The sequence below is a fragment of the Oncorhynchus nerka genome, linkage group LG12 (genome assembly GCF_034236695.1).
Source record: "Oncorhynchus nerka isolate Pitt River linkage group LG12, Oner_Uvic_2.0, whole genome shotgun sequence".
NCBI lineage: Eukaryota > Metazoa > Chordata > Actinopteri > Salmoniformes > Salmonidae > Oncorhynchus > Oncorhynchus nerka.
The window spans coordinates 33,009,380-33,130,898 of record NC_088407.1 but is presented as its reverse complement, the minus strand read 5'-3'; the positions used below and the strand labels follow the sequence as shown (position 1 = coordinate 33,130,898).

Genomic DNA, 121,519 nt, shown 5'->3' with positions numbered 1-121,519 from the left:
TGAAATGTCTTGAGTCAATAAGTATTCAACCCCTTTGTTATGGAAAGCCTAAATAAGTTCAGGAGTAAATATTTGCTTGACAAGTCACATAAGTTGCATGGACTCACTGTGTGCAATAATAGTTTAACATGATTTTTAAATGACTACAGCACCCTAGTCATAGACTGTTCTCTCTTCTACCGCACGGCAAGTGGTACCGGAGCACCAAGCCTAGGTCCAAAAGGCTTCTTAACAGCTTCTACCCCCAAGACTCCTGAACAGCTAATCAAAGGGCTACCCAGACCCCTCTTTTCCTCTGCTGCTACTCTCTGTTTATTATCTATGCATAGTCACTTTAACTCTACCTACATGTACATATTACCTCAACTAACCGGTGCCCCCGCACATCGACTCTGTACCGGTACCCCCTGTATACAGCCTCGCTACTGTTATTTTACTACGGCTGTTTAATTATTTGTTACTTTTATTTTCTACTTAACACTTATTTTATTTACTTTTCTTAAAACATTGTTGGTTAAAAGCTTACAATTATCTGTAAGGTCCCTCAGTTGAGCAGTGAATTTCAAACACAGATTCAACCACAAAGACCAGGGAGGTTTCCAATAGCTAGCAAAGAAGGATACCCATTGGTAGATGGGTAAAAAACATGTTTTTAGAATATCATCCCTTTGAGCATGGTGAAGTTATTAATTGCACTTTGGATGTTGTATCAATACACCCAGTCACTACAAAGATACAGGTGTCCTTACAAACTCAGTTGCCGGAGAGTAAGGAAATCATGAGGCCAATGGTGACTTTAAAATTGTTATAGTTGAATGGCTCTGATAAGGAGAAAACTGAGGATGGATCAACAACATTGTATTTACTACACAGTACTAACCTAATTGATGGAGTGAAAAGAAAGCCTGTACAGAATAAAAAATATTCCAAAACATGCATCCTGTTTATAACAAGGCACTAAAGTAATACCGCAAAAAAATGTGGCAAAGCAATTAATTTTCTGTCCTGAAAACAGTGTTATATTTGGGGCAAATACACAACACATTACTGAGTACCAATCTCCATATTTTCAAGCACAGTGTTGGCTGCATAATGTTATGGGTATGCTTGTAATCGTAAAGGACTGGGAAGTTTTTCAGGATAAAAAAGAAAACGGAATGGAGCTAAGCACAGGCAAAATCCTAAAGGAAAACTTGGTTGTCTGCTTTCCACCAGACAATAACCTAAAACAAGGCCAAATCTACACTGTAGTTGCTTACCAAGAAGACAGTGAATGTTCCTGAGTGGCCGAGTAACAGTTTTGACTTAAATCTGCTTGAAAATATATGGCAAGACGTGAAAATGTTTGTCTAGCAATGATCAACAACCAATTTGACAGAGCCTGCAGAATTTAAGAATAAATGGACAAATGCTGCACATCCAGGTGTGGAAAGCTCTTTAGAGACTTACCCAGAAAGACTCACAGCTGTAATCGCTGCCAAAGGTGACATGTATTGACTCAGCGGTGTGAATACTTATCTAATCAATATGTATTCTATTTTTCATAAATTCTAACATTTTGTAAAAAAGTGTCTTCCACTTTGGCATTAGTGGACAAAGATCGTTGACAAAAAAATGACAATTCAATTCATTTGAATCCCACTTTGGGATACTTTCAAAAGCTAATTGTCCAACAAGAACCTATCATTTCCATTGCAAATGTTTTGCTAGTGTGCATTAGTGAATACAACCCAGGGGTGTATTCATTACGCTGATTCTGCTGCAAAACGTTTTGCAACAGAAACCGTTTACACCAATCGGGAAAACGTTCTGCAACAAAAACAAGTTCCTATTTGACAAATTCAGAGAGGTCCCTCCCAGTGTCATTACGCTTGCATCCATTTGGTTCTTAAACGGTAAATGGTTTCCGTTGCAAGACATATTGAATACACCCCTGACTTAACAAATGTTCTCACAACCAAATGGGAACCAGTCAAAAACAACGGGTATCTTGTGTTCTGGAAACGTTACTTGTTAGACAGGATACCACCGCCATCTTGGCCCTGACTAACTTCTTACAATTCCACACGAGACAAAAATCAATGGCATTCCACATACCCCACATCTCTAACTACCCCAGACTGCTCTGCTTCTCAACAGGGGGGAGGGGGGTCAGTAGAAAGAGAGAGCGGCAGGAGAGAGGAGGTGGGGGGGAGAGAGAAGAATGTTCAGGACTTTACAGCCATCACACATATCCTACTTCCCCATCCTCTTACACTGCTGACATATGCACAGCAGCAACCCCCACCCTTGCCACCACTCCCTCCTGCTCCTCCCCCATTGTATACTAGCACACTTGTCTCCATGGGAACGGAGCTGGGATTGGGTGTTGTTGCTGTGACCTCTCTGGCTCTGCAGGAACTTTGGTGCTTTTTATCCCCCTCCCCTCCAATGCACTTTTTCACCAATTGCACGAGAGAAAAAGAGAGCAAGTGTGTGGGGGACAGAGTTTGAGTGTGCTTGTGACAGGGCACATAAAGCATGTGGCACATAAAGTATGTGGCACATAAAGTGTATGTGTGTATGAGAGATGGGGGGTGGGTAAAATATTGGCCGTTGGCGGTCATAACAGTGAGGGGTGTGTGCGCGCACGCTTACGTAACTGGAGTGTGGCCAACCAGTCCCACACATGTGTGCAGTGTCCCGTGGCAGTGGCGGCCAGACCACCACCCCCCCCCTTAACTCTGTATTCAGAGGGAGTCCCGTTGTCCAGCCGTCCCTATTCATGGGCGTTTGCCCAAACGTGATCATAGCTTTTCATGCTGTGCTACCAAGCGACACACACATCTGAATGCGCAACGATGGAAGCGCCAAGGGAACCATCTTGCTGGGAAATCAGAGCCATTATGGAGTGCTATATTCAAAACCATTTACCGTTAATAGGGAAAAGCATCGTTTTAGAAACACTTGACAAACTTCACCCACACACAAGTCTTGAAAGTAAATGTATTGAAAACAGCGTGAGAACAAAGAAATGTTGGGTATTTTGGTTTGCAATCGATAAACAACAAAAATATATTTGCTCTGAATTGTTAAATGGTTGTCGAGTTTGACAGTGAGACTGAAAAATAGGGACCTGAAAACTATTGAATACTTTCAACAGTGTAATTGATTTCAACAGTGAGCGGGCCTCATTCATTCACCAGCGCTTGACAATGTATTAAATAGAATTTGGTCTCATCAGAGTCCTGCTTGAAACCACCACAACCACCACTGGTCCAGATACAGATACCTAAGCGGGTGCTGCTGCATATACAATCATTTAACTTGCAGCCTTGAATTCAAGTTTACTGAAGGCTAGAGAAGGACTATAATCAAAACAAACCCTAGAGAGACTGACCTGCTTAAGTGGTAAGTCCAGAGGTGTTGACCTCAGGTTTAAAGGTCAGCGGTCGTCTTAAAAGGGGAACAGGAAGTGGAGTCTCTCCACAAAGGGGTCAGGTGGGCGGCCATTCGCTCTGGCCTGCAGACAGGAAAACGTTATCAAAAAAATCAATTGCGAGACTTGCACATCCACACGCAGAATTGCATACAAGCAAACACACTCCTGTGTGCCACATGCAGACATATATTGGAACTATTAAACACACAAATACATACTCTTGTACAAATGCACATGATTTTACTGCGCACATCATGTCTGTCACATGATTAACTGCATACGCTCGGCAGATGCCCCAAAAGCAGCAGCGTGTCACAGCGGGTGACTGTGGCGGGTGGATACATTAGAATATCAGATGACGGAAATGGGGTTTTAGCACTAAATGGCTACTAAGTGATTCATATCCCCACGGTGAATGAATATGGCCAGAGCCAGCACGCTTGTGTGATCGCTGAGCAGGCCTTGTGTCTGCGCCAAAACACAGCCCGTGTTGAGTCACACAACCTGCGCCAGTGAAATCTGGAAAATTAGCGCTGAACAACACTGAATGGAGGTTACTAGAGGATAGTGACTAGCTTTAGTTTAATATGCAACCGAGAGCAGACCTAAAATGCACGCACGCTCGCGTCGAGGGAAAAAGGAAAGGAAATGCTGCCAAAAGAGACTGGATAGAATGGGTGGAAAATCATCTGGGAGGGGTGCCTGATACGGTTTGGGGTGGTGTTGGGGAGGGGGAGGAGGGAGTTGGTTTTTCCACTGCCAGGGAAAGAACTGCTAAATCAAATTAATTAGCTTCTTCATCTCCAGGCAGCTACTCAGGCATGCTGTAATGGCAAAGAGAGTGGGAGGGAGGGGAAGTAGGGAGAAAGAGAGTGTACACAAGAGAGAATTTGGTGAAGGGGTGACTAGCCTGTTGTGTAGGTTCAGGATAGCTGGGAGGAGGGTTAGTGGTGAGTGAGGAGGTCATATTTCCCAGAGAGGGTTGTTTTACTGGTGTTCAGTGGTGAGTAGGAAGTGGCTCTATGGTGACTGTGTAGCAGGCGTGCCGGTAGCGCTGCACTCCGGGCGTATGATACTTCCTGTTCCTAAGATGGCATTGTTTTTCTGAGTGGTGTCAACATCCCTGCTCTTCCACCATGTCTCTTTAAGAGAGCTATGGCAGAGAGAGCGAGAATGGCCGTAAGGGACAGCGGGGGGGGCACGGAGGGTGAGGGGGGAGACTAAATCAAATCATTCCCCAGTGACAAAAAACAGGACAAAAAGCACTATGATAATACCGTTGACGTCGGGAGAGAGGGAAAAGAACGGGAGCGATAAAGGAAAAGTGAGAAAGAAAGAGAGGCAGATGGTCAGAGGCTTCGGCGCCGTGCCAGGGAAAACACTAGAGGCAGAGCAAAGAAACTAAAAGAGAACAAAAAATTAACAGTGGTGGGGCAAGGGGAGAGCCTGCGGCCAGCATGTGGTAGTCTCTACAGCGCAGTATGAGAGGGGGGCAGAGAAGAGAGGGGGAGAATAGTGGTGAGTGGAGGTGGTAAGGGGGAGAGCGAGAGGGCAGAGGACATAAGAGAAAGAGGCAACGAGGGAGGGAGAATTAGGCAGAGGGGAGGAGGTAAGGGAGTGAGGAAGCAAAACAAATAAAAGGGAGGTAAAGAGAATTAGGGAAAGGGCGTGAAGGATACAGACCCGAGAGAGGGAGAGATGGCCTGAGCCAGTCCCCTGGGGGAGGATAGTAGGACTCGGTGGTGCTGCTGGGGCCAGACCTGGCCGGCGCCGAGCGGAACCCAGATTAACACTAAACCGATTGCGAAGGGAGGTGGGATCAAGTGTAATTAATTTAGCACCTCAGATAGTTCTGGGAGAGGAAGAGGCTCCCAAAGCCTTCACACAAAGTTGGATCATGTGTGTGAATCTCCTCCAAAAGCTATCTGTGCGTCCTCTGAAAAGTATCTCAGACTTGGACCCGTAAATATCGAAGCGTCTTAGATTATTAGATTAGTTTGCCAAAGAACACAAACATCCCTAGAAAAATATGCCCACATGAGACAGAGGTTGGATCTGGAGGGATAGATGGATGATAATAAGGGACGCATGAAAGATGGAGCCACTTGGCAACATCATCAAAACAAACAGTAAAGGGAACAGGACATTCCCTGTGCTCCCACTGGAATGCCTTTCAAGAAAAGTGCTCACTTTGTTCCGTTGATTTTTTTTAAACAAGCGAGAGCGTGCCTCTTAGCCAACGTCATGATACATTTTATTACGAAACAGCAGGGCCAGTGTGTATACACTTAAATTGTAGGGTATTTTTTTAATTGAGTTGGAAGCTAAACATTTATGCTTGACCACTTGGTCAAGAGAGTGGGCTGAATTTTTGGGATCATGTAGTCGCAATTGAATCATTGCAGATACTGCTTGGTCGTGAATGGAGGGAATTCACGCTTGATTTAGAAACCGCAGTCCCATGTTGTGACCCAGTCAGTCGGCCTACTAACAGAAAACCTGGCTGAGAAATAAGGCACACGCAACAGGACTGATATTTTATGTGTTTATCCAGATTTTACTCAGTGACCCTGATGGAACAACCTTAGCATGGTATACACAAAGCAAAGACAAGGATAAACACACAGCAAACCAGATCCACGAATTATAGGCCTGCACTGCAGGTGCATTTGTAGCTGGGACATCAGTGGCCAAGGCGGTGAGAAAAGCCACATAATCTAGCGCATCTCATGTCTCTTACCTTCCGTCGCAGAGAGGAAGGATGTTTAAATACGGGTCCAGAATCTCGTGTCAAAGTGGAGTAACGGCTCCCTCTCCCTGGTTGTCTCTCTTCTCCCTCTCTCATTTAAGGGACTGCGTGGTCACTCTAACGTCTGCATTGGTCGTGCAGCATTTACCGTGATATTGTATCTGCAGAAGTCTGGGCATTTATAATTATTGCACGGAATTATTCGCGGAGCAACGCAGAGCTGTTTTTTTGTTTTTGTTGAGCTGTTGTGAAAGAAGTTGTCAAGGAAGTGAGTTTGTGTTGATACAGGACCTCCCGCCCCACTTACCGTTAACCAATCATGTCAATGAGTTGTTGTACAGAGCCCTCCGCTTTGTTACATTTGAGAAGCGTACGGCGAGCACGAGAGCTCATTTTGGCCTCTGCCTGCCTCCAGAGGCTTCGCAATTGCGTCACACCGTCCACAACGTGCCCCCGACCACGTTTTGGATCAAGCATAAATAGGCTCTTACTGTGCTATGGAGGACACGCTCCAGGGTTCTCCCTCGCACATTTTTTATTTAACTAGGCAAGTCAGTTAAGAACTAATTATTATTTACACTGACGGTCTACCCCGGTCAAGTCCTCCCCTAACCCGGACGACACTTGGACAATTGTGTGTCGCCCAATGGATACTCCCGATCGGTTGTGATATACAGCCCGGAATCGATGCAGTGCCTTAGACCGCTGCGCCACTTGGACGCACCAAATGTAAAGAATGGCCCCACTAAAATGTAAACTTCGTAAGAGGCGTTACGCCATCTTGTGGACTGGCTATGCCGTTGTTTTATTTTTACTTTGTCATCATTAGAAGGCTATATTTGTTTGCAAGAAATGGAAGTTAAAGGTGTTTAAAAAAATCTAAAGTGATCCTCCTGGGCTCCCTCGGCCATACTCCGCAGAACCAGCTTGTTAAAAATCATAGGGAGACCTGCAGCTCCCTCACACAAAACATGCAAACACTGACATCCCCAAAAAAGAGCTCCCTCTGAATAAGGGCCTCTTTCTCCACATAAACCAAACTCACAAGGACAAAACAGGTACCCTCATGTATGTCACCCATCCCACTGAGAACACTATGCCCCACTCAAATGTAAAGTGTTAGACACACAAATAACATGTGACGGGAGAGGCATTAAACATGTTATCACCCATACTCACAGATCAGTCTTCACATGGTAGATTGGTGTGGGCCCTCCTATATGGCTAAACATCAAATTTGAACTAAGATAGGCCTATATCCAATGACAACCAAAGGCATTAAAATCCATTGACACAGAAATGCTTTATAAACTCCATTCATGAGGGATTGTGCTGATGAATCAACATTAATGTACAGTATATTGACCAGGTAAATGGTTTTGAATGTAGGCAAACTACACATCAAATGATACATATGCTAAGCTGCTGACATACAGCTGTTATTGCTGCCATTTCCCACCATGTCACTTGTCTTGTTGCCAGTAGAGGGGGCTGAGAGCAGGTAGGGGACATTTGTGCACTTGAACTGTTGAGCAAAAAAAAGCATGCCATTTGCATTGTAGACCACAAGAGGGAGCCAAAAAGCTGATGGTGCTTTTGTATGACAGCACCATGTAGAAGCCTTTGTTTAACAAACGTTGACTTGTAAATAAACAGACCACAATGATATGGCCAACAGGAATATGTGTCTCTAATATGTCTCTAATATGTGGATAACATAGACAAAATCAAAAGCAACATCTTAACCCAAGTGCTTGGGAGTAATAAGGATACAGCTGATATACAACAACTTCCCAGTGGGAACTTGAGAACTGTGTTCCTCTGTCACGGCTAGAATCTGCCAAAGAAAAGATGAGGGCAAAGAGGCGTGTTGATAATGGCGAAACCCATTCAGTTCCCCAAATACATAAACAGAGTCAAGAAGTAACTTCAATTTCTTTATTACTTTAAACAAGAAAATAGCTACAACCAGTTAATGTCATCTAAACAATAACTGAGGGGTACATATTAGCAACCACCATTAACACGTAAGGAGCTGTAGTTAACAGAGAGGAGTCACTTAGAAATGTATTTGCGAATTGACATGCAGTTTACAGTTTCCAGGCCTCCCAAGTGGCGCAGCAGTCTAAAGCACTGCATCGCAGTGCAAGAGGCATCACTACAGACCCGTGTTCGATCCCGGGCTGTATCACAACCGGCCGTGATCGGGAGTCCCATAGGGCGGTGCACAATTGGCCCAGTGTCGTCCAGGTTAGGCCGCCATTGTAAATAACCATTTGTTCTTAACTGACTTGCCAAGTTAAATAAAAAATAAACAAGTATAGCGCAATGTTATCGTATCTGTGGTACTTCCCTTTTAAACATACTTTCTCTTCTCTAAAAACCCTGCTACATCCAGGCTACACATTTAATCAAGAACACACCAAAAACGGGTTAAAGCAAAGGGAGAACATTCTAAAATATATTTAGTTAAAGACCTCTTGGCATTGGGGCATTATACTGTAGCTAGAGTTGTGTGAACAATGTCTACAGTAGCCGTCCTTGGTCCAACTCCAGATCTAACAAGATTATTATATTATGTAACAGGCTAAAGTGAAAACACCTTTGGTGCCTAGTGAAGTAGGCTGCTTGTTGACTAGTCTGGAACTTATAGTTGAAATATAGCCTAACATTTGCAACATCTAGGACAAACCAAATTGGCATGCAAGCTTGTTGACAAGACAGGATAACAAGAAGCTAACTATATGCACTGTGGAAACAGGCAGTTTGTGAAACTGAGAAAATCAAGCACTTTACTTGATTAAACTCAATGTATACATTACCTGGCTAGCGAACGTTACACAATCGATTTCAACTCTTTTCGAGGCATGCTCAATCCATTCTGGTGAAGGCAAACTTTCAAGTTAGCTGGTACCTAACAAGACTCCATTTTTCTTGCCAACAAGAAGCAAAAGTACCAGTCACAACACCGCCATGTTGAGACGAGGTTCCAACGAATGTACAAAGTTAGCAATTTGGTAACTATTGTTACTAGCAAGCAATACAGACAGGGAAACAAATATTCGTGTAAATAGTCAAGTATCCTATTAAATATTTGTTCACATATTGAAGATATGACATTTCCTGTTAATGAGTTGTTATCTGCTCTGACAGTGCCAGACAAAACCATGACCAGTTTTTTGACCATGTCTACAACTCGGTTAACTAGCCAGCTAGCTAACAGACCACGCAACATGTGGATAAATAGGTAGTTAACTAAATTATAAAAACGAACATTAAATGCCACCCTGTATTTCCTATGGATTTACACGCCAAGTTATGCCTTTGAACAACATGGCACATAGTGTTTGAGGTTGGCTTGCTAGTTAGCGACCCGGTCTCCCAGGAGTCCCGGTGGCCATTTTTGTTTGCCAACTAAACAACATATTAAAGCCATCAGATGCGTCTATATTGGCATCGGTGACATTGTAACAAATAAATCAGCTCTAAAATAATATCTAAAACAAGTTGCTAATTTACCACCCTTAAGTAATTACAGTATCAAACTGGCGGGTTTCACGGTTTAGCTCGCTTGCTCCCACAAAGGGGTAACGCTGCTAGCTGGCCGCATCTCCAACAAGCCAACGTTACCTACTAAGTATTCTTAAGCGATTATCTAACTCGAGGATAATAAAACATTAATACTTGACTTAACACCAACCAAATGTTAGCTTACTAGTTGATGTTACTAGTTCATAACTATACATTTTTAATTTTGCATGGACTTTTGTTAGCTAACGAGACACTTCTTACCGCCAAAGCCAGGCTGTGTCACTGCGTTAAACGTGGCCTTCCAATCTCGTCCCTAATTCAGAAAAATCTTCCATTTACATTACAAATTATAGCGACGTTTGCTCTGAAAACGTGTATTTCAAGCTTTTCCGTTTGAATTATGGTAAAGTATTTCACGGGTATTGTAATTTAACACCGCAGGCTTTCCCCAGACTTTCCCAGTTGAAGTACTGAAAAGAACACTGATCGCTTGATACTGGAGACCGAGGATTCTTGCATAGTCCCGTAAAAACCAAAATGTTGTCATAAAATAACAGTAATTTCGACATATTCTTAAAAAAGGTCAAAAACGAACTACAATAAACTGGTTTTAAATACAAAACAAATAACAAACTAGTTAAATATGCCTTTGATTTACGAAAGGTCGAGGTAGGCCTCATGCGCAAGCTTCTTTTTCCAGAGTCGTAGCTGATCCAGAGCGAGACGAACGAGACAAGACAGATTTTTTTTAGTTTTGCTTAGAGGGAAAAATTACGAATCGGTCAAATTCGGCAAAGATCGGGAACAAGGCGGGTTTAACGAAAGTTATCCCAACGCCGTCATATCTCTATAGCCATTGGTCAATCTTTATGTACTAATGTACATTAATATTATAATTGACCAACCACACGGCATCTTATTGAATATTAATAGAACTACAACCAAATATACATTGTAGCCCCTCCTCTGCTCTGATCTGACCAATGGTGAACATGTCAGCCAATTTAGTGCCCGCCTTATGTTTCAATTGGTTAATGAAGAAAACGTAAGCTGCCATTGGTCATGCGTCTTATGAAATACATTATTCATGTTGTGATCCTGTGTAGCCAATTAACGTTTTACTACACAGATCCATAACCCGCCTCCTGACTGTTCAGCCCCTGCTTCGTTGAGTGTGTCAACCTGTACCAAAGTCTCCTGTCTATATAAACACGCGTTGGCCGTTTTCAAGCTCAGATGCGCTTAGAGCGCGCTGGAGTGTAGATCAGGAAAAGAAAGGGGGACAGCTGGTAGTCATAGCAGATAGGAGTAAAGCGTAAATAAATAGACTCCTAAGGCAGTAAACAACGTGGGTTCTCAGGATATCGCTTTCGGAGACATTCCGGTCACCTTTGGCGGTCTGGCCAGAGTCCTGGTGACAATTTAAAGCTATTCCTTCTTACAAAAGCGGCGTGCGGAGGGAGGACGCGTCTCTTTGAATAGACAGGATGCACGGACCGCCCTCCGGCGACAGCGCATGCCCATTGCGCCTCATCAAGAGAGTGCAATTCGGCATCATCAGCCCAGATGAGCTTGTAGGTTTTGCTTTGGGGTGGGGGGATTCGTTTACTTTCTAAACGTTCTCACATTGATCTTACTTTTACATGACTATACCTAGAATGTATCATTGATGACAATGGATGTGCTACAAAGGAAGTAGCTTACAGCTAGCCTAGCTAACGTTAGCTAGCTAAGCCATGTTGGAGCTTGAGCTAGCTAGCTAGCAACAGCATGTTGTAGGAAGTTCGACAAACTTTCAGCACACACAGTATTTTCCATCTGAGCTAAACCATATATGTCATGAATCAAACTCCCTTTTTATTTTTCAAATACATGTAAACAAATACATTTAGCTACTTTACTGAACTTGGATATTTTGTTCTGTTCCCAGAAAGTTACATTCACAAACACTAGATGTTCCCTCTTGTTGTAATCTATATGTGGTATATCATAATAAAAGGTAACGTCATTAAAGTCAAAGCTATGCATGTTTTCTTTACGTTATGTTTTATTATTAGTTTTTGACTAATGGTGTCTTGGCAATAGAATACATTGTTTACATAATCCTCTAGTCAATTTGCTCACCTCAATTGATTTTATCCAATTAATTGGACCTCAATTGATTTGTCCGAGTATCAATGCTGGTTTAGAAATGCAACTTTGATCAAAGTGTACCAATGTTCTTATAGAGGAGTAGGTACGGCTGTCATATCTTGCTTCAATCACTGATTTCGCAGGGGTTATTTGTTTTGGAGTTTCACCTGACCTTGAGAAATATGTAAGCCATTTTCCAATGTCTGTAAACTTGTGACTGCTTTACTGTTCTATGTGTATTTACTTAGGCTATTTATTTTTTGGTACCGGATTTGGTGTTGACCATGGTTCTCCCTCTAGAAACGGATGTCTGTCACAGAAGGGGGAATCAAGTACCCCGAGACCACAGAAGGAGGGCGTCCCAAACTCGGTGGGTTGATGGACCCCAGACAAGGGGTCATCGAACGATCCGGAAGGTGTCAAACATGTGCAGGTACAGGAAGTTACCAGGATGTTGTAATTTTGTGGTTAAGGCCACCACTACTGTGCTGGAATGTTTTATTTTTTTAAACATAGTTGTTTTCGCTGTTCAGGTAACATGACAGAATGCCCGGGCCACTTCGGCCACATAGAGCTGGCGAAGCCGGTGTTCCACGTGGGCTTCGTCAACAAGATCATGAAGGTCCTCCGGTGTGTCTGCTACTCCTGTTCCAAGCTGCTGGTCGACACGGTCCGTAACCCTCCATTCCTTCCTCACACTACCGCTACACAACCTATATGTAACATGTACCAATCTGCTCCCGTATTCAGTACTTGTGATGCTCACAACATGGCACACTCCAGACAAAAAACAATACGCCTACTTCTATGCCGCACAGCATACACAGAATATTTAACACGGCATATACTCCTGATATATCTAATTGATTTTTTTTGATGGGTATACGAATTATGGATCAAGGCATACTAATGATTACATGTTAGTCCTTACATGGAATTATATTACACATATTCCATTGACTTGTTGATGCGATGGGGCGTGTTCAGCAGGATGTACCACTTTGAAACGTTCAGATATAAATATGCTATGTTGAACGAACATGCATTTCTGACATGTAGAATGAGGAATCCCGTCGGCTCTATTTGTGGTATTTCTATCTGCAACGTTAAAGAAAGGCCCTGGTGTCTCCTTCCTTCTAGAATAATCCAAAGATCAAAGACATCCTGCAGAAGTCCAAGGGGCAGCCCAGGAAGCGTCTGACCCACGTGTATGACTTGTGTAAAGGCAAGAACATCTGCGAGGGCGGAGAGGAGATGGATAACAAGTTTGGAGTGGAGCACGACAGTGAGGACATCACTAAGGAAAAGGTACTGTCAGCGGGGACGCTTGTCATTTGTGGGCCATCAATACTTAAACGCATATTTTTCTTTTCTTTTTGTGTTCTCATCTCACGTAGTAAGATATATTTTATTTCCTCGTGGTCCTCTTGTAACACACACTCTCCTTCCCTCTCCCAGGGCCATGGTGGCTGCGGGCGCTACCAGCCACGTATCCGCCGGTCGGGCCTGGAGCTGTATGCCGAGTGGAAGCACGTGAACGAGGACTCGCAGGAGAAGAAGATCCTCCTGAGCCCCGAGCGTGTCTACGAGATCTTCAAACGCATCTCGGACGAGGAGGACGTCATCCTGGGCCTTGATCCCAAGTTCTCCCGGCCCGAGTGGATGATTGTCACGGTACTCCCTGTGCCGCCGCTAGCTGTCCGGCCCGCCGTCGTCATGCAGGGCTCCGCCCGTAACCAGGTGAGGAAGAATGACTAGCCGTTGAAGAGTTTTCAGCGAAATGTCAACAATTGAAGGGGGTTTGGTGACTTTCGGGTCATTTTGCCTGCCGCTGTTGAGATTGTTCAACTCGTTTGTTTTACCATCGTCGTTTAACCGCGTCGTGTCCATTTCCCTGTCACCCAGGACGACTTGACACACAAGCTGGCCGACATAGTCAAGATCAACAACCAGCTGCGGCGGAACGAGCAGAGCGGCGCGGCGGCCCACGTCATCGCCGAGGACGTGAAGCTGCTGCAGTTCCACGTGGCCACCATGGTGGACAACGAGCTGCCAGGCCTGCCCAGGGTACGCACAGTAGCAGTGACGCTTGAGGGCACCAATTGGCACAACATTACTGTACTACTTACCCATGCCAATGTGGATTGTTACTATAGATATGTACTTTTACTGTCTTTGTTTGAATTGAACACTGTCAACATACATTAGAAGTAAGACTAAAGAATACAATTAAAAGTGCTCTTTTGTTAGACCCATAAGACCACCTATTCAACCCATAATAACTGGGTTTATTTCATTTTCAGTGATTTCTGATAGTTGTGAAGGATCGCCAGCTCTGTTCTGAATCTGCTTGTGCTGATATTGAACTTTCTCTAAACGCCCAGGCAATGCAAAAATCGGGCCGCCCGCTCAAATCCTTAAAACAGCGTCTGAAGGGGAAGGAGGGGCGAGTCCGAGGTAACCTGATGGGGAAACGTGTGGACTTCTCCGCCCGAACAGTCATCACCCCCGACCCCAACCTGCAGATCGACCAAGTGGGCGTCCCGCGCTCCATCGCCGCCAACATGACTTTCCCAGAAATCGTCACACCCTTTAACATTGACAGGTACGGCAGAGAGACTAAACCAATTGTTTAGTGTTTAAACTGACCGTGTGTTGGTTCTAATGTTCACAGTCCTATATGTCACCAGGTTACAGGAGTTGGTGCGCAGAGGCAACAGCCAGTATCCTGGAGCCAAATATATCATCCGAGACAACGGGGACAGAATCGACTTGCGGTTCCACCCCAAACCAAGTGACCTTCACCTCCAGATCGGCTACAAGGTGACCCTCAAAAGACGAGATGGTCGTCATTTGTGGAATGTTTACCGAGTGACTTGGACTTGATGTGATGCAATGTCACTTTTATGAACTCATTTTTGTTCCCATCAGGTGGAAAGACATATGTGCGACGGTGACATCATCATCTTCAACAGACAGCCCACTTTACATAAAATGTCTATGATGGGGCACAGAGTCCGAATCCTTCCCTGGTCCACCTTCCGAATGAACCTCAGGTACATCTATCAAGTCTAGAATTATCCCTGTTTCAGACTACACCCAGGATTGGGACTAGTGCTCATGTAGTATCGGATTATTTTTCTCGGCTCAATCCCCCCCCCCCCCCACAAAAAAAATAAAAGCAAACGCGAACACATTGACCATATGACATAAAACGGATGTTAACTACTTTACATTAACTACTTTACTCTGCTCTGTTCCACAGTGTAACCACTCCGTACAATGCTGACTTTGACGGGGATGAGATGAACCTGCATCTCCCTCAGTCCCTGGAAACGAGAGCTGAGATCCAGGAGCTTGCCATGGTGCCTCGTATGATCGTCACCCCCAGTCCAACAGGCCCGTCATGGGCATCGTGCAGGACACCCTCACCGCTGTGCGCAAGTTCACCAAAAGGGACGTCTTCCTAGAGAGGGTAAGGAGGGCAATGTTTTTAAAGGGATAGATCAGCCCCAAACACATAAGTCTTTCCTCCACTTATTCGCTAATATGATCTGTCCCTCAGGGCGATGTGATGAACCTCCTGATGTTCCTGTCCACGTGGGACGGCAAGGTGCCCCAGCCAGCCATCCTGAAGCCCAGGCCGCTCTGGACGGGCAAGCAGATCTTCAGCCTTATCATCCCGGGCCACATCAACGCCATCCGAACACACAGCACCCACCCAGACGAGGAGGACAGTGGGCCCTACAAGCACATCTCTCCCGGGGACACCAAGGTAGGAACACTAAACTGGCAACACCCTGAGATTCTCGTGACAATGAGGATTTGTAGAACAACTGTTGTAGTGATAGTGTGCGCGGAATACAGGCTTTTATTGTGTACTTTCTTTTTAGTTCCATTGTGGTTTATAAGTTCCCATCTTATAATGCTTGCACTTTACCACAAATGTGTAAAAAGGCAGCCATTTTGTGCCAGAACGCTAGCCACACCTAACACAGAACCATGAATGGATCCTAACCCAATGTGTGTAAAATACTATGATCTAATGTCATGTCTGTTTCCCCAGGTGATAGTGGAGAACGGGGAGCTGATCATGGGCATCCTGTGTAAGAAGTCACTGGGTACCTCTGCTGGCTCCCTGGTCCACATCTGTTTCCTGGAGATGGGCCACGACGTCACCCGCCTCTTCTACTCCAACATCCAGACGGTGGTCAACAACTGGCTGCTCATTGAGGGTAAGGACCTGGGCTGAGTGGACACTGGGAAGGGGGCATCAGTGGGTAGAAAGGCAACTCCTTTGAAATCCACTTGAAATCATCAATTATCTGTTCAATTTTTGGGGTTAGGAGTTAAATTCCTCTAATTGCAGATATTTTAGTCACTGTTACCCTGTTTTTCTTAATATTCATATTTTCTCTCTGTAGGTGCCTCTATCGGTATTGGTGACTCCATTGCTGATGCGAAGACGTACCTGGACATCCAGAACACCATCAAGAAGGCCAAACAGGATGTAATAGAGGTAGGTCCCTTCTCTCACGGTGACTCTGAAATATGCCTTCAAACTTCCAGAATATTCCTTCAAAAATAAATCCTCTTGTATTCACGGTGGGGACATCCTCTGGAAATTCCTTTTGAGATAATATAGAATGGAATAAACGATGTGAGCCCCTCTGTCTCCAACTCCCTTCATTTTCTTCCTGTATTCCTATCCAGGTAATTGAGAAGGCCCACAACAACGAGTTGGAGCCCACCCCTGGCAACACTCTGAGGCAGACCTTTGAGAACCAGGTGAATCGCATCCTAAACGACGCCCGTGACAAAACGGGTTCCTCCGCCCAGAAGTCCCTGTCTGAGTACAACAACTTCAAGTCTATGGTGGTGGCCGGCTCCAAAGGCTCCAAGATTAACATCTCTCAGGTACGTCCAGGGATCAACGGAAAAAAAGTCAAATAAATGCCCCCCCCCGTTACAAGTGTTTTGAAACGCTACACTACGGTGTGCCCTACTGAACACGGCCCAGGATTGTGTCAGACGTCGGTGGATTTTCAAATGGCACACGGTGTTCCTCTAGGGATGACCGCGGACAACGGGCTTCGATTTACACCCCCGTAACCTCGCACACTTTTTCTTTCTCTACCGTCTGTCCCTCATCTCCATCTCTCTGGCCCTCAGGTTATTGCGGTGGTGGGGCAGCAGAACGTGGAGGGTAAGCGCATCCCCTTCGGCTTCAAGCACCGAACTCTCCCCCACTTCATCAAGGATGATTACGGCCCCGAGAGCAGAGGCTTCGTGGAGAACTCTTACCTAGCCGGCCTCACGCCCACAGAGTTCTTCTTCCACGCCATGGGTGGCAGGGAGGGGCTTATCGACACGGCTGTGAAGACCGCCGAGACTGGTGAGTGAAGGGGGGGGGGAAGCAAGAGTTTATTTTTTATTAAGGGTCCCCATTAGCTGTTGCGAATGCAGCAGCTACTCTTCCTGGGGTCCACACAACATGAAACGTGTCTATTAATGTTCTGTATTATGTCAAGAACGGCTCAAGGACTACATACATTTTAAAATAAGATCCTGTACTGACAACATACTGAGGGTATGCGGGAGAAGATGTTGGTGACAGCGACTGATGATTTGAAGGGGGAGAGGCAAGGGGTAGAGGTTAGGGTCGGGCTATAAGCTTATTAGAAGCGCTTGTTAATGAAGGGGTGACTGTTACGATCCCTGCACGATTAGGGAGAGGAGACGCATGACCGCAATGATAGTTCAGTAGGTAGGTGGATTTTCCCCTCAGGTTTAAATGACTCTTCTAACCTCATCTGATGTCCTTCAGGTTACATCCAGCGTCGTCTGATCAAGTCCATGGAGTCTGTGATGGTGAAGTACGACGCCACGGTGAGGAACTCCATCAACCAGGTGGTGCAGCTGCGATACGGAGAGGACGGCCTGGCCGGGGAGGCTGTGGAGTTCCAGAACATGGCCACGCTCAAACCCTCAAACAAGGCCTTCGAGAAGAAGTGAGTGGCGAGAGAGGGGGACGGGGAAGTACAATGGTGGATAAGGGTACTAGATTCGTTGGAGCTGTCAGGCCAATTCCCAAAGCTGGTCACTGTCGTGCCAACGACCATATGAGTTGGCTATACAGGGAAAACTGATCTGACACCAGGCTTGTGCACTCATTGAGGTCTATGAATGTGTTTAATGCTGTATTCCATCTTAGTCATTCGATGATTGATTGTACTCGTTTAAAAAAAAACTAGTACAAGCTTTCCTCTCCTATTGGTTGACCGTCTGACATTGGATATCATAGACTTCACCTCTCCACGACCTTAATCACCCATGCCCTAATGCTAAACCCTCTGTCTAATCACTACTATAGGACGGTCTTAAAAACAGCAGCTCACTGTCCACGGTCAACTGCCTGAACTCTCTACTGTCTGTCTTATCTCATCCTTCCCTAATCCACCCTCGGGGCCACTAGGTTCAGATTTGACTGCACCAACGAGCGGGCTCTGAGGCGCACCCTGCAGGAGGACGTGGTGAAGGACGTGATGACCAACGCCCAGGTGCAAAGTGCCCTGGAGAGGGAGTATGAGAAGATGAAGGAGGACAGAGAGATTCTGAGGGCCATCTTCCCCACTGGGGACAGCAAGGTGAGGGAGAGAGAGGCACACTAGCACAGGGGTCTCCAACAGGCAAATCACAAGCCTTAAGGGCACAGTGCAGCAGTTATTCTTCTCATCAAATAACTGGTTGATTTCAATCAGCGGTCACATTTTTGACTACACTGGGCCTTTAAGCATTGACATGGACAGAACATCTATTTTTATCTCTCGACGTTTCATTGTAATATTGAGACGTGGGGGGGGGTGATAAAACAGGAAAAATGAATTAACAGTTCAGGACACGTTACAGTAGCGTATGTGTTCACATCCTGGCTCATCTGTGCATACACCTGGCGTACATCTCCAGGTTCTCCACACGCACACCTGCATAACTCATTCACTTCCATGTACTCTCACACACGTCACCACTGCTAGCATATCCCACTGATTCAGACCAACGCAACAGGGCTGTCCAACACTAAAGGCGACATGTCCCTGCGCCCCACTAGGTGGTGCTGCCCTGCAACCTGGCCAGGATGATCTGGAACGCCCAGAAGATCTTCAGGATCAACCCCCGCACCCCCACAGACCTCAACCCCCTACGAGTCGTGCAGGGTAGGTATCTACCACACTCGTACACTTTGCAGCCACCATCATATTTGAAGAAACCCCCTAAAGATGTGCCATATCATCTTGAGTTTTAAAAGGTTGATTACACTTTTTGGTGTAAACCGTAGCTCTAGCTACGAAAGACAAGAATTTGCAACACTTTTTGTTCAGTAACCAAGTAAATCGCGTTGACATTTCTGCAGTCTTGGTACCAAATCGAAATCTCTCGAAGCAATTTTCTCTACCACTAGCCAGGATAAATAAGCTCTAGAATGACCCGTATGACCTTCTTAAACTTCTCCCTGCTCTTGTCTGCATGCCTCAGGTGTCCAGGAGCTGAGTAAGAAGTTGGTGATTGTGAACGGCGAGGACCACCTGAGTAGACAGGCCCAGCAGAACGCCACGCTGCTCTTCAACATCCACCTGCGCTCCACGTTGAGCTCCCGACGCATGACAGACGAGTTCAGACTGAGCACCGAGGCCTACGACTGGCTGCTGGGGGAAATTGAGTCCAAGTTCAACCAATCCATTGTGAGTCGAATCTCTTCTTTTCTCTCTCACACACACACACACACACAGAGTGTGCTGGGAGAGGTTGAAGGGGGAGATCGAGGGTCAACACCTAAACTGATTGCTATGAACTAAAGAGATGGGATTAGATGTATATGGACAGTGTAGAAAACCAAGCCTAGATAGAGCGTGATCTAGGATATTTTTTTACAGCATAATTTAGGAATGAATCCATGCTTGGCTTTTCTGTTTTCTGTCATTTCACTAATCTAATTCCAGCATTTTATTCTGAACACTTCTTCTCCCTCCTCTAGGCCCATCCGGGTGAGATGGTGGGGGCGTTAGCTGCCCAGTCGTTGGGAGAGCCCGCCACCCAGATGACCCTGAACACCTTCCACTACGCCGGCGTGTCGGCCAAGAACGTCACCCTGGGCGTGCCGCGTCTCAAGGAGTTGATTAACATCTCCAAGCGGCCCAAGACCCCGTCCCTCACCGTGTTCCTGCTGGGCCAGGCGGCCCGCGACGCCGAGAGGGCCAAGGATATCCTCTGTCGCCTGGAACACACCACCCTCAGAAAGGTGATTTGTCAGACCAACATTTATTTCTCACACCTTGTTTTACTTTAAGAGATTATTAAATGTTATTAATACATTTTAAGTTATTACAATATCTGCTTTTACAGGTTGCTTACTGATTTTTACAATAATTAACCAACCATCCTCCCTCCCTCCTGCCAGGTGACAGCCAACACGGCCATCTACTACGACCCTAACCCCCAGAGTACGGTGGTGACGGAGGACCAGGAGTGGGTCAACGTCTACTATGAGATGCCCGACTTCGACGTGACCCGCATCTCCCCCTGGCTGCTCCGCATTGAGCTCGACCGCAAACACATGACTGACCGCAAGCTGACCATGGAGCAGATCGCTGAGAAGATCAATGCAGGTGGGGACACACACACACACACACACACACTTCCAATACTTTATTTGAGTATATAATGAAGCATTCCGGTTAAAAGGACCCCCACGCACCATATTGCTATATGCGACCTCTCTCCCCGAAGGTTTCGGAGACGACCTGAACTGTATCTTCAATGACGACAACGCCGAGAAGCTGGTTCTGCGAATCCGTATCATGAACAGCGACGAGAACAAATTCCACGAGGACGAGGAGGTAGTGGACAAGATGGACGACGACGTGTTCCTGAGGTGCATCGAATCCAACATGCTGACGGACATGACGCTGCAGGGCATCGAGCAGATCAGCAAGGTAACGGAGGGGGTCACACAAACACGTACTTTGTTCCTTTTTCTATTAAACTGCGCCGCGGCAGCGTTTTAACATCTTCACCCAATAGTCTTCGATATCTCATACGAACTGATTGACCTAAACAACATGGCAGTAACCTACCCAGATCTTTAATATTACTATAATTCTATTGATCTATAGTACTTCCCCTGTCTCCTCTCCCCTAGGTGTACATGCACTTGCCCCAGACGGACAACAAGAAGAAGATCATCATTACGGAGGAGGGAGAATTCAAGGCCCTGCAGGAGTGGATCCTGGAGACAGATGGCGTGGGACTGATGAGGGTCCTCAGCGAGAAGGATGTGGACCCCGTCAGAACCACTTCCAACGACATCGTAGAGATCTTCACGGTACGGTTAGGTACCACAGTTGGATAGCCACGCAAGTTATGATCGTAACCGATCGATTATAATAGTACCGATTAGACTACGGTCACCGATGATAACAGATAGATACCATCGTTACAAATGCCTGTGATAGTTACAATAGCTAGCTACAGTAGTTTTAGGTAACTATTGTAGTTACCGATGGTTACGACAGACTTTTAAAAAAAAATATGATTTCTCATTTGTATTGTCTGTCGTAAGGGACCAGTTTAAATGTCCGTTACAATTTTGGCTATACTTTCGAGTTTAAATTCACCAAAGCACTCTTGGAGTTAAACACAAAATTCCAACTCGACATTGTTAAACCTATTCATCGCTACTTTACTGCTAAACCTGAGAAGTACATGAATAACAGCATAGTCAAACCAAAAAAAATGGGATATCATTACTCACCCCCCCCTCCTTTCTAGGTACTGGGTATCGAGGCTGTGCGCAAGGCTCTGGAGAGGGAGTTGAACCACGTCATCTCCTTTGACGGTTCCTACGTCAACTACCGCCACTTGTCGTTGCTTTGCGACACCATGACCTGCCGCGGTCACCTGATGGCCATCACGCGTCACGGCATCAACAGACAGGACACGGGACCCCTCATGAAGTGCTCCTTTGAGGAGACTGTGAGTGTTTCGGACGGGGGAAAGTGGAGGGAGGGAAGGGGAGGCGATGGGACTTGGTTGTTTTGTGGTCCAGTATTGTGTTAGTAGGCCGTACTTACCATTTTACGACAGTCGTCAGTTGGCTCTTCCACTAGCTACATTATCCATAACGCTACTTCATTTGAGAACTTCATAGGACCGTTCTAGTTACCAACCTCGACTAGACCAACACGTCTCTGATGACAGAGACTTAAAAAAAAAAAAAAATCTCAATGAAAGGAATCGGTATAAACAAAAGGTTAAACGATGAAATTCAAATGATTGTGTCAGCAACCCTGTGTACTCCACCACTCACCGTCAACATCCTCCCTGTCCCAGGTGGATGTGCTGATGGAGGCGTCGTCCCACGGGGAGAGTGACCCCATGAAGGGTGTGTCTGAGAACATCATGCTGGGCCAGCTGGCCCCCTGCGGGACGGGCTGCTTCGACCTGCTGCTGGACGCTGAGAAGTGCAAATACGGCATGGAGATCCCCACCAACATCCCCGGGATCAGCGTGGCTGGACGTGAGTGGCCGAGAGTATAATGGAGAAGTTGTTTTCCGCGCAGTGTGATTTAACGTAATTGTTCACGCGATGTGGCTGTTCCCATCACCAGATCAACTCCCAAGGTTTGAATTTAGACAGATGTGAGGTCAGAAATGGACTGGTGCAGACCAATTTGTCTAAGATTTGATTAAGTTCTGAGTGTAACTATGTTGTAAAAAGCCAACATTCTAAGCAAAATAGATACACAAAGTATCCACTTTTAGATAATGAAATGTCGGTACGTCTCTCCTTCTCTATTTCCTCTTGTTAGCCACCGGAATGTTCTTTGGCTCTGCGCCCAGCCCCATGAGTGGCATGTCTCCAGCCATGACCCCCTGGAACACTGGAGCCACCCCCGCCTACGGTGCCTGGTCCCCCAGCATCGGTAAGCCCCAAACTGGGTTGACTTTGACAATATCCTGGTAGTACAGCGTATTCCATACCACCTACTGTACTGTTCCATTAACTCATACTCTGACTCTTTGACCTCCAGGCAGCGGGATGACCCCTGGAGCTGCAGGCTTTTCTCCCAGCGCAGCGTCCGACGCCAGTGGCTTCTCTCCGGGCTACTCCCCGGCCTGGTCCCCTACCCCTGGATCTCCTGGGTCCCCGGGGCCAGCCAGCCCCTATATCCCCTCTCCAGGTTAGTCACCATACAAAACACCCAGTTTGGTTTGAAATATCAACTGACACAGGACCTTTTTGGAATTAATTCCTTGTTTACTTTTCCAGGAGGTGCCATGTCTCCCAACTACTCCCCCACCTCCCCGGCCTACGAGCCCCGCTCTCCTGGGGGATACACCCCGCAAAGCCCGGGCTACTCCCCAACCTCCCCCTCGTACTCCCCAACCTCCCCTTCTTACTCTCCCACCAGCCCCAACTACAGCCCCACCTCACCCTCCTATTCACCCACCTCCCCCAGCTACTCCCCAACCTCACCCTCATACTCCCCTACGTCCCCCAGTTACTCCCCCACCTCCCCTCCTACTCACCCACATCTCCCTCCTACTCCCCCACATCTCCCTCCTACTCCCCTACCTCCCCAGCTACAGCCCCACGTCTCCAAGCTACAGCCCCACATCGCCTAGCTACTCCCCTACCTCACCCTCTTACTCACCTACCTCCCCTCCTATTCACCCACTTCACCCTCCTACTCACCTACCTCCCCTCCTATTCCCCTACCTCCCCCTCTTACTCCCCCACCTCTCCAAGCTACAGCCCCTCTTCACCCAACTACACCCCCACCTCTCCCAGTTACTCCCCCACCTCCCCTCTTACTCCCCCACCTCTCCCTCCTACTCCCCCACCTCCCCCAATTACACCCCCACCAGCCCCAACTACTCCCCTACCTCCCCCTCTTATTCTCCCACCTCTCCGTCCTACTCTCCCTCTAGCCCGCGCTTCACCCCCAGTCGCCCACCTACACCCCCAGCTCTCCCTCCTACAGCCCCAGCTCTCCTTCCTACTCACCCACCTCCCCCAAATACACACCTACGTCCCCTCTTACTCCCCCAGCTCTCCAGAGTACACCCCCACCTCCCCCAAATACTCCCCCACCTCGCCCAAGTACTCCCGACCTCTCCCAAATACTCACCCACTTCCCCGACTTACTCCCGACGACCCCCAAGTACAGCCCCACGTCGCCCACCTACTCCCCACCTCGCCCACCTACACCCCCACCAGCCCCAAGTACTCCCCCACCTCCCCAACCTATTCCCCAACCTCACCCAAATACTCTCCCACCTCCCCCACCTACTCGCCCACTAGCCCCAAAGGGTCCACCTACAGCCCCCTGTCCCCGGGCTACAGCAACCCCTCGCCCAGCTTCACCCTCACCAGCCCGGCCATCAGCCCAGATGACAGTGACGAGGAGAACAACTGAGGGAGCCAGGAGGAAGAGAGGGGGCTGAGGGGCCTCTCACTGCCCTACTCAAAGGCCCTGGACTGGGGCTGTAATACTGAAGGATAGCCCCTCTGCTGGTAGTGCTGGTGGTTTGGCCTTGGAGAGTCATGACAAAAAAAAACCCTGGGGGTCCCACTTGTGAATTTATTTTATTTTGGGGACCCTCCCTCGGACCACTGTACCCCAGCCTCTTCCATCTCGGGGGAGGGCCCCCTAAAATATTTACTACTATGTATTTGATAGACTTGAACTGTTTAGCAAGAGGAATAAGGCTGCCTTTTGATCTACACATTTTGTTTTGTTTTTTAATGTTCACGCGGGTGTTGAAGCAAAGTTAAGAACCCAGGAGAAAGCAGAGGGAGAGCGATGTGGTTACCACATTGACAAAAACGTCCCTCTTTTCAACCCCCCTGTTTACCTGTACCCAGTCTTTCTCTGAACTCTTCAGTGTTGATGTGTAGTTGTACGGGGGAGCTCGAGTATTGCCAAAAGCCTTTGAAAAGCTACCAGTGGATTGTATTTATCTCCTTAAAAAGCTTTTAAGCTTCCCCCCAAAAAAAGAGAAGCTAGAGGACTTGAGCTGATTCTTTATTGCATATTTTACTAAAACGTACATAATCTTTAGTTTTTTCTTTTCTAAATGTAAAGTAGTTGCTGCCAGTTTTGGTTGGAAGAAAAAAGTTGAGCGGATTTTTTTTTTCATTTTCATGTCAGAAGACAGGCCAGAGTTGAAGGAGATGAGTTGACCGGAATTGGATTGAACAGAATTGAAACACTATTACTAATCTGCAGTTCAGAACAGTGGAGTTCAAGTAGTACTGGAACGGGGTTGCTTGAATACTGCAGGTGAAAAGAGTAGTTGTATTCCTTGCAGCACTAAGTACAGGGCTGCAGATGAAGATCGCCTAGGAAGGGGGGAGGGTCAGGCCACAGATGCTGAGAGAGAGACTGGTGTACTGGGCAAAATATGCTTTCCGTGGAGATGTTATTGCCATTTCTGTAACCTCTCCACGGCGTTCCAAATAAACCCTTTCTCCCCTCAACCCTCCCCCACCTAAAGTCGAACCTGAAAGATGTCAAAACACCCACCAGCATCCCTGTACCCTTCACCGTTAGATGAGTTGTGTTCAACAGCAAAAAGCAGTTTTTTTTTTTTTCAGCAAACCACTTTTTTAAAACTGGTCAAATTTGGGTTTATGGAAGACTTAGTAATAATATCTGACAATTGTCAATTCTGTTTTTTAAGAGAGAATGGAGGGTTTATGGGTGGACGAGGGATACTAGTTGGTTGGCGTGGCTGCTTTTGTCATTGTTTCTGCATGAGTAGCAACCTGTTAATACATTTTAATCTTCCCGTTTTAAGTTGAAGATCTCTTATTTGAAATCCCTCCCACCTTGTTCCATAATTCTAATTAGGAAATGTAAATGAGTTCTCTACTTTACTTTGTTTGGACTCGCTCATAAAATGTATTTAAGAGGGAAAAGGACTATTATTCGTCTGTGTGAATAAGAATGGAGAAATTCAAGATTCAATTGTTTTGTTTTTCTATTTCCTGTTTTTTTGTTGCTTCTGGTGACTTTGTAAGAGCTGTTTGCAAAGAGGGTCAGTGTTCAGGTACTTTGGATGAAGGGGCAGGGGACGGAGGGGAGTAAGTTAGGTTTCCCCGTTCTCTCTTTTCCATTCTGTTTCCCAATGGCTTTGCTCAGTTTCTGCCACTCCGGCTCGAAGTTGGGCCAAGATGGCCACCCCATTCTCATTTCAAGGGGAAATCAGCAGTTGCTACCTCCATTTTTGGATACATAAATTGATATATACCCATTGATTTTTGAAGAATATAACTTATAAATAAATGCTGCGTGAGCTAAGTTCAACTGTCGTACCCCGCCAGAACCCAAAATATGAAACTTAACATTGTAAACAAACACTCTATAGCCTTAACATGATTAGAACTAATTTTGATATCATGGATGGTCAGTCCTTGCATCCATTTCTGTCTTTGAATTTGAGTGGTTACATTTCTCCAGCCCCAGCTTTTTACCGAAACGGTGGTGGGGAGGACGCTTTGTTTCAACTGCTGATTGCTGCTTTAAGATATAAAAAGGAAAATGTTGCATGCAGTCCATTTGTGACGCTTCATAGCCTACTGTAAATGTTACAGCTAAGTGGCTATACTATGGTTCAGGCAGAAAATGGGAAGTTTAGGTTGACAGACAGGTTCATGTTCAGTTTAGTGTTTGTCAGTTACGCTCTTGGACACTGGGGGGTGACATAAGCCCTCGTTTGGGTTAACAAACCTCTCGAAGTTTCAGTTCAGTGATTTTTATGAGACCAGACATTTCAGAGCACTTTTGGCCTCTATAACCCTCTACCCACTACATTAGTGTGACAGTGAATCCTTGAAGATTATGGAAACCACCAAGCATAGACACACTTTGCATTTGCTTCCAGGTGCTCTTACACTTTACTAGGCCTAGTTTGATAAAGGTGATGAGTGTTTGATTCTCGTGCCTATGGAACATGGATACTCCAGCCAACCCCCCCCGACATTTGATTGGACTAGCTGGGTCTCCTCCCTCTCCTTGTTCATCCACAAGTGATCCTGATTGTTTTTGAAATCAATGTTTGTCCTTTTTCTACTAATGTTCGTACCTGGGTTGGGGGGATTCTATGCCTGTAGAATTCCATGATGGGACTGGAACTTGGATGTGTTCTGAATTTGTCACGATTTTTATCCGGTTCGTGGTCGGGAACGTGTTTGCTACAACTTGTCCTGTCTACCAAATGTGTTTTCAACAGAAGTGATTTTGAATTGACTGCACCACCTGCAATGAATAGAAGTGTTGTCAATACACTGTTGAAATTCATGCAATTGGTCTCTTCCATCATCATCGCCTCATGACATGGTGACTTTGTCCACTACCACCATATCCCATTGATTTACCTGTGTGGCCCAGTCAATTCAACATACCAGGACTCCCATGTGTGTGTCAAAAGAGAGGGTTTTCTTGAGTTGAAAGACTGGGCAGGGTGTCTTGGGAGTAGGAATGTTTAAATTAAAAATAAATTGCCACTGTATAGATATCAATCCAATATCTCATTCTCTGTATCTTTTTTTTTTTTTGACTTGAGAAAAAAATAAAAGTTTTACTATAGGTTGTGTCTTATTTGTATGAGTTGCTGTCACCTACCAATAAACTGAAGGAATCCCTTCATAATTGGATATATGATGAAGTATTCCATTCTAATGGGTAAGACAAGGATACGGGTGAGGGTAAACAGATTCTAGATATGAGGCTTTACCTTGACGAACTGATCGATCGTCCCCATATTACTACACAATAAAACATTTTCCATCCCTGTAAGGGCAATTAGTTATCGCTACACTGATTATCATGACTACGGCAATAATATGAATCACATTTGTTAGTAAACAAACTTGCATGACAGGAGACTAGGCTTCATTTCCTTACACATCCCCACTGGTTTAGTTACATAGAGCCAGCTGTCAGCATAGCTGCAGATGTCGTTAGGGCCTTGTTCCATTTCAAACATTACCCGCTAACCCGAGCAACTAAAAGTTTGGTGTCAACCGATCTGAAAATAATGGATAAGTGAAAGCAACATGGTAGACCCCCCATTAAGCCTATGAGAGGGCTTGGTGGGAAAGTTGCAATAATAAAAACGAAGGTTCAAATAACTCAATTTATTTGAAATCTGTGAACACAAAGTGTAGGTGCTTAGGGAAGAGGTCAAAATGGAATTGGGCCCTAATACTGATTGAACAAAAACATTGTTTTATTTGCTAGTCACTTGATCTTCTGAATTAGTCACAAAGTAAGCCTATTTAGACATTTGACTTCTCTTTTTCCAATGTGGTTGGTGTATTTGTTAGGCCTGGTCAAATACACTGCTTCCCTATAGAAACCAGAAGAAGATGTTCCAGTGATGTTTTGAGGATGTAGACAGACCTCAAAATGTGCCAAGCAACGACTATCAATAGGCTACAACAGTCAGCAAAATTGACCAAATGAGTGAAATTACCGATTTACAAGCTGGCCGCCTCCAAATAGCCATTCTAGAGTACTACAGTAGTGGCTCCTGATTGGCTGAGTAGGTGGGGCGGTTAATGCTTTTACACCTGCATTGTTTGCTGTTTGGGGTTTTAGGCTGGGTTTCTGTACAGCACTTTGAGATATCAGCTGATGTACGAAGGGCTATATAAATAAATTTGATTTGATTTGATTAACCAGCCCGATAATAGATGATTTCCAATTTGATTAATTCCTTTACTCTGAATAGAATAGGAATGGAGTTATAGGTCTGCTCAGGCTGGTTATAGACAGACGATCACAATCGACCTATACCGTAGTAGATCCTATTGCCTAGCCCATCAACCCTATTTTATAAGGACTTAAGACAGAAACAGATCATTTGGTTCCATTTCAACATACATATTTATCATTGAAACCAAAGTGCTGTAATGTGTATAAATGTAACCAAATAGCCCAGTACACACACTAAAACTTTTCAAATGTTCAAATCAAAAGGCTATTGCACAGAAAAATGTGAACGGTTGGGTGCACTGCGAATTCAGAACCGCTGGACAGCAACATAATAAACTAAAGCGCCGATTATTGGGAACGAGATCAGAATGACTGCTAAGGCTTGATCCATAAATTAAAGCTGCAATATGTCACTTTTCGGACGACCCCACCTAATTCACATAGAAATGTGTGTTATACACTGAACAAAAATATAAATGCAACATGTAAAGTTTTGATCCCATGTTTCATGAGCTGAAATAAAATAATATAAACATTTTCCATACACATTAAAAAATGTATTTCTCTCCATTTTTGTGCACAAATGTGTTTACATCACTGTTAGCGAGCATTTCTCCCTTGCCAAGATAATCCATCCACCTGACTCACAGGTGTGGCATATCAAGAAGCTGATTAAACAGCATGATCATTACACAGTTGGACCTTGTGCTGGGGACAACAAAAGGCCACTTTAAAAAGTACAGTTTTGTCACACAACACAATGCCACACATCTAAAGTTTTGAGGGAGCGTGCAATTGGCATGCTGACTGCTGGAATGTCCACAAGAGTTGTTGTCAGAGAATGTAATGTTAATTTCTCTGTAATAAGCCTCTAACGTCCTTTTAGAGAATTTGGCAATACATCCAACCGGCCTCACAACCGCAGACCACGTGTAACAACGCCAGCACAGGACCTCCACATCCGGCTTCTTCACATGCGGGATGGTCTGAGGTGGGGTGCCCCTGCCCAATCATGTGAAATCCATAGATTAGGGCCTAATGAATTTATTTAAATTGACTAATTTCTTTATATGAACTGTAACTCAGTAAAATCTTTGAAATTGTTGCATGTTGCATTTATACTTTTGTTCAGTATTGATCTGTCATTCTCATTGAAAGTAAGTCTAAGAAGCGATAGATCTGTTCTGTAAGATTCACCAGCTTCAAACAGCTGAAAATAAAATATTTTGGGTTACGGGAAAGATATTTCACAGCGGTTTAGATGGGACAATAATTCTCTACACTATACTTGCTTGTTTTATCACATAAACTGAAATTAGGCGAACTATCAGAATTTGAGCAACCAGGAAATGGCGGAGTGATTTCGCCATAGTGCATCATTAAATAATTAAATAGTTAGCCTACAAAACTAAAACAATCCAAAACAATTCAAATCAAAAGGCCTGATATGTCATATGACATAAATAACGCAGCTACATCCAAGTACCCAAACGTAACATATCATACCAATTTGAGTGCCCAAGGTTGATGTTTACTATGTTATGTCTAGTCTATGAGACCAGGCTGGAGACCCCAGTGCGGACACATTCTGAAATCAAAAGATAGTTTAGTATTTGGTTTAAAATCTCAGGTGAAGATCAAGAGAACAATAAAGACTTTTCTGTGAGAATACAGCAATTTGCTTTGGGTAAAAAATTAAGAACGGCTTTTGTTTTCATAGATGTTGCCTACGATGCAATAGGCCTACTCGTCATCATTTTAAGGATAACAAAAACTACTTAGTATACATTTGAACGCCGCAGAAGCTTCGGATATCTTCCCAATTAAGTAGCCTAATTTGTGTGGTTTGGCTACTTGAAAAGAACTAGGTCCTATCACTCGCAGCTCACCTCTTCCAATGCATTGTGGAAAAGTGTGCATCGTATTCTAGTAGATGAAGAGCCGAAATGAGTAGGCCTATAACATCCTGGCATTTAAACCACAATCGATTTTTGAAACGTTGCATACTATTAACATTATATTTTCGTATACTGATAATGCATAATGCGTGATTGCGTTGTTTCCCACTATTCGTTGATTTCGGTAGCGCATCCCCATATCTAATTCATCAGCTGTTGTCAAAGCCGAAAAGAGTATGACATGCAGGAATTTAAAGTATGCCTATACTCGACTTTCGAAATGTCACGTACTATTAAACGTAATATTTTCGCATACTCAAACGTTCAACAATTTAGGACGCAAGTATGGGTATCCTGATAAGGCCATTAAAGACTAGACACCATTGTCCAGACTGACTACAAGCAAACAGAATATGGAAAAGAAGGTTTAAATGATGGGGTTGGCTGGACACTGCTCTTGTAAATCAGTTCCCCAAATAAAAAATAGAAACATGAGTTTCAAGAAATATGTGCATTGGTCCAGCCTACCCTATTTCTAGGGAATCCACAAGAGTCAAATAGAGATCTAATCATTACCAGGCTGATGTCACTGTGAAGAAGGCCATGTCATTATACAGTGGTCTGGTTGAGCAGTCAGCCTGGAGAGTGTTCCCCATACAAAGTGTGTCTATGTGAGAGGCCATAGATGAGTAACACTGGATGGTTTGGTTATGTTGCTATGATTTGGTTGCCCTGCTGTGTTTTTGCTGGTTCCCTGGTGCGTTTTGGCTGGTTGCCTTCGCTCTGTTTTTGCTGGTGCCTTCACTGTGCTTTTGCTGGTGCCTTCGCTCTGTTTTTGCTGGTGCCTTCGCTCTGTTTTTGCTGGTGCCTTCGCTCTGTTTTGGCTGGTGCCTTCGCTCTGTTTTCGCTGGTGCCTTCGCTGTGCTTTTGCTGGTGCCTTCGCTCTGTTTTTTCTGGTGCCTTCGCTGTGCTTTTGCTGGTGCCTTCGCTCTGTTTTGGCTGGTGCCTTCGCTCTGTTTTTGCTGGTGCCTTCGCTGTGCTTTTGCTGGTGCCTTCGCTGTGCTTTTGCTGGTGCCTTCGCTCTGTTTTTGCTGGTGCCTTCGCTGTGCTTTTGCTGGTGCCTTCGCTGTGCTTTTGCTGGTGCACAACTCTTTCTTAATCTTTTCTGCAAATTTGGTCTCCTTCATGCCACACCCTCGCACTCTCACACAACTTATTCATTCTCTGTTCAGCCCTACTCTCTATCTGTTTCACTAGTTTCTCTCTTTTTACTTAAAGAAAAAGTCGTTTTCTGCAGTTTCATTGTTCTGTAAACCACAGGGCTGGGCTATGATTGCATGAGACAGAGACAGGAAGAGCTTGTGTCTGAGAGTCTGTGTGTGTGTGTGTGTGTGTGTGTGTGTGTGTGCGTGCGTGCCTGCCTGCCTGCCTGCCTGCGTGCGTGCGTGCGTGCGTGCGTGCGTGCGCGCGTGCGCGCGTGTGTGTGTGTGTGTATATATGGACGTGTTTTCTTTGCATGAGTGCATTTCCTCTCTTTGTCTGCACCGACGTGTCCTGATCCATTTCCTCCTCACCTACTAAAGTTGCAAGGTAAGTGCTCTACAAAATAACTTCTAACACCTTTTTCCCCATTTCCCTTATTTTCATCGTCTTTATTTTCTCCACAATTTGTCCTTATCTGGGATGCCTAGCAGGGACATATTTTCCTAGAGGCACTCCATTTTTTTATCTCTCAATCTGGATTTTTCCCCCCTCAAATTAGCTGAGGAATCTGAGACGGAACAATAAAACTAGTCACACTTCGCTTGCCTCCCTCTTTCCATCCCTCCCTCTTACTCTCCTTCTCTCCACCCTCTCTCAATATCGCTATCAATCATAAAATGTTTAGCTATCTCTTTATTCTCCTCCCTATTTCTCTCTTTCTGTTTTTCGAGATTGTTTATGGACTCTGCTCTGTACGTAAGTCCTTTATCACCTATCTCAATGTAATTATCCCCCTTGCATTTCATCCCTCTCTACTTCGCTGCTCCTCTCCTCTCACCTCATTTTTATCTCCCGCACGCGCACGCACGCACGAGCACGCACACACAGACACGTGGCAAATTGCTCTCATATCTCCCTCCGACACTCCCTCTGTCTGCCTGTATTTTGTCCCCTCTCATATTTCTCCCTCTGATTAAAAGCTCATGAATGATCTGATTGGCTCAATGACCCCAGTATCCTATCTCTGACCCCCATCTCTCTATCTCTCCCGCCATCCCTATCAATCTCCATCTGACTTGAGGCCATAGGCCGCTCTGCTGCTCAAGGCCAAAGGCCTCGGTTCCCTGTCTCTTGGGCCACGTCCCAGTTCTCTTATATTGCCTCCTTTCCTTGTACCCTTGTTTCTTTTCCTTGATCACTGATCTGGATGGAAGAGACTGAGTGGGAGATGCAATGGAGACCAATTGTCCTGTCTTGTCCAGTCCATTCTAATCAATGCTCATGAGAGACAAGAGACGAGGAAAGGAGGGTGTTCATTTGTTCATGGTCAGGGGCAATCTACAAATTGCCTGTCGCATCAGAATTAGCTATCTGTCAGTGTTAGGAAACATCTCTTCCCTCTCCCTTCGTCTCTCCCTCCCTCCTTCCTCCCCTGGCCCATGGAAAGTGTCTAGGCAGTTGAGAGGGGAGATGGGGGAGGCAGTAGAGGGAGAGAGTGGGGAGGAATGCAACAGTAGGCAGGCCCAGCAGTCATGATTATCACCGTGGTGTTTAGCGTTTGTCAGGAACCCGACTCTTCCCCCACAGAGCGCCCTCGCCATGGCCGCTCAGATCACTCCCCAGGCTCACGTTACCTTCCTCATATAAGCTAACCAGGTGAGGAGCACCAACACACTCCTCCTCACCCAGGCCCCCTCAGTCCACTCACACCCACAGTCACGAGCGGCCATCAGGCAGAATGGAGCTGGAGTCAGGTGCGGTGCCGGAGCTAGCCGAGGGGATCATGCAGTTAAGTGGACCGGGGATTTTTCCTCTTCACGACTCTGTCTAAGCATTGTAACCCTGACGCCTACCGTCGCCCGCCTGCAGCCCTTGTGTGTGGGGGTTGGTGGTGGCTATTTGGCAGTATACCTAGGCTAGCATGTGTGTTATCTCTCTCTCTCTCTTTTTTACCCATGACTCATTTTCTGACAGGTTACTTTTAGTAGCTTGTTTTGTTTTGTTGACTTGATTCTCTGGTTTAGTTTTTCATCTACTTTGCTAACTGGATTTAATATGTCAGTTCTGCTTTCACAAGGGCCTAATAGTCTTGCTGCTAGGTAGCATGAGAGTTTAGCTTCTATCCTCCTCACTGGGATCCTGCAATCCCTGCTGAAAAAAAGCATACACCAGCCTACATTTCAAGCTGGTCCATGCTGGTCAAGCTGGTCTGACCAGCATGGTCTAACTGGTTTGGCTGGTCAACCAGCTCATGCTGGTATGCTGGTAATGCAGGTATGCTGGTGACCAAGCTGGTCCATGCTGGTCTATGCTGGTCCAGAATGGTCAAGCTGGTATGTCAAAACCATGGCCATCATTTCCATATTTCCCAGCATGCTCTATTTCAATATATGTTTTGTTTGTTGTGTTTTTGCATGTACATTGATTGATTCATGAATGAGTCGTATGCTACACAAAGAGACATAACATACATGTTTCTAAACTAATCCAGTCTGTTAGTTGGATTTTATTGCGCCCGTTACTGAAACGGTTGTTCCAGTTTAGATGGTTTAGGTCGTCTCTCTCCTTCCACTTTCTACCCCTGGCAGTCATTCTACATTTAGCTTGTGGGTGAATACAAGTTACAATTGTTGGATATCCCCACTCTGGCTGGATTCCAATAGGAATTCAACATCACTTTGCAAGCCAGCATGATGTGACTTGCAGGCCTGATGTGGCCACTGTATTGGGGAAAAACTAGGCCCTCAAAAGTAAGGCCTTGTGATCTATGTAATGCACTGTCTTGAATAATGAAGCACTTGGATGATGGTTTTGCTGGGCACCAGCAAAAAAACAGCAGGGCACCACCCTATGCTGGTCTATGCTGCTGTTTTCAGCAGGGACGTGCATGAACCTCCTCGCCTGCACCTCCTTTATACATGAATCGTTACCTGTGATGTAATAGAAGGTTATTGATTCAGGTTTAGTTTCACATGTATTGCCGTTTTGTGTTTGTGACAGTCTCAACAGTATTAAGTGACTCGGCTCTAGTAGCATCAGGAAAGGGTTTAGCTGATCCTTTAACTGGGTTTAGGCATGTGTTGTGTACCGCTTCTGCTTTGTGGCCCACAAACACTCAAACGCTGTCCAGCCACATGTGAATTCTTTCTCCATTGAGGAAGCAATTATGAACCTGTTGACCTATGTGCTCACACCAAGTTATGAAAGAGCGAAAGGCTGCTGTTTCCATATCAGTGGATATGTATTTGATCTAAAGACGAATCAAGGATAGCGACCGGCGAGTACTTAGCGTGTTTGCGTCACTTTCTTCCCCCCCCCCCCCCCTCTCTTTCTCTCTCTCTCTCTCTCAGCAAGAACATTCAGCCGATTGTTAACCACGGCTCTGTGTGGTTGTTTGGAGGGAGAGAGTGAGTGAGTCATAGTTGCAGTTTCCATAGATGCTGATCCAAACAGCCGTGCTCTTTGTCTCAGGGGTGGAGCGTTAACTTCACAAAGTCGCCGACTCAAGACGTTTGTGAGCGCTCGAAGCTGCTGACTCTAGCCATGACCTCCCATCGTCATGTAACCTTTTTACGATGGGCAATGGCCGTGCCAAGCCGGTTCAGTCCCACTTTATCAGCACCGAAGTTTTTTCAGTGGTGCCCGTATAACTGAAAAACTGTCAACTCGCCAAGAGTTTTTACAGCTTTAGTTAAAGCAACATTGTTTATTTTTATGAAGACATGTTTTGTGCATGCGCTGGATTGTGAGAGAGCGTTTTCGTTTCTTTGGGACATGTTTTTCCTAAATGTTTTCATTGGCCATTAAAGGACTGGCTTCTTTCAAGGTTACCCAATATCCAGGCCATTACCCTTCATGCTGATATTACAAACATAGAGTGGAAACCAAGCCTTTGCCAGTCTGGCTCCCACGTCACCTGGTAGTTACCTACAGTGTAATTATAGTGCAGCTACACATGTTCTGTGAGAGTTGGGTGAACTCTTTGGTGAGTAGTGTTACTGTGACGTAGTGTACTTACTACAGCTATAATACACCATTAAAACCTGCTTATTACTCATATAGCCCTTTGATTGATTTGTTTTTAGGTGTAACGTTGCTGGATTGACAGTGAAGCAGCCACTTTAAGACCAACAACAGGACATCCCATTGAATGAGGATAGACCATACAAAACAAATCAACATAGAGCTCTGTTTCAGGGTGAATAGGTTGTAAACGATAAACATCGATACTACCTGTCTCCCATGATATTCCACCTACCTTCCATTTTATACACAAACAAAGGTCTGCCAAAGGACCTTGGTCACGTTTAGTGTAGTCGGAACAACTGTCGGAGGCCAGGTGACTTGAGTGTAGCCTGTACAACATCCAACATTCATTTACCCTGGAGTATGACTCTATCACTTACTGAATCGTATCGCTACAGGGAAATAACAATGGCAGAGGTACTATGAATCGATAAAGCTGTGTATATTAAAGCTTTGGAAACGGTGGCTAGAGAGAGACGGAGAAGAGAACGCGAGAGAGAGCAAGAGAGAGGGAGAGATATTTAGTTCAGTGTGTGCATGTGAGACGTGATACGACTCGCCCTGCAGACACACCCTCTTTTGTACAACCACAAGTGTTGTATGGGTCGGTTTGCCTGCTGTGTTGTCGTATTACACAACAATGATGTAACCCATCTACCCCTATGGTCTTCATCAAGCAACTTGACCCCTCATTTTGCATCCTCTCTTCTACTCATTTCCACCTCTATCTCCCTGTTTCTGTCTTCCGGCAGAAATAGTGATTGTTTTCATGCTGTGGTTATATGAGTTGTCACCCATCCACTCCATTCTCTGTCTGCTTTCCAATATGGAAATTGGTGTTCTTGCCAAGTGAAAGCAATTTCCCTTAGTTGACTGTTTCTGCCACCTCCAGCGGCAACAACTCCCCATCTCCATTTGTTTCACTTCATAGCAAAGAAATACACCCCTTCTCACAACCCAGAAAATATAACAGACTCCACTTACACCCTTTCTCTTCCAACTTTCCCTTCCCCAACTCTACCATTAATTTATCCTCCACCCTCACCTCCCCTGACCCACTCCCTCTACCCAGTGCAGAATGCTCCCTTTCCAGGCAGCCGCCCTCCCCATAATCCTACATCCTACCTACCATCCATCCATCCATCCATCCATCCCCCACCACCATCACACCCACTGACCCACTCTCTCCTCTGCTTCTTCCCAATGCAGAATGTTCCCCTGCCAGGCAGCGCCGGGCCAGTTTGGACCAGAGACACGGGAGCCGGGGCTGAAGTTGTGGCGGGTGGAGAAGATGAAGGCGGTGCTGCTGGAGCCGGCTGAGGTGGGGGCTTTCTTCAACGGAGACTCCTACCTGGTGCTGGAGCACAGGGGGGACCAGGGGGCAGACCTGCACATGTGGATAGGTGAGGTTACGGAAAATGGGTGCGTGTTAACAGTGCATTCGGAAAGTTTTCAGACCCATTGACTTTTTCCACATTTTGTTATGTTACAGCCTTATTCTAAAATGGATAAAATAAAATAAAAACATCCTCAGCAATCTACACACAAAATCCCATAATGACAAAGTGAAAACAGGTTTTTAGATTTTTTTGCACATTTATTGAAAATAAAAAACAGAAATACCTTATTTACATAAGTATTCAGACCCTTTGCTATGAAACTTGAAATTGAGCTCAGGTGTATCCTGTTTCCCATTGATCATCCTTGAGATGTTTCTACAACCTGATTGGAGTCCACCTGTGGTAAATTAAATTGATTGGACATGATTTGGAAAGGCACACACCTGTCTATATAAGGTCCCACATTGAAGGTCCCCAAGAGAACAGTGGCCTATATCATTCTTCAATGGAAGAAGTTTGGAACCACCAAGACTCTTCCTAGAGCTGGCCGCCAGGCCAAACTGAGCAATTGGGGGAGAAGGACCTTGTTCAGGGAGGTGACCAAGAACCCGATGGTCACTCTGACAGAGCTCCAGAGTCCTCTGTAGAGATGGGAGAACCTTCCAGAAGGACAACCATATCTGCAGCACTCCACCAATCAGGTTCACCTTCCAACAGGTCAACGACCCTAAGCACACATCCAAGATAATGCAGGAATGGCTTCAGGACAAGTCTCTGAATGTCCTTAAGTGACCCAGCCAGAACCCGGACTTGCACCTGATCGAACATCTATGGAGAGGCCTGAAAATAGCTGTGCAGTGACACTCCCCATCCAACTTGACAGATATTGAGAGGATCTGCAGAGAAGAATGGGAGAAACTCCCCAAATACAGGTGTGCCAAGCTTCTAGCGTCATTCCCAAGAAGACTCTATGCTGTAATCGCTGCCAAAGGTGCTTCAACAAAGTACTGAGTAAAGGGTCTGAATACTTGTGTAAATTTGAAATTTCAGTTTTTAATTTTTAATAAATTAGCAAAAATGTATTAAAACCTGTTTTTGCTTTGTCATTATAGGGTATTGATGAGGGAGAACAATTATTTAATAAATTATAGAATAAGGCTGCAACATCACAAAATGTGGAAAAAGTCAAGGGGTCTGAATACTTTCCGAATGCACTGTATATGTCAAATAAGTAGTGTCCAGAGTTTCTACTGACCAGGGCCTGTATTCACATAGCGTGTCAGAGTAGGAGTGCTGATCTAGGATCAGGTTCCCCCTGTCTTATTCATTATGATCTAAAAGGCTAATCTGATGCAAGATCAACACTCCTACTCTGAGAGGGTCTGGATATTTTGCTGTCACATGTTCATGAGAAACTCATGAGGTCCCACTAATAAAATACTGGCCATAAAAACCTGCAGAACTATGTAGTAAAATACTCCAACACATACGCTTTATTGAAGTACAAGACAATGCTTTGATCTATATGGATATTTGCCAGAGCCTCAATAGAAACAGGTGTAGGAGCATTTGAGTGTGCTACTCAACTAACTGTGATGGAATGGGTGAGTTGCGGTCATCATAGGGCAGAACGAGGACTATCTGTGTACATTAGAAAGTGGATACATGTAAGAGTGGGATGGAAAAGGATGCCTCAGACTCTTGGCATAAGAGCCCTCTATTTATCTTCCATGGATGGGGCCTCGTAAGCTCGTATCCAGTACTGCTCTGTATATCCAAACTACTAGCCAACCCATTGTGTACACGCCTAATTAACCTCCTCGCGGTTGAAAAGCTAATAACCTGCATGCGTTTCGTGATGACACACACGCCGCGACGCTGACCCAACGACTGATTATGTGAGGACGGAGACTAAGACGGATGGATGGAAGGATGATGAGAGAATGGGGATGGGGGAAATAAAAGAGGAGAAGAGCTCCCCAGGGGAAAGGGCTGGGTTCTGTGTGTGTGTTCATAAAAAATGCAGTAGGGCTGTTATAGTACTCAAATGTGGCTGTTGTTTCCAGCATGTATCCGGTGCTTAGGTGACACTAAGCCAATTGTCATTGCATGGAAGAGGGCTCCCCTCAAAAAGCGCCCTCTCCCCTCTCTCCCTGGCCTCTCTGTCGCTCGTGACCCCTCCCTCCACCTCTTACATGACCCCTCCCTATTTAGTCTTTATGTACCTGTCACTCATTTTAGTCTAAGCACCCCATTTCACTCAACCTCTCTCTCCCTTTACCGCCTGACTATTCTCTTTTTTGTAACTCTCCTCCTTTTCTCCCTTTCCCTACCTTCACCCCCCCTCTCTTCCTCCCAGGTGAGAAGTCATCTCGTGACGAGCAGGTGGCGTGTGCCATGCTGGCTACCCAGCTGGACAACTTCCTGGGTGGTGACCCCATCCAGCATCGCCAGATCCAGGGCTACGAGGCCCCAGAGTTCATGAACCTCTTCCCCAGGGGGGTCAGCTACAAGGTGGGCAGGAGGAGGGAGGATACTCCTAGTTCATGTTTACTGACAAACACAAGGTCCAATCCTATCTTGAGAAATGCACGTGTATGGGATTTCATGTGGAAACTTACCCATGGACATCAATGTGTGACTTATTGTATCTGGAACCTTGTAATCCATGTGATTCCCACATTAGATTTGGGTCCACTATGAGTAATGCATGTTTATCCTAACTTGTGTTAGGTTTGAGGTCCTGTATTGCCAGTAAATGTAATGTTTTTCCTGTAGAAGCACTACTTTGCATAATTTCATCATATGCTGCTGATTTCTTACCATGTCATTCCATATCTCTCTCGTTGAAGCGTTAGCCAGTAAAACCCCAAATACTTCCTGGTTAAATACAGATAAGAGGAATCGGCCATAAACAACATTTTCAGATTGTTACCGTTCTCTTCTCTTCTTTCTTTTCCTCTCTTCTATTACTTTTACTCACTCTCTCTCAACAAAAAAAACATACGTACGCACGCACACTCACGCGTGTAGGACGGTGGTGTGGAGTCGGGTTTCAGGCGACCCCAGGGTGGGTCAGGGCCGGTCCACAGGCTGTACCAGATCAAAGGGAAGCGCAACATCCGTGCCAAGGAGGTGGAGCTGAGCTGGGAGAGCTTCAACAAGGGAGACTGCTTCATCCTGGACCTGGGAGAGGTGAGATAGAGGGAGCGAGAGGGAGAGAGAGAGGGGGAGAGGTAAAAGGGAGAGAAGGGGCAGGGGAGAGAGGGGGAGAGGTGACAGGGAGGTGGGGGGAGGGGTGAGAGCAAGAGTGGGGAGAACATGACATTGTTGCCTTGCAAAATCCAAATGTCCAATTTCCTCTCATTTAGTGATCAATAAAGTAGGCCTTATAAAATGTTTTAACAAACATGTCTGTCTTTAGACCATATTTTCGTGGATCGGCTCGCAGGCCAACATGTTTGAGAAGCAGAAGTCGCGTGAGATTGCTAGCCTGATCCGCGACACTGAGAGACATGGTAAAGCACGCATCACTGACATCAGTGAGGGAGAGGAGCCGCCGGAGATGCTCAAGGTAAAATGGCCGACATAGTCCTTTCCTCCAAAAGCAAATTAAAACAAAGTCACACACCTAGAGACCTAGAGGCATATTTAGAGACTTTGATATTGAGGTATACAAAGGTAATGGGTCTATAGTTAGTCAGACAAGTTACAATTTCTTCCATTCTGTCACAAACTAGTCTACTCACAAACACTTTTGTTTTGGGGACTGAGTTTGCTGACATGATGTTGAGGATCTAACTGACTTTTTAATTTTTTATAAACCTCACCACAATCCATGTTCCACTCTGCCATGTGATTGACAGGTGCTGGGACCAATGCTAGAGCTGGCAGAGAGCACTCCAGAAGAGGACAGTCAAGCAGACGTCTCCAACTCCGCCTCCCTCTACAAGGTGGCTGGACATTGCAATTCTATTATTAAACAGTGGTGTGTCTCGTGAAATGTTCTATTACATTACAACAGTACTATTGTAAATGGATAGCTCACCCCATTTGAGGTATTTTGGAACGTAGACTGCACAGCACAGCTAGCTATACTTTGGGTCTCTTTTTCCCCCCAAGAGCAAACAAGGTGAACTAGATCACAAATTAACTAAAAGTCATGGCCGGTGTTGTTGTCCTCCACAGGTGTCCGATGCGACAGGTAAGATGAAGCTGACCAATGTCTCTGAAAAAAGCCCATTTGCCAAGGACCTTCTGGTGCGTGACGACTGCTTTATTCTAGACAACGGGGCCAATGGAAAGATCTTCGTCTGGAAAGGTGAGGAAAACATGTGAACCTCAACTAGCATATTTCTGCTCCATGAAATGTATCCCTGGAATACGTTTTTCGATATCCAACTAGATATCCAGTGTCTCATTAAAAACTCATTTAATCCGTGTTTGTATTGAATAAAGTGAATTGACATTATCATTGTGAGACCTTACTGAGACCTCTATGGGTTAGACTGAGGTGAGACATTATCCCACTTGTTATGTTTGACAGGTATGGGAGCCAATGCAGAGGAGAAAAGGGAGGCCTTGAAAATGGCAGATGACTTCATCCAACAGATGAACTACCCCAGGATGAAAACACAGGTGAGTCAAGCATGATCTCACAAATTACAAAAACCCAGACATTATTTTCTTATTGTCCACCCATTAAGTCTACCCAGCAGCATAACGTCAGCAAGTGATAGCGTCATGATTTTATTATACTTGAAAACAGTAGAATTTGCATATTTAAGTCCAGTAAGTCAAATTCCATGTAAGTCTTCCTCCATTATAACATTGCACTGCGCAGTGTGTTGTGTAACCACCAGGTCATGAACCCAGTGTCATAAATTCTTTGTGTGTATATAGTAGGGTGGTTTATGTGTATATGATGCACTAGATAAACAGTTATGACCGGGTAGTCAAATCTCTGCATTGTCTTACAGGTGGAGATTCTACCACAGGGGAGGGAGACGATCATCTTCAAGCAGTTCTTCAAGAACTGGAACTAAAAACTACAAGGGTTTTCAGAAAGGGGTCTCAATTAACTGTTGCACTCCTAAAATATAATGAAATAACAACCTGGAATATAAAAGGTCTCAATCAATGTTTGAAAGTCTTCTCATAAGGAGTGAAAACACATCTCAAATTCAAGAACATTGTTTTTTTTTTATATGTGTTTACTTATATGTATATATTTGTAAGGTACTGTACTCACAGACAACTGTTTAGTCATGCATAGGTCAAATTAACTCAAAATAATGAGAGCATTTATAATGATGTCACACCAAATGGATCCCTAAGTCACTACTACTGGTTCTGACTGGGAAGGAAAACATGTGCTCACTGGTTTTACTGGGCTCTGTTAGTGGTCTTATTTAAAGCCAAGATGATATTCCACAAAGCCTATAAAGTTCATTTGTTTGCTTTTGTCTTTTTTTGTTGTTTTTTTGTTGTTTTTTACATTTGTTTATGAATTACAGGGGCATATTCAAATAATACCTTTAGTAGGCTACAGTTTATGAAAATAAATGGAAACTGAAAGAACCCGTACAGAGGGTGGCTTCGTCAACTCTCACTATGACATTGTCTGAGTTCCAAATGGCACCCTATTCCCTATATAGTGCACTACTTTTGACCAGGGTCCATAAGGTCAAAGGTAGTGCCCTATGTAGGGAATAGGGTGCCATTTGGGACCCATTCATTAAGTGACTAAGTTTTTATTACCTGAACCTATTCTCCCCTGTTTGTTTTCCTCACTGGAATAATCTATCCATTTTGACCTTTCACCTTCCATAAACGTTAATAACCTCCAGGGGCTACTGTTGGGGTCGTCAGAGATAGCCTATGTTTATGTTCTTAAAGTGTATATTTAGCTAATGTCTATTGTCTTTGACTGGGGACTGATTGTCTGTCCTGAAGTGGAGGTGACCGTTGGTTTCTGTTGCAACCTGGAGATTATTAGGCTAATATTGACCTTCATTCCTTTGACGTGTGCGATTAACACTCAAAACTGCAAAAGGACCCCCTTCCAATACATGCACCCACACACTATTACGGTTCTTTAAGGCCCACACAGACTGTACGATTTTGCCATCCCCAAACAACATTTCCACATCTTGGGCAAATTCTTAGGCTGTAAACGATTGTCGGACAGCTTGACTCATTCAGTGTGACAGGGTCTAGGTCTGACAATTAAATACCACTACTTGTGGTTGTGGGCGCCGACAAAATTCTGGCAGTGTCTGAAATGTTGAGCCTTTATCATGTGGTGTGACTGGTGTTATGAGCCTTTCCCGGTGACTAACAAACAGGAACACCTCCGGCACTGAGTATGCACACAATAATACAATTGTTGTGAATAGTCCGATTATTAAAATAGTTTGATCTAAACATTGACATGCTTTGCAAGAAAACTATTTCCTAATAATCTTGTTTGCTTGACACATCTGAAATCAGGTTACTGTGACAATGTTGCGTTAGGAGGTAGGTGAAGGAGTCGGGCGCAGGAGAGCCGAGATGTCTGAAATGCAGTACTTTTAATAGGCAAGTCTACCAAATACAGGTATGGCACAATACAAAAGTCAAACGCCCTCGACAACAGAGACACCCGTTACTCAAGCAAGGAGGAACAAACAAATAACACAGTCTTATTAAATGCGTGAAAATAAAAAATGGGCACAACCTCACCGACCTACATCACAAATAAAATAATCCCGCACAAACCTAGGTAACAGGGTAAATATATACACACAGAAATTAAGGCAAATGAAACCAGGTGTGAAAGAACCAAAGACAAAACAAACAGAAAAGGAAAAAAGGATCGATGGCTAGTAGGCCGGCGACTCCGACCACTCCGAGCACCGCCTGAACAGGGAGAGGAAGGAACAGGGAGAGGAGCACCGCCTGAACAGGGAGAGGAAGGAACAGGGAGAGGAAGGAACAGGGAGAGGAGTACCGCCTGAACAGGGAGAGGAAGGAACAGGGAGAGTAGCACCGCCTGAACAGGGAGAGGAAGGAACAAGGAGAGGAGCACCGCCTGAACAGGGAGAGGAAGGAACAGGGAGAGGAGCACCGCCTGAACAGGGAAAGGAAGGAACAGGGAGAGGAAGGAACAGGGAGAGGAGCACCGCCTGAACAGGGAGAGGAAGGAACAGGGAGAGGAGCACCGCCTAAACAGGGAGAGGAAGGAACAGGGAGAGGAAGGAACAGGGAGAGGAGCACCGCCTAAACAGGGAGAGGAAGGAACAGGGAGAGGAGCACCGCCTGAACAGGGAGAGGAAGGAACAGGGAGAGGAACTACCTTCGGTGGAAGTCGTGACAGTTACCTGATGGGACTTTGATAAATTCACAAAATTGCTAATCCAAATAAATGTTCTACCACAGCAACCATGTTATTTTTGGTAAGCATTTTTGATTCTGACATATAAGGTTAGTAAGATGTATACTTTTAGTTTTTCCAAATTCAATGAACTTGTGCATAAGCATAGAGGAGGCTTGAGCTGCTGGTGCTGGCACATGTGCAGATCAAATGCACCCCTGCAGTTGATGTAGCCGCCTAAGTCTGCTGAAGTAGGCTCCCAAGCCAACCGCAGAATGTGACGACCAAACTGAAGCAAATTGCACAATCTGTCCAGGTTGATCACAAGAGTTTAATTTGGGAACATCGCACAGTGTGACATGTAATTATCATAAAAGACTGAATCCGACGTACAGTTTGTATCGTAAACGACTGAATCCGATGTACAGTTTGTATCGTAAAAGACTGAATCCGACGTACAGTGTGGGAAGGCCTTAACCCCTTTCTGGGCCATTCACTGCGACATTTCACCTGGCAAACCAACTATTAGACACTACTTCCCAGTTCCAACTATCAGTAAGTAATTCAGGTGTGATCATGACTGGTCAAGATGATGCATGATGCAAAGAACCATGCAAACTCTCACCTTTGCATTCGTATCTATCAAATTTATGATAGCTATTGCCTTTTGTCTTAGCAACAGCAGGGCAATACTTAGCAGCAACAAAGTTCAGATTGGGTTTGCCAACCAGGCAGATTTATGTTTGTTTATTCAGAAGGAGAGAGATACACAAACTGTTAGGGCCTACATAAAGCTGTCCCAACAGCAGAGCCTTCTTTTCAGCACCATGGAGTGAATCCTTACCACCACTACACCTGGCTATCAGCGGAGCCTTGTCTGGCAGCGAAACAGTTCATTCAGCCTAAATTACTGCCTTTAAAAAATATATAGCTGATATGGCTGACTTGCTTAAACAAATTTGGTTTCTACTGACAACTGAGATGTACAAACTATGGCATAAGGGGACGACAAGCGGATAAGGGAAAATCCGTAATTTCGATTAAGACGTTAATGAGCGAGCTAGGACAGATAGACAAAATAAAAATTTGTTCAGCACTTTTGAAATGTACAGAGACAGAATTCAAAAGATGAGCGGTTCTTACAGTATTCTCCCTGTACAGCAAGTCAGAACCCTAGGATAAACAAAGGATGCTTATATGCAGACAATGAACGCTCTTACAATATTTGATTATTACATTTCTCTAAAACAAGCTATAGGCTACATGTGCACCACCAAGTCTGAACAGTAGACACATTTATGGGGAAAGGGACCAAATTATTAGGGTGAGGCACATGAGCAACTAACAGCTTACTACACAACATTCCCTTAGTATTACTTTTTGAGCTACAGTATACAGTCGGAGGTTTACATACACTTAGGTTGGAGTCATTAAAAACTTATTTTTCAACCACTCCACAAATTTCTTGTGAACAAACTATAGTTTTGGCAAGTCGGTTAGGACATCTACCTTGTGCATGACACAAGTAATTTTTCCAACAATTGTTAACAGACAGATTATTTCACTTATAATTCACTGTATCACAATTCCATTGGGTTAGAAGTCTTCATACACTATGCCTTTAAACATCTTGGAAAATTCCAGAAAATTATGTAATGGCTTTAGAAGTTTCTGATTGGCTAATTGACATAATTTTAGTCAATTGGAGGTGTACCTGTGGATGTATTACAAGGCCTACCTTCAAACTCGGTGCCTCTTTGCTAGACATCATGGGAAAATCAAAAGAAATCAGCCAAGACCTCCGAAAAAAAACATCCACAAGTCTGGTTCATCCTTGGGAGAAATTCCCAAACGCCTGAAGGTACCACGTTTATCTGTACAAACAATAGTACGCAAGTATAAACACCATGGGACCACTCAGCCGTCATGCCACTCATGAAGGAGACACATTCTGTCTCGTTGAGATGAACGTACTTTGTTGCGAAAAGTGCAAATCAATCCCAGAACAACAGCAAAGGACCTTGTGAAGATGCTGGAGGAAACAGGTACAAAAGTATCTATATCCACAGTAAAACGAGTCCTAAATCGACTTAATCTGAAAGGCCGCTCAGCAAGGAAGAAGCCACTGCTCCAAAACCACCATAACAAAGCCAGACTACCGTTTGCAACTGGACATGGGGACAAGGATCGTACTGTTTGGAGAAATGTCCTCTGGTCTGATGAAACAAAAATGTAACTATTTGGCCATAATGGCCATCGTTATGTTTGGAGGAAAAAGGGGGATGCTTGCAAGCCAAAGAACACCATCCCAACCGTGAAGCACGTGGGTGGCAGCATCATGTTGCGGGGGTGCTTTGCTGCAGGAGGGACTGGTGCACTTCACAAAATAGATGGCATCATGAGGTAGGAAAATTATGTGGGTATATTGAAGCAACATCTCAAGACATCAGTCAGGAAGTTAAAGCTTGGTCGCAAATGGGTCTTCCATTACATTTACATTACATTTAAGTCATTTAGCAGACGCTCTTATCCAGAGCGACTTACAAATTGGTGCATTCACCTTATGACATCCAGTGGAACAGTAGTGCATCAAAATCTTTTAAGGGGGGTGAGAGGGATTACTTTATCCTATCCTAGGTATTCCTTAAAGAGGTGGGGTTTCAGGTGTCTCCGGAAGGTGGTGATTGACTCCGCTGTCCTGGCGTCGTGAGGGAGTTTGTTCCACCATTGGGGGGCCAGAGCAGCGAACAGTTTTGACTGGGCTGAGCGGGAACTGTACTTCCTCAGTGGTAGGGAGGCGAGCAGGCCAGAGGTGGATGAACGCAGTGCCCTTGTTTGGGTGTAGGGCCTGATCAGAGCCTGGAGGTACTGAGGTGCCGTTCCCCTCACAGCTCCGTAGGCAAGCACCATGGTCTTGTAGCGGATGCGAGCTTCAACTGGAAGCCAGTGGAGAGAGCGGAGGAGCGGGGTGACGTGAGAGAACTTGGGAAGGTTGAACACCAGACGGGCTGCGGCGTTCTGGATGAGTTGTAGGGGTTTAATGGCACAGGCAGGGAGCCCAGCCAACAGCGAGTTGCAGTAATCCAGACGGGAGATGACGAGTGCCTGGATTAGGACCTGCGCCGCTTCCTGTGTGAGGCAGGGTCGTACTCTGCGGATGTTGTAGAGCATGAACCTACAGGAACGGGCCACCGCCTTGATGTTACCCCAAGCATATTTCCAAAGTTGTGGCAAAATGGCTTAAGGACAACAACAACTCAGTTACACCAGCTCTGTCAGGAGTAATGGGCCAAAATTCCCCCAACTTATTGTGGGAAGCTTGTGGAAGGCTACCTAAAACGTTTGACCCAAGTTAAACAATTTAAAGGCAATGCTACCAAATACTAATTGAGTGACCCACTGGGAATGTGATGAAAGAAAGAAAAGCTGAAATAAATCCTTCTCTCTACTATTATTCTGACATTTCACATTGTTAAAGTGATCCTAACTGACCTAAGCCAGGGAAATCTTACTATGATTAAATGTCAGGATTTGTGAAAAACTGAGTTTAAATGTATTTGGCTAAGGTGTATGTAAACGTTTTGATGTTTTAGATGGGCATTCCTAAAATTACATTTCACGGCGACAGTATAGGCCATACCTCAGTAAGCACGGTGTCACGGTTGTCATATGGAGGAGACCAAGGCGCAGCGTGGTAAGCGTACATATTTATTTTAATGGAAGATCGAACACTGAACAAAACTAATACAAAACAACAAAACGATTTTAATGTTTTTGAAGTGAATGTTTGACAATCAGATGTTAACATCATGACAGGCTGTGTTTATGCCACATTAAAAGGTAATGAATGCATGATTAAAGTGAAATGACAAATCTTTACTAGGCCTAGGCTACTAGGCACACAGAGATCATATATGAACTGAATAGGGATTGTGTAGGCCTATGTTAATTATATGATTAAACCACAGGAGGTTGGTGGAACCTTAATTTGGGAGGGTGGGCTTGTGGTAAAGGATGGAGCGGAATCAGTGGACGAAAATTGGAATTTGGGTAGAAAAAGGGTGGTAATTTAAAAAAAAAAATACATAAAAAAAAACAAACATGATTTACATGTGTTTGATGCCATTCCTTTTGCTCCGTTCCAACCATTATTATGAGGCTCTGGCTGGGTCACTCCTGCATTGTCTTGGCTGTGTGCTTAGGATCGTTGTCCTGTTGGAAGGTGAACGTTCACCCCAGTCTGAGGTTGTGAGCGCTCTGGAGGTTTTCATCAAGGATCTCTGCACTTTGCTTTGTTCGTCTTTGTCTCGATCCTGACTAGTCTTCCAGTCCCTGCCCCTGAAAAACATCCCCTCAGCAGCCTCCACTGGACATCTTGGCTATACAAAAAAATGTGTGCTCGAACTTGGGTGTCCCGTAAGGTAAGAAATCTACTTTCACTCCTGTTTTCAGAGCTGATCTGATTGGTCAAAAGACCAATTAGTGGAAAAAAGATCAGAATTGGTCTGCCTGTGTAAACGGAGCCAAAGATGGTAATTCTGTGTCACTTTATGTAATCAACGTGTGACCCCTTATCGCTAGACTAAAATCTCACGCGCTCTCCTCATAGTATAGCCAATATGGATTTCTGGGAAGGTAGGCTGATTATACCTGCCCCCCCCCCCTCCTTCTCACTTTCCCAAGCACCATAAAAGGTCCAAAGATTAAACCACCTCAGCATGTAACAAAAACAGTAGATGAGCAGGGTTTGCTGTCCAGTCTTACCACCACCACCACCACGACCGCGCACCAGCCCGACCTACATGCATAGGGTAGAATTTTGAATTTGGGGATTTTTATCTCTAATGTTTCATTCTTTATCATTTCATCTGATGTAAGGACATAGCCATTGCTGTCGTTTTCATTATGATGTAGATTACATTTCTCTACTGAAGTCATTTTCATAGCTTCAACAACGGCCTCTGGCATTGGTCTTAGATCTGCGTTTCGATTTTGTGTAGATATTTCATACCATTGTGTTGTATATTCATAGCTTGCTAGTGGACTTTCATTTTTTAATTAGGTTGTGCCATTTTGTAAAATTCAACATGAGGATACATAGTAATATCCTCAGTGGCCTCTTTGCCTCTATTGTTAAATGGAATATTTTGTAAGGAGTCTACCTTGTCCATACAGGACTGAGGATGGAAACTTTCAAGATGAAGAGCATTCTGAAGGTGTCTAGTAAGTATTGTTCCCTATTAACAGTATTATATTATAATATTGGATATATTAGATATGTTATACATTATTGTCTTATACATATATACAAAGCCTTTCGAAAGTACTCAGAATTTTTCCACATTTTGTTAGGTTACAGCCTTATTCTAAAATTGATTAAATCGTTTTTCCCCTCATCAATCTACACACAATATCCTGTAATGACAAAGCAAAAACAGGTTTTTAGACTTTTTCTGCTAATTATATATCACATTTACACACGTATTCAGACCCTTTACTCAGTACGTTGTTGAAGCACCTTTTGCAGCGATTACAGCCTTGAGTCTTCTTGGGTATGACGCTACAAGCTTGGCACACCTGTATTTGGGGAGTTTCTCCCATTCTTCTCTGCAGATCCTCTCAAGCTCCGTCAGGTTGGAGATTTGCTGCACAGCTATTTTCAGGTCTCTTCAGAGATGTTCGATCAGGTTTAAGTCCAGGCTCTGGATGGGCCACTCCTGCATTGTCTTGGCTGTGTGCTTAGGGTCGTTGTCCTGTTGGAAGGTGAACGTTCGCCCCAGTCTGAGGAGGTGAGCGCTCTGGAGGTTTTCTTCAAGGATCTCTCTGTACTTTGCTTTGTTCATCTTTGTCTCGATCCTGACTAGTCTTCCAGTCCCTGCCCCTGAAAAACATCCCCACAGCATGATGCTCCCACCACCATGCTTCACTGTAGGGATGGTGCCATGTTTCGTAAAGATGTGAATCTCAGCATTCAGGCCAAAGAGTTTAATATTGGTTTCATCAGATCAGAGAATCTTGTTTGTCATGGTCTGAGAGTCTTTGGGTGCCTTTTGGCAAACTCCAAACACGCTGTCATGTGCCTTTTACTGAGTGGCTTCCGTCTGGCAACTCTACCTTAAAGACCTTATTGGTGGTGTGCTTCAGAGATGGCCTTCTGGAAGGTTCTCCCATCTCCACAGAGGACCAGCGGGTACTTGGTCACCTCCCTGACCAAGGCCCTTCTCCCCCAATTGCTCAGTTTGGCTGGGGGGGCCAGCTCTAGGAAGAGTCTTGGTGGTTACAAACTTCTTCCATTTAAGAGGGATGGAGGTCCCTGTGTTCTTGGGGACTGTCAATGCTGCAGAATATTATATTTTGGTACCCTTGTCCAGATCTGTACCTAGACAATCCTGAGTCCTTCAACCTCATGGCTTGGTTTTTGATCTGACATGCACTGTCAACTGTGGGACCTTATATAGACAGCTGTGTTCCTTTCCAAATCATGTCCAATCAATTGAATTTACCACAAGTGGACTCCAATGAAGTTGTAGATACATCTCAAGGATGGTCAATGGAAACAGGATGCACTTGAACTCAATTTCGTGTCTTATAGCAAAGGATCTGAATACTTATGTAAATAAGGTATTTCTGTATTTTTTATAAATTAGCAAAAAAAATTGTTGTTGACTTTAAATTTATTCAATTTTAGATTAAGGTTGTAATGTAATAAAATGTGGAAAAAGTCAAGGGGTCTGAATACTTTCCCGAAAGCACTGTATATATGTGATCATATACAAATGTAAGCAAGGTTTGAAATTATGTTTTAGTTAAAAAAAAATCATCCCCCAGCTGATTCTATACTGAACAAAAATAGAAACGTAACATGCAACAGTTTCAAAGATTTTACTGAGTTACAGTATAAGGAAATCGGTCAATTAAAATAAATTCATTAAGACAAAATCTATGGATTTCACATGACTGGGATTACAGATATGCATCTGTTGGTCCCAGACACCTTAACAAAAAGGTAGGGGCATGGATCAGATAACCAGTCAGTATCTGGTGTGACCATCATTTGCCTCATGCATCACGACATCTTCACATAAGAGGCGACTTTGGGATACTGGCCTTCTAGGCAGAGTTGCAAAGAAAAAGACGTATCTCAGACTGGCCAATAAAAAGAAAAGATTAAGATGGACACTGATCTCTTGGCTACATAGCTGACGCACGCTGGACTGTCCATTAATCACGGTACTCCTTTCTGCTTGTTTGTCTTACCTGTCGGCCCCGTTGCCTAGTCAACGCCATTTTACCTGCTGTTTGTTGTGCTAGCGGATTAGCCTCGCCTACTGTTTTTAGCTAGCTTTCCAAATTCAACACCTGTGATTACTGTATGCCTCGCTGTATTTCTCTCTCAGATGTCAATATGCCTTGTATACTGTTGTTCAGGTTAGTTATAATTGTTTTAGTTCACAATGGAGCCCCTAGACCCACTCTGCATACCCCTGTTACCTCCTTTGTCCCACCTCCCACACATGCGGTGACCTCACCCATTACAACCAGCATGTCCAGAGATACAACCTGTCTCATCATCACCCAGTGCCTGGGCTTACCTCCGCTGTACCCGCACCCCACCATACCCCTGTCTGCGCATTATGCCCTGAATATATTCTACCATGCCCAGAAACCTGCTCCTCTTATCCTCTGCCCCCAACGCTCTAGGCGACCAGTTTTGATAGCCTTTAGCCGCACCCTCATACTACTCCTTCTCTGTTCCGCGGGTGATGTGGAGGTAAACCCAGGCCCTGCATGTCCCCAGGTACCCTCATTTGTTGACTTCTGTGATCGAAAAGCCTTGGTTTTATGCATGTCAACATCAGAAGCCTCCTCCCTAAGTTTGTTTTACTCACTGCTTTAGCACACTCTGCTAACCCTGATGTCCTTGCCGTGTCTGAATCCTGGCTCAGGAAGGCCACCAAAAATTCAGAGATTTCCATACCCAACTATAACATCTTCCGTCAAGATAGAACTACCAAAGGGGCGGAGTTGCAGTCTACTGCAGAGATAGCCTGCAAAGTAATGTCATACTTTCCAGGTCCATACCCAAACAGTTCGAACTACTAATTTTGAAAATTACCCTCTCCAGAAATAAGTCTCTCACTGTTGCCGCCTGCTACCGGACACCCTCAGCTCCCAGCTGTGCCCTGGACACCATTTGTGAATTGATCGCCCCCCATCTAGCTTCAGAGTTTGTTCTGTTAGGTGACCTAAACTGGGATATGCTTAACACCCCGGCAGTCCTACAATGTAAGCTAGATGCCCTCAATCTCACTCAAATCATCAAGGAACCCACCAGGTACAACCCTAACTCTGTAAACAAGGGCACCCTCATAGACATCATCCTGACCAACTGGCCCTCCAAATACACCTCCGCTGTCTTCAACCAGGATCTCAGTGATCACTGCCTCATTGCCTGTATCCGCCACGGAGCCGCAGTCAAACGACCATCCTCATCACTGTCAAACGCTCCCTAAAACACTTCTGTGAGCAGGCCTTTCTAATCGACCTGGCCCGGGTATCCTGGAAGGACATTGACCTCATCCCGTCAGTTGAGGATGCCTGGTCATTCTTTAAAAGTAACTTCCTCACCATTTTAGATAAGCATGCTCCGTTCAAAAAATGCAGAACCAAGAACAGATACAGCCCTTGGTTCACTCCAGACCTGACTGCCCTCGACCAGCACAAAAACATCCTGTGGCGGACTGCAATAGCATCGAATAGCCCCCGTGATATGCAACTGTTCAGGGAAGTCAGGAACCAATACACGCAGTCAGTCAGGAAAGCTAAGGCCAGCTTCTTCAGGCAGAAGTTTGCATCCTGTAGCTCCAACTCCAAAAAGTTCTGGGACACTGTGAAGTCCATGGAGAACAAGAGCACCTCCTCCCAGCTGCCCACTGCACTGAGGCTAGGTAACACGGTCTCCACCGATAAATCCACGATTATCGAAAGCTTCAATAAGCACTTCTCAACGGCTGGCCATGCCTTCCGCCTGGCTACTCCAACCTCGGCCAACAGCTCCGCCCCCCGCAGCTCCTCGCCCAAGCCTCTCCAGGTTCTCCTTTACCCAAATCCAGATAGCAGATGTTCTGAAAGAGCTGCAAAACCTAGACCCGTACAAATCAGCTGGGCTTGACAATCTGGACCCTCTATTTCTGAAACTATCTGCCGCCATTGTCGCAACCCCTATTACCAGCCTGTTCAACCTCTCTTTCATATCGTCTGAGATCCCCAAGGATTGAAAGCTGCCGCAGTCATCCCCCTCTTCAAAGGGGGAGACACCCTGGACCCAAACTGCTATAGACCTATATCCATCCTGCCCTGCCTATCTAAGGTCTTCGAAAGCCAAGTCAACAAACAGGTCACTGACCATCTCGAATCCCACCGTACCTTCTCCGCTGTGCAATCTGGTTTCCGAGCCGGTCACGGGTGCACCTCAGCCACGCTCAAGGTACTAAACGATATCATTACCGCCATCGATAAAAGACAGTACTGTGCAGCCGTCTTCATCGACCTCGCCAAGGCTTTCGACTCTGTCAATCACCATATTCTTATCGGCAGACTCAATAGTCTCGGTTTCTCGGATGACTGCCTTGCCTGGTTCACCAATTACTTTGCAGACAGAGTTCAGTGTGTCAAATCGGAGGGCATGCTGTCCGGTCCTCTGGCAGTCTCTATGGGGGTGCCACAGGGTTCAATTCTCGGGCCGACTCTTTTCTCTGTATATATCAATGATGTTGCCCTTGCTGCGGGCGATTCCCTGATCCACCTCTACGCAGACGACACCATTCTATATACTTTCGGCCCGTCATTGGACACTGTGCTATCTAACCTCCAAACGAGCTTCAATGCCATACAGCACTCCTTCCGTGGCCTCCAACTGCTCTTAAACGCGAGTAAAACCAAATGCATGCTTTTCAACCGATCGCTGCCTGCACCCGCATGCCCGACTAGCATCACCACCCTGGATGGTTCCGACCTTGAATATGTGGACATCTATAAGTACCTAGGTGTCTGGCTAGACTGCAAACTCTCCTTCCAGACTCACATCAAACATCTCCAATCGAAAATCAAATCAAGAGTCGGCTTTCTATTCCGCAACAAAGCCTCCTTCACTCACGCCGCCAAGCTTACCCTAGTAAAACTGACTATCCTACCGATCCTCGATTTCGGCGATGTCATCTACAAAATGGCTTCCAACACTCTACTCAGCAAACTGGATGCAGTCTATCATAGTGCCATCCGTTTTGTCACCAAAGCACCTTATACCACCCACCACTGCGACTTGTATGCTCTAGTCGGCTGGCCCTCGCTTCATATTCGTCGCCAGACCCACTGGCTCCAGGTCATCTACAAGTCCATGCTAGGTAAAGCTCCGCCTTATCTCAGTTCACTGGTCACGATGGCAACACCCATCCGTAGCACACGCTCCAGCAGGTGTATCTCACTGATCATCCCTAAAGCCAACACCTCATTTGGCCGCCTTTCGTTCCAGTACTCTGCTGCCTGTGACTGGAACGAACTGCAAAAATGGCTGAAGTTGGAGACTTTTATCTCCCTCACCAACTTCAAACATCAGCTATCCGAGCAGCTAACCGATCGCTGCAGCTGTACATAGTCTATTGGTAAATAGCCCACCCATTTTCACCTACCTCATTCCCATACTGTTTTTTTAAAAATTTATTTATTTACTTCTCTGCTCTTTTGCACACCAATATCTCTACCTGTACATGACCATCTGATCATTTATCACCCCAGTGTTAATCTGCAAAATTGTATTATTCGCCTACCTCCTCATGCCTTTTGCACACATTGTATATAGACTGCCCATTTTTTTTCCTACTGTATTATTGACTTGTTAATTGTTTATTCCATGTGTAACTCTGTGTTGTCTGTTCACACTGCTATGCTTTATCTTGGCCAGGTCGCAGTTGCAAATGAGAACTTGTTCTCAACTAGCCTACCTGGTTAAATAAAGGTGAAATAAAAAATAAAATAAAAAAAAGAACACAGACACTGGACAGAGGAACTCTGCCTAGAAGGCCAGCATCCCGGAGTCGCCTCTTCATTGTTGACGCTGAGACTGGTGTTTTGCGGACATTATTTAATTAAGCTGCCAGTTGAGGACTTGTGAGGCGTCTGTTTCTCAAACTAGACACTCTAATGTACTTGTCCTCTTGCTCAGTTGTGCACCGTTGCCTCCCATTCCTCTTTCTATTCTGGTTAGGGCCAGCTTGCGCTGTTCTGTGAAGGGAGTAGTACACAGCGTTGTATGAGATCTTCAGTTTCTTGGCAATCTCTCGCATGGAATAGCCTTCATTTCTCAGAACAAGAATAGACTGACGAGTTTCAGAAGAAAGTTATTTGTTTCTGGCCATTTTGGCCTGTAATCGAACACACAAATGCTGATACTCCAGATACTAAACTAGTCTAAAGAAGGCCAGTTTTATTGCTTCTTTAATCAGGACAACAGTTTTCAGCTGTGCTAACATAATTGCAAAAGGTTTTTCTAATGGTCAATTAGCCTTTTAAAATTATAAACTTGGATTAGCTAACACAACGTGCCATTGGAACACAGGAGTGTTGGTTGCTGATAATGGGCCTCTGTATGCCTATGTAGATATTCCATAACAAATCTGCCGTTTCCAGCTACAATAATCATTTACAACATTAACAATGTCTACACTTTATTTCTGATCAATTTGGTGTCATTTTAATGGACAAAAAATGTGCTTTTTTTCAAAAACAAGGACATTTCTAAGTGACCCCAAACTTTTGAACGGTGGTGTATGCAACCTTTGTTTAGAACTAGAGTATTTAGAATCGCATGCCATTATATTAAATGTGACTACATGGATAATTATCTATTGTTCTAATATGGATAATTAATTGATTCTAAAATGGTATTAAATCTTTATCTAATCAGATTGATCACAATCGTCCAATAGTTAGGCAATCATCAAATACAAGCATCGAACAATGAATCTATTTACTGTATCCGTTCATAGGACTTGGCCGCTTCGTAATAATTAACAATGAACAATAGAGCAAATAGTTACTATTTTATAATTGTTTATCTTTTGAAAGTCCAATGCAGACATTTTTAAAATGCTCAATATCAAATCCTTTCTGGTAACAATGAATGTGATTGTTTTCCATTAAAATGGTCCAAAAAATGTATCAATTGCTTCTTTCCAACGGGTACACACAAGTTGAATGTACGTTTTTTCCACGTCATTTCACGAAATTACGTTGATCCAACATGGAATAGACATTGAATGGACTTCCGTGTTCAGTGGGTTAACAAAGAGCAATTTCTCAAGCAAGAATTTTGACAGGACTGTTTGGAAGGGGTCTGTGGGAAAGGGAAAACTGAAAACTAGCTGTTAAAACTAGCTCTCATTGTTATTGGTCTATTAACTCATTTACGGCCTGGTGATGTCGCCAGCAGGCCAAAACTCCATCCCACCACAACAGGCTGAAATTTCAGGCGGTCTTTTCAAACAGCTCTTCCACTAAAAGGGAATTATCACAATCTTCCAAATTTCACAGTATTATTCCAACTTCATAGTGTGGAAATATATATAAATCACAGGAAATCAAATTTGACTGCACTGGGCCTTTAAGCAATAACTCATTTGATTGAATTAAATCTGACGTAAAGTTAAATGTATACGCTTAGTTAAATCTGACTCTAAAATGTATGTGTGTGTCCCACCCCTCATCCACTCTAATCTAATTTTATCACTATTTCACCTCCAGAGCTTAACTCCCAGCTGAAGTTGGAGAGCTCTACCCAGAGTCAATCCATTGGGGCGGTGCGCTGGAACCTTCCTGAAGAGGACCTCCAGGCCCACAGCTCAGCCCCTACCAGCCCCCGCAAGAGCAGTGCCCCCTCCACACATCGCTCATCGGTAGGCTACACACATGCACGCACACACACCTCCATCCACTCACAGCATCACATCAGCATCCAGTCCATCCCAAACTCTTCCTGTTAAATTGTCTACTCTTTTACTTGTATATGTTCCTTTGTACTGTTTTTCTACCTTTACCTGCCTACCTGTTGTCGTAGCAATTTCCTGTATTACCAAATGAGGAGAGTTACAAACCACACACCAGTCAGAGTTATACTTAAACTTCATCTTTAATAATATGAGCTTCACAATGGCCCTTTGACTCTCAGATCAATTCAGTGTCTATAATGAATTCTGAGAGTGCCTGCATAAGAATACAAATATATTTTATAGCCAAGATACACCCCTCTCAACTTACATGATGAACCACAGATCTTAGGAACTGTTCACAAAGGGCCTTTTACTTGAGAGGAGTATCCCATAGCCAGATAGCATTAGCTATAAATTATCGTTCAGTTTGGTCTCTAAGACGAGGTTCTAATCTCGTTCCTGGTACTTCATAGTACAAGAACACCAACTCATCCAATGGCATATATCAATTGTCAACTCTAGGTACCCCCATCTCAAGTACACCCCATTCCTGGACAAGCTCACTGAGGGGAGTGAGCCTCTAGGTCATATACTATGAAAGACAAGTGCAACATCAGAGGGGTCATACAATGGTTCCAGACACCGCCATACTCCTCCCCCCAATGGGAAAAGGAGGGAGTGACTGGCGTACAGACATTGTGGAGACAATTAATTGGTTCCCCATTAATCACACCATCCCTTCACATGGTTTAGGAATAGTTAAAGACACATTCACATAAGAAGACAATGTTCCATTCTGTCCTCCTCCCCTTCTGAAATTCTGCATATCACCAGATGGTTTGACAGATACATTCACATATGAAGACAAGCCTGACCTCTCCGGGCCCCAAATGACTGAGCCCTAGCTGAGAAGGGATAAGTGCAACTGCCAACCCTTATAGTCCAAAAGGAAACATTCTAATGACAAGTATTTACATAAGCATATTATGTAAATAAAACATCTTATTTATGTTACCCAACTAATTCTGATTCATCCACCACACTGTTCATACTGTATGTGTGTGCGTGTGTCCTTTGTAGCAACACCCTCATCAGAATGGCATGAAGAACCTGCGCAGTCTGCAGGAATGTGTCCGCTTCATCAACCATTGGAAGGAGCAGGTGGCCCAAGTCTGCAAGGTACAGTAGGACCCTGAAAGGGAGAGAAAGGGAGGGGAGGGGGGTATATATATCTATAGAAAGAACAAGGGAGGAGGGAACAAAAGCAGTAACTGAGAAAGTTAAGATATATACACATGTACAATGTTAGTATGATAGTATTAGTGAGTGTTATTTTGTCCTTTATTTGTATTAATGCAAAATGTGAGGTGAAGGAAAAATAGTAGGCCCGGCTTAGAGGGGCTTCTGTCAGTCACTAGGAAACTTTGAGGAGGGGGGGATCGGCGAGGGCCTCCCAGATAGCATATGATATGAAAATGTGTTGAAATGCAAGGAGGGCCAGATGGGGTTGGAGATATGGCGGGGAGTGCTGACCTGGCTTCTGGCCTCCCAGGCAGTAACAGGGTTACGTAAACAAAAAACACTCTCAACCATCCCATTTTGAATTCATTTGATCCCATTTTGAATTTATTTGATCTAGTAATTTACTTGATGCCTAGTTGTTTTCGCCTTTTTTGCAGGAATTTCTACAACATTGCTTTGACATTAAGAGGATTGAGATGAGATAGCTATACACACTATTGAGACTGTACAGTATGGTATTGACCTGGTTGCTGTGTTGTCTTGTTGCAGAGTGGCAGTGATGCGGGGAAGGGCACCAGTAAAGGAGAGACCCCGGTGGAACTGAAAACAGAACGCAGTCTGGAAGAGAGCAGGAAACTCATTGTGCTGTGGGCCAATGAGCTCAACAGCGTCGACAAGGCGAGAAAAAAACGAATACTGACTTTTTTTTTGTGTGTACTCAAAAAATGTTCGCTTGAAGTATCATAACTATCAATTAATCAAATGTATTTATAAAGCCCTTGTGACATCAGCGGATGTCAAAGTGCTGTAAGGAAACCCAGCCTAAAACCCCAAACAGCAAGCAATGCAGATGTAGAAGCACGTGGCTATGACAAACTCCCTAGAAAGGCAGGAACCTAGGAAGAAACCTAAAGATGAACCAGGCTCTGAGGGCTGGCCAGTCATCTTCTGGCTGTGCCGGGTGGAGATAGTGCATGGCCAAACGTTCATAGCTGACGAGCAGGGTCATTCAGAGGTCGAGACAGCAGAGAGAGAGAGAGTCATAAACACCAGGCCCGGGACAAGGTAGCATGTCCAGTGAACAGGTCAGGGTTCCATAGTCGCAGGCAGAACAGTTGAAATTGGAGTAGCAGCACAACCAGGTGGACTGGAGGCAGCCAGGAGTCATCAGGCCAGGTAGTCCTTAGGCATGGTCCTAGGGCTCAGATCCTCCGGAAGGGGATGGAGAGAGAGGGAGAGAGAGAGAATAAGAGGGAGCATGCTTAAATTCAGACAGCATTTATTCATAAATAAATGACGTTGAATGTGACTGAAAACCTTCAACTGTATTCCTCTGTGTCTCTTCAGCTGGCGAAGGCTAGGCCCTGGGTGCAGGAGAGATGTGAGGAGGAAGAGGAAGAAGAAAACAAGGATGGCGAGAAGGACCCCGATGAGGAAGTGCAGCAGAGGATCATGGAGTGGGCCAAGGAGCTGCAGAGCGCCTCAGAGGTGAGAGGTCAGGGGTAACGGGTCAAGGTCAAGGATACAAATGTATATGAGAAACAAAGGGACACTACCGAGGATGGAAATGGGGGAAAAACTGTGTTCCAAACGGATAGCAATTTGTATAACCTAGCATTCAAACAGCATTGGTTAACTGCTATCTGCAGATTTGCTACCAAATAGATACCATTTAGCATAAGGGCTAAAAAGTGTGAAAGGACTGATAGAGATGACTTGGTATTAATGTCCGTCTGGCTATGTGTCTGTCTACACAGCGTTGTGGGGTGCAGAGCAATGAGCTAGGCAATGTTCTGCGTCTGCTGGGTCTGAGGAAGAAGAGACTGATCAACCTCCTGCCCTTACTGGAGTTCATTACTTGGTCACTGCTCAAGGAGGACTGCAAGGTGAGACGACACACACACACACACACAAACACACAAGCAAACACAAAAACAAACGCCTCCCAAAAAATGAAGGAAAAAAGCTGTAAAAGTGGTCAACACTAAGTTAGAGAAGTAGTTTATTAGAGCTCTTCTCATAAAACATAACTCAGAATGTTATGTACAACTTCTTTTCTGAAGTCGTACACTTGCCAGAATCCATTGAAATTAGCAATATTTCCTCTTAAACGTAGATTGAGAATCAGCTATACAGTTATATAGTCTACATAATCAAATATACATGCAGTGCCTTTAGACTCGAGGCACACCTGATTTGGGGAGTTTCTCCCATTCTTCTCTGCAGATCCTCTCAGGCTTTGTCAGCTCGCTACACAGCAATTTTCAGGTCTCTCCAGAGTTGCTCGATCGGGCTCAAGTCCGGGCTCTGGCTGTGCCACTCAAGGAAATTCAGAAACTTGTCCCGAAGCCACTCCTGCATTGTCTTGGCTGTGTGCATAGGGTTGTTGTCCTGTTGGAAGGTGAACCTTCGCCCCAGTCTGAAGTCCTGAGCGCTCTGGAGCAGGTTTTCATCAAGGATCTCTCTGTACTTTACTCCGTTCATCTTTCCCTTAATCCTGATTAGTCTTCAAGTCCCTGCAAACTGAAAACATCCCCACAACATGATGCTGCCACCACCATGCTTCACCATAGAGATGGTGCCCGGTTTCCTCCAGAAGTGGCACTTGGCATTCAGGCCAAAGAGTGCAATCTTGGTTTCATCAGACCAAAGAATCTTGTTTCTCATGGTCTGAGTCCTTTTGGTGCCTTTTGGCAAACGACAATCGGGCTGTCATGTTCATTTTACTGAAGAGTGGCTTCTGTCTGGCCACTCTACCATAAAAGGCCTGTTTGGTGGAGTGAGATGGTTGTCCTTCTGGAAGGTTCTCCCATTTCTACAGAGGAACTCTGGAGCTCTGTCAGAGTGACCACCGGGTTCTTGGTCACATCCCTGACCAAGGCCCTTCTTGCCCGATTGCTCAGTTTGGCCGGGCGGCCATGTCTAGGAAGAGTCTTTGTGGTTTCACATTTCTTCCATTTAAGAATGATGGAGGCCACTGTGTTCTTTGGGACCTTTAATGCTGCAGAAATGTTTTGGTACCCTTCCCCAGATCTGTGCCTCGACACAATCCTGTCTCAGAGCTCTACGGACAATTCCTTCGACCTCATGGCTTGGTTTTTGCTCTGACATGCACTGTCAACTGTGGGTATTATATAGACACGCATGTGCCTTTCCAAATCATGTCCAATTAATTAAATTTACCACAGGTAAAGTTGTAGAAACATCTGAAGGATGTTCAATGGAAACAGGATGCACTGGAGCTCAATTTGAAGTCTCATAGCAAAGGGTCTGAATACTTTTTTAATTAGCAAAAAAACAGTTTTCGCTTTGTCATTATGGGTTAGTGTGTGTAGATTAACGTGAGAAAAATGTATTTAATCCATTTAAGAATAAGGCTATAATGTAACAAAATGTGGGAAAAGGGAAGGGGTCTGAATACTTCTCGAATACGCTGTATACCATTTCAGCTCACAGTAATATGGTGGAAATGAAACTATTAAAGACAATCCTTTACCTACATTCATACACTTTGTCTGTGTTCCTATTTTCAGGGTGGCATTTCTCCGCTGTGGCTGTCAGCGAAGCAGTGCACCTGGAAGGCAGGCACTCCAAGATACATCCCTAACTCAGTGTGGAACTGGATGATCAGTGCATCAGGTAACTATCCGTCTATTAATTCATTTAAAAAATAATCACAGAAAAAAAGAATGAGTAAAAATATAAATTTAAAGCATTTTTATACATTTTGCCCAAACTTTAAACTTACAACAAAATATTGGTACTACTAGGATAGAAAAGACGAAGAGTGGAAAATGGATGACAGAATGTTATTTAAAAGGTGAAAGTAAAACATGTGTAGCATATTTCAAAAAGTTGTCAACTCTCTCCTCCCTGTAGCCGATGTGACCTTTGACCCCATGACCAACCACCTGTGGCTCCAGCTCTCAGATGACCACCGCAAGGTCCAGGAGGGCATATCTGAGTCCAATCTGCCCCTCAGTCCCCAGCGCTTCGACGCCTGGCCTGGCGTGCTGGGCTGGGAGGGATACGTCTCCGGACGGCACTACTGGGAAGTCGACATAGCCAACAACGGCTACTGGCGGGTCGGCCTGACCACGGCGAGTGCCGAACGCCAGGGCCGCTTCCCCATGAGCCCCCAGACGGGCTACTGGACCCTGTGGCGCAGTATGCACCAGTTCTACGCCTGTACCAAGCCTGAGACGCCCCTGCCCCTGGGTCTGGTGGCCCGCCGGATGGGGATCTATCTAGACTACGAGGAAGGACAGATCTCCTTCTACAACGCAGAGACCAAGACCCACATCTATACATTCACAGGCAAGTTCAAGGAGAAGCTGTACCCGGTGTTTGCCCCGCTGGACGGGCGCTCACTCATCACCATCATCTCGCCACACAAGGTCTCTACACTTTGAAGACATCACGGGTCTTTGGTTAAGAGATTCTCCCCAACATAAGCTGACTACAGATCTGGATTTCCTTCACCTTTCAATCACTGGCTTATTTGGACTTGGAAAACCAGGTGTGTGGAGTGGACTCTGGTTAATCAATAAGATTAATTGATCAATGAAGTACCAAGAATAAGAGAAAACCATTGGAGAAGAGTTTGAGCAGTTGACACTTTGACCCACAAAGCCTTGGGTTGAGGATGGGTTTGCCCTGTTTCGACAACAGTTGGCCTAGACACTTCTGTATGGATCTTAAGAGCTATGTGGGAAGAAGCAAAAAGGCAACTTCATACCCTAAAATAAAACAAATTTGACAAGCTAGATTTAAACAGTACATGTCTGACCCCCCCTGTTTTAATACGTAAAAAAGAAAAATCTAAATAAATTGCATTATAATACTGAAACAGCTAGCTAAATGGAAGATGGGAAATGTATACTGAGGAAATCTAACTACAATATATCTATATATTGCAGTGTATCTATTTACCTATATACAGTATCTATACCTTTATGTCTTCATATATTTATGCACTTTCATAATATGTATACAGTCTCTTCAGAAAGTATTCACACTCCTTGACTTTTTCCACATTTTGTTGTGTTATAGCCTGAATTTAAAATGATTACATTTCGATTTGTCACTGGCCAACTCACAAGACAACACAATGTCAAAATGGAATAAAATGGAATAATGAAACGCTTGAGTCAACATGTATTCAACCCCTTTGTTGTGGCAAGTCTAAATAAGTTCAGGAGTAAGAATTTGCTTAACAACTCACATAATAAGTTGCATGGACTCTGTGTGCAATAATAATGTTTTTTTGAATGACTACCTCATCTCTCTACCCCACACACACAATTATCTGTCAGGTCCCTCAGTCGAGCAGTGGATTTCAAACAGATTTAACCACAAAGACCAGAGAGGTTTTGCAATGCCTTGCAATGAAAGGCACCTATTGGTAGATGGGTAAAAAAACAAGCAGACATTGAATATCCCTTTGATCATGGTGAAGTTATTAATTACACTTTATATGGTGTATCAATACAGCCAGTCACTACAAAGATACAGGCGTCCTTCCTAACTCAGTTGCCAGAGAGGAAGGAAACCGCTCAGGGATTTCACCATGAGGCCAATGATGACTTTAAAACAGTTACAGAGTTGAATTGCTGTGATAGGAGAAAACTGAGGATGGATCAACAACATTGTAGTTTCTTCATAATAGTAACTTAATTGACAGAGTAAAAAGAAGGAAGCCTGTACAGAATAAAAAATATTCCAAAACATGCATTCTCTTTGCAACAAGGCACTAAAGCAATAGTGCAAAGAATGTGGCAAAGCAATTAACTTTTGCACTGAATACAAAGTGTTATGTTTGGGGCAAATCCAATGCAACACATTACTGAGTACCACTCTCCATATTTTCAAGCATAGTTGTGGCTGCATCATAGTATGGGTATGCTAGTAATCGTTAAGGACAAAAAGGATTTAAAAAATCAACAGAAGGGAGCTAAGCACAGGCAAAATCCTAGAGGAAAACCTGGTTCAATCTGCTTTCCACCAGACACTGGGAGATTAATTCACCTTTTAGCAGGACAGTAACCTAAAACACAAGGTCAAATCTTCACTGGAGTTGCTTAGCAAGAAGACAGTGAATGTTCCTGAGTCGTCGAGTTACAGTTTTGACTTCAATCTATTTGAAAATAATCAAATTAGCAGTTAACTGCTTGTAAGAGGGAAAATTATTTAATTGAATTACATTGACATAACCTCATGATTAAGAATCATTCTTCCTAAATAAGAGGCAGCCTCTTTAACGTGCTAAAACTCTGATTGTGAAAGAAGCACACATTTCATGACAGTTCTGCATTTGACAAAAAATAACACTCCGTTTATAATTGTCTGGGGAGCTTATAAAGGTCACATGACATTTTCTACGAGTATCACTCTGCATATGTGAACTCTAAGTGAGAGTTCTGCATAGCGCAAGTGTGGTTGTTAGAATACTGCACACAAACAGCTCTATGATGTTGTAGATGTGCTCCGATACCTACAGTATCCCTGTACAACCCCACCCATAGCAATGATGGTGTGATCACCCACCCCTCCAGGCTCAAGTGAAATGACAAACATTGAAAACAACACCGTGGATACCAATAAACAAACGCTGAACAGGAAGAACGCTGAGCATCAGATGTGACGAATGATTGAAAGCGATGATAACATATACAGGAGAGGTCAAAAACCTAATGCTGTTATGCATACAGTAATACAACCCTACAATATCTACAAGAGATATAAGTAGAGTATGTTTATTTGTATTCACTGTGAAGTCCTTAGTAGTGGTTTATGATCTTGAATGGGTTTCACACAGGTGGACAGATACTGGGGTTATTTGTTACCTGGCATCCAGGCCAACGCCTCTCTCACACACACCCAGGGTCCATAGGCCTCACAGTCCACAGCAAATAGTCTCCCGCCCCCCCTCGGGTCTGCACAGACCCTACGCTCCGAGTCCAATAACCCTGTTGGCTCATCTTATTCTTTCCCACTCTCCTCTCCTCAGATTGAGTTATCACAAAAAGACATACCTCAATCTACGTTACATCGTTTGCTTTCTCACACAAACGCTCTCTTTTTGCATCCCTCCCTCTCATCCTTATACCATCTCAGTGTGCTCCTCTATGGCAGCCAGGCTGGCGTTGCGCTGCTGACATAACTCGGAGCTCTCCCTCCACTTCCTGTTTTCCTCCAGGCGCACAGAGAAGAAGTAGCAACGCCCCCAGCACCGCAGCCACCGCTCTGGACACAGCCTGCATCTGGAGTCTACACGATAGGGGGAGAGGATGGTATGTGAGGCAGACAGGGCAGGGACAAGATAGCTGAACGCATAGGATGCCACACAGAAGCATGTTGGTTTAGGATTGAAAGGTTCATAGGAATCGCTAGAAGAAGAACCAACAGGTCGCAGTAATAAAAACCTGTCGGCTACTCCTATATTCCCGATGTACTTTGACTTTAAGAGTCAGTAGATCATAACATTGTCAACTGACTCATCTGAAATAGATTGAGTGCATGTGAATCTGTTTGTTTAGGGTGGAGTGGGCCTGTAAAGTACAGAATGAGTGTTCTCATACATGAAGAGACCTACTCATGAAGAGTCATAAAATGGGTCAGCGATAGTGATAGGCACCGTGAGTGACAATGGGAAGCATGGTGGTGACTCTGTGGAGGTCCGCTTGGCGCTGATGCTGTCGCTCCGCTGGCTCTGTCCCGAGTGCCATAGCTTTAAGAACGAGGGAATATTAGGAATACAAACAAATTACAAGATGAAATTGTGTTATCGGAGTTTAACATCTAAATCATGCTTTTTGATTTAGGCACCGTGGTAGCAACTGTACTAAATATTTTTGTTGGGGTTGTAATTATTGATGCATGAAAACAAGTGAAGTTAATGACGGATAGGGAAGTCATTAAAATAGTATTAAAGTGTATATACAGGTTGTAGTCTAGGCTGTAGTGTAGTAGGCTATGTAAAAGATACATGGGTAAGTTGTCTGAACACTGAGATGGGCTAGAGCCAATAGAAATGCTTTGACAAGAAGAACCGTGACCAACATTATGGCATCCAATTTATCTCAGTACAGTATTCATCATTAATATCCACACTACAAAAAACAACATTTGTTTGGTTGAGGATTTTAATTAGATGCAGTTTATGCTTAGCCAAACCATTATCATGTATGGTGGAGAAATTACAAGATTATGTTTTAATACTTGTTATTGCATCAAACGATTGTTTTATGCAATAGAATAGGGTTCTATTAGTACACGCTTATCTGTGTCTGTGTGACCTGAGAGGAGTCTTTGAGGCTCAAACGCTGACAATTGATTTATGAATGGCTTGGTAATAAAAACCTAAAAACAGCATTCCATAGCATGAGTTGGTGTTTGTGTATTATGAGGTACCAGGGAGAGATGACCTGGGTAAGGATAATGACGGGAACCGTGTTTTTGCGGGCCAGACCCTAGTTTCCACACAATGAAAACAGTCTTCACAGCAGATGCTGTCTGCTGTGAATAATTCATTTCTTTCATACAAATTCTAACCTTGTGACCCACTCCATACATCTGTTGTTTAACATGTAGACTATGGGGGTGTATATTTGTTATAACATATAATTGTATTCTAAAGATTGATTTTGTGTGTCATGCTGACATTCTCTGGGCTTCTTAGTGAAGTTTCCATTCCACTCATTGGAACGCTGGCTGTCTTTTCATTGTTTTTACTCATACATAGTCTCAAAAACTTCTGAGCTCTCAAGTGCTTTCAGTGTACACTCCTCCCCTTCCTCTGATTCTAAGGGAATCCATTTAAGAATGAATTATACAATTAGTGGTATAAAATCAGGTTTGTTAAAATCTACCTGTTAGAAGACTGTTGACAATTAAATTGTTCATCAATAATATTGTATTCATTTATGTCGGCATTAGGAAATTGAAAAGGAATGAAAACAACATTGTCTTTGTCCCCCAAAAAGTTTTTTTATGAACTTTGGAACAAGGTGTCTTGTTATTAAGTCAATTATATTTTGTCTTAACAGTAGTAATAAACAATTAATTGTACACAATTCAGAAAACAATTTTTTTTAAACTCAAAACATCTTTCAGGAGGCCCACGCAACTTTTAGTTGAAGTCTGGGCCTCCTCACATGTAGGTGGTAGCTTGGGCCTCCTCATGGAGGTAGTTGGTCTGGGCCTGCTCGCAGAGATAGTTGTAACAGAGGCCCTTGGTCTTGTACCTATTTGACTCCCTGAGGGAGGTGAAGAAGGCAGGCCAGGCAGCAGCACACCTCCCAGGCCCTGTCTAGCTGCACCCCCGATCCGGGTAGGGTGCACCGGCCTCAGGTAACGGAACGCCATCCCCTTGTCCATCAGACAACAAACGCGTTCGCTGCAGAGGTAGTGGTAGGGCCTGGTAGGAGGGGTTGGGTGTGTCCCCTCGCTTGCGGCGGCTGGAGTAGATGTCGGCACACTCGAGGAACTAGAGCTGGAGGCCGTTGGCTAGGCGAGGCTGGAAAGAAGTGATGTAACGCTGGCTGGGGATCTGGTGGGGAGAGGGAACGAGAGTGCTCAAGGCTTATAGGTTACAATTACAGTATAGGTGAAAAGCACAGGAAAAATAAAACTCCTACCGATAACGGTTATCTTTAACAATCACGTGGTTCGTTAAATCAGATCCGGAGAAGTCAAAACAATGGCTTTGTTTTGGCGGACTACAAAGTACAATCTAAAACCAGCATTATCTCATGATTCTACCGACATTCTAATAATTATTTACTGATAAGAGTCAAGTTCATGCTATGGGGAAAGTACAGTACGTAATCTGATGTTACCTAGGTTTCATTCAAACTTTCTTTGTATTTTGGTCTCACCTCTACCTCTCTATGCCCCCCTCCTTCCTACTCTCCCCTCCGCATACTCTCTTTTCAACCCTCTCCCAGTCTCATCCGTCTCGGCAGCAGCTCCATCCAGGTGCTCCAGACGTGGGACACGGTGGACTCTGACACCCTGAAGCGGAAGCCCTGGATGATGAAGGGCGGGTTCTGGATCGAAAACAAGAGAGAGAAACGGGGTATCAAAAATAAGAGCACAATTGATGTAACAATCAGAATGGGGTCAATTCAGTTTTCAATTCAGGCAATTCAGGTGGTGAACTGAAATTCACTTCATGCATTGAAAATTCCCCATTGCTTTCTATATGGACTTCATGATTCCTGAATGGAAAACTGCATTGACTTCAACCACGACAAATGTTTTTTTGCCATCCTTTATAAGTGAATCTAGGTAAATAAATAGGGTGACACCTAGTGGCAGTTTTGTGCTACAGCAGGCACACAGCAGGTTGACTATCAGCAATGTGATTCATTACAACTCAATACCTCCTGCTCTCCCATTCTCTTCTTCTATGAGGCGGGGCAGACACAAATATATGCACCAGAGTTTTTTTTATTACCATTTGACAAACCCTATTAAACAACTTCGGTTATGAGAAAGTATTTTTGAAGCACTGCTGTCTTTTTCATATGTATTAGCCAAAAGTGTCTACTGTCTAGAGCAGGGTTTCCCAAACTGGGTCTTGGGGCTCCACATTTTGTTTTTTTGCACTAGCACTTCAGAGCTGATTCAAATAACCAAAGCTTGATTATGAGTTGTTTATTTGAATCAGCTGTGTAGTGCTTAGGCAAACACCAAGACGTACACCCAAGGGGGGGGCCCAGGACCTAGTTAGAGAAACCCTGCTCTAGAGGTAGGGACTCGGGGTTGATTAGGGGAGAGTGGGGTAAGTTGATCCACCCTTGTTTCTGGGAAACCATACACAAAATGTATAATTTTACTAAATATTTAGGAAGAGGTCATCATTTCATGAAGTCCGTGAAGGAAGAAACCACATGGAAAAGTGGTAAGCAAGTTAGCTAAAAATAAAATGACAATTACAATTCTAAACCAATGTAGATCATTTCAAAGATGCACTATGCTGAAATCGCTCCACCAATTCCTAGTTACTCAAATTATAATAGTTCCCCTAACAAGCAAGTAGTAAAGTGTAGAGAATCATTGTACCATCTAAACCGCTGTGAAATATATTTCCCATAACCAGAAATATTGTATTTTCAGCTGTCTGAAGCTGGTGTACCAAACCGAAAGCATAGAAATAACACCATAGAGGGGCCTCCCGGGTGGCGCAGTGGTTAAGGGCGCTGGACTGCAGCGCCAGCTGTGCCATCAAAGTCCCTGGGTTCGCGCCCAGGCTCTGTCGTAACCGGCTGCGACTGGGAGGTCCGTGAGGCGACGCACAATTGGCCTAGCGTCGTCCGGGATAGGGAGGGCTTGGTCGGTAGGGATGTCCTTGTCTCATCGTGCACCAGCGACTCCTGTGGCGGGCCGGGAGCAGTGCGCGCTAACCAAGGTTTCCAGGTGCACGGTGTATCCTCCAACACATTGGTGCGGCGGGCTTCCGGGTTGGATGCGCGCTGTGTTAAGAAGCAGTGCGGCTGGTTGGGTTGTGTATCGGAGGACGCATGACTTTCAACCTTCGTCTCTCCCGAGCCCGTACGGGAGTTGTAGCGATGAGACAAGATAGTAGCTACTACAACAATTGGATACCATGAAATTGGGGAGAAAAATAAAAAAAATAACACCATAGAACAGATCCATGTGCTTTTAATGAGAACAGATCTATAACTCGCATTTCTATGTAAATTTGGTCAGGTTGCAAATGACAAAATGCCTGTCCCAAATAGTGTTTGGGAAATAAAGATAGACGTGGTATTAAAAAGGTAGTAGTACTATTTCATTCAGTACATTTGTATGTCCTGCGGCTCAATTTACCCCATTCCCGGGAGCAAGCTATGTTTTCAAAACGGCAATGTTTACATGAATTCCGAGTATATCCAGGGATGCACAACATCCTGAAATATATGTAGATATCTTTGTTAGAAAGAATAGTATAAATCCATTAATGGAATGATGTTGAGTGTTAAAAAAAGGCCCAACTTATCCCACGCTACCCTATGGACTAGGGACTACATTGTGGTAGGAAAGTGTCTCTAGGCTATATTGTGTTTCTGTACCGTCTAGTGTTTAGTGTCATGGGGATGTTTTTGGATTGTAATTACCTACCTTCCTCCTCTGGCGGAAGTTGAAGACTGAGGGTACGGTGTGGTCCCTCAGTCTGACCATCTGGCCCCTCAGTCTGACCATCTGGCCCCTCAGTCTGACCATCTGGCCCGTGAGGTCAAACATGTTGTGGGTGAAGTGTTTGCTGCGGAACAAACGTTAGGTGCTGGGGATCCACTGCTGGTCAGGACAGATGGGGGAAGAACACCACTGGAGCCTTCGCTCTGTGTTCCTAGGAAACCTATGGAGAAGACACAGGGGAACAAGGTATAAGTGCCATGGGGTAGGGGTTGGTTTTGGTATAGGGCACAAGTATGCTATGCAATGAAGAAATGAGATAATAACTGCGCATGCTGATTATACACTAAGGGACAGTTTCCCAGACACAGATTAGTCCCGATCAGGACTAAAAAAGATATTTATATGGAGATTCTCCATTGAGAATGTTTTTTAGACTAGGAACATGCTTAAGCTGTATCCAGGAAACTGGCCCATAATGTTTCTAGTTTTAGGAAATTGTGATGATAAAACACGTCTTTCATCATTGCTCATCCTCCAAACAAAAGAGTGTCATAATTACCGGTGAAAGGATATGCTTTTGCAGGCTATAGTGGAGAACTTCTCGCAACAGGGGAGTTGCAACACATCTTCAAAGAGAGATTGTTTGTAAATGTCCAATTCCATTCATTTGGAATTGATGGTAATGGGATGTGGATCTTGACATAGGTCTAAAACATAATCTAACAACAGATTTTGGAGTGGAATGTCCCTTTAACTAGCTAGCTAGTAGTACCCGTGCTTACATTGAGGTCAACAAGATAACTCATTAGATAGCCTTGGTTTTCACAGATATGAGAAGCCATTTAGCTCCCGAGCTATCTAGTTACTTTGAACAACTGCTGTGCTTCGTGGTTGGTTTCAGAGAATGGAAATGTTGGACAGGCATCGTCTCCGCTCACTAAGCACTTAGTTTTCACTTGTGTTTTTTAACTACTGGAATGGAGCAAAATGCTACATTGCTACATTTTCGGTTAGTGCACCAATTAATTACACGTTTGGGGCATTGCATCGTCGTTCAATACAGTAGTTATCGAGAGTTGCACCCCTTCTGAAAAAACCTACACTCGATCCCTCCGATGTCAACAACTACAGACCAGTATCCCTTCTTTCTTTTCTCTCCAAAACTCTCGAACGTGCCGTCCTTGGCCAGCTCTCCCGCTATCTCACTCAGAATGACCTTCTTGATCCAAATCAGTCAGGTTTCAAGACTAGTCATTCAACTGAGACTGCTCTTCTCTGTATCACGGAGGCCCTCCGCACTGCTAAAGCTAACTCTCTCTCCTCTGCTCTCATCCTTCTAGACCTATCGGCTGCCTTCGATACTGTGAACCATCAGATCCTCCTCTCCACCCTCTCCGAGTTGGGCATCTCCGGCGCGGCCCACGCTTGGATTGCGTCCTACCTGACAGGTCGCTCCTACCAGGTGGCGTGGCGAGAATCTGTCTCCTCACCACGCGCTCTCACCACTGGCGTCCCCAGGGCTCTGTTCTAGGCCCTCTCCTATTCTCGCTATACACCAAGTCACTTGGCTCTGTCATAACCTCACATGGTCTCTCCTATCATTGCTATGCAGACGACACACAATTAATCTTCTCCTTTCCCCCTTCTGATGACCAGGTGGCGAATCGCATCTCTGCATGTCTGGCAGACATATCAGTGTGGATGACGGATCACCACCTCAAGCTGAACCTCGTCAAGACGGAGCTGCTCTTCCTCCCGGGGAAGGACTGCCCGTTCCATGATCTCGCCATCACGGTTGACAACTCCATTGTGTCCTCCTCCCAGAGCGCTAAGAACCTTGGCGTGATCCTGGACAACACCCTGTCGTTCTCAACTAACATCAAGGCGGTGGCCCGTTCTTGTAGGTTCATGCTCTACAACATCCGCAGAGTACGACCCTGCCTCACACAGGAAGCAGCGCAGGTCCTAATCCAGGCACTTGTCATCTCCCATCTGGATTACTGCAACTCGCTGTTGGCTGGGCTCCCTGCCTGTGCCATTAAACCCCTACAACTCATCCAGAACGCCGCAGCCCGTCTGGTGTTCAACCTTCCCAAGTTCTCTCACGTCACCCCGCTCCTCCGCTCTCTCCACTGGCTTCCAGTTGAAGCTCGCATCCGCTACAAGACCATGGTGCTTGCCTACGGAGCTGTGAGGGGAACGGCACCTCAGTACCTCCAGGCTCTGATCAGGCCCTACACCCAAACAAGGGCACTGCGTTCATCCACCTCTGGCCTGCTCGCCTCCCTACCACTGAGGAAGTACAGTTCCCGCGCAGCCCAGTCAAAACTGTTCGCTGCTCTGGCCCCCCAATGGTGGAACAAACTCCCTCACGACGCCAGGACAGCGGAGTCAATCACCACCTTCCGGAGACACCTGAAGCCCCACCTCTTTCAGGAATACCTAGGATAGGATAAAGTAATCCTTCTCACCCCCCTTAAAAGATTTAGATGCACTATTGTAAAGTGGCTGTTCCACTGGATGTCTTAAGGTGAACGCACCAATTTGTAAGTCGCTCTGGATAAGAGCGTCTGCTAAATGACTTAAATGTAAATGTAAATGTTATCGATTGCTATTTGCTACAAATAGTCCAATAGTTATCCACTACCCCACGTAACATGGCCGACCATGTTGTAAAAAAAACAGTATAGCGTCATACAAGCAAAAATGTTTGAATCGAAAAACCAATCATCTTCAACATCAGGTGCCTTCTTGATTGAGATGCACAGAGACTTACTAGAAAACACTTGTTTTACACTAGAAAAGCTAAGTTGATTACATAATGTAGTTTCATCCACACCACAGTCAGATGAAGTACATTTTCATTGATTCATTTGACAATTGGTAAGAGACAATATGTTACTAAAATGCATTTGCAAAGAAAACATGAGATCTTGAAAACAAGGACAAGGAATTCAACACACATACAGTGAGCTCCCAAAGTATTGGGAAAGTAGTTTTTTTTTGTTTTGGCTCTGTAATCCAGCACTTTGGATTTGAAATGATACAGTGACTACGAGGTTAAAGTAGATATGTACTCTTTAATTTGAGTGTATTTTCATTTATATCGGGTGAACCGTGCAGAAATTACAGCGCTTTTTGTATATAGTACCACCATTTTAGGGAACCAAAAGTGTTGCGGCAAATTCACTTAAATGTGTATTAAAGTAATAGTATTTGGTCAAGCTTGTGTGAGATATTATGCCTCTCTCCAGTCCAGTTCCCAGAACACAATATCTATCTTCTTGTAGAACTCCTTGCGGAAATGCTCCTGCAACTGTAACAGAAATAAGGACAGACTCAGTTTTGTATTCGATGTGTTATAGGAAAACGTTCCATTTGATTTACTCTGTATAGTCTTTTTATTGTGTATGTGATGGGGAACACATATGACACTGAACTTCGGCAAGTTTTTTTCTATTTACTCTTACTAGCATCCCCATCGCTGATTTTATTTCATTTTTTAAATCAAAGATTGTTCTTGCAATGACCCTGATACAGTATGCGATTGTCCCACCAATTCATTGTCAGTGGCTCTGGATAGGAGAGTCTGATAAAAATGACTACAATGTACATACGTAATGTGATTAAAAGGTTTGGTGATGAATGCCATGTGATTGGAGGATTTGATGATGATGACCTCACCTTTGACAGGACCTCTGTCTGTGTGCGGATGTCCTCGCAGTGGAGGGGTACGCTGGAGGAACACTTCAAGGTAATAGTCCGAACCCTCTTCTTAGGAGCTGGCAGTGACAGACAGGCAGGCAGGCAGGCAGGCAGGCAGAGATACAGAGAGGGACAGAGAGAGAGAGAGAGAGAGTAGAGAGAGGAGAGAGAAAGGGCAATATAGAGGTGTAGGGAGTTGAGATGTAAGGGAGTGATGATTAGCAAAAAACAAAGACAAACATAGTCACTATTATTATTACATTTGTAAACAAGATATTGTTTCATTTACTTGTCATCCGTGATACTGTGACCGGACTGCTTTCCTGGGTTCCCGCCTTCACTCGTACTTCAAAGTCGTAGTTGGTCCCAGCATGCAACCCATGAAATATATAGGTGGTGGCATTTTTCACAATGACATTCTTTGCCAAATTCCAGAATTCAGTGGTGTATTTGACCAGGTACGTTAGTTCTACGCCTTGGGATGCCTTGGGGGCTCCCCATGACAGGGTGACATGACTCTCATCGAAGGAGTCGATTTTGGCTGGTTCCGGTTGGACAGGAACTGTGTGCACATATGGGTGAGAAAAATATTGACTAGACGTTAACATTAAAAAGTCAACATTTCTATCCCCTAGTCTTTTTTTATTCTACCAGTATATACACTTAGGTCCTGGATAGGAGTGTCTGTTAAACAAGGGCCCCACGGCCAGTGGAAGCAAAATATCTCCATAACATCAGAGATCCACTACCACATTTTAAAAATAGGAATGGGGTTATTTTCTGCACATGCATCTTTCTTTCGACCCAAAACCCACCACTGTGTGCATGGTCGAGGGACCTCTATTTTCACGTCATCTGACCATAGCACCAGTTCCAATCCAAGTACCAATGGCATTTAAGAAACTCCAAGCATTTACATTTGTTGGATGACATGAAAATAGAGCTCTTCGGCCACGCAGACCAGTGGTCGGTTTCGCGATGAAAGAAAGATGCATATGCAGAAAAGAAAGAAAAAAAACACTCCTACTTTAATATGGTGGTGGATCTTTGATGTTATGGGGATATTTTGCTTCCACTGGTCCTGGGGCCCTTGTTAAGGTCAATGGCATTAGCTTTACCCAGTTCTAGGACATTTTAGACAAAAATTTGGTTGCCTCTGCCAGGAGGCTGAAACCTGGCCTCGGGTGGTTCTTTCAGCAAGACAATAACCCCATGCACACATTAAAATCCACAAAGAAATTGTTAATTGACCACAAAATCAACGTTTTGCAATGACCATCTCAGTCTCCGGACTTGAACCCCATTGAAAACCTGTGGTTTTAATTGAAGAGGGCAGTCCATAGGCACATATGAAGGATATCAAGGATCTGGAAGGTTTCTGTATGGAGGAATGGTCTAAGATCCCTCCCAATGTGTTCTCCAATCTCATAAAACATTTTAGAAAAAGGCTCAGTGCCATAATCCTCACAAGATTAGGTATTGAAAACAGGTGGCAATAATTTTGGCCCCCATCTTTTAAAGAAAAAAATATATATTATTTGTAAAACAAAACAAAAAATAGTATGAAATAATATAATTTCGCCAAAATGTTGAGCATACATTATAGCTCAGTATTTGTACAGTCTTTTTTGCTCATCTTTATCAACGGTGCCAATCATTTTGGACTTGACTGTGTTCATCTATTCAAAGAGAGAGAGAGAAAGGGAGTTAAACTAATAACTCACAAGTGAAAACTGTTCCGCTACTTGGTTGGCTCTTGAGATACCCATTCAGAGTGGTGACTGTCACTGTATATTCGGCTCCTGCCTTCAGTCCCGTGAAGGAGAGAGGACTGGCGTTTTGCTCCTTTTTTTCGACTTCCTGTTCCAAGGCGGTTAGATTGAGCTGAACGCTGAAAGTCTCGTAGTTGCCCGTGGGAGCTGTCCAGGTCACCGTGATGGTGTACGTAGCAGGGACCAACTCTAAGTCTGTAATGCCACCTGGACCTATGGGGGTGAGAGGGAAAGATTCATGTGAGACAAGGGGAAATACATTACAGTAACAAATTGAGCGCATCGGCTATTCCTACGATAATATAGTTATTATACATCATTCACAAAGATACTATCCAACATACCAATCAAGCAACCCTTCAACAAATCAACCACCCAAACAACCAACCACTCAAACATCCAATCAATCAACTAATGCCTCATTATCCTGGGTAAAATTTCCCCTTGATACAGATCTAGGATCAGCTGCCCCTCCCCAAATCCTAACCTCAACCATTAGTTGTCTAGGGGCAACTTCTCCCAACACCATTATCATCTGTCCAAACTCACTGGTGTAGGCAATCACGGTGCTGGGCTCTCCTTTCACAAATGCGTCGGGCACCAGTGCTACCACGCTCAGCCAGAGCTTGGCGCCTGCCGGCAGTTCCGTGACCCGTAGACTTGTATTGTTCAGGTCTATGTATTTCAGCGTCCTATAAATAAACAAGCAATGGCCTTGCGTCAATACTGTTCACACGCACTCGTCTTGTAGATCAGAGACTGTTCTCTGTTCCATATAGCTGGAGAATGGAGTGTGTTCTATTCATTACATTTCTATGTGAATTCCCAGGTCATTTAATGCACTTGGTGCCTTCAAGACAACTGAGAAATTGGAAAAATAAATAATTCCAGTTGTTTTGAAAGTGGCAATTTCCTGATTGTTCTCAAGGTTCCCAAGATCCAATGGGAAAAAAACATATGGGTCTTTTGATTTATAAAAACATTAGCAGTAAATAGTCAAATGGTATGTGTTTGGTTTGGGCTACGTGAACAATGATAGCCTACATACTTGATAGCAGCCTACATACAGTACTTGTTACTGTTCTATGGTAGCCGACAAACTTGTTATTGACGTATTCTTCATGCAAGACGTCCACTCTAAACCCAGAGATATTCCCTGCGGGCTGCTCCCATTGGAGGTGGACAGAGTCAGCAGTAGGATCAGACACCTTTAAGTTTGACACCTTTCCTGGCTCTGAAGGGGAAAGAAGAGATCAGTGTGTGTGTGTAATTTGCACTGGGTCATGTACAAATTTGAAATCTATGAAAATGATTTGGGGTGCGGTTGCATCCTAACCTTTCAATTACAATTACATGTCAGATTCATTTTCTCAATGGAATGAAATTGACGTGTCACGCCTTATTTACTGTTTCCCCTATAGAAACTTCCCTCTAGGAAAACCAGTCAAACATTTGCAAAGGAAAATCAACAACAAACAACAGTTTGCAGTAACTTACTGGTGTAGGAGGAGATGTTCAGTGGGTCTCCCTCGATGGACTCGTCCTCCACTTTGGCGTTGACATCAAATGTGTAGTACCCCCCCGGTATCAGGCCTTTCACCACAGCGCTCTCTGTGTGTGTGGTCATTTTCAGATGAGGTTGACCCCTCACCTGGATGTAGTAGAAGTCACGGTTGCCCTCAGGAGCGGACCAGGACAGGGAGATGTTGGTTTCTGAGACCTTGGTGACGTTGAGGTATTTGATCACATCAGGCTCTGAGAGAGAATGAATGATCAGTAGTCAGCATAATCATCATCTCCACTGATATCGATGCCTTAACATTGTTATACCATTATAATAACCATCTACGCATATAGTGCCATTAGAAAGTATTCATACCCCTAGACTTAATCCACATTTTGTTGTTACAGCCGGAACGCAAAATGTACTAAATGGATTTCTCTCACCCATCTACACAGAATGCCCCATAATGACAAAGTGAAAACATGTTTTTAGAAATGTTAGCAAATGTATTAAATTAAATACAGACATCTAATTTACATTAGTATACACAATACTTTGCTATGACTCTCCAAATTGAGTTTAGGTGCATCCAATTTCCTTTGCTTATGCTCGAGATATCACTAGAACTTTATTGGAGTCTACCTGTAGCCAGTTCAAATGCTTGGACATGATATAGAAAGTAACACCTGTCTACACTTATCGGGCCAGTTTATTAGGTACACCACCCCGTTCACAAAAAAATGAATCGCTCCTACAGACAGTGAGTCGTGTGGCCGTGGCTTGCTATATAAAGCAGGCATCGAGGCATTCAGTTACTGTTCGATTGAACGTTAGAATGGGCAAAACAAGTTCCCCGAGCGACTTTGAGCGTGGTCTGATCTTCGGTGCCAAGCACCCCAGATCTAGTATCTCAGAAACAGCCGCCCTTCCTGGGCTTTTCACGCAAGACATTGTCTAAGGTTTACCGAGAATGGTGCGACACAGAAAAAACATCCAGTCAGCGGCAGTCCTATGGGGGGCAAACAGCTTGATGATGAGAGGTCGAAGGAGAATGGCGAGAATCATGCAAGCTAACAGGTTGGGCCACAAACAGACAAATAACAGTTCACAATTCACCTATCCTTGTCACGGGTGGCCTATTGCAGCAGATGACCACACCGGGTTCCACTCCGATCAGCTAAAAACAAGAAGAAGTGGCTCCAGTGGGCACACGATCACCAACACTGGACTACTGAAGAGTGAAGAATATTGCCTGGTGCGACGAATCCCAGTTCCTGTTACGTCATGCTGATGGCAGACTCAGGATTTGGCGTAAGCAGCATGAGTCCATGGACCCATCCTGCCTAGTGGTACAGGATGGGTACAGGCTGGTGGCAGTGGTGTACTGGTGTGAGGAATGTTTTTCTGGGACAGGTTAGGTCCCTTGATACAAATTGAGAAACGATTGAACGCCACAGTGTATCTGAACATTGTTGCTGACCAAACCCAATAGAGGATCTTTGAGATGAGATGGACTTTTCGCAGCATGAATGTACCGCCGTCCAACCTGCAGCAACTGCGGGATGCCATTGCGTCAGCATGGACCAAAATCCCCATGGAACATTTGACACCTTGTAGAATCCATGCCCTAAAGAATTCAGGCTGTTCTGGAAGCAAAGTGGGGGAAAGACCCGGTTCTAGATGGGTGTGCCTCAAACTTGCCGGTGAGTGTATATAAGGTCCCACAGTTGACAGAGCATGTCAGAGCAGTAACTATACCATGAAGTCCGAGGAACTGTCCGTAGATCTCCGAGAAAGAATTGTGATGAGGCATATACAGTGCATTCAGAAAGTATTCAGACCCCTTCCCTTTTCCACATTTTGTTACGTTACAGCCTTATTCTAAAATGGATATTAAAAAAAAAATCATCATCAATCTACACACAACACCCCATAATGACAAAGGGCCTTGGTCAGGGAGATGACCAAGAACCCGATGGTCAGTCTGACAGAGCTCTAATGTTCTTCTGTGGAGATGGGAGAACCTTCCAGAAGGACAAACATCTCTACAGCACTCCACCCATCAGGCCTTTATGGCAGAGTGGCCAGATGGAAGCCACTCCTCAGTAAAAGGCACATGACAGCCCACTTGGAGTTTGCCAAAAGGCACCAAAAGAACGTTCAGACCATGAGAAACAAGATTCTCTGGTCTGATGAAACCAAGATTGAACTCTTTGGACAGAATGCCAGGCGTCACGTCTGGTGGAAACCTGGCACCATCCCTACGGTGAAGCCTGGTGGTGGCAGCACCATGCGGTGGGGATGTTTTTCAGCAATATGGACTGGGAGACTAGTCAGGATCGAGGGAAAGATTAACGGAGCGTACAGAGATCCTTGATGAAAACCTCCTCCAGAGCGCTCAGGACCTCAGACTGGATCGAAGGTTCACCTTCCAACAGGACAACGACCCTAAGCACACAGTCAAGACAACGCAGGAGTAGCTTAGGGACGAGTCTCTGAATGTCATTGAGTGGCCTAGCCTGAGCCTGGACTTGAACCCAATCGAACATCTCTGGAGAGACCTGAAAATAGTGCCGCAACGCTCCCCGTCCAACCTGACAGAGCTTGAGAGGATCTGCAGAGAAGAATGGGAGAAACTCCCAAAATACAGGTGTGCCAAGCTTGTAACGTCACACCCAAGAAGACTCAAGGCTGTAATCGCTGCCAAAGGAGATTCAACAAAGTACTGAGTAAAGGATCTAAATACTTATGTAAATGTGATATCAGTTTTTTTTAAATACAAAAACAAAAAAATATTTTGCTTTGTCATTATGGGGTATTGTATGTAGATTGATGAGGGGAAAAACAATTTAAGGATGTAACGTAACAAAATTTGGAAAAAGTCTAGGTGTACGAATGAATATAGTGGCTCTGCCTAGAGCTGGCCATCTGACCAAACTGAGCAACCGGGCAAGAAGGACCTTGGTCATGGAGGTGACCAAGAACCCAATGACCACTCTGACAGAACTACAGAGTTCCTTGGCTGAGATGGGAGAACCTGCCAGAAGGACAACAGTCTCTACAGTACTTCACCAGTCTGGGCTTTATGGTTGGGTGGCAAGAACAGAAGCTACTCCTTAGATCAGAGTTGGGCAGTTCCAGTCCTCGAGGGCCTGATTGGTGTCACAGTTTTGCCCCAACCCCAGCTAACACCCCTGACTCCAATAATCACCAAATCATGATCTTCAGTTTAGAATGCAATTTGATTAATCAGCTGTGTTTGCTGGGGATGGAGAAAAAGTGTGACACCAATCAGGCCCTCAAGGACTGGAGTTGCCCACCTCTGCCTTAGATAAAGGCACATGACAGCATGCATGGAGTTTGCAAAAATACATTTGAAAGACTCAGAGCCTAAGGCAAAATATTCTGTGGTCTGGAGAAAACCAGTCTAACACCATCCCTACAGTGAAGCATGGTGGTGACAGCATCATGCTGTGAGGGTGATTTTCAGCAGCAGGGCCTGGGAGACTGGTAAGGATAGAGGGAACAATGAATGGTGCCAAATACAGGCCAATCCTTGATGAGAACCTGCTTCAGAGTGCAAACAACCCTAGGCTGGGGGCAACGATTTACATTCCAACATTGCAATGACCCCAAGCATACAGCCAAAGCAATGTGGGAATGGCTCCAGAACAAGAATGTGAAAGTCCTTGAGCGGCCCAGCCAATGCCCAGACTTGAATCCCAATGAAAATCTGTGGAAAGACTTGAAGATTGCTGTTCACCGCCACTCCCCATCTAAGATCTTGAGAAAATCTACAAGGAAGAATGGGAGAAAATCCCCAAATCCAGATGTGCAAAGCTGATACAGACCTACCCAAGACTGGTCAATGCTGTAATTGCTGCCAAAGGTGCTTCTACAAAGTATTAACTCAGGGGTGTGCTTATGTAAATAAGATATTTCTGTATTTCATTTTCAATAAATGTGCAAACATTTCTAAAAACATGTTTTCACTTCATCATTATGGGTATTGTGTGTAGATGGTTTAAATATATATTTTTCTCAACCATTTAGAATTCAGGCTGTATGTAACACAACCAAATGTGAAATTAGTCGAGGGGTACGAATAGTTTCTGAAGGCACTGTACATGTAATTTCTATCTATCTAGCATCTACACTACTACAAGTTTTAGTAGTAGTTGTACAGTAGCAGTAGTAGCAGTAATAGTGGTTGTAGCAGTAACAGCAGTTGTAGTGGCCCTATTCAACAGTGACATTTGATACTAGTGCTATTCCCCATACTCACTGGTGTAGAAGGAGACGTTCTGTGGGTTGAGGTCCCTTCCACACTTAATGGGGAACACCTGGACTTTGTACTGGGTGCCGGCGGTGAGGTTGGAAAGGTCGTAGGTCAAGTAAGTCCGGTTCAAGTTGCTGTGGTTTAGGGTCAGGTTGTAGTCAGAAGAGTTGACCTCCACCCTGTAGTCACTGATGTCACCAGGCCCGCGGGTCCAGTGCAGAGTCCCGTTGTGTAGGGTCTTGTTGGTCATGGTGGCGTTCCCGTAGAAACGGTCTACATACACAGGTGAGATGCGGTTGTTGATCGGGGTGGGTTGGGTGAGGGGGTAAGAGAAGGTGACAAACACGGGGAAAAGGGTGCGAGTCAAATAGAAAACATATCAATATGATTACCAGTAATTATTACACCCCCCAACATCAGCATCTCAATCTACTTCCCAGAAAGCCAACATCACACTAAATTCCATTTTTTAAAGAAAATAAATAAATTAAACCCCCCCCTACCTTCATAGCAGATATAGGGGGTAGGCTTTGAGCAGATTTGATCAAACCAAAGTCCAAAACTGTATAGGGCTATGCACTGGTTCTCATCTGTGTCCGTCTCATTCGTCCCACTGATGCCACCAGTAACTCCTGTAAAGAACGTTGGTCCCGTAGTCATTTCAGATGTCATCGTTGTCACCTCTGTTGCCATTGTTGTCCTCTCAGCTTTCTCTATTACTTTCATCTTTGCCATGGCTTCCATCGTTGATAACGTTGTCATGTTTTCATCCTCTGGGAAAGGGTCATCTGTATCATTACCGTAACCAGTATCATTGTAGCTACCGGCAGCAGTAGGTGCCGGGGTAACATTGGTAGGCTTGCCCTCATTGGTGCAGGAACACCCACATTCATTGGGGAGGCTGGAGCCGTAGTTATCTTTCATCACATGGTCCTTGGGCTTGGAGAGTACGGGGTGGCCAGGGTACCAGTTCTGGAAGGTGAGGGGGTCTCCGTTGGACCAGCTGGACCAGGGGTAGGAGTCATTGCGGATAGTCTTGCGGAGGCCGATCCAGTAACTAGAGTTTAGGTTATGGACGAGTTGCAGGTTGTTGTCAGGGGTGAGGCTCACCAAATCTTTATAGCACACCTAACATGACAAAGTTATGAGTTAGATCAGGGGTGGCTTTTACTGGGTCCTGGAGGGCCAGAACGGGTGCAGGCTTTTGTTCCAGTCCAGCACTAATATTTGATATCATCATCATTCTCAACCTAGTTACTGGTTTAACCAGGCATTTTAAAGCTAGGTTGGAGATAAACCTGCACACACTTAGGGAGCCCCCCAGAATAAAACATTTAAATAAAAGTTTTAATTGTTCATTCAGTATTGTTGTAATTGTCATTATTGCAAATATATACATAAAATCAGTATCTGCTTTTTTTGGTCCTCCAATAATCGGTATTGGCGTTGAAGAATCATAATCGGTCGACCTCTACTCTCTATATCTTTGTGTTCTACCTGGCAGTGGAGTCTGGCCTGTTCCCAGGTGGATGAGTTCGACTGGAGGAAGTACTGCCGCTCAGCTAAACAGCACACCACCAACACAGCTGGGAGGAGGGAGAGAGAGAGAGAGAAAACTCAAGATCATATTCAGCAAACAGGCATTTTCCTCTTCAGTATGCTGATCAATGACCCTATTCAGCCAATTGAAGGACCCATGGTTGAAACACATGTTAAAATGTTATTTATTTTAGCTCCTAACATTCAGGCTTGTATTCATAAAACATCTCCAAATAGGAGTGCTGATCGAGGATCATTTTTGCCTTTTAGATCATAGACGCTTTATGAATACGGGTTATTGATTAGATTAGTAAATTGAAATTGATGCCACTGGTATTTCATATCAACACAACTGGGTGCCATTGGATGCCTTTTATTTATGGGATGTCTTTACATGACATTTTCATATGACGGATAGCCACTCAAGGATGTTTTGGATACATTATTCCCAAACAGAATATCTCTTATAAATGTCACTTGGCATTTTGAATAATTAAGCAACTCTCTCATTCTTGCGTCATTCTTAGTGGTTTAAGCTGCCAAATACAATATTTGTTTCATAGATCTACAATTGACTTACTGCTTGTTTCTTTACACCCTACAAGGTTCACCTTTAAAACATTCATTTACACATAAGAATGAATGCATTTGTCAAAAGCAGGAGCTCACCCCATAATAACAGATGTTGAATCCTGTCCATTCTTCTACAGACTTCTTCGTTCTGGGTACCTATTTGGATATTCACACTTGAATACATGTAATCAGACAAGTAGCTGTTGAAATCCACAAAATGTATCCAACATAAACAGATTTAAATCAGTATCACAAACCCTCTCAAGCGGAACAAAATCAAACCAACTGCGTGCACAGCGTTTGATCTACTGAAATGTGCAGGCACCTTCTTCCTCACTCCCTATTGCTGAACATAAATTCCCCTATTGTGATGGTTAGGTCATTTAAGGAAATGGGAATTTGAATATGGGTACACAGACTACATTCAGAATGGGAGGGTGGAGGGAGAAGACTCAGAGGGAGTCATATCGAAAAACATATGAAGAGTTCAAGAGAAACAAATTACACGGGATTAGGGCCAGGAGTTTTTTCCAGAGACCTAACCTGGAAAAACATTGTGCCCTAGTTATTGTCTATGGCTATAACTGGTCAGGTTAAACTACTGTCCCAACATGGGATGTAATCATTAGTCCAAACAAGTTGCCCAAACAGAACATTTGCAAATAAAACAAGAGTTTCTATTGAATCAATTCAGATAGGTCCCTCCACGTTCCGTTAAAAAATCGTTTTTATAACAGAATCGGCTAAATGAATCGTGTCACAACAAGCTATGGTGCCATCACCACAGCTTCTCTCGAATCAACAACCACTCCAAACAGATGTCAATCATCTAGATCAGTGTTTCTTAATGCTGGTCCCGCACATTTTTTCGCACTAGCATTTCACACCCGATTACACTAATCAAAAGGTCCAATTAGTGGAATCAGGTGTGTAAAGCAACAGGCAAAACAATTATTTGCACACATTTGGGTACCAAAGACCAGGATTAAGAAAAACTGATCTAGATAGAATACCGGTGAAAACTACACCCGGTTGCCAGTTTATTTGGTACACCACCCCATTCACAAAAATGGTTCGCTCCTACAGGCAGTGAGTCACATAGTCGTGACTTGCTATATGAAGCAGGCAGACAGGCATTCAGTTATTGTTCGATTGAACGTTAGAATGGGCAAAACGAGTGACCTAAGCGACTTTGAGCGTGGTATGATCGTCGGTGCCTGGTGTGCCGGTTCTAGTATCTCAGAAACAGCCGGCCTCCTGGGCTTTTCACAAACGACAGCGTCTAGGGTTTACCGAGAATGATGCGACAGCTCGTTGATGAGAGGTCGAAGGAGAATGGCAAGCATTGTGCAAACATTGCCACAAACAGGCAAATATCTGCACAGTTCAACACGGGTGTGCAGAACAGCATCTCAGAACTCACAAGTCGTCAGCCCTCGTCTCGAATGGGCTATTGCAGTTGACCACACCGGGTTCCACTCCTTGGAGCTAAAACCAAGAAACGGCTCCAGTGGGCACGCGATCACCAACACTGGACAATTGAGTGGAAAAACGTTGCCTGGTCCAAACAAATCTCAGTTCCTGTTGAATCATGCTGATGGTAGTCATGATTTGGATTAAGCTTGAGTCCATGGCCCCATCCTGCCTGGTATCAATGGTACAGGCTGGTGGCAGTGGTGTACTGGTGTGGGGAATGTGTTCCTGGGACATGTTAGGTCCCTTGATACCAATTGAGCAAAAATGTCATGACCTGAAGAATTCAGGCTGTTCTGGAGCCAAAGGGGGGAGGGGGGGTTCTGGCCACAGTGTATATCCATTCCATTTAAGACTGGCTCCTTTAAGCAAATAAAATGGAAGTACAAAGACATATTAGTTTCATGGATGCAAGACAGATACTTGGTTTTGCATTATTCCTCCAGACATGCAAAGCATTGGACAATGTATTCTTGGCTGATGTGTACACACAGCAGTAGATAAAAGGAATGGACAAGGGTCAGGTACATCTGAAATGCAAAGCTAGTTTACGACAGTACTAATGACGCTTGAAATTTGCCTTTGTGATCCAAGCCAAGCCGAGAAGTACTGTGCTGGTCTGGTTACACATCCACCATAGTTGCTGGAACCATGATGGAAGTAATGTGAAAAATAATATATTTGGGCCCAGCACAGTTCAGGTCCATATGATGGTATAAAAAAATAGTCTCATTACAGAGCCTTAACTAATAGAGTAGCTAGCCAGGACAAGCAAGATTTGGTTCTGGTTCAGAGATGTAAATGGGTCTGTCGTCACTCACCCATTTTTAGCTTGTTTACATTTTTTTTATCAACACAAAAGACTGAGGATTACAGTACTATTTAGGAAATTGCTTTTATTTGATTTTTTAAAGTTCCCTGAAATGTTTCCCTTTTCCCTATACAAAAGAGCATCATGTCTCAGCACCAAATGACATCAGCAAAAAGAGTTTCCATCAGAAAACCATAAAGTAAACCAATATAAAATGTGCTTAATCAAGTATATCATAAGCACAGTATCAGAACTCTGCATAGGAGAGAGAAAAGACATTGGACAAATGCTGGAATTAGTACAAAATAAAAAAAACATTTATTGAAAACAAAGAAAAAAACATTCTGAGAAGACAAAATGATTTAACAGTTCCTAAAAGAACTTACAAAAATAGTTCCTAGATCAGCAGTACAAAAATGGGGAAAAAAGAAAGAAGACCAATGCCTCAATAGGACCATGATTAACAGGGAACCAGGTCAAGGGTTCAGGGGGAGGAATGAAGGCAGTGGTTATGTTTAGCAGGTATCAAAAATACTAACAGGCAATTGGCCAATTAACTGGTAACAAAGCATAGTTTCTAGGCAGGTCAAGATATAACTAGTTTTAATTGGTCCAAATCATAAAAGCACAAGCTAAAGTGCTCATTGGGGGGCAGGTGAGGAGGAAGTCACACCAGATGGTTAAGGCAGTGGGGGGGGGGACTACACTTAGGCAGTTTGTGTTGTACCGAAAGTGACTGGCATGGTGGTGGTCAGCCTATTTACCCAATCCAAACCCTAGGTCCTACACTTACACACTTTGTATTGTACCGAAAGTGACTGGCATGGTGGTGGTCAGCCTATTTACCCAATCCAAACCCTAGGTCCTACACTTACACACACTTTGTATTGTACCGAAAGTGACTGGCATCTGAAATATGGTTACAATTCTACCATTGTACCCAAGTACTATGAGAAGGTCTGGTAACACAAATTTCCTAGATGACAATATCCATCCGGACCTTTACCATTTATCAGTGTAGTGAAGAACCCCCAACTTGCAACCCCAAACTATTTACACCCCTCTTGTTGGCAGACATTTTTTGTAGTGTTAAAGCTCATTTCCCACAATTCTACACATTTTGCCATGCCTTGTGTGTTCATATGATACCAAGGGATATTATAATATTTGGGGCGTATTGACAACGTTCTGGTCCGGGTTTTGGACCGCGGTCAGCCTGTTGAGTATAGCTGCCTAGCTGGAGATATTACCATCTTGCTAATACCTATCCTTTCGGACTTGTAAGAAGTGACTACATGTATTGCCTAGGGTTTGGTATTGGGCATTTACTTTGGAGTCACAATTTAATGTTGGTCTGGAATAGACAGTAGGGAAGGACTGAGGTGTCCTGGCCTTAGTCGGAGTCGCTCCTCCCCTCCTTTGTAAGCATCCGTTTTCCGCTCTTTGGGGCCAACGCTTCTTGCTTGCGGCTCTTTGAGAAACTGAGAAAGAAAATACAGGACAAACACTGAAGGTGAGACAGTTTTAGAATTGAGAGGATAGATGGAGGAAATGACAGATTAAGACAAGTGGGACAGAGGCATTTTAGGGAGAAGTTCCCGTCATCAAATTGTCTGCCGTTGGGTAGCTTACCCTTTCTTCTTGTATTTCTCCTGCTCAGCAGGAGGAATGCGGTCCATCAGCTCCAGACTGTCATTGATCTTCTTGAGCCACTCATAGCGCGCTCTTCCACGAACCTGAAAGAAAGAGAGTGAGGGAATGTTTAAAATGGGCACCTGTCATGACTCTCTCCTTGGTGAGGATTACAGGATGACAGATAGCCCAAACCCCTCCTCTCCCAGAGGGGGAGTTGGCAGAGTTTTATGACATAACGACCAGTCGTAAACTTTCTCTTCCACTGCAGTATGGAGAAGTTAAAAATCCCTTTGCTACAACAGAGAGACTTTGTTTGATGTTTTGGCAATGAACATTGGGAGAATATATTTCAATATCCAAATGTTGGGAATTATGACAGATGTAATATGGATAATTAATGTATATTTTGTGATGTCATTAAAATAATTAGAAAGACTATAACAAGAACTATAATTCTGAAAATGTACACGTCCTAGTGATCAGGTTTGCATCGAAATTTTGTATAATTTATAAGTATAATTTTTAAGTATAAGAATATTTTTGAAATCAGAAATGTGATTTTAGCCTTCTAAATGAGATAATGGCTTTTCATATAAACCTTGGCCAAGTCAATAACCACTCCCACGTGAGCACAGACATTGTGTCAACAAGATGGAACCACCTTTCAGACCAGTGTACTTAAAAAGGACTCGCTGAATAATTAACATATTAGTCCAGACAGCGTGGAGCAGTGGCTACACGGCTGGAAACGGTTAAAACTACAAGACCAGAAAATGGTAAGACCCTCAAACTCTCGACGAGTGACGAAGGTAAAGACTAAGACATGCACCGCATGCAGCTCTGCATGCAAGGTAGTCTAGGACAACTGACCAAGACGAGAGGGAAGGACAAATTCCTCACCATCATAGATACCTCTGAGGTATCTATCCTAATGAACACTCCCAGACAAAGATGCCTACAACTAAGGACATTGTGACCTCTGGTGGACAACCAGAGACTTACACAACCAGAGACTTACATCGAACCACGTCCCATAGACGGATCGAGTTCAACAGAGACAACACGTGAAAATATATACATTGCAATTATTTTTGAATGAGTGGACGTTCATGTGCAAAGTACTCATATTCCCATGAGCATAGCTTCCACATGTACGTATAATTAAGTTCACTCTCTGTCTCTCCCGCTCTCTTTCCCCACCGTTGTGTAACAAGCAGTCATGTCGGGTTAGTCCACTAGGGACTTTTCATTGCATTATGTTGGTAATCAATATAAGCTATACTGCGTGTGTTTATGTAATTTTGTGTGATTATTTAGTTAGTTAATAAATAATTAAGCCAATTTGTGTATCACTGATTTATCACTTAGGCTATAGTTCAGAATGAGACTGATATGAGGAAGTGATTGATTGATGACTGGTATGATATCAATATATTCTTGAGTTAATTCGGGAAACGTTAACTCAAATAAACTTCTCCTCTGGGGGCCCAAATGACTAATTAATCATTTGTTACATGATTAATTTAATTGAGTAATAATTCAACGTTCATTGAAAGCAGTAATCACATTAATGGTAGTCACGTCACACCTTATCACAACCATGAAATAGAGATGTACAAATTCTCCCACCCAAAAGTGTGTTGGCCTGCGTGTGTGTGAGGTCCTCCCTACCTGCAACAAGAATACATTGTCCTTGTCGTCATCCTCAGTGCTGGAGCCGCTCTTGATCTTCTTACTGGTTCCCGGAGGCGGCAGGGACTGTTGGGACTCTGAGGGGAAAGGAGACAAGGTCAACAGTGACATAGGAGACAAGGAAAGGAGGCCAGTTAATATTGTAGGAACATGGCCCCAGTCTTACTTCTCTTGGTGCCGTTGGTGTTCTTGGTCCCGTTCAGAGCTTTGTTAGCGTTCTCTTCCTCGGTCTTGCGGTCCCGGCCGGGGCAGGCACAGACTCGGACCTCAAAACAACGGCGACCCAAAACCTGACCACTAGAGGGTAGAAAAGTGAGAGTTAGGGGGGACAAACACATTATCACAGATGTAAAGATTTCCCTCCCACAGAAAAGGGAGCCCTTTACATACAGTGGGGCAAAAAAAGTATTTAGTCAGCCACCAATTGTGCAAGTTCTCCCACTTAAAAAGATGAGAGGCCTGTAATTTTCATCATAGGTACACTTCAACTATGACAGACAAAATGAGGGGGAAAAAATCCAGAAAATCGCATTGTAGGATTTTTAATAAATTTATTTGCAAATGATGGTGGAAAATAAGTATTTGGTCAATAACAAAAGTTTATCTCAATACTTTGTTATATACCCTTTGTTGGCAATGACAGAGATCAAACGTTTTCTGTAAGTCTTCACAAGGTTCTCAAACACTGTTGCTGGTATTTTGGCCCATTCCTCCATGCAGATCTCCTCTAGAGCAGTGATGTTTTGGGGCTTTTGCCGGGCAACACGGACTTTCAACTCCCTCCAAAGATTGTCTATGGGGTTGAGATCTGGAGACTGGCTAGGCCACTCCAGGACCTTGAAATGCTTCTTACAAAGCCACTCCTTCGTTGCCCGGGCGGTGTGTTTGGGATCATTGTCATGCTGAAAGACCCAGCCACGTTTCATATTCAATGCCCTTGCTGAAGGAAGGTTTTCACCCAAAATCGCACGATACATGGCCCCATTCATTCTTTCCTTTACACGGATGAGTTGTCCTGGTCCCTTTGCAGAAAAACAGCCCCAAAGCATGATGTTTCCACCTCCATGCTTCACAGTAGGTATGATGTTCTTTGGATGCAACTCAGCATTCTTTGTCCTCCAAACACGAAAAAAAGTCAAACTCAAAAAGTTGAGTTTTTACCAAAAAGTTATATTTTGGTTTTATCTGACCATATGACATTCTCCCAATCTTCTTCTGGATCATCCAAATGCTCTCTAGCAAACTTCAGACGGGCCTGGACATGTACTGGCTTAAGCAGGGGGGGCACTGCAGGATTTGAGTCCCTGGCGGCGTAGTGTGTTACTGATGGTAGGCTTTGTTGCTTTGGTCCCAGCTCTCTGCAGGTCATTCACTAGGCCCCCCGTGTGGGATTTTTGCTTACCGTTCTTGTGATCATTTTGACCCCACGGGGTGAGATCTTGCGTGGAGCCCCAGATCGAGGGAGATTATCAGTGGTCTTGTATGTCTTCCATTTCCTAATAATTGCTCCCACAGTTGATTTCTTCAAACCAAGCTGCTTACCTATTGCAGATTCAGTCTTCCCAGCCTGGTGCAGGTCTACAATTTTGTTTCTGGTGTCCTTTGACAGCTCTTTGGTCTTGGACATAGTGGAGTTCGGAGTGTGACTGTTTGAGGTTGTGGACAGGTGTCTTTTATACTGATAACAAGTTCAAACAGGTGCCATTAATACAGATAACGAGTGGAGGACAGAGGAGCCTCTTAAAGAAGGTCTGTGAGAGCCAGAAATCTTGCTTGTTTGTAGGTGACCAAATACTTATCTTCCCTCATTTTGTTTGTCATAGTTGAAGTGTATCTATGATGAAAATTACAGGCCTCTCATCTTTTTAAGTGGGAGAACTTGCACAATTGGTGGCTGACTAAATACTTTTTTGCCCCACTGTATATACGCACACAAATAAGGACGAGACTCAGACAAAGATTTTCCAGTATGAACAAATACAGTGAGAAGGGATAAGGAAAGAGACTTACTCCTGGGTCTCCAGCGTCAGGATGGTGAGGATGGGCCGTCGATTCATACCACCCATACAACTGGAGTTGCACATGAAGTTCAGGAGAACAGTAGTTGCCTCACTGCCCAGCTATACAAAGTGAAGATGCACTTAAACATACATGTACATTTTAAATGAATTATAGACCGATGAAAGTGTCAAGCAAACTGACGATTCATCTTTTATATTAAAACTAATACAGGAGACCAGAGAAAGGGGGTGTATACCTGAGGAGGCTCATAAGGCAGCAGCACGCTCTGACGCTTGGTGTTACCATCCTCCAGGTACTGAGCCCGCTGGCTCCCCTCCACCCTGATCAGGTGACTGCGGTGGGTCACACCTGACAGGAAACAGGAAGTAGACAGGAAGTGAGGGGTGGGGGGGGTAAAGAGTCATCTCAGAACTTCCTGGGACCATCTTTTACACAAGGGGGAAATTATGCCTTGCAGGGCTGCCAACTTTAGGAGAAAGCTTGCAATGAGATTTCCTATTGTGAATATCATTAGCGCCAGCGTGCCTTAGGGTCGATCCTCAGTATAACATTAGCTTTGGGCAACAGGGTTAAGTAGCTTGCTTGCTATTTATTTTCATGAACTAAAGTTCAATTTCAATAGGCGAACAACAAGTGGCTACCTAGCTAATATTTACAAGGATTCCTAAATCATTGCTAAGTATAATGAAAATGACTGCAGTTTTTACTCGTCATTGTTTCAGGCTGGTTGTCTTGGTGCTAGCTAGGTACCAAGCTAAAAGATAGCTACTCCAGAAGTTGCGGTCTAACAAATGATGCTTTATTACCAACACGGTATTGTAAACACATGATTCGTGGCCGGTGTTTGCATCATGTGTGGCTGGTCTTTTGTATTGCTTTGACAGTGCTACTGTATCTTTTTTGACACGCAAAGACCCAAACGGCATTCCATTGTATGCATGTTGTGAAGCTAATAGCAGTGACACTATTACTGTGTAACTCCGGTAGGGCAACGTAAGAAATAGCTCACTTGGTAGTGTTAACCGGTGCTCGACCAGTCGGTGAAAGCCAACATCACCCACGACAGAGAATGGTTGACTGTCAAGGACAATGAATTCCATTATCTTAGCATTAATGGATTTCGCATTGGAGTTGTCTCGCTGAAATTTTGTTACCCTTTCAAATGACTGCTTGACTTGATTGCTCGATCCACACAGCAGACATGGTGGGTTAGTTTAGGAATGCTATGTTGCACGTACAGCGCAAAATTTTTGGTGGCGTCATTACGTCATGCACCTTCGTTATATAGGTATGCACGTCAGCTTTGACATCAGTTTTGCATATCGACGGTAAACTATACCGGCCGATACCAAGGTTGGCATTTTTTAGCTATATCGGTCAATTCCAATATGTTCACCGATATATCGTGAGTCCATAACGTAAATATTTAATCCGTTTGGGTGAACTATCCCTTTAAAATAGTACCTAGAGGTAGCTCGCCAAGATGGTTGGCCACCCCTGATCTACGTTTTCCAAATACTGGGAGTTTGAATATGTTCATATGACATTTGATTTGTACAAATTATCCCACATTCAAGACAAATCAAAATGAACACCCATCTTCAGGTGGTTGAGACTGATTTGCAAAACCTTGCCATCTTACTCTAAAAAGGCAATATCTGTTAATACATGCCTACCATTTCTGCACAATACTAAAATGACAAAACAGAATATTTGAGGCAAGGGGCATTTTGATTTAGCCTACAATCAGCACTGTCCATAAATGCATAGCCCTCAATTTTTTAATAATCAAAGACAAGTTGACATATCAGATTTCAAATATCCTAATTACACCAGAAAAATTGGTAAGAAGTGAAATAATAAAAGGGGAATAACAGTAGCGTTCTTTCTGAGATAAGCACACTAATTAGTCTATATTTTAGCCCATTGTAAGGGATGGGAATTGTTCTAATTACTTACATTAGCTATTGTCAAAGACAAAATTAATTAAACAGATGAGATGACATGGTCTAAATCTGCCCCTACACCTAACCCAAAACAATCTTTCAATGTATTGATCTCAAACTAGAATCAGGCACACATTTGGGTTCACAATCAGTTTGGGCAAAAAACAAGGTTCATCATTTTTTTAACCTTTATTTAACTAGGCAAGTCAGTTAAGAACAAATTCTTATTTTCAATGACGGCCTAGGAACAGTGGGTTAACTGCCTGTTCAGGGGCAGAACGACGGATTTGTACCTTGTCAGCTCGGGGATTTGAACTTGCAACCTTCCGGTTCTTAGTCCAACGCTCTAACCACTAGGCTACCCTGCCACCCCATACAGTTAGACAAATCAGGTGACTCAACCAGATAACAGCTGAATACTGCATGTTCATTCATTACAACCTAATGAATTTAGTGAGAAATTGTATCAGTCTGCTTAACTCTCAACATGGGCAAATTACTTACTAACTCACTTTAGAATTTTTACCTCAAGACTAAAACACACACCTTCATAGCCATCAGACGTGCTCTGGTGGTGGGGACAGCGGCTGACCACTTCGGACACATGCTCTGACTTCTTGTAGATGGCGGTGGCACGGAGGATGGCTCCTGGCGGGGGCTCCTTGGTCATCAGCACCTCCACCGGGCAGGTCTTAGCCCGCTGGCAGTACAGCTTGATCAGCTGCACAGAATACTGGGGAGGGAATTTATGAAGAAAAAAAATAAGACGCTTAATTACTTCACAGGTAGTCACTATCAAAGTTCATACAAATACAAGTGTGGAAAAACACCCAAAGGAATTCATAGGAACAAAATATTGCTTTACAATTATATTATAAATAAATCATAAATACCTTAACGAAAAAAGATGCATTTTAACCCTTGTTTGAAACATGCCCGGTCATGTCAGACCCATGCTTTATTGCAACCAGCCTGCAACTCCTCAGTTACAATCATAGAGAGAGGACTCTAGTGCCCAAAAGCCCATTTTAGCATGGGCAGTACCATTGAGGAGGTTCAGCATTTCAACAGACAAGTGGGTGGGACTTCCCATGGCAGGGTTCCCCAACTGGCAGGCCACGGGTCAAATGGTTTTATTTGACCCCCAAGTTCTGAGCCAAAAAACTATATTCCCATGCATAAGAGACACGTGATCATATACAAATGTAAGCAAGGTTTGAAATAATTATGTTTTAGTCAAATATCTGGTTTGGGCTTCTTGCAGCCAATTTTCAGCCTACAAATTCATTTAACAATGTTACAGCCCACCGACCATCCGCTGAAGAGGAAAAAATAAATATATATAATCAGCCCACAGCTGAATCTAGTTGACCCCTGTCCTATAGGTTAAGGAAGGATCATATAATTCCATCCAGGTCACCAGGAGTGATAGCCACTGAATTATACTTGTAAGGAAACATTCCATAACGGCAGGTGGCAGTAAACCGCCAACCGTGGCTTTATACCCGTCCTAACAACACACTCTAGGTGGCAGTGTGCACTCGTTCAGTTAGTTTGCCAAATAGAAGTAGAAGAAAATGTACTACTTTAAAAATGGAGATGACCTCAATGGCACTGTCCGTGCTTTCACAGACGCAATAATGGGACAGACAAATAAAAATAGAATCTTATTCGTTTTAACTAGGCAAGTCAGTTAAGAAGAAATTCTTATTTACAACGACGGCCTACCCAAATCAGATCTAATTTATTTGTCACATACACATGGTTAGCAGATGTTAATGCGAGTGTAGCGAAATGCTTGTGCTTCTAGTTCCGACAATGCAGTAATAACCAACGAGTAATCTAACCTAACAATTCCAAAACTACTACCTTATACACACAAGTGTAAAGGGATAAAAAATATGTACATCAAGATATATTAATGAGTGATGGTACAGAACAGCATAGGCAAGATGCAGTAGATGGTATCGAGTACAGTATATACATATGAGATGAGTAATGTAGGGTATGTAAACATTATATTAAGTAGCATTGTTTAAAGTGGCTAGTGATACATGTATTACATAAAGATGCAGTAGATGATAGAGTACAGTATATACATATACATATGAGATGAGTAATGTAGGGTATATAAACATTATATTAAGTAGCATTGTTTAAAGTGGCTAGTGATATATTTAACATCAATTTCCATCAATTCCCATGATTAAAGTGGCTGGAGTTGAGTCAGCGTGTTGGCAGCAGCCACTCAATGTTAGTGGTGGTTGTTTAACGGTGATGGCCTTGAGATAGAAGCTGTTTTTCAGTCTCTCGGTCCCTGCTTTGATACACCTGTACTGACCTCGCCTTCTGGATGATAGCGGGGTGAACAGGCAGTGGCTCGGGTGGTTGTTGTCCTTGATGATCTTTATGGCCTTCCTGTGACATTGGGTGGTGTAGGTGTCCTGGAGGGCAGGTAGTTTGCCCCCGGTGATGCGTTGTGCAGACCTCACTACCCTCTGGAGAGCCTTACGGTTGTGGGCGGAACAGTTGCCGTACCAGGCGGTGATACAACCCGACAGGATGCTCTCGATTGTGCATCTGTAGAAGTTTGTGAGTGCTTTTGGTGACAAGCCGAATTTCTTCAGCCTCCTGAGGTTGAAGAAGCGCTGCTGCGCCTTCTTCGCGATGCGGTCTGTGTGGATGGACCAATTCAGTTTGTATGTCGATGATTCCAATGAATGAGTTGCAGGGGGCGTGTATTTGAAGGCAGAGCAGCCTAACCACAAGACTAATAGACCTATCATAGCATGCTGGCATGAGAGTCGCCATGGAAACCATTGTGCTATTGGCTGTTTTTATCCAAAAACTTCAGCCAAAACCATGAGTTTTAGCAAATTGTCACAAACTGGATTCCACTTGAATGCAACCACGGAGAATCAGAATGAATGGAATAACTTGTCTCCATCTGAGGTATGGTAACCACAATTTACTGTAATTGATTGGAGACCATTCATTTAAACAGGTTTTACACAATCTAAGTATTAATTATCGTTGTGATAAAGCCATTCATAAAAAAAAAAAATTCATCCAGGCGAAAAGGCAGCATAAAACATTTAAAAGTAATTCCAAAAGTTATGTTCATCAAATTGAAGGAAAATATATATCAGTGAATGTACAGTGAGCCTGGGCTTCTAAGGGTAGGTCGTGTCTCATTCCTATTGCAGTGCTGTTTAATCCTTTACACTCGTGGGAACTGCTCTAAATGGATTGGGCAACATTGAAACGTTTCCTACAGAAGAAAAGTTCAAATATGATCTTAGTGTTAGCCTTTCACAAGGACATTCGTAGAAACAAATCGTAATTTCAGCGTGTTCCGCTGTGAATTTACTTCAAAATAGACAAACTTGAGAACAACCCAGTGTATGATGCCATGTCATCTTCTAACTATATCAAACCGTGATCATAAATGTTGACACTGTATATGACCGGAGTTTTATGACACATAAATGTGAAGTGCACATTTGGACTCGCAGGTGTTTTGCTTGTTTGTATGACATCAAAGGGGCATTTATAATAATCCTCAATGTCTCAGCTTTCAAAACACATAGAGTCCTCTTAATTTACAAAATTTCCCTCAAGACAAAAAAAATGTGCTAAAGTTGACCAATTAGTGGGAGGGATGGGGGCAACGTCTTGTTGCATGCGGCGCTCAAGTTCAGAACGTCTGTCAGTCAAAACCCATACAGCGCCGTTACTGTACAGCCACACCACTCCACTTTAGGTGTTTATTAGTGCCCAGATTTTCCATCGATATATGGGTACTAGTGTAAAGGGTTAAGACTCAGATGTAACAGGAAACAGGTCCTGTTCATCTTGAGGATCAAAAGAAAATTAAATTGAAAACACATTCTCTTATGCTTTAGGTGGGTTACAGGAGATCAACAGCAACATAGAAAACAAACAAAAAGAAGAGTAATTCTAAAAAAGCATGACTTGAGGGGGGGGGGGGGGGGGGGTGTGTGGCTCCAATACCTCAGTAAGGCCTACTAGTAGTCACTTGACAGCTCAAGACTTTGCTTGCAGCTTACAAGTAGCCTACTTGCAGCATACAATATTAGTGCTTTTTACGTCTGTGTATTTAGGCATGTGCAGTAAGCCATATGCATGACACTCACGGTGGAGGTGACAGACTTGGCGGTGCCAGACTTGTGGAAGCGCAGCTGGAAGCCGTGCTCCCCCGGGTAGTCGATGGTGGAGGGGACGGTGGAGGCGGGGGAGGCACGCTGTCCAGGGGCGACATCAAGGGCTCCACGGCCAGGGGATCAGGCAGCTCAAACAGCCCCTCGTCAAAGTCCTCGTGGAAGGTGGCCTCGGGAAGTACGGGAGCGAGCTGTAAAGGATGTATACGCATGCCATTTATGAAGTTAGCAGTTGCTTTTTGGATTTCTGTCTGAATACTTAAAAAGATGAGTGTCCAGGCTAACCATGTATGGATATCAAATTGTCCGACAAAAGCACAACCAAAAAGATCTTATTCAAAGCCAAACAATCACTACACTACACTACTAAGGGGGAGAACCATCTAGTCCATTCTAAAAAGGTGTGGTATCATAAAAAGATTTCCTTTACATCAGGACGTAGACAAACTTACCGAGACATCCAGGTCAGACCAGTTTCCAGTCCCAAACGGTGGAATATTGGACCCCTGAGTAGACATGCTAAAGAAAGGAGATACAAATCACAGTACAAGTAAGTATTACCTAAAAGTAGAAGAGGTACTGTAATACATTATATGAAGTCTCTAGGCTTCCACTCACACGCAACCATCTCTGTCCAGTCTTAAGTAGCTACATTGGTAGTCCTAAACATAATTATATATATATGTCTGTGGGTTCTAAAGGTTGTTCAAAACTTACTTGGTCTCCCAAAGCTGCTGGAAGGACCCCTGGCTCATGGGGAAGCTCAACTCCTGCTCTTCCATCCTGTATCTGTTGACTCTCGACTGCTCACTGGACCGATGGGAGGGGAGGACTGGACACATGGACTCTAGGCAGGAGATGAAGAAAGGCGATCCGATCTAGGAGAGAGAACACCCATGTGATTAAACCAAATAATACTAATTGTTGTAGCCATGTGTCTTCAAAACAATTAGTCAATGGTACGACAAAAAGGGGGACCAGTGGGAAAGTGTGGTGAAAGGGGGACCAGTGGCTTTGAAAGGAAAGCAGACATGTGCCGCTGGAATGCAGCCCTGAAGATGTGGAGAAGAAAGCAGAACATAGAATGCAGCGGGAGGGTCTGGTTCACATAGACAAGAATTGGGTCAGACTGCTCTGATAATGACTTTGACATGGTTGGCAATTATATAAGATACAGTATTTCAGTAAGAGTTGTGTAGGCTAGTAGTTAGCTAGGTGAGAAATTCTGTCACGGTATTAGGCTAATCTTTGTTGATCAAGTGTCTAGATAACTACCCTATGTTTTAATTAATCAATAAATATTTCCTCTAAAATCTAACTCAAAAAGGTAATGGACAGTTTTGCATATTTAACAAACTAACGCTACCCTCGACTAGTGATGGCTTTACAAATGTTGACTAGTTGGGGTTTCAAAAACAAATTTGACGTTGTATAGCTAACGTTCGCTAGCTAACCTTATATTGTAACATTGCATCACCTAGATAACGTTAGCAAGTTGGTTGCTTAACGATTTACATTCAATTCTGAATTAAAAGTGACATAAGTTTATCAACAGCCTGCAACATAGTCGTCTTAAATATTTTACGAGGGACTAACACAAATAAATAAAATATTGTACAAATCAAGTGCCGGTCTAGCATGTTGCCCTAAATTAGCTAACGTTAGTTGGGTAAGTTAAACGTTAGCGTTACAGTAGCCACTCAAAACAGTCGAAAAAGTAAGCGACATCTAAATCCCATGTCATAACTATCTACAATATGTAGTTACATATTTATACACCAATACAAGATGCAAACTTTAGCCACCAACCAACTAGCTAAATGTAACGTTACTCTAGCTAGCTCAACTGTGAGTTTGGCAGGCTGTTCGGAATCCCCGAGGCGATTCACTAACTTTTATTCACTAAAAAAATACTATCCTACGCTGTCTTAAATAATGTAATTGTATACCTCGCCTCCCGGTGATGAATATTTTCTTGCAGCACCTAGGTTCTCTGTCAATGCAAAAGTGTCAAAGAAACAGCAGCTAGAAAGCAAAATGTTTTCCAGTGGAAAAGCGTGCACTTCGGGGATTTCCAGAAAACCAGATTAGAGGAAGGGAGGGCCACGCAGAGTTCACAGGCCTCCAATCAGAGGCGCGCCCATCGGGGTGTGCATTTTTTGTATGAAATAGCGCGAAATGTTCCAAATCAAATCATACCTGGGATACATTTACACCATGACAGCGCAGTTTCTAAACAATACTGTATGTACTGTTTTTGAGAATCGTGCGGAAACTATACTGACTGAATGCAGGACGGGTGCAAAAAACAGTGTCACTAGCTAGGTTTCCATCCAATTGGACAGATTTTCATGGGAATATTCTAAAATCTGCATTAAAACCAATATGCGCATTTTCTCACCAGGATGTTTCCATCAAATTGACTTGTCTCAGATAAAACGCTGTGTGTGATGACAAAGTGCACATAAAAATACATTTTGCGGTTATTATTTTCCCATGTTCTGAATAAAAAAGACAAGTTTAATGAGTTTCCATCGCATTTTCTATTCAATCTAAAAAAAATAAAAGGTTCCTGGAGGATCCTTTAAGGAAGGGCTATTCAACTCTTACGTCATGAGTTCCTGGAGCATGCTGGTTTTCTGTTCTACAGAAAAGTGAATTGCACCTACCTAGTGTCCCACGTCTAAATCAGTCCGTGAATAGGGGAACAATGAAAAAAATCCAGTGGTACTGGCTTCAAGGTCCAGGGTTGAGTTCTTCAAATTGGGGGAACCCCTATAAATTCTCCAGGGGCGCAACTTTGGTTTTAGAAGTGGGGTGGACATAATATATATATACAGTACCAGTCAAAAGTTTGGACACACCTAATCATTCATGGGTTTTTCTTTATTTTCCTGTTTTCTACATTGTAGAATAATAGGGAAGACATCGAAACGATGAAATAACACATATGGAATCATGTAGTAATGTCGCGGGAGAGGATTTTGCTATAGGGCCGTTAATGTACCCCCGTAGGGCCGTTAATGTACCCCCGTCGAGAGTGATACAAGTCGTCTCACTCAAGTTCTTATGTCAGTCCGCCGGACTGACCTGGTTATGTATCCTGCCCTTTTATTCGGAGATTAGCCTTGTGTGATGCCGTTAGTCTTGTTTCGGGATCTTAGATAATATTAATCAGATTTAGAGTACCTCTTGTTTTACTTTCACTTTCCCTTTGTATGCTCTTATATCTAGACTCACGCAAGCTATCACTTGATTACGATTTACAGTCTATGTCCGTCGACTAATACTGTTTGAATATTAATATAGCGTATTACTATTACAATACAATTATTATTCTGTCCAAACCATTATATTGTCTTTAGTTTAGAAACTAGACTTGTTTTCCGAGATTGGGAGTGTCAGAGGTGTTCTCTCCCCTAGGGTTTTGGGTCTAGTTTCTACTTTTTATTCAATTTTTGCAGTTCACACAGTTATTAGTGTCTTTTTGGTCCTTAATCTATAACATCAAACACCATCAAAACACTTACTACTAATAATGCCTTATATATGTATTACAACAAGCGGTTAATTACCTTTAGCGTAGGCTGACCTGGTTGGTTCCCAAAGAGTATGTTCTTCCACTCACAATTTCTCTAGAGGTTGGTCCAATCACTCAGTATCTGTTTATCCTTCTAGAAGTTGTACTATGATTTACTGATTAGTGAAGAAAACGGTTCGAGATCAAGACCTTTTGTAACCCCACTGATGCTATTTAGCCACACCTGTTAGGGGGTGGATGTATTCAGCACGAGGAGTGTAGTGGGTAGTTGTCTCAGTATGTCTTGTTCAGAAATCAGAAGTCAAGAGATACAATTGTTCTAGAGTATGAAAGTCAGATATTTACCTTTTAGGTTGATGATAGTTGAAGTATCACGAGCCGTCTGTCAGTGATAAGTCAAGTAGCACTATCATGCCTTTCCATTGAAAGCATGCTTCTTATATACTCTTTCTTCAGGACCAAGTCAACCCATGCTCTGAATTCTATTTTTAAAGTGGCGTATCCTCGCACTGAAGTGCGAGTTGCACTTCAGTGCTAGTTGCTAGTTGCAGTGCTTCGGGTGGCTGTGTCTATGCATCATCTAAACCCAAATCTTCCATCAAGTTTACCCAGGGTGAGGTGTCCTCAAAGCTCTTTTTTGTGCTCTTGTAACCAAAAAGTAACCCAAAAAATGTTAAAGTAGCCACCCTTTGTCTTGATGACAGCTTTGCACACTCTTGGCATTCTCTCAATCAGCTTCATGAGATAGTCACCTGGAATGCATTTCAATTAACAGGTGTGCCTTGTTAAAAGTTAATTTGAGGAATTTCTTTCCTTCTTAATGCATTTGAGCCAATCAGTTGTGTTGTGACAAGGTAGGGGTGGTATACAGAAGATAGCCCTATTTGGTAAAAGACCAAGTCCATACTATGGCAAGAACCGCTCAAATAAGCAAAGAGAAACAACAGTCCATCCTTACTTTAAGACATGACAGTCAGTCAATCCGGAACATTTCAAGAACTTTGAAAGTATCTTCATGTGCAGTCGCAAAAACCATCAAGCGCTATGATGAAACTGGCTCTCATGAGGACCGCCACAGGAAAGGAAGAGTTACCTCTGCTGCAGAGGATAAATTCATTGGAGTTACCATCCTCAGAAATTGCAGCCCAAATAAATGCTTCACAGAGATCAACTAACAGACACATCTCAACATCAACTGTTCAGAGGAGACCGCAAAGAAACTTCTAAAGGACACCAATAAGAAGAAGAGACTTGCAAGAAACACGAGCAATGGACATTAGACTGGTGGAGATCTGTCCTTTGGTCTGATGAGTCCAAATTTTAGATTTTGGTTCCAACCGCCATGTCTTTGTGAGACGCAGAGTAGGCAAACGGATGATCTCCGCATGTGTGGTTCCCACCGTGAAGAATGGAGGAAGTGGTGCGATGGTGTGGGGGTGCTTTGCTGGTGACACTGTTGGTGATATATTTAGAATTCAAGGCATACTTAACCAGCATGGCTATCACAGCATTCTGCAGCGATACACCATCCCATCTGGTTTGCGTTTAGTGGGACTTTCATTTGTTTTTCAACAGGACAATGACTGAACACACCTCAATGGCTGTGTAAGGGCTAATTGACCAAGAAGGAGAGTGATTGAGTGCTGTATCAGATGACCTGGCTTCCACAATCACCCGACCTCAACCCAATTGGGATGGTTTGGGATGAGTTGGACCACAGAGGGAAGGAAAAGCAGCCAACAAGTGCTCAGCAAATGTCAGCACTCCTTCAAGAGTGTTGGAAAAGCATTTCAGGTGAAGCTGGTTGAGAGAATGCCAAGAGTGTGCAAAGCTGTCATCAAAGCAAAGGGTGACTACTTTAAAGATTCTCAAATATAAAATATATTTTAATTTGTTTAACACTTCTTTGGTGACTACATGATTACATGTGTTATTTCATAGTGTTGATGTCTTCACTATTATTCTACAATGTAGAAAATAGTAAAAATTAAGAAAAACACTTGAATGAGTAGGTGTGTCCAAACTTTTAGTACTGGTACTGTATATATATTTTTTTAAGGGAATAGATTGTGGCTTTCATCAGTGTAATTGTCTGCGTCATTTCCACCCCCTCCCCCGATATCTTTTTGTTGTAAATCTAAATATTTTACAATATATTTTCCTTCATTATTTTTCCCTAATCCTACCATCCCTCCTCTAATTGGAGTAAACTAATGGATAGCACATAGTAGAAGCTGGAAGTAGAAGCCTATTGTCACGTTCTGACCTTAGTTTCTTTATTATGTCTTTGTGTTAGTTTGGTCAGGGCGTGAGTTGGGGTGGGTAGTCTATGTTCTTTTTTCTATGTAGTATTTATGTGTTTGGCCTGGTATGGTTCTCAATCAGAGGCAGGTGTTGTTCGTTGTCTCTGATTGAGAATCATACTTAGGTAGCCTGTTTTCCCCATTTTAGTTGTGGGTGATTGTTTTCTGTCTCTGTGTCTTCACCAGACAGAAAGAACTGTTTTGTTTTCGTTCGTTCTCCTTGTTATTTTGTTTTTTTGTGTTCAGTGTTAATAAATATCAACATGGACACGTACCACGCTGCATATTGGTCCGATCCTTCATACTCCTCGTCAGAGGAAGACGAATCCCGTTACACCTATATACATTTTACGGACACAGTATATGTTACAATAGTCATATTTTGTTTGTTTTTAGTCCCATCCTTCAGCTCTACTCAAACCCTCCATCTCTGAACACCATCCAGGTTTTGCCATATACAGTGACTTCGGAAAGTATTCAGACCCCTTGACTTTTTCCGCATTTTGTTACGTTACAGCCTTATTCTACAATGGATGAAATAAAACATTTTCCTCATCAATCTACACACAATACCGCATAATTACAAAGTGAAAACAGGTTTTTTGACATGTTTGCACATTTATTAAAAATCAAAAACAGAAATATATTTACATAAGTATTCAGACCCGTTGCTATGAAGCTGGACATTTAGCTCAGGTGCATCCTGTTTCCAATGATCATCCTTGAGATGTTTCTACAACTTGATTGGAGGCCACCTGTGGTAAATTCAATTGAATGGACATGATTTGGAAATGCACACACCTGTCAATATAAGGTCTCACAGTTGGCAGTGCATGTCAGAGCAAAAACCAAGGCATGAGGTCGAAGGAATAGTCTGTAGCTCTCCGAAACAGGATTGTGTCGAGGCACAGATCTGGGGAAGGGTACCAAAACATTTCTGCAGCATTGAAGGTCCCTAAGAACACAATGGCCTCCATCATTCATAAATGAAAGAAGTTTGTAATCACCAAGACTCTTCCTAGAGCTGGCCGCCCGGCCAAACTGAGCAATCTCTGGAAAAGGGCCTTGGTTAGAGAGGTGACCAAGAACCCAATGGTCACTCTGACAAAGCTCCAGAGTTCCTCTGTTGAGATGGGAGCACCTTCCAGAAGAACAACCATCTCTGCAGCACTCCACTAATTAGGCCTTTATAGTAGAGTGGCCAGACAGAAGCCAGTAAAAGGCACATGACAACCCACTTGAAGTTTGCCAAAAGGCACCTGGAGACTCTCACACCATGAGAAACAAGATTCACTGGTCTGATAAAACCAAGACTGAACTCTTTGGCCTGAATGCCAAACGTTACATCTGGAAGAAACCTGGCACCATCCCTATGGTGAACCCTGGTGGTAGCAGCATCATACTGTGGGGATGTTTTTCAACAGCAGGGACTGGGGGACTAGTCAGGATGAATGGAAAGATGAATGGAGCAAAGTACATCAAGCGATGTTATATCAAGCGATCCTTGATATAAACCTGCTCCAGAGCGCTCAGGACCTCCGACTGGGGCAAAAGGTCACCTTCCAGCAACCCTAAGCACACAGCCAAGACAACGCAGGAGTGGCTTCGGGACAAGTCTCTGAATGTCCTTGAGTGGACAAGCCTGAGCCCGGACATGAACCCAATCAAACAACTATGGAAAGACCTGAAAATAGCTGTGAAGCAATGCTCCCCATCCAACTTGACAGAGCTTGAGAGGATCTGCAAAGAAGAATGGGAGAAACTCCCCAAAATACAGGTGTGCCAAGCTTGTAGTGTCATACCCAAGAAGAATCGAGGCTGCCAAAGTTGCTTCAACAAAGTACTCCAAAAAAAGTACTATATTAATTTAAGTGTTTTATATTATTGATCGATTGACTTTTTAAATCCCCTAGCAGTGCTATTTGCAGAGGGGGACATAACTTGGCAGGGGGTCTGGGGGCCCTCCAAAGCACATTTCCTGCATTTATACACAATCTAATATGGCCCTTCGAGACATTTTTATTTAGAACAACAAAAAGTAAGCAAAAATGCCCGCAGTCACCAAGCTAGGTAAGAAATGATGAAATAAGTTGAAGTGATTGATAAGACTAAACTAGGTCCATGATAATTCAATAATTAATATTGTGTTGCACCTTTAATCAATAGTCTAACAAATTAACACCTCTTACAAATAAAGTACAAAGACTTTAGATTGTCTTTAAGACCTCCTCTATATCAAATTTCAGACAACCCGAGCCACCTACACACCTGACCCTCGCTAGTCTAGTCAATAACTCAAGTCGCCCCACAACACAAATTCCTTCCCATCTTTTTATTTTATGTCCCAAGGGAAACGTTTGGAAAACAAAAAGTTGAATGCAAACACACACCTAAACATTAACAGACAGAAATATAGGGTTTGATCCCAGGCTGATAAGGCATGACATATTGTATAGATACAACATCCTGCTGAAACAAGGTTCGTATCGCTGTGTTGTTGAATGGACCAAAAGAGAAACAAATCTTTCCTACTGATGAGTCAACAGGGTCAACGGAAGGTAGGCTCTGAGGTTCAGGTCTTGACACGTTCCTGAATAATAAAGCAGCACCTGAGGGAATGGCATCTAAAACAATTGCAAAATCTTTAGGTGTTACAGGGACCTTGTAAAGTGATAAGAATTCCTTATAACTAAGTAAAAGACCCTCTGCATTTACCAGTTGGCTCACCAATAGGATATTATTTAGGAACCAATATTCTAAAAACAAATAAGTATTTTTATACAATATATCCCGATTATTCCATATATAATATCTGTGTGGAGAAAAGTTATGCTTATAAATGAAGGACCATGACAAGAAACCCTGCTGATGAAAAGCAGATAGTTTCACTGGAACTTTGTCAATATTATAATTGCAAACCAACATGAAGTTAAAAGTTAAGGCCACCAAAAGTAGAGAAGACATGAGGAATACAATTCCACATAGAAGTGGGTCTTCTTAGGAATTGTTTTATCCAATTGATCTTAAAGTATTATTTACGGTAGTAAAGTCCAGAAAATTCAGCCCACCATTCTCATAAGTGTTCATTACAACAGCTTTCCTAATGTAATGGGTACGGTTTCTCCACAGAGTAGTGTCTACCTAATTTGAGGGTTGAGGGGATAGGGTGTCTTTGTGTTTGGACTGTAACCATGGAAATAGAGTAGCCTGCCTACATGGACGGAGAATCACGTGGCAGTTAACTTGAATATGAAATTAACTTAAATATGATTAAACTGTAGTTTACTAGTGTCTCTAAAACAATATTGATAATGAAAAGAGGTGGAGGGCGCTCAACCAACGTGAGTCGAAGTGTAATCAAAAAATGGAATCATGATTGAAAAGGAAAAGGCACTACGCGCACATTGGTTAGGCTACGCGCACATAGGTTAGGCTACGCGCACATAGGTTAGGCTACTATGGTCTTCGAGCTTTGCGCCTTTTCATTTTCAATGAGTATGGATTACCCATTTATTTGTCTCCCCCTGCAAATTGTCGTCCTAAAAGGGTAGGCTATAGCCTATAGGACTATGCAAAACGTAGCAAATATCGCTGTCATAATTGTTGCTGCCTCAAGTTCAGTAGTCATACCTGCGATATCAGGTGCGCGTGTGGTCTCAATTAAATAGAGTAGGCTATAGCCTATGTATAAATGGGCGGAGAAGCACGGGGCAGTTATCTTTCCAAGGGAATGTACTCCCTAAATAGGCCTATGATTAGTCTATAGTTTACTACATTGCATAGAAATAGGCCTAAACATTGATCACCCATATTTCTCCGTCGGAAAACCATCCCACTCCTAAAAGGTAGGCAATACAAATATCTCGAGAAACTACATGTAGCATATTGCTGGCCCAATAATACAATGTAAGGCCCATGTGAGAATGTCTGGTAATTTGACCTATTTCTTAAGTAATTTTTGCGCATTTGATATTACCTATAGGGCGCAAAATTGCTGAGACCATGGCTGGCATGTGAGCTGCGTCACACACGTCTAAAATAACATTGCGGTTTGGTTTGGAACCAGTTCTTGCGGTAGCGGGTGGGATTCGGACAGAAAGCCCACGGGAGCGGGATGAAGAAGTCGGTCACGCATACCTCAACTGTGTACCATGACAGTGAAGCCTGTTATGTTAGAGCTGTTTATTACTGTGTCAGTGTGAAAAGTAGCGAAACGGACAGATCAATAACATTACATTGACATACAGACTAATAGAACTCACAATATACATTTTAAATCGTTTGGCCGATCATCGTTTGATTCGAGTGTAGTTTGATTGAGGCAGAAATAATAGCTAATGTAAGCACATTTTTGGCTCTCTCTAACAGTACATCAACTGGGAAAGCTTGCCAAGTTAATTTACTTCTAAAACATGACAAAACAAAAGCTACAAAACATGTCCATACAAACAACTGCTGGTAGATATAAATAATAGCCCGACACATATGCTATCTGACAGATGGCTAGAGCTGACCTGGCTGGAGTAGCTACTCACTAGCGTAGCTTATTAATTCACCTCAGTCGAAAGGGGATGAAACATTAGCTAACATCATATGTGAGTTACAATACTAGCTCAGCACTGTGAATAAACACTTGTTTCATATTTTTTTTCTGTTATGTTAAACAGCAGTTACTTTGCCAGCTACATCAGTTAACTTGAGTAGCCAGTTTCTGTTCCTTCTACAACTCGGTGAAAGAGCACAACTCTCCCTTGCTGGTCCAGCCAGCCTTCCAGAAGCTTTGCCCTTGCACAGTCTGTCAGCCCGCTCTGTGGTGTCCATGTGGTCCTAAATCCAGTCGGATAAACACTCCAAGCAGCCTACCCAACCACTTGGCCGCGTCCGCATGGTCCTAAAGCACACCGTTACTTTGTTTTGTATCACATTCCAATGACAAAACTGAGGGGGGGGGGACAAATGCAATTTCAGAATGTATGTCCCCCCGTCCCCAGTGAAAACTGCGCGGCCTGAGTTCTTAGAAGAACCCCCATTAATGGTTCTACAAAGAACCTTTTGGGGTTCTTTTTCAAAATAAAAACAACAATATTTTAGTTGTCAGAGTTTATGATTTTAGTAGTGAAGCAGAATAAAAAAATCTAAATATGAGGTACACTCCAAGCCCCAAGTCCAATAGGTAGGCTATATCCTCTAGCGTGTTGATGTCCTCTGTAGGCTATCCATAGACAGAATGGTTTTGCAGTGCATGGTGATCGAATTAGGTTTCCTGTTATATTCAGAGATGTAGGGAGGGTGAAGTATGAATACAAAAAAAAATGTATAAAGATGATTTACAAAACGTGCATATGACAGTAGTCATACTGTATGTTGGGAACAATTATGTGTATGAAAACAAAACGTCACTTTTGACAATATTTATTCTACACATACCTTTTCCATAATGTTGAGGCCTTTGGGATCTTATTGAAGCAGTAAGGGAGGAGGAAGATGGCTGCTGTGACTGAGTCCTTAAAGGATTTAGAGAAACCATTAATTCAAATGAAATGTAGATGATACATGTGATCTGCATAACATTGAGACAAACCAATACCAAATTGTACATACCTTTGTGTGCCTCCTCGTCACTCTACCTGCAGACACAAATACACACAAATAAGTGAGCAGTTCAGTCATCTGCACCCAATGCAGCTATTGCCTTAAACATATTTAACTCTTTGTTGATTCAAATCCATTGAATTGCGTCCATTTTCTGTAAAAAAATTAAAATAAGAATAAAACATTTATAAAAGGCCCTTCCGAGTGGCGCAGCGGTCTAAGGCACTGCATCACAGTGCTTGAGGCATCACTACAGACCCGGGTTCGATCCCAGGCTGTGTCACAACCGGCCGTGACCGTGAATCCCATATTTTCAGAGGTTTGCCGGGAGGGGGGTATATACTTGGCTCATCGCGCTCTAGCGACTCCTTGTGGCGGGCCGGGGGCCTTCAGGCTGACTTTGTTGTCAGTAGGACAGTGTTTCCTCTGACACGTTGGTGCAGCTGGATTCCAGGTTAAGTGGGTGGGTGTTAAGAAGCGTGGTTGGTAGGTCATGTTTTGGAGGACGCATGACTCGACCTTCGCTTCTCCCGAGCCCATTGGGAAGTTGCAGCGAGGAGACAAGATCGTAATTGGATATCACAAAAGGGGGGTAAAGAAAATCAATTTGGACAAAATGTCAAATGAGACAAGATCGTAATTGGATATCACAAAAAGGGGGTAAAAAAATTAACAATTGGACAAAATGTCAAATAACACAGCCATTTGCACAAACATGAAAAGACTTAGATCATAAAGGGAGATTGAGATCTTTCCATTTTTCAGTTAAGTGCTTGCACCTGCTGTCATCTCAAATTCAAATCAAAATATTTCAGTTGGGCAGTTAAATTACTAAAAGAAGCCCCAAGACCTAAAGAGGCTCCTTGGGGTTCTTGGAAAACCCTTTTGGGCGCATTTTTCAGTGCCAAGAACCCTAAGGTTCTTCAAGGAACTTTGAGGATCTTAGAAGAACCCTAGTTGAACCCCTAATTTTTTTGAGTTAGATGGTTTTCTCAACAAACAAAAAATGTTGCATTATATACGATTATACAATGGGTGGGTTTAAATCTGAATGCTGATTGGTTAAAACTGCATTCCAGCCTATTTACTCTGTTCCATCTGACTGTGAAATCCACTGTCTCATCAGCCCAGCCAAGCAATTTATAAACTTGATCTCCACTATAAAAAGCATCTAGACATGATCTCACATTTCTTTTAGACCAACATTTTGTTTTCAACTGCAGAGATTTGTATAAACCTTGCTGTCTGTCTCTCAGACATTTGCAGCATTGTTTCAATATTCAAATTCAATGAACGTGTCAGGAGTCGGGACGAGACAGACCAGCAGGCAGCGTTTCTCAGCCAGTCGAAGTCATGAATCAGCTGGCATCATTTTTATGGATATATACAAAGAAATGTAAATTGAAAAAAGGGTCAAACGAAACCAAGTACAGCTAGTTTGCGGTCTTTCCAGCTTCAGTTTGAAGTGATTGTGTTAGCTGTGTTGTTGGCTAGCTCCTCTGAACAACAGTGTCCTGACGAGTAAGCACATTTTTCGCGCCTCATTAGCTCATTGTTATGGATGTGGCCAAACAAATGTTACTATAAAACAGCTTAAACAAATGCAAAAGAAGCTACTTTGCTGTTATTCTGGCTGCACTTTTTGACGTGACTAAGTTAGTTAGCCGTAGTTCCAATTCATCCCAAAGGTGTTTGATGGGGTTAAGGTGCAGGCCAGTCAAGTTCTTCTACACCGATCTCGACAAACCATTTCTGTATGGACCTTCGCTTTGAGCATGCTGAAACAGGAAAGGGCCTTCTCCAAACTGTTGCCACAAAGTTGGAAGCAAAGAATCATCTAGAATGTCATTGTATGCTTTAGCGTTACGATTTCCCTTCACTGGAACTAAGGGGCATAGCCCGAACCATAAAAAACAGCCCCAGATCATTATTCCTCCTCCACCCAACTTTACAGTTGGCACTATGCATTCATACAGGTAGCGTTCTCCTAGCATCCGTCAAACCCAGATTCGTCCGTCGGACTGCCAGATGGTAAAGCATGATTCATCACTCCAGAAAAAGCGTTCTAAGGACTTATTTATACATTCCTTAAGTTCCTGTGCGTCAATCTAAGTAACATAATACAAAACTTGTCAGTTTAAACTAGAGTTGTTTTTTGCATGGGCTGTGTCTCAATCCACAGCATCCGCCTATGTCGGCCTTTCGCATCTGCAGTGGAAGGTGGCCACGCTACAGCAGTGTTTGTCAGACCATGAGACAATCGTTCTTCTCACAAAAAACATCTGTAGCGTCTGAATGGTTTGGCCTATAAACTAATATGGAACAAAACACGATGGTGCTCTTCCGTATGTGACAAAAATGAATGGACTTATGGAGGTAGGAATGTACCAACAAAAAGGGGTTAAATGTGTCCAGAAAACAAAAATATTTCCTGAACTTCCTTATATCTCCTAGATATAGGACAGACACTTCAGAACTGTATTCTTTGTTAGTTTTAATTGTATTGTATTTTTTTTTTTACTGTTTTTCCACCATGAATGTGTTATTCAATGTGTTTCTAATGGGCTATAGTAGTAAAAGCCAATTTCAATATTTTATCCAATCATTTTTATATAGATTTACATATAGATCTACAGGGGTCCTAAAATTGAAATTCAAATAGCTAAATGATCCATGGTACTAAACTCAGCAAAAAAAGAAACGTCCCTTTCTCAGGACCCTGTCTTTCAAAGATAATTTGTAAAAATCCAAATAACTTCACAGATTTAAACCCTTGTAAAGGGTTTAAACACTGTCACCCAAGCTTGTTCAATGAATCATGAACAATTAATGAACATGAACCTGTGGAACGGTCGTTAAGACACTAACAGCTTACAGACGGTAGGTAATTAAGGTCACAGAAACTCTAAAGAGTCCTGTCGTGGAAGATTCAGAATTTGTTGGTAACATATGTAAGATGTTTTATATTCATCAAATGTGTGTAAGTTACTTCTCATCAGAATGGTATTTTTGTATAATACTTTGGCGGGGTGGTTGCAGTTATCTGTTCTATGTCAAGACTAAGTTGCATGGGCCGTTGAGAGGGGAGAGGTCAAAGTGTCATCATGTGTAAACATATCTTTTACTCCCTACCTTTTTCTAGTGGGGAAAGGAGGGTGGCAGTGTCTGGAATCATTCTTATGCTCCCTTTTATCTTAACCTATAGCCTCACTCTCCTCTCAGTGAGCTTGTCCAGGATTGGTTGTATTTAGAGTTGGTTGTATCTAAATGACAATTTGATATATGCCTGTTGATATGGAGGGTTGGTTTATGGTTCTGGGGTTTGAGTAAGGAGACAAAGCTGAACGATGAATTATGCCGATGCTGTCTTATCCTGTGTGTGTGTCTTTGCTCTAAAGGACCTCATTTGAAATGTGGAAGGGGCTCTCAGAGAATTCACTGAGAGACACTGAATTACCTGAGAGTCACAGGATTGTGATAGAGCTCATATAATTAAAGATGGACTTTGATAACTAACTCTGACTTGTGTGTGTGGTTTGCTCCCGTGATTTGGTAAATAGAGGAAATTTCCACGACAGTCCTTTCTATTGACTCTGAAAAACACCAAAAGAAAGATGCCCAGGGTCCGTGCTCATCTGTGTGAGCATGCCTTAGGCATGCTGCAAGGAGGCATGAGGACTACAGATGTGGCCGGGGCAATAAATTGCTATGTCCGTACTGTGAGACGCCTAAGACAGCGCTACAGGGAGACAGGACGGACAGCTGATCATCCTCGCAGTGGCAGACCACGTGTAACAACACCTGCACAGGATTGGTACATCCGAACATCACACCTGCGGGGCAGGTACAGGATGGCAACAACTGCACGAGTTACACCAGGAACATACAATCCCTCCATCAATGCTCAGACTGTCCGCAATAGGCTGAGAGAGGCTGGACTGAGGCCTGTTGTAAGGCAGGTCCTCACCAGACATCACCGGCAACAACGTCGCCTATGGGCACAAACCCACCGTCGCTGGACCAGAAAGGACTGGCAAAAAGTGCTCTTCACTGACGAGTCGCGGTGAGTGATGGTCGCCAGGGGTGATGGTTGGATTCACGTTTATCGTCGAAGGGATGAGCGTTACACCGAGGCCTGTACTCTGGAGCGGGATCGATTTGGAGGTGGAGGGTCCGTCATGGTCTGGGGCGGTGTATCACAGCCTCATCGGATTGAGCTTGTTGTCAATGCAGGCAATCTCAATGCTGTGCGTTACAGGGAAGACATCCTCCCTCATGTGGTACCCTTCCTGCAGGCTCATCCTGACATGACCCTCCAGCATGACAATGCCACCAGCCATCTTCTCGTATGGAATGTCAGTGTTCTGCCATGGCCAGCGAAGAGCCCGGATCTCGGAGAGAATAAAGTAGACGGCACACGTCAAACGTATGATTTATGACCCTATGTCCAGATGACGTGTGCATGCCCATATTTGGGCATCCGGTCAGGACATCCTGGCGGGAACTGATCACATGCTTATGCCCATATATGGGCATCCTGTTCCTGTTCTCACGGGTTAGAGGGTGTGCTAATTTATGCATATATTGTATCTATTCCTTTGAAGTTGTCATGATGATTGATGTCTAGGTACCTGGTTGAACTGGGGGGGTCTGTATTTGAACTTTTGAAAGAGAATGGCCCCACACCCCCTATTTTATTGCCCTTAGGGTTGTTGTCTATGAAGCAGGAATGTCTGGGAGGGGGTGTGTGTGTGTGTGTGGGGGGGGGGTTAGAAACAAGGTCCCTTCACATTGTGTACATTTCAAGCTTTCAACAACAATAAGACAAACATCTAAATAATGTTTCTCGGCCTAACACACTGTTGAGTTTCCTATTTAGTTCTCTTTATATGTACATGCACCGAGCTTCCAGGTGGCTCCAGCCTATGGATGTTCGGTGCATGTACACCGGGGAGATTAGAACCCCAAAGTAATAGGGGGTAAGAAAGATCCTAAAGGTCATTTCAGATTCAGGTTTAGGGTGTAATAACTTTAGGGAAACCACGTTTCACACTATGTACAGACATAGAGAGCCAACACATAAAGGTGTAACATGGATGAATGGATATTTAATGTACAACAGTAATCTTCTGTAACAAGCAATACGTGTTAAATATGTGCCACAGTCAATCATGACAGCCTCTTTATGAAAGGCCTTTACTTATGACTTAAACAGTTTCATTTTCTACCCATCTTATTCATTAATGCTGTGTGATAAATCAGGTGTTTCTTGGTGGGCTTAAACAAATCTACAGTGAAACAAAAGTGTACATTTTACGCACATGTTTATTGACTTTTAAAAAGACCACAGTAACATGACAGATATAGCGGAGATGCTACAAAAATCTGCTAGTGGATATTCAATGTACAACAGTAGTCTTCTGTAACAAGCAATACGTGTTAAATATTTGTCACAGTCAATCATGACAGCCTCTTTATGAAAGGCCTTTACTTATGACTTAAACAGATCCATTTTCTACCCATCATATTAATGAATGCTGTTGGATAAATCAGGTGTTTCTTGGTGGGCATACCCAGGATTTACATGCCGGACGGATTATCTACCCATGGAGTGAACATTTACGGAGCTTTGATGGAGTGTGCAAGAATGTCATGGCGTAGGGGGAATCGGAAACGGATAATGGTCAGGGCTAACCAGCCCCTTTATCTGTAAGAAAGGAATAGTAAAAAGGTTGAATTATAACGTGCTTTAAACTGTATGTAATACATATTTAGAATAAAATAAAATGGTTTTAAAATTGTATCTCACCCCTTAATGAACGGGAAGCTCTCGTTTTCGCTCTCACCCCGGTCTGTCGCGAAGAAAAAGACTTACGGAAACGCCATGTGCATGCGCCGGGTGTGCGTGTGCCGGGCCAGGGGGAGTGTGTGTTTCAAAAACAAAAGGGGTGGGGGGTGTGTGTCTCTGTAGGGGATCGTTTGAAACCAAGGTTTGCACTATCATGCATACAGTATGTACAGATATCTGCCTACCCGCCCCCAAATGTTCTCGTCACCCCTCCTGTTGTTTGAAATCACTACCTTTGTAATCTAAACCAGGGTGTTGCATACGTGATATCCCCCGGAAAAAAACGTCACCCCAAAGTAAACTCATTCCGTACTTTCTCTAGTTAGGGACACGAACGCGGAGCGAGTCTAGTGACAACCGATCCACTCTGTTAGCACCGCTTTAGCGCAGCTACAAACCCACAGGCCAACAGCCTCGAATATTTATCGGCCAGGACAGATAAAAAGATAGTCTGTGAATCCATCCTAGTGGAGCTTTCTGGAGGTGAGTTCGTGAAAAAAATATATTTTAAGATTTGGACTCTGGGAATTGTTTGAATATTATGGATATTATTGTAATATTAAACAGGAGTTATATGTGTTTTAAACAATGACAGCGATTTTTAAAAAGTAAAATGCCCATATTCTTGTAATTTAAAAAATGTATATATATCATATAACATGATAATATTATCTAACGTTCGCAGGATATCCAGAGGACATAATTGATTGGGAAGCGACAGTTAGACGGGGATTCTCAGAAGCAAACTGCGCCCTGTCCTTTACGTAGCCCTTCACCATCACACTATTTTCGGCCAAGTCCAAAAAACTAAAATCCATAATCATATTTATACATTAAAAACAAAAAGTGTGCACCCTATTTTAAAAGCTATTTTTGTGTTTACAGCGGACAGCCAATAAACAGGGATACATGCAGCATTAGGGACGGAAGTGCAGATGAAACAGATGCTATTCTACGTTTTTGTACTAACGGCCTTACCCTAACTCCAAACACCAGGCAGCAGTCCCAGGACAGATAAAACGATAATCGGGGAATCCTTCCTCATGGAACTTTTTTGAAGGGGAGTTGAATATTCAAGGTGATATTTCTATATAGATATATATTATTTAAGAATGATAGGTATTAATTCTAGGCATTTACATGTATGTTTTTTAAAATTAAGTTTATTTATACAATGAAACATTGTTTTTATTCATATTGTATGTAAACAATAGGTTCTGCCCTCTTAGGGTCTACTTGACCCGCTTATTGATTAGAAAGTATGATTAGAAATCAAGGCCAACTATATTCAATCCGTGATTAGAAACGATAATTAAAAGCTATGAAAAAACTATGATAATAAACTATAAACAATCTCTAGACTGTTAAATGAGGCCTGTTACAACTTTCTTACAAAACCTTTAAAGGGAGTTTGTGAAACCATTCAGTCATGGATGTATGTAAAACATATTTAAAAGGTATTGCAGGTTACAGAAGACTCCTGTTGTACATTGAATATCCATTCATCCATGTTACACCTTTATGTGTTGGCTCTCTATGTCTGTACATAGTGTAAAATGCGGTTTCCCTAAAGTTATTACACCCTAAACCTGAATCTGAAATGACCTTTAGGATCTTTCTTACCCCCTATTACTTTGGGGTTCTAATCTCCCCGGTGTACATGCACCGAACATCCATAGGCTGGAGCCACCTGGAAGCTTGGTGCATAGACATATAAAGATAACTAAATAGGAAACTCAACAGTGTGTTAGGCCGAGAAACATTATTTAGATGTTTGTCTTATTGTTGTTGAAAGCTTGAAATGTACACAATGCGAAGGGACCGTCAGGATGTCCTGACCGGATGCCCAAATATGGGCATGCACATGTCATCCGGACATAGGGTCATAAATCATACGTTTGAAGTGTGCGGTCTACTTTATTCTCTCTGATCTCAATCCCATTGAGCACATCTGGGACCTGTTGGATCGGAGGGTGAGGGCTAGGGCCTTGTTGGAAGAGTGGGGTAACATCTCACAGCAAGAACTGACAAATCTGGTGCAGTCCATGAGGAGGAGATGCACTGCAGTGCTTAATGCAGCTGGTGGCCACACCAGATACTGACTGTTGCTTTTGATTTTGACCCCCCATTTGTTCAGGGACACGTTATTTCATTTCTGTTAGTCACATGTCTGTGGAACTTGTTCAGTTTATGTCTGTGGTTGAATTGTGTTATCGTCATACAAATATTTACACATGTTAAGTTTGCTGAAAAGAAAAGCAGTTGACAGTGAGAGGACGTTTCTTTTTTTGCTGAATTTTCATGATCTTAAAACAATTCCATATTTTAGCTTAGTAGAACATATAACGGAGTTATTACAAAGTGCTTCCAATATTCCATTGCTAGTAACCGATTTAGCGATTCAGGTTGGTCTTCACACTAGTATTTTCTTCCCAATTGTCAGCTATAACCTACCATGTCTCTGCAAAGGGGTCTAGGCCTTTATGGCATCATAGAGGGAAAAGTGTGTTTGCTCAATACCTTCTCTAATGCCTACGCAAGTCTAACTAGCTACAACCAGAGTCTTCTATTTAGACACCATTGCTTTCTAAGTCTTGAGACTTGTTGAATGCATGAGACTATAATGCAACACCTGTTTATGAACTGGCACTTTGGCAGCCCCCCTTTGCTAATACACACACACACAGTGGGAGAGAGTCATTAGCGGAATGGTATTTACGTCGCCTGACTCACAGCAGATCACCTGTTTGACTGACGGTGAGTCAGTCACATGGCTTGTGTGCGTCGGTGTGGCAGTGTGACTTATCCTCAGGTAACGCTCTCTGATTAGTGGCACTTCCCATTTTGGGACAACACAACTGATATGTGCAGTGACAACCCAAACATTGTATATGTGTCCGCGCTTAATTTGTTACGTAACCTCAGTTCTGGACTGTTTCGTTCCGGAACCTATTTACCTCTCCTGGCATGAAACATAATTTTCACTGTTTGCAATGTAACATTTTTAATGAAAGCGATCAGAGTTCATTCGACCTGCCTCTGTAATTCTCCTTCCCCCTAAAAAAAAAAGTAGCCTAATGTGAAAACGTAGATTTTCAACCCGCTCCTGATATTCTAAGAATTGATTCGGCTTGGGCCATCCAGGGTTTATGATTTGCACAACATTGTAGCCTAGAGACCAACTAGTGGCAGGTGCTGTGGTGTGTGAGAAAAACGTGCCTATCTCTCTCAGAACCAGAATCCCTTTCTATGATCGCTTTCCCTCTCTCTGCACTGATAGACATGAGCCTGCCACTACCATCTCTCCAGAGTCATACTTCATCATTTATTTCCTTATAGAATCATAGCCATGGGAAGGATGCTGGTGGTGCCACAGCACCCCTGATAAATTAAAATACATTTGCCAACTCATTCAGAAGACTACACCAGGAGTAGCCACCGAGGATCAATAGACTTTTATTTTATTTTTATTTTTACATATTTCTTTTTTATAGCCTAGCTTGGATTGTGTGTAGCCCAATCACAAGGCATTGCCTACAGTTGGGAGCGTGTGGCAAATCTGTCAGTGAACTGCATGCAGCCAAAACAGGCATTTTGCAATATTTCAAATACAATCATGGGATAGCACAGTTTGGAAAGCAAATGGCTCCTGCTGAAACACAAATACTTCTCTCTCTGTAGGCTACTTCCAAATAGGCCTATTGAGTGAACAGCATTGTTTTTGCAAACTAAACCGAGAGAGAGGCTTTTGGCACGAGCTCATCGACCATCGCTGATGAGTGAGTTGTGTGCAATTGGGTGAGTCATTGAAACTGGAAAGCTTTTTTAGGACTATAAATTACTCCTCATATTATACAATATGTATGTTTCCTTCACACACCTAGGCTACTGATGGATTCAAGACGAGGTCGTTTTTTAATGATCTCACATTCTCAGTTTGTCAGTGTCAAAATAGCCTCACATTTAAATCATTTGTGCGCTATTAAAATAAGACTCTGCTAAAGTGTCCAGTCATGTAAAATTACATAGAATTTATAAAAAGGCACAATTATTCCGGGCCCTAGGCAACAAATAAAAAAAATCTGCAAGCACGTCTACTCTACTGTCATGACTGTACTGTAAGGATCCAAATAGGTCAGATCAGCTTGGCAATAAATGACTTCAACCAGACCCTCTCTCACCCACATAGGGGGGAGGAGGGAACTGGCGGTGGGTTGACAGCTCACACCCTGTTGTAAATCAAGGTCAAGAACATTCAGACATCTCCCTCTCGAAATTCACACAGGAATGTGCTTTTGTTTCACAGACATGTTCCCGTAACACGTTCTAAAGCAAATACTGGAAATATATTTCTAACAGACAATGTGGGGAATGGTGAGAGGAGATCCAAAGACCACTAATGTTGTTTGGTTGTTATTTTGAGAGAGGTGGGATCTTAGAAACTATGAGGAAATTGTTCCTATAACTTTGTACAAGTAAGTAGTCACCGCCCCCTTGAGTGAGGCCAGAGAGCTTGTCAGCCTCACCAACCGCCCCTTTTGAACAAACTGTATAAAACGTTGGGTTAAGAATTAACATATCAGACCAGAAAGGTGTCGAACTGCAGCTCACGTTCAAAGTGGTTTGAAGTCCAAAATCGCAACACGAGGTAGAAACGAGTCACATCCCAGACAATCACTGGTATGGCCAATTTATCTAGAAAAGCTCATTTAAGTGGGACCATTCTACTACTCTTCTCAAATCATCGTAATGCGCTACTCTCATCGCCCCACTGAGAACCATCGACATGGCTGGCTAGCCTATCTTCATAGAATTATCTTCCAGAGCGAGTGGAAGCAGAGTGAGCTCTGTCGTTCTTTTCGGGACTACACAGCGGGTCACCGGATGCCGGGCGACTGCAGAGGAGAGCAACAGTATGAGATGGGTGGGGACCCCTTTTGGACAATCAGAGCCTTACAAGCATGCCGCAAAAAGGCCCAACACCCTTTCCAAGAAGGACTGGTTCCGGCAGAAATACACAAAGAACCAAGACATAAATTCATGATTTCTTACTCCAAACGGGCGGCGGTTCGTGTGCAAGTGTATGATTACTATGAGAGTCGTTTCTAAAATGTACCAACATTAAGTGTCTCTGTCTCTCGCCCTATCCATGTCTTTTGTAATAAGCCGCCATATTGTGTCAGTCCGCTAGGGACCTGTTTCTAACGTATTAAGTATTCCCGTGTTACCATTTAGTTAGCGAGTAAATAAATAATGAAACCAATGTGTGTGAAATTGAATCAAATGCAAGGCTGTTTTTTTTTGCAGATGCAGGAGGTTACGACTGTTCAGAATGACGATATGATTAATAAGAGTTTATGGATATAATTGGTAAAGACCTTTTAGAGTTTAATTCGGGAGATGGTAACTCTTTAAAGAACCGCTCTCGTGGTGCCCCAGATCCTAATGAGTTAATTGTCACATGATTCATTTAATCGGGTAACAATTAAACATAGTTCGTTGATTAGATAAATAACAGTCATGAGATTAATGAAAGTAAAGTTACGACACTAGTCTAGACCACTACACAAACGCGATGATATGCAATGCATGCAATGCTTTATTATGAAGGTGATTTTCCAGTACCTCCGAGAGCCCCAGGTCACCCCCCTCTCCTGCACACTTTTTGTTCCGGCACCACCTGATTTACAAATTAAGCACTGATGTGTGTGCATCATCCCCCTATATATCTTTGACACTCACAACTAGAGTTTCTCTTTGTTTGGGCTAGTTCGGTTGGTTTTAACAGGTATTATACATCAGCGTGTCTGTCCATGGATGCCTAATACAATCATGCTATGTGGTCTAGTGGTTTGGAGTCCTTGGGCCACTGTTCTCCTGGTATAGAGTTTCTTCCTCATTTAGTGTGGGCCATACACATGACTCACTGGCCTGGTGCCCTGGCTTTGGAAGGTGGTGTCAGGTTCGGCCCCTCTTTCTCAATCTGTGCCTTAGATCAGAGTAGATAAAGGGAGAGAGGGAGGGATGAATGGAGGCAGGGGAGGGGAGGGGTGAGGAGGAAGAGAGAGTGGTGTGAGTTGGGGGTGTGTTCACAGGGGGTGAGGGAGAGCGCAAGTTGGATTGTGTCTAGACCAGACATTTTTCCATTGTGTTTTTGGCAGGTCCTACCTTTCCCCTCACCACCCCTTCTGAGACACACCTCCTAATCCACACCTGCTTGCTGTCCCCAAGTGGTATGTCCCCAAGTGGTATGTTCCCAATTTAGGGCCCACCTGTTGCCTGGGGAATTCATATTTTG

General features: G+C 43.7%; 4 protein-coding genes and 1 pseudogene across 6 annotated transcripts; 3 read left to right on the top strand and 2 right to left on the bottom strand.

The window, feature by feature from the left end:
- Window positions 1–10,948: 10,948 nt before the first annotated feature.
- Window positions 10,949–27,484, top strand: LOC115138153 (DNA-directed RNA polymerase II subunit RPB1-like; annotated as a pseudogene).
- A 4,529-nt stretch (window positions 27,485–32,013) lies between these two features.
- Window positions 32,014–42,668, top strand: LOC115138152 (macrophage-capping protein-like). 2 transcript variants are annotated; one of them, XM_065025513.1, is made up of 9 exons: window positions 32,014–32,103; window positions 36,952–37,150; window positions 39,447–39,596; window positions 40,116–40,277; window positions 40,507–40,656; window positions 40,949–41,035; window positions 41,271–41,403; window positions 41,629–41,720; window positions 42,062–42,668. In XM_065025513.1, exons 2-9 carry the CDS (start codon window positions 36,953–36,955, stop codon window positions 42,125–42,127), a joined length of 1,038 nt encoding a protein of 345 aa, XP_064881585.1. In that variant the 5' UTR covers window positions 32,014–32,103; window position 36,952; the 3' UTR covers window positions 42,128–42,668. The 2 variants fall into 2 exon arrangements, with proteins under 2 accessions (XP_064881585.1, XP_064881584.1); XM_065025512.1 differs by lacking the exon at window positions 32,014–32,103 and adding an exon at window positions 33,482–33,504.
- Window positions 42,669–49,162: 6,494 nt separating this feature from the next.
- Window positions 49,163–63,810, top strand: LOC115138150 (nuclear factor 7, brain-like). Its single transcript, XM_029674678.2, has 9 exons — window positions 49,163–49,247; window positions 49,612–49,659; window positions 57,235–57,386; window positions 58,500–58,598; window positions 59,211–59,339; window positions 60,009–60,149; window positions 60,419–60,547; window positions 62,195–62,300; window positions 62,541–63,810. Exons 2-9 carry the CDS (start codon window positions 49,620–49,622, stop codon window positions 63,071–63,073), a joined length of 1,329 nt encoding a protein of 442 aa, XP_029530538.1. The 5' UTR covers window positions 49,163–49,247; window positions 49,612–49,619; the 3' UTR covers window positions 63,074–63,810.
- A 10,055-nt stretch (window positions 63,811–73,865) lies between these two features.
- Window positions 73,866–84,552, bottom strand: LOC115138910 (receptor-type tyrosine-protein phosphatase eta-like). 2 transcript variants are annotated; one of them, XM_029676095.2, is made up of 12 exons: window positions 84,435–84,552; window positions 84,274–84,333; window positions 83,563–83,651; window positions 82,569–83,193; window positions 82,072–82,338; window positions 77,780–78,037; window positions 77,384–77,516; window positions 76,832–76,974; window positions 76,235–76,495; window positions 74,800–75,072; window positions 74,490–74,587; window positions 73,866–74,121 (listed from the first exon to the last, which is right to left on the bottom strand). In XM_029676095.2, exons 2-12 carry the CDS (start codon window positions 84,302–84,304, stop codon window positions 74,044–74,046), a joined length of 2,256 nt encoding a protein of 751 aa, XP_029531955.1. In that variant the 5' UTR covers window positions 84,305–84,333; window positions 84,435–84,552; the 3' UTR covers window positions 73,866–74,043. The 2 variants fall into 2 exon arrangements, with proteins under 2 accessions (XP_029531955.1, XP_029531954.1); XM_029676094.2 differs by having other exon boundaries at window positions 84,274–84,552.
- A 1,977-nt stretch (window positions 84,553–86,529) lies between these two features.
- LOC115138149 (cellular tumor antigen p53-like) lies at window positions 86,530–100,031 on the bottom strand. Its single transcript, XM_029674676.2, is given in 12 exon segments — window positions 86,530–87,942; window positions 88,094–88,197; window positions 89,768–89,865; window positions 89,955–90,085; window positions 91,799–91,908; window positions 92,046–92,158; window positions 94,303–94,489; window positions 97,914–98,008; window positions 98,011–98,128; window positions 98,390–98,456; window positions 98,655–98,815; window positions 99,887–100,031. Coding segments are annotated over 11 exon segments (1,236 nt in total). The 5' UTR covers window positions 98,780–98,815; window positions 99,887–100,031; the 3' UTR covers window positions 86,530–87,854.
- Between the last annotated feature and the right edge of the window lie 21,488 nt (window positions 100,032–121,519).

Bases quoted from the DNA above. Each gene is read 5' to 3' on its own strand.
- LOC115138152 (XM_065025512.1), top strand. The intron at 40,278-40,506 runs GTGAGATAGAGG...GTCTGTCTTTAG, and splicing joins TCATCCTGGACCTGGGAGAG to ACCATATTTTCGTGGATCGG. The intron at 40,657-40,948 runs GTAAAATGGCCG...TGTGATTGACAG, and splicing joins AGCCGCCGGAGATGCTCAAG to GTGCTGGGACCAATGCTAGA.
- LOC115138150 (XM_029674678.2), top strand. From the start codon at position 49,620: ATGGAAACTTTCAAGATGAAGAGCATTCTGAAGGTGTCTA. The intron at 57,387-58,499 runs GTAGGCTACACA...TGTCCTTTGTAG, and splicing joins CCTCCACACATCGCTCATCG to CAACACCCTCATCAGAATGG. The intron at 60,150-60,418 runs GTGAGAGGTCAG...CTGTCTACACAG, and splicing joins AGCTGCAGAGCGCCTCAGAG to CGTTGTGGGGTGCAGAGCAA.
- LOC115138910 (XM_029676094.2), bottom strand. From the start codon at position 84,361: ATGTATTCAAGTGTGAATATCCAAATAGGTACCCAGAACGAAGAAGTC. The intron at 83,194-83,562 runs GTAGAACACAAA...TTGTCATGTTAG, and splicing joins AGGCCAGACTCCACTGCCAG to GTGTGCTATAAAGATTTGGT. The intron at 76,975-77,383 runs GTTTGTCGGCTA...GTTTATTTATAG, and splicing joins GAAGAATACGTCAATAACAA to GACGCTGAAATACATAGACC.